At 40.0% G+C, this 122,958-nt stretch overlaps 4 protein-coding genes across 6 annotated transcripts; 1 reads left to right on the top strand and 3 right to left on the bottom strand.

Annotated features, from left to right (window-relative positions):
- Positions 1–6,563: 6,563 nt before the first annotated feature.
- On the bottom strand, positions 6,564–36,381 carry mphosph8 (M-phase phosphoprotein 8). 2 transcript variants are annotated; one of them, XM_004573022.3, is made up of 14 exons: positions 36,099–36,368; positions 31,551–31,712; positions 29,897–30,910; positions 29,609–29,705; positions 27,567–27,815; positions 27,313–27,435; positions 26,903–26,991; positions 14,891–15,031; positions 14,634–14,720; positions 14,290–14,444; positions 13,926–14,077; positions 12,335–12,459; positions 11,851–11,934; positions 6,564–10,190 (listed from the first exon to the last, which is right to left on the bottom strand). In XM_004573022.3, the coding sequence occupies exons 1-14, from the start codon at positions 36,198–36,200 to the stop codon at positions 10,149–10,151; spliced, it is 2,622 nt and encodes an 873-aa protein (XP_004573079.1). In that variant the 5' UTR covers positions 36,201–36,368; the 3' UTR covers positions 6,564–10,148. The 2 variants fall into 2 exon arrangements, with proteins under 2 accessions (XP_004573079.1, XP_004573077.2); XM_004573020.4 differs by lacking the exons at positions 6,564–10,190; positions 11,851–11,934; positions 12,335–12,459; ... (2 more) ...; positions 14,634–14,720; positions 14,891–15,031 and adding exons at positions 15,080–19,876; positions 22,449–24,675 and having other exon boundaries at positions 36,099–36,381.
- A 271-nt stretch (positions 36,382–36,652) lies between these two features.
- ttf2 (transcription termination factor, RNA polymerase II) lies at positions 36,653–48,808 on the bottom strand. The gene is made up of 23 exons (XM_004573023.3): positions 48,718–48,808; positions 48,403–48,508; positions 48,026–48,112; positions 47,788–47,857; positions 46,400–47,266; positions 45,848–45,968; positions 45,386–45,568; positions 45,123–45,280; positions 44,315–44,396; positions 44,007–44,132; positions 43,742–43,892; positions 43,072–43,177; positions 42,704–42,888; positions 42,010–42,163; positions 41,731–41,822; positions 41,394–41,479; positions 41,022–41,164; positions 40,721–40,900; positions 40,283–40,341; positions 40,009–40,162; positions 38,399–38,481; positions 37,982–38,056; positions 36,653–37,825 (listed from the first exon to the last, which is right to left on the bottom strand). The coding sequence occupies exons 1-23, from the start codon at positions 48,743–48,745 to the stop codon at positions 37,681–37,683; spliced, it is 3,441 nt and encodes a 1,146-aa protein (XP_004573080.3). The 5' UTR covers positions 48,746–48,808; the 3' UTR covers positions 36,653–37,680.
- Positions 48,809–49,262: 454 nt separating this feature from the next.
- On the top strand, positions 49,263–62,522 carry cpap (centrosome assembly and centriole elongation protein). Of its 2 annotated transcripts, none has more exons than XM_076874659.1 (19): positions 49,263–49,390; positions 49,862–50,286; positions 51,227–51,353; positions 51,472–51,684; positions 52,202–52,346; positions 52,439–52,544; positions 52,755–53,495; positions 53,813–54,641; positions 54,882–55,014; positions 55,232–55,397; positions 55,626–55,757; positions 55,892–56,014; positions 56,263–56,362; positions 56,970–57,112; positions 57,369–57,458; positions 57,764–57,904; positions 58,436–58,520; positions 59,184–59,304; positions 59,764–62,522. In XM_076874659.1, the coding sequence occupies exons 2-19, from the start codon at positions 49,903–49,905 to the stop codon at positions 59,933–59,935; spliced, it is 3,951 nt and encodes a 1,316-aa protein (XP_076730774.1). In that variant the 5' UTR covers positions 49,263–49,390; positions 49,862–49,902; the 3' UTR covers positions 59,936–62,522. The 2 variants fall into 2 exon arrangements, with proteins under 2 accessions (XP_076730774.1, XP_004573081.2); XM_004573024.2 differs by having other exon boundaries at positions 59,732–62,522.
- On the bottom strand, positions 61,949–100,597 carry rnf17 (ring finger protein 17). Its single transcript, XM_004573029.6, has 38 exons — positions 100,458–100,597; positions 99,123–99,235; positions 98,625–98,722; positions 97,738–97,816; positions 97,398–97,487; positions 96,803–96,906; positions 96,386–96,554; positions 96,139–96,215; positions 94,908–94,982; positions 91,791–92,074; positions 91,578–91,667; positions 91,249–91,410; positions 89,193–89,364; positions 88,858–88,999; positions 88,349–88,539; positions 88,083–88,212; positions 85,616–85,778; positions 84,420–84,535; positions 83,823–83,940; positions 83,607–83,724; positions 82,110–82,361; positions 78,450–78,597; positions 77,923–78,035; positions 77,451–77,541; positions 76,316–76,437; positions 75,858–76,044; positions 75,631–75,742; positions 75,182–75,345; positions 74,220–74,339; positions 68,164–68,244; positions 67,950–68,072; positions 67,812–67,868; positions 67,427–67,537; positions 67,179–67,302; positions 64,289–64,424; positions 63,513–63,699; positions 62,524–62,650; positions 61,949–62,143 (listed from the first exon to the last, which is right to left on the bottom strand). Exons 1-37 carry the CDS (start codon positions 100,522–100,524, stop codon positions 62,555–62,557), a joined length of 4,782 nt encoding a protein of 1,593 aa, XP_004573086.2. The 5' UTR covers positions 100,525–100,597; the 3' UTR covers positions 61,949–62,143; positions 62,524–62,554.
- Between the last annotated feature and the right edge of the window lie 22,361 nt (positions 100,598–122,958).

Below are 122,958 nucleotides of genomic sequence, written 5' to 3'. Positions count from 1 at the left end.
ATCCTGGGAAATCTGGATCAGAGACGTTCTGCATTTTAGCAAACTCGAAAAGATTAAATTCACCCTGCGCGGGTCTACGGCCAAATTTTTTTTTTTTAAGACCTGGCAACCCTTTTTTGATCATGTTCAGACTTTGCGGTCTCGCAATGCTCCCAATTAGCCAGCTCAGACTCTATCATATTTTATTTTTTCTTATCTTATGTTCAAGTAAGAGGCCTAAGTTTAAGTATATGGATTCTATTGTGCCTGCGTTCTATGATGGTATTTATTTAACTACTTTATACATATTTCTTTTCTCTAACAGAATTGATTTATCCCTATAACTAAGCTGACCATTTATCATGTGTGGGTTTTTTTTTTTTTTTTTTGTTTTTTTTTTTTTTGTTTGTGTGTTTTGGTTTTTATGTGTCTGTGTGGAGGTGGGGGTTTTGGATACTCTCCACATCTCCCTTGTACACTCAGGAACTGTTGTCTTGTACCCTAGGGTTTGTTACTAGTATTATTAGATTGGATTTTTTCCTTTTTCTGTTTGTACACCCACTGGTACTGCTATAATTATGAGGTGGGAGTGTATGTCTTATATTGCTTTATGTTCTTTAAAAAGAAAACGGCATATTGTTCAATTTGTCTTTTGTAAAAGTCGATGCAAAAACTTTAATAAAAATATCGGGGGGGGAAAAAAAAAAAGAATTTAATGAGAAGTCTGACTGTGACTCTAGCATCATTGTAAGAGGTGTTGGGATGAATTTTGTGCCTGCTCCCCTCCATCGTATCTGGGTACAGAGTGAGCTGGTGAGTGGTTTCTTCTCAGTGGGTGTGCGGCCTTCTCTCCCGATTAATGGGGTGGATTTTATAATGGGAAATGATATCGCGGGTGGGAAAGTTTACCCTACCCCTGAGGTGACCAACAATCCTGTTATAGAGCCTGTGTTAGATGCCCTCAGCCTGCAGCACCCGGATGTGTTCCCGGTGAGCGTTCTGACTCGTTCACGTGCCCAGCAACAAGGTGGGGGGGTTGATTTGTCAGAATCAGTGATCGGCTCTATTCTAGAGAAGGATGTGATGCCCTGCACCGATGAGGGAGATAATGGAGCCTTAGAGTTAGCTCACAGTGTGGTTGAGCCAGCTCCTGTGTCTGGAGCTCCTTTTCTGCTCACCCGGGAAGCACTTGTGAAGGCTCAGAAAGAAGACCCTTCATTAGTTCAGTGTTTTACCGCAGCAGCTCAGGATAAGGGAGGTGAGGGGAGCAAGAGGCAGACATTTTTCGTTTGGGAAGGTTTATTGATGCGCAAGTGGACCCCCAAGGCCTGGAGAAGACTGGAGCGTAGTGCGGCAGTTGGTGGTTCCGACCAGTCTGCGGTGGCATGTGCTGCAGTTAGCACATGATCACGCATGGTCAGGTCATTTGGGTGTCACTAAAACATATGACCGTATACTGCAGCATTTCTTTTGGCCGGCAATGAAAGCAGATGTAGTGCAGTTTTGTAACACCTGTCACACTTGCCAGCTTGTGGGTAAACCGAACCAGGCGGTGCCCCCCGCCCCCCTACGTCCTATCCCTGCTGTCGGTGAACCTTTTGAGCATATCCTGGTAGACTGTGTTGGCCCCTTACCAAAGACGCGGGCAGGGAATCAGTTCTTGTTAACCATAATGTGTGTGTCCACTCGATACCCAGAGGCGATTCCTCTGCGGAAAATCACGACAGCAAGCATTACCAAAGCACTAGTCAAATTCTTTACCACCTTTGGCCTCCCGAAAACCATGCAGACAGATCAGGGTACCAATTTCATGTCCAGGGATTTTAATCGGACTCTACGGTCCTTTGGAGTTTCTCATTCTGTGTCTAGTGCTTATCACCCAGAGTCACAAGGTGCACTGGAGCGGTGGCATCAAACTCTCAAGGCGATGTTGAGTAAGTATTGCCACGACACCGGAAAAAGCTGGGATGAAGGGGTCCCTTTTGTATTGTTCGCTATACGTGATGCGAAGCAGGAGTCTTTGGGGTTCAGCCCAGCTACCCTGGTGTTTGGACATGACGTGCGGGGTCCGCTAAAGGTGCTGAAGGAGAGTTTTCTCAGTGGTTGTGTGCCTAAAACTACTGTGGTGGAGTTTGTAAAAACATGCAAGGACAGGTGGCAACGGGCTACTTTGTTAGCAAAAGAGGCTCTCTGTGTATCCCAGGCAAACATGAAAAAACGATGTGATCAAAAAGCAGTGGAAAGACAGTTCCAGCCTGGGGACAAAGTTCTTGTGTTGTTGCCCGTGCCCAGTTCTGCCCTCATGGCTCGTTTCTCAGGCCCCTATGTGATAGTGAAAAAAGTGTCTGACACCAACTATATTCTCAACACCCCAGAACGCAGAAGGAAGACTCGCCTATGCCATGTCAACATGTTGAAACCATACCATACCAGAGCATGACAGAATCATCAGACACTGCTGGGACGGCTGTTGCCCTGCTAAGTGTTGAAGTTAAGGGTGATGATGATCTGGGTACCCTTTCTGAGGGACAGCAATGTGGGCGGTTGTCAAATTCTGTTTTTTTAGCTAAGGCCGAGGCCAACCTATCTCACCTTCCTCTGTCCCAGTGTAAAGAGGTACTTGACTTGCTGCACTCCTACCTGTCTCTTTTTAGTGACGTACCCTCGCGTACCCACGTTTGTGAGCATGACATTGACGTTGGAGACGCAGTCCCAATCAAGCAGCATGCATATCATTGCCCCTTCACCAAACGTGAGGTCATGAAAGAAGAAGTTGAGTACTTAGTAGAAAACGGCTTGGCACAACCTAGTTGTAGCCCCTGGAGCTCCCCATGTCTACTAACACCTAAGTCTGATGGCACACCCCGTTTCTGCACAGATTATCGGAAGGTAAACGCTGTAACGGTCTCTGACTCTTTTCCGCTTCCTCGTATGGAAGACTGCATTGACAGCATCGGCCCTGCCAAATTCATCACCAAACTCGATCTCCTTAAAGGCTACTGGCAGGTGCCTCTCACTCTCAGAGCTTCAGAGATTTCTGCATTTGTCACCCCTGACCACTTCATGCAATACACAGTAATGGCCTTTGGCATGAAAAATGCCCCAGCTACTTTTCAACGACTGATGCAGTTGGTGTTGGGAGATGTGCCCCAGTGCAATGTGTATCTAGATGACATGGTGCTATACACAGACACATGGGCAGATCATATGTCCCTTCTGAGGACAGTGTTTCAGCGGCTAGCCGAGGCCTCGTTGACCCTCAATCTCGCTAAGTGTGAGTTTGGTAAGGCAACCGTCACTTACCTAGGTAAGCAGGTGGGGTTTGGGCAGGTCCGCCCAGTGGAGGCGAAGGTTGCTGCAGTCCTGGACTACCCGAGTCCAGCCACCAGACGGGAACTAAGGCGGTTCCTAGGGATGACCGGATATTACCGGTGTTTCTGTAAGAACTTTTCTGTGGTCGTGACCCCGCTAACCAAACTGTGTAGCCCAAATGGTCAGTTGAATGCCAGCATGCCTTTGAGTCGGCAAAATCTCTTCTGTGCAGCACCCCTGTATTGGCAGCTCCAAACTTCTCTCGCCCCTTTAAGCTAGAGGTCGATGCCAGTGCCACCGGAGCCGGGGCAGTCCTGCTGCAGGATGATGAGGAAGGTGTGTGCCATCCGGTCTGTTATTTCTCTGCAAAGTTCAAACCCCATCAACTGAACTACTCTACCATAGAGAAGGAAGCCTTAGCTCTGCTTCTAGCTCTGCAGCACTTTGAAGTGTATGTGGGCTCCAGCGCTTCCCCGGTGACCGTGTTCACAGACCACAACCCCCTTGTTTTTCTGAACCGGATGTACAATCACAACCAGCGACTGATGCGCTGGGCACTCCTGGCCCAGGATTACAATCTGATGATCATACACAAGAAAGGTACTGACAATATAGTGGCTGATGCACTCTCACGCAGCTCGCAATAGGGTGTTGTTGTTGTTGTTGTTTTGGTAGGGCTTCAATGTAAGGGGGGGGGGGGGGGGGGGGAATGTTACGTTCTGTGAGGCTGTGGGAGTGTGTGGGTGGGGTGTTTGCCCACTCTCCCCGCCTCCACCCCTCTTGCCACTCCTACCCCTCTCTGTCTCTCTCACTCTCCTCTCTCCCCAGGACACAGCTGCTGCTGATTAGCCTCGTTTGCCACCTGACTCCAGTCAGCAATCATCCTCTGAGGCTATTTAAACTGGGGATGAGCTGTGAGCAGGGTGGCATTTTCCTCGGTGGCTCTACGCGTTTCTGTGCTAGATTTTGGACAGACAGCCTCTTTCTGACCAGTGAGCAGACGGGCTTGTGGGCCCTGAGAGTGTCTCCCCGTGGTGGGGAGTAGGGTAGGAAGTGTGGGAAGTGCCTCCTTTTTTATTGTGTTTGTTTGGTAGTCTTCCTGCCTTTCGTGGCTGCGAGCGTTTTCTTTGTTTCTTTGGCGTTGTTGGTAAGACGGCGTTGCCGGCCCTTTAAGTTAATGTTAATGTCGTTTGTAATCCACCTGTACCATTTCGTAATAAAGTTCTATTAATACAGAACAACTCTGTCTGTTTTCCTTTTCATTCTGATTCCGGACTCATTTGTTACTGGTCCCCTCACTCACATGCCTAGACCCCTTCGGGGGGAACGTAACATTGTTTAAATGTTATTTTTGTCCCCCAAATTGCACTGTGGGTTTGGGATGAACTGTGGTCGCTGAGGATCCTTTTCACAAGCGTTGCTGAGCCCCTGCTGTGATTTCTACAACTGAATTAAGTCTGTTTTTAAAGTGCTGCCCGAAAGCTTGCCTAGTTTTCCAAGAATTCTCTGACTGAGCAGTGAGGCCCTCGCCATCATGACCTCTGAAACACTCAGCTCGACTAGTATGCTGTTTATACATGCCATCATTTACTCTGTGAGATGTTTCATTAGCTGCCTGTTTTTGTTTAGCAACTTTCCAATCTTATCATCCCCACCAGAACATTAAAGCATTTAACCATATAAACTTAAATACATCTGAGCTACTGTGGTTAGCACTGTTGCTGCACAGCAAGAAAGTCCTGAGTTCAATTCCACCATCAGGCCTGGGTCTTTCTGCGTGGAGTTTGCATGGGTTCCTCCCACAGTCCAAAGACATGCAGTTAATGGGAATAGGTTAACTGGTTAATCTAAATTGCCCATAGGTGTGAGTGTGAGAGCGAATGGTTGTCTGCCTGTATGTGTTAGCCCTGCGACAGACTGGCGAGCTGGGATAGGCTCCTGCAACCCTGTAAAGGATAAGCGGAAGCAGGTGGATGAAAAATATAGTTTCTACTATGGAGATGCATATAGAAATGTCACAAGTAATAAATGATGAAGTTGTGATTTTACCCATTCTCAGTAACATTCAAAACAGTAGGAGAGAAACTTGTAATGCTTTCCAATGAAAGTTATTCTGGTGTAAGCATTACTTACACATTATTTAGGTAAAGGATGAGTTTCTCTTCTACTTCTGTCTGTGTGCCAAAGAGGGATTCCAGAAATGTATTGACAAACAGATTAGCAGTTCAATATACACTTTTCACCTGTCATTTTTCCTTGCGAAGCTTTAAAATGATTTACACGTAATGACCAATAAAATGATCTTACAATATTCAGTCTCTTTAAAAGTGGGAGCTGTTCTTTGCTACACTACAATACTCTTAGATTTTGTTTAGTTGGAATTATCTTACTCGATTTATTAAAATGTTGAGGACTCTACATTATTTAAATGAGCAACAGCTCAACCATAATGATGCATATCATATTAATACGTAGCAGGACAAAGTAGAAGGTCTAGCGAGACAGCAAAAACACCCTTCAGCCATATTATTTGTTTATTTATTTTTGTTTAAAACAAATATGTGTTGATGTTGCATAGTTTGGCCACCAGAGGGCACTCTGCAACTTTCCTATTGGCGAGGTGTTTGGAATGCCACAAGCAATAACTAGCTGATTCGAGCAAAGCCAGTCAGATCATAAATTAGTAAATAATTAACGAAACATAAAAAAAAAATGTTAGGGAAATCGGTTTAGGTTTAATTTGCCTGAAAAATCGGCATCATAGTAACATTGGCTAGTATGTTGGAATATTTGATTTTTAAGTCACCAAATATCGGTATTGGTATCGGCCTTAAAAATCATCTATGCTATCTTCAGCATGTAATTTTATTTATTTTTTACATCTGTAACTGTAAAGTAACCACTAACTAAATTATCAGATAATTGTGGAAAATACAAAGTACAGTATTTCTGTCTGAATGTAGCATAGTAGAATATGAAAATGTAACTTTTACTTGCTAAATAAATTTCCTTCACACAGATGTTTGTTTTTTTTGTTTTTAATATTTTTGTTTAAAGACTGCCTTTCCAAGACAGGTTTAGCTTCATGCATCTTCTTTTAAAACTCTCAGGGATTTTTTTCTATCCGTCCTCTGAGTGGTGCTGTTTCAATGTACTGCCATCTTGGATTTAAAAAAAAAAAAAGGAATTTGGTGGAGATTCCAGGTGTCTCTGACCAAAAATGACACACATTTGAGCTAAAACAAACAAACTGTCATCAAGTGTGAATTAGATCAATTTGTAGAAATGTTTAATCATGCTAGGTTTTAGTTTTACAGCACTGATATTAGCTGCATGCGTTTATACCTCCCAATGGCAAACCTCTATCATCCATATACCTTCAACTGCTCAATACTTATGAATAAAAATCATAATTGAGATGACTAATCAAAAAAAAAAAAAAAGTGCAAATAATGCAAGTCCATGGAAAAGTAAGAGAAGTATGAAAGGCAGGAGAACATTGCTTATCTTTTATAGAGGAGCTTTTATACTAAATATTGTACAAAAACTAGGCAAAAACATGTATTAAGCAGATGACTTATCATGTACAACAACCTTATTTTTCAGACTGAATAATAATAATAATAATAAAAAAAAACAACTTTCCATATAATGAATGAAACCCAGCAGTGTGTGCAAATATATGCACACATTTTATTTAGGGCAGAGAGACGGCCTCAGGTAAGCAGCACCTCTACAAACAACAGTGAACTCTTTCACACAAACAGTGCATCTATCTGCGCAAACATTCAGAGCCAAATAAAAAAGTCAAAGTCAAAGTGAAGCGACTGTACGGGTAAAGGAAGGTGCCGACAAGGCGGTGAGAAACTGTTATACAGAATCAGGAGACAGTTCTCATCATTAAAAACAAGCTTCCCATTGCTCTGAAACAACTAAAAAAAACCAACTCTGCGGTTTAATCATTACTGCTGTAGTTTAAAACATCTTTAATGGTCTGAATCCTTCCTTTCATTTGTTATGTGAAAGTAATTTAGCACTCCTGAAACTGACCACAAATGTGTAATACATTAAAGTGAACACTTCTGCTCTAACACTGACTGACTCACAAACAATCATAGTGGTCACAGTCACAGTAATAGCAATGCATGTATTTTGTCCTTATGTAACTTAAGTGATGGTGGACTTCACTGAGATGCTTTACACGTCAGAAGCGAGTTTATGGAGGCTGTTTGTTTTTTTACTCCAATTTGCAATAAGTGGAAACCAATCACAATGTGGGAAGCTAGAAAAAATATATCAAGTAACACAAAACATCAGAATGCATTTCAAACCGTTTAGCTGAAATTGTAAAACAGAAAACCTCAGCGGTGATATCTGAGCTAGATCTGTCTTTGGCTTTTCAGATATTCCAGTTTCACGTCTTCCTTCGTATCGTGCTCGTCTCTGGTATCCGACACCAAAACACCTACTCCATGTACCGATTCCTCACGCTGTACTGAGATAAGAACAGGCTACAGGTGTCTTAAGACAGGGTTTCAGATTTGCTCCCTTTTAATGCCATAAGGTGAAATGCACTGCATGCATGCGCTGAGCAAAGCGAAAGTAGTCAAATTTGAAATCTTATTACAGAGTGTCAGCTTGCTGTAAGGCTGCGCTTGATTTTTGAAGCATCTGGATGCCTATTAAAAAAATATAGGGAGTCTGAAAGCTGTGACACCACAGGAGCCAGAAGTATGCAGCGCGATTTAAAAAACACTACACCTGACAAGTATATGGTCATAAAGTGACAGAAACACAGAGCAGACCTAAGTTTCTTTAAAACCGCAGATCAAACTGTAGCCAGTGGGATGAGCAGCTGATTGTGAACATCTGTTTTCTGAACTGTTTACCCAGTTCAGGATTGCCGGGAGAACTGGAGCCTATCGCTGCTGTCATAAGGCGAGCGGTTGCCGGTATCTCACACGGCAAAGAGAGAACCAGGCATCTCACATTCACACCTACAGCAAATTTAGAATCACCATTTAACCTAACATGCATATCTCTGGGAAGAGGCCGGAGCAACTGGAGAAAATCCGAGAGACAGGAACGCCCCGGCGGCTGTCAAACCCACAACCTTCACTAACCGCACCACCAACACCGCGCCACCATGAATGTTAACATGCAACTTAAAGGTAAGTTTCACTACTAAGACGTTACCATGCCAACCCTCTTTTCTTACAAAGCCTGTTACAGTGCAAATACAGCAAATCTCTTTTGTTCTCTCGTAGCTACAACATCACCACTAATGCTTTTTGTACCATTGTTAACTTAGTCCACAAAACTGGTAGTTACCTATAGGAATGAGAGATAATAGCAGTAAGTGGAGTCACCATTACAGTATATGCAATGTGTTGAATTAAAACACAATAAAAAAAAAAAAAAAATGTAAATCTGGATATTTTCTTTACTTTCAGTCACTCAGCTTGAACCACAAAGATCTACAAACTAATGTAAAAAGTGAACATTAAGGCAGCATGGAGACATCCAATCAAACAGCACTGCTGCAATTTAAAGACATATTGCTAGCCTGAGCTGGGTTTGTAGGCAACATCACGCAGCTAGGTGTGTTTATGCAGAAGAATGTCAATAACAGATACTTGGATTTGGTATCCTCCAGTTTGGGCTCCTTTAATATCAGATGATTAAAAACAAAGAAGGTTGCTTGAGGAGACTGAAAGGGAGCAGTAAGTAGGCTCAGCACAGCAGTGATAGAGATGGTAAATATGGGGTTCTTCAATGTACTAGCCGGGCAGTTTGAGACATTTAAGCCCAGAGTGTTTTCCTGTACAAACGAAATAAATTAACTCAAAAAGGAACAAAAACATCAGCGGTCATCACATGACACCTTATAACTGCATATATGTATATAATTATATATAGTCTGTACAGAGCAGGAAATATAAACAGCAACTCTGTGCATGGAAGGCAAAACTCTTCTTCATTCACTAAAAACTCTCTAAGTCACACTTTGAAACAACCTCACACTAGTGTAATGACAAGTGGTAAACAAGACAATGGGCCAGTGGATGGAAAATTTATGGATGCATGTATTGTGTCTGTTCCCCAGAATCCGTGTTTAACCTCACACCGCTCTACTAAAGTGAAATACCAACAAACAACACAGACTTAGCACAAATAAAGAGATGTTAATTATTAAGGGAAGAGAACTGAACAGAAATGTTAATATTATTTAAGGGTAGAGTTAGAACATGAAGAAAAATCCATAAAGAAATGTGTTACCAAAAACAACATGCATGAAAAAGATTTCCATTGGTCCAAGTAAAATGCTAAAAACATGAAACCCCCCCCTAAATAAACAGTGATTGAAAATCCCCTCTTCATATTCTTCAAATTCACCAGAATAGACACAATCAACACACATGTCTAACAGATCCACCCCGACAGAAGGTGGAACTTGGAGAAAGGCACGACACAGGTTGACGTCCGTCTTCAAAGCTCCTCCGGTAACAGTTTCCGATCGCCGATAACTGCGTAGTGATGGCACCTCCCACAAAGGACGGACTGCTCAAAGGTTACGCAAGTCTCTGTAAGATCCTCACATTTATGCTGCATATGTTGGCCCTCACCGCGCTCGGGCCTGGTCTGGAGTCAGATCTCATCGCTGAACTTCAGTTGTCAAGAATGTGCACTTCCATCTCGGGAAGCCAGCTTTAAATTTCACCTCACAACAACAACTTTTTTTTTCCTTCTCAGAGGGTAACGTGCTTGGTAAAGTATCTCAGCTGCTGCTCAGAATCTGCATGTGGAATGATGTGTTGTCCAAGCTTGGTATGACATTAACATCATCAGAGAGCGCGTCACTGCAGCTGCACTCTGTACGCGCAGATGAGGAGCTTGACCTGAGGAGAGAAGATCAGACGGAAACGCTGCTGAGATGCTTCGACTTTTGGATCCTCTCTACTTATCAAAAGAAATTCAGCTTTATGATTGGATGACTAACAATTCAAACTGTTTCCTGTTTTCTGCTGCAAAATGTTTTACTTTTTTTGACTCGAACAAATACAAAAAGTAAAGCTGATGATTTGAGTTATTAACATGAAAACCAGCAGTGAGGATATCCTATTGAAAAATACTGTGTGCGTTTCCAAAGTCTGATATTACTTTTTCGCCCCAAAACTACTAAAACACATCAAAAGCAACTGCAAGGTTACAGTGACGCGTTTCTCCACTGACAGTGAGGGCACAGGAAGATAAAACAGTAAGGAAACAGTCCCTAACAATGGCATGCAGCCTTAGATTGTGCCTGTTTTCATTAATGAAGCTCTTACATCTTTTATAACTTTGTTGAGCGTGGAGAGAAACTCCTTCCTATGAAGGTAGTCGAGGCTATGTCAGCATTTCTACACTCTCTGCTATGGGGAGGAATATCATTGTCACTGGCAGTTGGGGTTAATAAGGGAGCCACATTATCAAGAGCTCATGAGCAGATACTATTGCACTAATTAACCAAGTCATCGATATTGAAAATGTAGGTGCTGATACAGGAAAAAAAACAGAGAAGAGATCTGAAAACCTGGCTGCACATTAAAGATAGCTGTCTGTGTAGTTTGCTTCGGAGAAGAAAGCCGTGCCTGTAAAACTGTGTCAAAAATGACGCATTGGCGGTTAGACACTAGGACAGAGGGCTGTGTGGGGGGTCTATACATAAACCAGGAGTAAAAATAGGTTGGGCCTGTGGTTAGGTGTGTTATATTAGACTAAAAGATTTTCCAACGTTAAGAAATTCTGTAGCAGATATGATAGATCATCAATATGGAAGTCAACAATAGCTGAGGACAGACTGAAGAAAACAATGAAATGAACTGAGAGTAACAACTACAAATGAAACCCAGAGCATCCAGTTCATTTATTAACTTACTTATAATGAAACTATATATCGATGACCCACTTTAAAAATGTATACATGTTCTGGGGACAAACTGGGTTTGGATTGAATGCCAGTGAGAGTAGCACACAGACAGGCCCAGGTATCATCTTTGAGGATGAAGTGTCTTCTGTCATGACTGAAAAAGACAAACCCACTCAGCTGCATGCAGTGTCTTTTTAAAAACGGTAAAATCGGAGCGTGAGAGCAAACGTTACAGGATTCTGGATGCTTGACAAGATCAACTCTGACACAAACATAGAAGCTTTGTTATTTGTGGTAGCTGGCTAAACTTAGATTGATGTTGCAGCCAAAAACCAAAGATTGCATTGAAAGGTTTCTGTAAAAAAACAAAAAAACAACTTTGTATATTTCTTTGGGTTGCCTTTAAGATAATGGACATGCCTAGTTCTACACGTAAATCATTAATAATGACCATTTGTGGTATTATTTATTCTTCTTTTAAATCATGAAAAATAAAATCGCATTCCTCAGTTTCAAAAACATTTAGTCAGATTTCCCAATGGGCTGGTTAGAAGCAGTGACCTTTGTATGCCTGATTAAGATGTTTCATATGTTTGTGTCTCACTGTGTGTGTGTGTGTGTGTGTGTGTGTGTGTGTGTGTGTGTGTCACCTTGGCTGCTGGCGCCTCTGCAAGGCGAATGAAGAGTTTGTTGACGCCTGGATTCGGGCTGAAAGAGTAGATGAAGTGACTATCCTGAAACGTTGAAGGCAAAAAGTAGAAAAAAATAAGCAAAAATTAGCACTGTGGCCTAAATTTAAACGATTTAATGAGGTGAAGTACATTGAATCCACACAGTGACATTAAACATGGCTGCATGGTCTCCTGTGAACTGCTTGTTCATTTGCTCAAAGCAGCAATAGTGAAAAACACTGTAAAGAGAGAGAGTGAGGGTAAACAATAGACAAACGACCACTCTGAATGATATCAAAGGAGGATTTAATATAATAAAAATCAGATGGATTAAAATCGTTTTTCAGTTTTATTTTTGTCGATTTGTTTTATAGTTTATCAAATTTCTCAATTTTATCTTTCATTAATCACTTGGCACATTTTGTTTTTAACCAACTGTTGTGTAATCATCATTTCAACCAACCAGGAAAATGGGCAGCTGGAACTTATCGTTGAGCACCACGGCGTGCACACTGCAAGGTCCGCATAGCCTGGCTGTGATCTCATTCAGGAAGTTGGCGTGGAAGATGAAGAGGAGGATACCTGAACCTGGAAGTAGGAGGGATGATAAAACTTCACAGAAAGGTTCGATTGGAATAGAAATTTATAGCCAACACATTAGTGGGATAACGTTCTAATGACGTTGACATTTGAAGCCATTTTTGCACATCAACTCTGGAAAACGTCGGGGTAATGTTCGGACCGTTCTCATACGAAGGCCCGGACACAAGTGATGTGCAGGAGGTACGATGTTTAGCCTTTGACCATGACCTCAAATGATTTCATTCTGCACTATAACCAGTGCTTGTCACACAGCAACACAATCCATCATTACACTTTGTACTAGCCGAATAGCAGGTTCAGTTTACAGTTTAAGGTGAGACAGTGCAGCTAAAAACTGCACACACTGGTCAATTTTGGGAGTTTGGGCTAATTTGCTTCCATAACAAGTCTTCTTACAGACTAATGGAAAGAAAATGTTCCAAATATGAATTTACATCTTTATTTCATAATACCTCATAATGTCTGCTGGACTGCATTGTATGGTCTATGCCAGGGGTGGGAAACTCCAGGCCTCAAGAGCCAGTGTCCTGCAGGGTTTAGATCTCACCCTGGGTCACCACACCTGAATCAAATGATTAGTTCGTTACCAGGCCTCTGGAGAACTTCAAAAAAATGTTGAGGAGGTAATTTAGCCATTTAAATCAGCTGTGTTGGATCAAGGACACATCTAAAACCTGCAGGAAACTGGCCCTTGAGGCCCGAAGTTCCCCAACTCCTGGTCAATTTACTTTTGCCTTCATGTAATATGAACTGTGGAAGTTTCACTTTAAAGATTGAAAGAGACATACAAATCTGAGTAATCTTTTTATCTTGACAACATCTATTTAGATATGTATGTTCATTGGTAGCATCTGCTCAAGTACCTATTAATCTAAGCTGTTGCAGGTGTAAAACTGTCCTGTCCGCAGTTCCCTCATCTTTGGATATTTTCTTGTGTTTTGTAGCTAAAATTGAGCGTTTGTAAATTACCTTTTCAAATAAATATGTATAAAACATCACAGTTCAAAGGCAGTTTTATTTTCTCTCGGGATGTCATTTACAAAACATTTTATTAATGTCAACAGCCTAAAGGTTTTTAGCTTTTAGATTTATGTTCTTGGAAAGACTTCAAATCAGCAAAATGTTTAAAACAAATCACCTCAATGGTATATTAAAACGTACATAATATGAATCAATTAAGAATTCTAATGTAAGTAGCGTTCATCCTTTTCAACAGTACTCAGTATCTGATGTCTGCAGTGTTATCCTCCTTTTATGCAGTCTGTAAAAAATGTATCAGTAGCACAAAGCTACTAAAAGAGTAGCATCCTTGCCAAGCATGGCCAGACATGATAAAAACAAAATTCATGAATCTGTCTGGCAACAGAAAAACAGCAAATACACCACCTCTCGAGTGAGGTGGTGTTTTTGCATATCAGGTAATGTAAAAATATGTAAAAATTTGGGGTTACCCTCTGGTTGAGGCTGTGACTTGAAGGTAAAATCCATAGAGAAGTCTGGACCCTCACAAAGCCTGTGGCAGGCCAGAGGGAAGACGGGCTCCAACAGCACCAGACGAGACTCAAAGTATGCTCGGATGGTGTCCTCCGCCACACTGGACAGCCTGCAACATAAATTAGTTCTGTGTAACCAAATATATTTGGTAGTAAAACTGGTTTTACCACTACAGTGCAGGACAAAATTTACTGACATTCCTTTTAAGGATAGAAACCAAAGTAAATGTTTGTCTCTTTAAATATTAATTCACACTATGCTGTCTCCAAAAACATCACCAAACTGATGAAACTATGATGTGATGATGTGGTTAGCACTCACATGCTGATGTGGTCCTTGATGAAGTCACACACCGTCAGGTTTTTGCTTTGCTGGGCGAAGTACATAGCTGTGTTCTGGTGTTTGGACAGGATGTTGCAGTCAGCTCCATACTCCAGCAGGAGGCGCACAACATCAGCGTTCCCTCTTTTGCATGCCTAAAAGGAAGGACGTAATGAACTTCTCTAAAGAAACCTCATACTGGTACACCACAGGTAAGGACTATAAAGTAAATATATAATTTCTGACTGATCTGCTATGAAACAGCACCATTTGTAATCTGCATGCAAACTGTAATTTTGCACTAATTAAAACCAAAGTGACCGTTAGTGTTTGTCTAGTGTTACCTTCATCAGCGCCGTCTCCCCACTCAGCGTCTGAGCATTTACATAAGCCCCGGCCTCCAGTAGGATTGCAACAGTTGTCAAACAATTCTGGGATGACACAAACGGGAATCAAGTGTTTACAAGATAAAACAAAAGAGGCAGATGCCTTTATTTCAGAGTCTTTGACTGGTTTGGCTTTGACTGAGAATTTGAATTAAAATTGTATGCACAGTATAGTTAAAGGCTGCAGGATTAACTTACATAAAAGATAGAGTTACCTTTTCAGCAGCATGCATCAGGGCTGTAGTGCCGTTCTTCTGTCGTTTATTCACTCTCACCCCCTTTTTAATCAGTAACCTGAGGATGTCATCCTGCCCCCCTATTGCTGCCAGCATGGTGAGGGTCATACAACTGCCATCCTGCACACAAACAGATAGACACAGAACTAAAACAAAGGCTGTAAAACAATAAGCTTTTTACAGACCTGCAGTGGAGTCCATTGCACTGTATAGAAATGCCTAAAAAGTGAATTACCATGTGCAGTTTTCTGGGCATGATTTGTACACAACACTGTGAAGAGAAGCTCCTTGTACAATGCCCCATTTGCAAACACAATGAAATCATTATTCGTATAATAATAAAGTTATGGTGATATCCCTGCTAAATACTTACCAATCCCAATTTAGATACTAACCAGTGCAGCCAGTCAATATAGTTTTAGTTAGATATTTACCATACACCACAAACTGTATATAACACCGGCTTGTTTTCTTAATCTGAAAACAAAACCTAACACAGTTGTATCTTAAACCTGCATTCTTTTTGATGACTAACGCGACCACCTTAAACAATGGATGACGTTACAGTGGTCATGTCTATCTTGCTGTCTTGAGAAGTACCATAGATATGATTGTTTACATTTTTACTTACAGAAGACTAACTGCTCAACAGGCAGCTTTTGAAGATGATTAATAACCTGCTTATCAGTTTGCAAGTTTAATATCAATACCTCCTTGTGCAAAACTGAAGCTAATATAGTATTACGTTGTGATATATTTACTTGAACATCTTCACAAAAATATGGGTTAGAAATAGATTTTTTTTTTTTAATGTACTTATATAGTCTCAATATTAAAAAACTAAACAATAAAAAAAAATACTACATTTACATATCTGCATGACAACAATAATAATCAATATTTACTATAAAAAATGTATTTAGAAAACACTTAATACAGCCTGTTTACCAAAGTAGCCTTGAGATTCTAGGAATACGTCGACTTGTCATCGCACTGCTTTGGGCGATGAAATGTTTTGCATTTTTATACCATTACTTTTGCACAGAGTATAGATTCTTTTGACCCATATCTGGGTTCGTCTGCTGCTACAACCACACACATCTACAACGACCTAAAGTCAGGCACTGAAATGTGTACAAGTGTAACTGGCTTGTGAGGCTTACTTGTTCTGACATTGTTTTTTTTTGGTAATTTTATCATCAAATCAGCATTTTATTACGTGGTTTATGACAAATGCATGCACCTTGAGATTTCCTGGAGTTTCAGCTATTTTAATGCTGTTTAGCAATAGTTACTTTGCTGACATATCGATTTCAGATATTGAACATGTGTAACATGTTTGCACGGCCACTTTAAACATCAAAATATGTGACCAAGTATAATTTTACTGTTAGCATGAGTATAAAATAGTCAGGTTTATCAAATCAATACAGCTGCAAACCTTCACCCAACAAACGGGAAATCAAGGGAAATCATTTAACACTTGTCACCAGTTTTAAAATTTTAAGCCAAGAAGCATTTTATTGTACAAGCAGATTTTTGATATGAAGTATTAACTGAAGGCAACATGAAGACTAATACATAAAGTGCTTATACAACATCAATAAAAACAATGTAACTTCTACGCAGGGAAAAACATTAGTTTTGCAACATTAAACAACAATGGTAGTGCCTGAACAATCATTTGTATCATTACCATCAATACCATTCACAGATTCATCTTCCAAATACAGCTGTATATGTAACTACTGGTATACACTGTAACACAGATGTACCCTTTTTAACAAGGCGGCAACAACACAGGAAAGACGTGATGAAAATCACATGGCAATGTGCTATCTAACCTGGCTGTGTAATCTATTGCAGTCAGTCTTATGTGTGTCCAACACTAATAGCTTTGGTATGAAAGGGCGAACGCTGGTTTCTTAAAAACAGGTTCACTACAGCTACTATTGATCTTAACAGAAAAGCTTTTAAATGTGAATGAAAGCAGCAATGCTGTCCAGTCTTTGAATATTTACTGGTAAAAATGACTCAAGATTACATTTTCTTTGCAAATGTCCTGACTATGGCATCTACAAAGTTGACTGACCTAAATAACAGATCATCAACACCACAACTCTTGTTGAATGTCCAGTCTGAAAGAAGCAACACACTGAACGTGAGGAAGTGCTTCACTCATTTTTTAACTAAAATGTGATCACTTTGATTAGTCAGTCTCCAAACCTGTATCCATCACTCTGGGCTGAACTAACCAAGCCACAAATTCCTCCTTAAAATGAAATGCGAAATATACTTAGAAACCGTAAACAGAAACGAACATCCTCATCCTCTGTCTAATGTCTGCTAGACAATTATGCATACAGTATATTGCCAAAAGTATTCAGTTACCCATCCAAATATTCCAATCACTTCCACGGCCACAGGTGTGCAAAAACGAGCACCTAGGCATGCTGCTTCTGCAGGTATTATGACAAAGTGGAAGCCAGTGGGAACGACAGCAACCCAGCCATAAGGCAATTTGTTCTTGGCAACTGGATATTAATGTTATAAACATCTAGAAAATAAAAACATACTATAAAGTAATGTAAATGAGTCAAATGTAGTGTATTTTAACTAAAATTAGAGTACACTAAATACAATTAAATGCTAAAATGCTATACACAGTCACTGTATGGGTATACAAAAATACAACACACCTTTTAGGCAGATTGTTAAAGATAAAAGTATAATAATAGATAAGTATTAAGTGGATCTTTAAAGAAAGAAAGTGCTTTTGATATTTCAGCTATAGATACACACAGCTCCTAATTCTCTATTATCAGCAAGGAAGGTATATTATTACTGCTGCAAGCTATCTACAATATATGCTACTGGCTAAAGCAAGAATATAGTACACCTGGGCTTGTTTGGGTAAACGGCAAAGTAAATCTATCACGCTGGACGGTTTCACTGCAAAGGTTGCTGGTAGGCTTTTGATTTCTAATCACCAAAACACATTAAAAAATGCTACTAAAATTGATACAGGCAGTAAGACGGATGCATAAAGTACATCTCAAAGACAAGTAAAAATCCCCCTGTAAATGCCCAGAGGCCATCTTTGCTCTAAAATGGGCTGCCCTGTCCACAGTGGAGGTGGGATTTCCAAACAACTCTTGGTGTTATCATTTTTACAACTACAGTGTGGGAAAGCATATTTGGGTGGCACTACTTGTCACCCAAAAATGATTTCACTAGTGAAACATTACAGGCAAAAATGAGGTTCAAGTCTGCTAAACGATCACAAAACTCAATTAGAATATTTCCTAGAGACAACCTGACAGTGTTAGATAGTATATGCATTCTAAGCTTATTTTCTTGTAAGCCAAAGCTACAGTACAAACATCCCTAATTCCACCCATTTAGTGTATATTTGTGCAATTGATTGCTTAATTTATACTTGAACGTGATCCGGGATACTCTGGGGTCTTTAATTTGAAGAATAAAAGGGCTGCCTATAAATGTCTTGTGGCTACGATGGTATGTTACACTAATTTCCATCAGTTTCATTTTTATACCTTATACAAATTGAGGTAAAGTGATGTCCCTCTCACATCTAAGACCTTGCTGATAACGTGTGGTTATACTGCATGTCAAATAACGTTTACAGGGACAGATAAACAGGACCATCCCACTCAGAGTTTGAATTATGAGTCTCTGGATCTTGTCCTCCACTTTGTTTGGATGCAACAGTATGACCTCTTCTTTTGAGTGACTGAATAGAATTATGTACAAAATATTTGACCTCCCTCCATGTTCTGCTGCTTAAGGCAGGTTCAGCAGCTAAACACGCATCGCAGTCCTTTTTGCCCGGCACTTTTACCAGCTTAGAGAAGTCTCCAAGCTGTCGCCTCACTGCTGCCTGTTCTTCCTCACTCCACAACCTTTTGTTTCTTTTTTGAGGCTTGACAGCTGGATTGATTTGTTTTCCTGCAGAAGACATAGGCGCATTTTCAGATACCACCGGACTTCTGTCAGAAAGACTGGGTCCGTGGATTGTTGGGACAACCTGTGCAGCTGCAGGGCCCCTCGATGGGCTTAAGGGGTAAGGTGGTGAACTTGAATGGTTTAGAGGTGTAAACGAAGACATAATAGGCCTACTTCCATCATTAAGTGTTGAGAATGGATTGACCATTGGAGAACTTACAGTATTTAACTGTGTGAATGTAGGAACCATTGAGGTACTTGGAGTATTAAGGGAGGTAAACGAAGGAATCATTTGTGACGTTGTAGTGTCCTGTGGTACATACACAGACGGAGGTGGCATGTTTGTAGCATTCTGTGTATATGAAGGAGACAATGGCATAATTCTGCTGTTTTCTGAAGTGTATGGAGGAGGCATTAGGGCATTTGTAGTGTTGTGTGGAGTAAATGTAGGAACAACTTGCGTATCAGTAGCATTCAATGGTGTGAAAGTAGAAATCAATGGTTGACTTGTATGGACCATATCTGTACTAGATGAGCACAAGGATGCGTAACTTGAAGTAATCTCTTGGCAGAATGGTGATGCATCTCCCAAGTTGGTTGCTGGTGGCGGCAGCGGCATTGTCATGCAACAATTTGAACTTTCTCTCAAGTTATCTGGGTCGACTGTTGTCATAGTACACACAGTGCTTGTGTCTTCCAAAGTTGTCTTTGTGGTTTGGACTCCAGCTTTTGATCTCTTTGGATTCAAAACATTAAGGTTCCCCTCAGACTTCTGTATGTTATTTCTCCTACGCATTGTCTGTAGTGTGTTGTGTACATAGTTTTTAACGTCTGTCCAAGATCTTCCTCCGAGATCTGGCTCAGCAGCTATGCAAGCATTGCACTCCTTTTTGCCCGGAACCTTCATCCTTGTGATAAATTCACTCAAGTAACGTTTCACTGCAGCCTGCTCATTCTCACTCCAAGGTCTTCTTTTTAAAGCAGGCTTCTGTGCAGTTCCTAAAATGACAAATATTGAGAATCACTGCTACGCAAGAGATAAAATCTTTATCCAATTTAGAATGCAGTTTTAATTTTTTTGCTTTTGCTTTATTGAACCTGGTAAATTTTCTGATCAAGACCTTGTAAGGGTGGGCCATTTATATGGATACACCGTAATAACATGGGAATGGTTGCTGATATTAAAGTCTTGTTTGTGGCACATTAGTATATGTGAGGGGGCAAACTCCTCAAGATGGGTGGTGACCATGGTGGCCATTTAGAAGTCGGCCATCTTGGATACAACTTTTGTTTTTTCAATAGGAAGAGGGCCATGTGACACATCAAACGTATTGGTAATGTCACAAGAAAAACAATGGTGTGCTTGGTTTCAACGTAACTTTATTCTTTCATGAGTTGTTTACAAGTTTCTCTTTGTTCACAGCCATTGACATGTCGAAGAGGTTAACACGTGAGGAGCGGATCGAAACTGTGTTGATATCTGGTGAACGCAGTAACCAGGTCATTGCAGCAGATTTCAATGCAAGACACCCTACGAGACCACCCATCTTCCATGCTACAGTTAGCAAACTGCTTGCTAAGTTTCGTGAATGGTGAAGTTAACAAACAAAACCACCGCTATTGGTCTGACACTAACCCACAGTGGATGGATCCCTCCAAGACTGTTGGAACAACAAAAGAGATGGTTTGGTGTGGTATATGGGGTACAACGATAGTGGGTCCATTCTTCATCAATGGAAACCTCAAGGCCACTGGATATTTGAAATTGCTACATGTGTTTCCCTCTTTATGCACTGAAGCTGGCACGTTCCCTGAGTTCTTCCAGCAAGATGGTGCACCACCACATTATGGGTGCCAGGTCCGAGCATTCCTAGATGAACAGTTTCCTGGAAAGGGGATTGGTCGTCATGGGCCAGTTGAATGGCCCCCAAGGTCTCCCAATCTGACCCCCTTAGACTTTTATCTTTGGGGTCATCTGAAGGCAGTTGTCTATGGTGTGAAGATACGAGATGTGCAGCACCTGAAACTACAGATACTGGATGCCTGTGCTGGCATTTCTCCTGCGGTGTTGCTATCAGTGTGTGAAGAGTGGGAGAAGAGGGTTGCAATGACAATCCAACACAATGGGCAGCACATTGAACACATTTTATAAGTGGTCAGAAACTTGTAAATAACTCATGAAAGAATAAAGTTACGTATAAACCAAGCACACCATTGTTTTTCTTGTGACATTACCAATAAGTTTGATGTGTCACATGTAGGGATGGGTACCGGTGTCCGGTGCCATGATGGCACCGGTTCTGACATAAACGGTAGTAACCAGACCGAAAAGCAGCGCACATTTCGGTGCTTTATTTCGGTGCTTTTTTTTCCTGAGCTGTGATACACTTCTAGCCAATCATTTTACGTTTCCCAGGATAGTAGGCAGGGCCAGGTACGTACGTTCAGTTAGAGCAGAGCTACAGATTAAAAATGTCCAAGGCGAAGCGGTCAAAAGTCTGGCTGTACTTCACAGCAAAATATGCAAACTCAGCAGCCTGCAACAAGTGCTTTAAGCTGATACTGTGATACTGTCAAAGGAGGTAGCACCTCAAATCCGATGAAACACCTGGCGACGCATAGCGTTTTTTTTAAAAGCCGAGAAATGCGCCATATTTGATAGCTTGCTGCGAGACCTCACACTGTGCACGTTGGGTGGGTTGCCAGTTATCGGACCCGGAGCAACAGCCCCCAAAAACCCGAAGAATAGAGTCCTGGCCCCTAGCCCTACCAGTGTAGCAGAAATGATGAGGATGATGATGCAGCAGCAGCCGTTCTTCTCTGCGTGAGTAGCTTAATGTTGTTCGAGTGTAATTTACGTTGAGTAGGCTAACCACGTTATTACATTAATGCATGTAAGGTGAACTAGCAAACATCATCATAGCTACATGCGGCTGCCCTCTTGTTTGATGGCAGATACTCCCTTCACCCTGGACAAAAAGGCTAAAATGACCAAAGAAAAAGTGGGAAACAGCTGAACATGAGAGGTTTTTGGACAAAGTTTGTGTTTTTTTTCCATTGTTTAAGCACTGCTTCCAGCCAAGAGTGATACCATATATGCCCCATAGCTGCAGAAAAGGCTAACATTGTTATCTTTTTACAAAAAAACAAACAAACAGCTGAACATGAGAGGTTTTTGGACCAATTTTGTGTTCTCCATTCTTTAAGCACCGGTTCGAGCACCGTTTAAGCACCGGCACCGTTTCAAAAGTACCGATTTGGCACCGGTATCGGATAAAACCTAAACGATACCCATCCCTAGTCACATGGCCCTCTTCCTATTGAAAAAACAAAAGTTGTATCCAAGATGGCCGACTTCTAAATGGCCACCATGGTCACCACCCATCTTGAGGAGTTTGCCCCCTCACATATACTAATGTGCCACAAACAGGACTTTAATATCACCAACCATTCCCATGTTATTACGGTGTATCCATATAAATGGCCCACCCTGTACAAAGGTCAAGAACAAAGTAAATTGACTCAGAGAGCAGCTATCAGCTATATTTTGATAGAACAAAAAGGTACTTACCATCTTTTGCACTGCTGTCTGGAAGTGATGGCAGCGTTCGATCCATCTTGAGCAGCTGTTTGCTCACTTCTTCTAGCTGGGATGCGTTTTTTAAGAGTCTGTAACACTCCTGGCTGCTCTTTCCCAACAAGTTGGCCACTTGATCCAGTTCATATTCATTAAGGCTCATTAACTGCCAGGAGCTGGCAATTTGCTCTCTTAATGACGAGGAAAGAAGTGCTTCTGGGTTTTTAACTCCACATTCCATTGCAACCCGTCGGAAACAATCCAACGCTCGGATGAAGGATGGACCTTCAGTCCGTGCAAAAAGGTATGGGTTTGTTTTTGACACACCCGCTCGTTCTCTATTTTCAACAAGCAAGTCAATAGACAAAACCATGCGTTCTGTTAAAAGAACCAGCATGTTCCTTCCATACTGACCTTCTAATTCCAACCTGGTCAAAGCGGAACCAAGTTCTAGCTCCAATTTTGTGCTTTTCCTTATTTGATCTGCAGAGGGCACAAATATTCCTTTGCTCTTTCTCTGAATGTAAGTTTGCAAAAGCAGTCTACCAATATTTCCTACCCTTCCTCTGTTGAACAGACAGACATCAGCTAAAGTTGCTTCACTGAGCTTTTTCCACGTTGACAAACTAGGACTTTCTTTCAGCTCCTTTCTTGTTTCGTCTCCTTCCTCTGTGATAAACCTGTGAAGTTTCATCAAGTCTTCTGTCACAGTTGATTTGTCCACTTCCACTTTTTTGACTTCTTGCTTTAGAGAGGAGGCAAGTGTTTTGCGAGAAAAACACTCATTCCATTTTGTATCAAGAAGTTGTATGAATTTTTTCACTTCGCTTTCTGATTCACTGTCCTCCGTCATGCGACTCTCACCAAATGCAATTTCTGCAGCTCGTTTCAAAGAGTATCCAATCTTCGTGACAAGGGAAATGCTTTTAAACTTACTGGAACTGGGGTCAAATCCACTAATCCTTTTGACCCCTTGAACAGCTAATTCAAATCGGGATGGCAGACATATTTCATGCAAGTACTTTACACTCCTGTCCAGCTCATTTACGGCAAGCACAAATCTACCCAGTTCCCTCATTTTTTGTGCAATGTAAGCAAACTGAGACTTGTCATGCTCATATTTAACAGACAATGCATTGCCATATTTACAAATAAGCGGGTCGTTTCTGATATGCCTCGAGATGTCATCTTGATGCATGATGTGGATGATTTCCTCACAGCCTCCAGTTAAGAACTCTGACATTGGAAGCAGCCGGGAGGCAGCACTGTGACCTCTCGTTCTTTTTGTTTTCTCAGTAGATTTATCGTCTCCTTTTCTAGCTTTACATGACCTTTCGTGTCTCCATAAATCAGTTTTGCGATAAAATGCAAAACAATGTTGACAAGGTAAGAAGTCACGAACTGATATGCTGGGTTTCTTGACCTGTTTCTTGGTCACAATTTCCCCCTCGCCACTTTTAAGAACTTGGCAATTATGTTCATAATCTCCTCTATTGCGAATTTGATCAAGCAATGTCTGTCTGACTTTGGAGCCTTTTGGAAAGTGTATTGCATGGGCAACATCCGTTTCCTCCGCATGTTTCCTTTCCAAATGCTTTGCAAGTTGAGTGAAAGCCATTTTGCAGTATAAACAGAAGTGTTTCTTGCATGGCTCTTTCTTCTCTTCATCCAATACGCAAGGTGTCATTTGATGCAATTTCTTACAAGTCCTTAGACTTGATCTTGTTGGTTCTCTCTTTTCCACAGTTTTTGTGCAGCGCCGTAATCTTTTAACCATTTCTTTCGTACTTGATGCAGATAGAACCATATCTGTAATACCTCCCCCTACATCTCCTGGCTCGTCGCCTGAGTCATTTGTTTGCTTTAGGGGGTTTTGTTTATTTGCCAGCACTTGATCCGAATGATCAAAATTCAAACTAATTTTACTTGACAAACCACCCATTGTGTCATCTGACGTCTCGTTGTCTTCTCCATCCTTTTGGTCTTCCTTTCCTCGACTTTTCTGCTTGGTAGGTGAACCGAATGCTGCGTTTTCTGATTCAGTAATATCCTTATCATTTTTTTGATCATCCAAATCTTGTGGGATATTTTCTTTTGCAGTGCCTGCTTCGTTTCTTGCACTTTCAGTGTTAGAAGTCAATCTAAGAGCATCACTCGAACTTCTCTCTTCAATCAAGTTCCTCTCTCCTTCAAATGACTTCTTCTCACCAATAGTACTCGCCTGTAAAAGAACAAGTATATGTAAGACTCAGAGCCAAATCAGATCCCATGAATAATTTTGGTAAATTTGAAACACAGACTCTTGGAAAAAATGTAGAAGGGGATGCTTAAATTTGTTTTTAATTTTGGTAGATAAATGGTTCTGACATTTTTTTAATCATTCATATATTTTTTTTACTCCTGTTTTAGCACATCAGCACCACGGCAATGCCCCCAACCAAGATCCAGGCCCATTCAAACGAGTCAATATGATGGCCCAAGGTTTAGTAACAAAACTCCCTCCTGACACCTCAAGTCTCACGTACAAAAACCACATGTGACCCATTCAAGTATAGTTAATGGCTTTATTGGATCAAGCAGCGTTTCGACATCATAAATATCTAACCAAGTATATGTAGTAATGGGGTGTTTGATGAAATGCTACATGAAGAAAACAGAATGTGCACTGACACTAGACCTACATCCCTGGTTTGGAATAAACAAATAATTAAAGATAAATTTTTGCTGGGCATACCAGTATTTTTACAGAGCTCACTCGTAATATAACACATCATGGCTTCATGTAAAATATGTTAATACCATGTCCAGCCATTCACATAATAACAGTCACTGTGAATTTTGTCATTTATGCTTTCAAATGTTTGATTTAAAAGAAAATGTAATAAACGGTGGCTACAGGTGCATGCTGTGCATATTGTGTTATGGTAATGACGATGATACATATTCTGAAAGCATACATTATGTACCTGATTCAAAGAGTTCATCTTGTCCAAGCGCTTCATGTCTTCAGTGTCTTCAATCACTGGCTTGTTCACTGCAATGTAAAATGATATCACAGTCTCTAAGGTGCACACATTACAATTTACATAGCAATTAATGACTGTTAGGTCTAAGTTAGCACAAATTTAAAGATCCATTTTAGAATTCAAAATAGTGCAGGGTGGTGGTAGATAGGATTGCATGCATCGAGATTTTAACCACATAAAATACAACTTCATTAACAATAACAATAATTTATATACACTTATAATGGCTCTCTGTCCTACTGAGCCTTGAATTAAGATGGTAAATTAAATAAAAATGCTCCTGAACTTGCTGAAAATACCCAGGAATAAGAGTTAATTTAATCACATCCACCTCTGCCATATTCTTTCTACTGTAATACTGTAGTTCAGTCTGAAAGTACGTAACATGGCTCTGTAACTCAAAGCTACACAAGTATAATTCAGCTTTAAAACCCTACTAATTACAACAGTGTAGGCTCTGCTATATAAGAAAACTTTTATATTATACTTTATAGTATTACACTAGCATTTCTAACAAGTCATATTTATGTTTAACAGCTTTTGAGACCACATCCTTACCTGGCTTTGTTGCAGAAGGTGCTTGGAGTTCAAGAAAACATCTCAAGGAGTTGGATCATTGGTGGACAGTAAAAAGTAAAGTCTTTGGATGCGCATCTTGAAGAAAAGATTACTTGGAGCACAACACGAAAAACAAAATTGTTCTTCCATCTAAAAGCGACGTATAGTTGTCTCATTAGGATGCTTCAGACGCGTTGGGATAAGCTATTTTTTTCACGTTTTCTCAACAATATTTTCTTTTACTGCTGATTTACTAAAACATTTGAAATATCGGATACAAACTCATTATTGTAACAGACAGGGAAAATTGTTAGTTTATAAGTAGCAGTTTTATGTCATAATAAACATCTTTTTGATATTTTTGTAAGAAGGGTAAAGACTGCTCAACAAAGCTAATATTAGTTTATATGTTAAACACTGTTTAAAGTGTCAAATATGCTTTTAACGATGGTTATGCCTAATGTTTTCCATTTTCCATTTATTTAAAACAATGGTTCTTCTTTCGTAAAACCAAATGTAATTCTGATGCAATGCTAATTATGCATTTGTAACTGGGGGAACTATAGGGGAAAATATTAATGTCTATAAGTGTCATATGTGACAGACATAGCGTGATAGACCATAGTCACCAACTGAATTCATATATATTTTTAATAACAATGCAATCCCTTCAAAACACACACGCACACACTCACTCTTGGGGCCAACCAAGGTGCAAGCTGTGGAATTCTTTAAAATGTGTTTGTGTCTTAGATTTGAGTGCTCAGAGTCTTGAGATACATAAAAATCAAAAATATATTGAAGTAGGGCAGAAACTAGCGAGGAAATAAAACAGACAGCTGGGTAATGTTTATTAGAACATACCTCTTGGTCCAGATTGTAGTCCTCTTTGGAATTAAGTGCCAGTTTTACAGCCATGTAATCTCCACTTTTTACAGCATCTCGCAACTCATCTGGCAAAAACAGGTGAGGAACAAATGAAGTTTAGAGAAAGTGGACATTTAAAGATCTCACGCTCATTTAATTTTTCTTTCTTTTAAATGCCTATTTATTCAAATCTCATAGATCCTCCTTAAAAATGATGTGACCTACTGTGGACACAGAATTCTTTTTATTACAGTCACGGACATAAAACCGTTTTTCTCCATGTTTTTGGTAAACTGCACTCAGAACGAATAATTTGGATGGTAAACAAGTTGTGGTTTTCTCATGGCTTGTTGCAACTAAAAGCAAAAGTCTTCTAAATACCAAGATAGTCATCAGGAAACACTCACTTGGTGACAATGGTGGACCTGACAAGATCTCATCCTCTCCGTTAAGATGTTTCTGGAAATCATCCAGAGTCATCCAGTCCAGATTAAGGTCCATTCCTAGACTCAAAGTGGCCTGGCCCTTGTCTGTAAAACACACAATGCAGAGATCATCAACTGGGATTTCACTCAGAAAATAAATCTAAAATCAATGCATTTGACAAGTGAAGTGTGAATGTCATATTTGGAGGCATTTGTTTAGCCAATCAGAAACATACCAGATTTGTCAGTGCCCTCTGGTGGGTCCTGGGTATCATCACATGCCATAAAGAGTCTAGGCTCACTGTCCTCCCTTTTCTTTCTCCTGTCATCAGAAGGGGTTCTCCGCTCCCAGCTTTGCCGCTGTGGTTCATCTGTCTTATCCCTACGCTCCCGGGTATCATCTCCAGGCTTCGATTTCGCCACAGATTCCTCTTCCCGCTCCTCGGTGTCCAGGCTGAAGCCATAACTCTGAACTGGTCGCGAAACTGACATTGAGGGTGGCAGACAAGATAAAAATACTTTTTGAACAACGTGTCATAAAAATCTAAGACATCAAAAAAAAAACAGCTTGTTCTTTTATTGTTCCTATTAGGAGTAGACCTAATACTCACTTATAAACCTGGCCATATGTTGGAATAGAAGAAAAAAAGGTTTGAAATCTCAGGGAAGCCCATACATGTCAATTTAAAGAATAAAAACGTGCAAACATGGAGAGTGTGCGCGTTTGTGTACACACACTCAAATGCTCTTGTTGCAGTTCCTGGTTTTATGCAAGTTTGCTAACAAAGAACTACAGTCTGTCACGTTTAATTAAAAATACTAATAATGAATGAGCTAAACATAGCTATTTTTAAGCTATTTGTGATTACTCTGATCGTCACCAAGTCCTGAGATTCCTGTCAATCACTGCGACACACATTCCTGACACATTTTGTCTTCTGAATTAGAGCTGGTCAGCAGACGAACTATATAAAATACACAATAATAAATAAAATAATAACTTTTGATTGTTTGACAGATCAAATATTTGACCAACACATCTGATTTTAAAGAAAAGACGTTTCTAATGCTGCACGTTATGCTCCTGACATGCAGCAATCTGTTACATTTACTTTAAATCTTTTTACAATACAAGGTGGTGCTGGATGATACTTTTTAATAACAAAATGCTGCTAATTTAAACCCTTTTTCTATGATAACCATTTATACAGCACAGTTCTTTGTGTTCATTAAAAGGCAAACTACACCCTGGCATAAAACACTCGGGCAGGAAGGGGTTAAAGATGCAAAGACATGTAGACTTTGTTTTCACACACCATAGTCTATTAGAGCTCTAGGTTTACATTTCTGTGATCTGCTCTCATCTGGGGCATGTACTATGAAGCAAGTTTAACATATTCAGGATCTATTTTCCTCATCTGGCTTCACTAACAGAAAGATCAGCAATCCCACTAAGAATTCACTCGAAGATGCTTATCAACTCGATGGGGATTCCCAATATGGCTATAAGCATGTTCACATAAAAGTGAAGCTGCTGGCACCACAGGACCAATGACAAGCATCGAATTAGCCTGCTGATAGCAGAGCGGCTGGTTTTACAAAGGAAGGATAAAAACATAATATTAGAAAATATCAAGAGGTGAGACACAGAATAGAGACTGAAAGCAACACAGCTGCTGTAGATAAATAAGAGGTGTGTTTGAAGGGAGCAGTTTAGTGTTAAAAGCGCTGTTTGAAGGTGCTTTGGTCACAAAGACCTGAAAAGACTGGAGCTACTATATTGATAAAGTTTAGCTTATTTGAAGGCAGGAGAAAAAAAAAGCTAGCAAAAATGCTGACTTTGTAACTTAACAGAGTATCACAGCTGTGGGAGAATCTGACAGATTACAGTTTTTATTCCAGAAAGACAAACGCTTTGGGTGCTCTTACAAAGTTTTAGACTATGATTACTATCCGTGCACTGGGGTCTCAGCGATCTCGCAGGAATGGTGACACCGTTTTCTGGAGAACTGACTGATTGGTATATGGTGGTATTTTATACCCTGGTATAAAAATTAACCATCTATTTGGGTTAAACCCTCACAGGCCTCTGGAAGACAGAGCTGTTATTAGAGTTTTATTGTAGGGCAGTAACCTCCTTGGCCCTTTAAGGTCAATTTTTGGAGACCGTATAGCAACTAGTATTTTTTCCTGTCATGGATAAGGTCCTTTATGCCCAGCGGGATTGGTCTGAAGCCACATTGTGTTAATCTGATTCAAGTTCAAGTTTCATGCATACCATCTGATTGCTTGGGCCTCTCCGTCTTCTCCGGCTCTTGTTTCTGAACAGGAGACTCTTTGGTTGTTTTGGGAATCTTCTCAATTTTTCCCAATACCTAAGTGTTGGGACAAAACACAACAACAACAAACCGTTAACACGCTGCATTTCTTTTTTTAGAGGAAAACCTCTGAGCTGCATATCCTGTTTAAAATAGCAAAGAACATCATCTGAAAGATCACGTTGTGTTTTTTGGTTCCATTTATGAAATACTGGATGACAAAGTTAAAATAGAAATAAAGTATACACCTTTGTGGGTTTGCTGCTGCTCTTCTCTGTGGTGGGTTGATTCCTGCGGGGGGCGCGATCCTTGGCCTCGCAGTTTAACAGGAACTTTTCGAAAAGGTTAGTTGAACCTGTGGTGTCCTTCTGTCCCAATATCTCGTCCTTGGTAACTTCCTCCTCCTTACTCTTGGTGACACCAACAGCTGTAACAGAGGACGAGGACGACGAGGACGATGTAGATGGGACTTTGGGTGGTGCAGACGCGCTCTCCTGCCCTTTGCTCTTTGCTTTCTTATGTAGGGTGGAGTTGTCACTGGAGTCTGATTGTAGCGCAGTATCCTCTTTTGCTTTAGAGCTATGACTCTTCAGTTTTTGGAGGCTGCTTTCTTTCTGAGCAGAATCTGTCTTTTTGTTCTTTTTGTCGTGGATAAGGTCCTTTATACCCTGCAGCTTTACTTCCCACTTCCCCTTTTTTTGTCTGGACTTGTCGTCCAAACTGGCTTTTTCCACCGATTTTGTTAAAGTCTCAGTTGATGCGGAATCGTCCATTTGGGACTCTGACGGGCCTTCGCTCACGTCATCTTCCAGCGGAGCAGCGGCCTCGTCTTCAGAGGTTTCGATCTTCCTCTCTTTCTTCCCCTTCTTTTTCCTCCCATCGTCGCCCTTTTCTTTTTTATGCTTCCCTCCCTCTTTTCCTCTTTCCTTCCTGTGTTTCTTGGAGGGAACAGGGTCATCCTCTTCCGATTCAACCACACGTTTTTTTGATTCAGTCTTTCTCTCCTTGGGTGGAGAGCTTGGGGTTGGGGCTCTGCCTTCTTCCTCATCGGTTTCTGGTGCCGGTAGGGGCCTAAACTCTTCTTTCCGCTTGTCCTTCTTCTTTTTCCTTTTTTCCTTAAGATGCGATTCTTCCTCCTCCTCCTCCTCTTCCCGGACTTTCTTCTTCTTTTTCTTCTTGACAGGTGCCTCCGTTGGTCGGTCTTTGTCGCTGTCACTTTCCGAGTCAGCATCAAACACGTCACTCTTTGGAGGCAGAGGTTTCTAAAGAGAGAACGGGAGGGGAAATATCACATTTTGGTAATAGATATTACTTTTTGACCTTCTGACTTAAGGCTCTATAATAGTTTGTCATAAGTAATTAGAGGTCAATAATACTGCCAACAACATTTTGCCCCTTCATTTTCAAAACGATGTCCAGACAGGTGGGAAAATAACATCGATAATAATCTTAATAACAGACAAAATTTGTTTTAAGTTCATCTGTTGTGCATTAGTTCTATAATCAAGAAAGGAAAGATCAGATTACTTATATTAAAAAGGCTTTAAAGCCAAAGTTACAGGCAGTTTGCTTCTGGCTTAGAAACAAAGATGTTTTCTTGCGACATTTAAAAGAATAACTATACCAACACGGGAAACCTCACCCGGCCCGGACACAGAAGACAGATCGATAACTTTAGGTATAGCGTTTATGGCGCTTCATAAACACTATACCTAAACCCAAGAGCGTAACTTTGGGTTCAACATGCGTAAAGCTACATCTGTGCACCAAGACCAACCAAGTCCCACATAGTAGGGGCGTGCAAAAACTTTTATTTGCTGCTTGATGTGTTGGCGGTGGTTACAATGCCTCATTCCCCTGTAAATAATGCCCATGCCTCATTGCTTGAAAGATCAGACTTACCACACATTTCTTGGTTTCTGCCTCTTTCTTGGCCTTAGCTTCAGCCTGTGACTTCTTAAAAGCCAAGAGGACTTCGCGACAGTCTTCCAAATGGGCCTCTGGTTCCCATGTGTCATCGTCAGAGCAGTAGTTCTTCCAGCGAACTCTGTACAGCACTTCACCCTGAGAACAAGAAAGCGAAGATGTAGCGCTTAGCATGACCTGCCCCACTGACCTGACCTGACAGTGAGATCACGAGCCAACAGGATCTATAGAAAACAGAAGACTTCCACATGACAGCTGAGACAAGCAAACACGGCTGACAGGCCCTGTTAGTTAGTTAGTGTTAATTATGGTATTTTGAATGATGCTGTCTGTCTTTAAAGTTCTAATATCAAAAGGTTTACTGAGGAGACACAGGCAAAACATTTAAAGTTGCAGTGAGAACTTGCTGAAAGAAAGTGTGCAAAACAAAAAGTGTAAGAGTTGTAAAAAACTGTTAGTTTCACAGCTGACTTTTGTGTATTAAGAGTGACTGAACGTGAGCAAGAGAGATGCAAAATCCTGTAAAAAGCAGAGGAGAGTGTGAATATTTTCAATCTTTCCAGGGAGATGTTGACAGCGCTGCATCAGACTGTACACATATGAAGTTAAAGCATCTAAAAGGTGCAGAAGCTCCCACTGGGCACTCCGCACTGCTCAGAAGGACCACAGCTTAACTTCCTGTGCATGTGTTTACTTCGCAGGTGGTACAGCCCAGAGAGACTCCAGAGTTCACAAAGACCAACGGCAAAAAGTGTAAAAAGCAAGGTGTTGAAAATATCTTAGTAGAGATAGTATTACCTCCCATTCTACCTCAACAATCAATGTGCACATCACAGAATTTGATTCACGAGCTCAACTGGTCAGTAGAGCTGGGCGATAGAACGATAACGATATGTATCGCGATATAACTTTTACTCGATAGAGAAATTAAGCTATCGCGATAGACCTCGCCGCTCTCGTCCTCTTAAAAAAAAAAAAAAAAAAAAAAAAAAAAAAAAAAAAAAAGGTCAGCCAATCTAAATTAAGTAGCGCAGAGCCGAACCAATCACAGCCGCAGCGTCACGTCGCGTGACTTGTTACGTACAGCACAAGTGCCAAGCCGCACGTGTGTTTGTTTGGGAAGCAGCCAGCGGGTAATGGAGCCAGCGCGTAATGGAGGAAATGAGTGTGCCGACTAGAAAAATCAACCGAGCGTGACCGAAGAGAAAACGGATGACGGTTCCAACGCCGGAGAGATTGTCGAACGGAAGAGCCATAGAAGTTCCGTAGTGTGAAGGTATTTCGGCTATTTCAAGTCTGACAAAAAACAGAGTAGCGTGCACTGTAAATTGTGCCGAAAGCAAGTCTGGAAATACAATAAACTGGTGCATGCGTCACACTGTGCGCCACGTTATTGTTTCGGTGAAATGAATTTCTACAATACTGTTACTGTTAATTCTACTCTCTGCAGTGTTTAAATGCTTACATATATACACACAGTTACTGTCCCTCCACACATACGACTCTGTTCTGCTTCTATGCCCCAGCTTTGTTTACTTTTTCCCACCGAGGCTTCTAGACTTCTGATTGGCCAACATTTCTGCACGGTTAGGAATCTAGCGCCACCTGCTGCTTTGGCATGTTCATAGCAGCGTTTTCCTTCATTTCTGCCTTTATGTGTGGACGGTAGGGCTGGGCCATATTATACCGTTCACGGTAATACCGGTATAATGTTAGGCAACGATAGGAAAATGAAATATCGCGATAGAATGGGAGTAAAACGCGCATGCGCAGTGCCTTTGTTTTCATACGCACATGGCCGATTGTTGAGTGAAACAGATGATCCAGAATTGGTTTGTAAAAATGGTGCAACTTCCGTGATGTGGAACTGGTTTGATGTTTGTCCGTCAGATACACAACAAAGCACATTTTTTTGCAGAACATGCAAGCGGCCGTTGTTATTGTCGTATTTGTCGGACTAAGATGCTCTTAAATCTGGGAGTAATCTGGGTCCTAAACTCCATATGCTTCAGGTCAAACAACACTGCAGCATCACTTAGAGTTAAAAACTGTCTAAATTCTTTCATCTTTAATAAAACGATCAGCATTGCTGCTTTACGAGGTGTAACTATAAAGTTTAACTTCCAGGCATCCATGAAAACAAAAGTTATTACATTTAACGGAGTTAGAAGTTAGCAGGAAGCTAGCGGAAGTTAGCTCGCTAGTTTTGCTAGTTACCTAAGCATGATATAGCATGTTCTGAAGGAGAGATTTCTGAAAAAAATCAAACGTACACCTCTGCTATCACTTGCAACATAAATGAAGACAGGAAACTAAACAGCAGTGACGTTTGTAGGGTTACTGAAGTTGGGCTAGCTGGTATATAATGATGTGCTACGTGATCGCTAGCGACACAGCTATGTTAGCATAACATAAGCAGTGAAGCTGGAGGACGAACACTAACACTTTTCCACTTATAAAAGTTAACGTGAAGGTTCTTCATGGTTAGAGACAAATGCAATCGCATGGCAGGATGCTGTAAACGGACCAAACTTCAGTCAGGAGAACAACTGAGATAATCCATCCACAATACGAGGTTAGTCATTAATATACTGCAACAACATGGGAATAGAGCAGCTGCCAGAGAATTCAACATTAAGGAATCAATGGTACAGAAGTGGAGGAAGCAAGAAGAATGAGTTTAATAAAGTTTGATTTATCTGACTGCTTTGTTTCGCTTAATGTGCCTTATAATCCCGTGCACCTTATGGTCCGAAAAATGCGTACTGCACACTGCAGTTTAATGTTGCAAAGCACCTCTTTTTAACTTCAGTGGATATTATACATGGTTATGCTCAGGATATGTCAGCCCATTTCTAGTGGAAATGCCTTTTGGTTAAACTTTCAGCAAGCAATTTGCATTTGCACTGTTACATTTTTATAAAGCTTTAATGTACATAAAAACCAGCTTCTTGTTTAAGTGAATATAAATGGAAGGTTGTCTTTTTGCGCTAGTAATGTTGTGGAGTTGTATTTTGTCTCGCATCAATTATATCGTCGGTTATATCGTTATTGCAAATTTTCAAATATATATCGTGATAAATATTTTTGGCCATATCGCCCTGCTCTAGTGGACGGGATTATTTTTTAAAACGAAAAATCTCCGTTTTCAAAAATACCCGTGTACGTGTGGACGTAGCCTCAGTCTCTGACTGGAAGCGCTAATTCGTCATTCGGCTTTTGTCAGACTAAAGTAACTGTTAAAACTGTTTGAAAAGCTAAGCTATACAACAAGGAGAGATTGAGAATTTCCTTTTAGTTCTCAGTTTATTTGATATTGACAAAAGTTAGTCAGTTTTGTCTGTTCTTCTGTAAAACAAACTAAGATTTATTTTTAGAATTAATATTTTGTTTCTAAGTGGAATTGACAATTTAGTCTGTTTCGTTTGTTCTGTTTTGAAACTTAAACGCTTTAGCGGCTGCCTTTTGTGTAGTTTGCAATATTTGCCTTTATTTATCTGAAAAAGTCTCATGTTCCTTAAGTACATCTACCCTGTTGAACTTATTATGGGAAATAAATATTTAAATAAAAACAAGCTGCTGATTATTTCACATTTTACTTGTGAGCAACGGCACATTTAAATCTTACAAATATAGTTATTTGGCTTATATCGTGATAGATATCGTTATCGCCTGAAATGAAAAAAACATATCGTGATATGAAAAAAATCTCATATCGCCCAGCTCTACTGGTCAGTAATCAAGCCTGTACTGTCTCGCTGCTCTACTATGAATATTGATTTCTCCCTTCTTTTGGTGCTATTCAACCAAATTCATTTATAGCTGTCTTTAAAAAGAGTGCAATTTAACCTTTGTAACGAGACCTGATACTCAAAGGAACCCCCACCCAAAGTTAATACCACGGACATTACATGTGCTTCACGGCAATCTTAAAAAGAAAAGGTAAAAAGCAAGAAAGATAGCAAATGTAGCTAATGTTAGCTGCTGGGGTCATCTGTGTTTGTGCACGGGTCTAAAGCATGTTTGTCCGCTACTTTATACAGTTAGAAATGCAGCGGTCACAGGGCTCACCCATTATTACCTGGTATAAGTAAATTCAGTGTTAACAAACAGCAAATCCCACCAATCTTCTCACACGCTGCGAGTCCTGCATTATTCGGGGATTTAGCCGATGTAGCCCTGCAGCTAGCAAAATACGATGAAAATATGTGAAAGCCTGCAACGGGTCCGTCCTTGGCCTCAGCAGGGGAGAGCCGAGCGGACATCATGGGACAAGTTGTGCTTGGAAAAGATGCTATGTATGGAGGAACAGCGACCCACGACTAAAACCAGAAAACCCATGTAACAAAGTAACACACAAGCAATTTTGTGCATGTAAATGCACCGCAGAAACGCGATTCTGCTAACACAAAGGGTCTTTCCACCGTTGTTGGTGGGCTATGCCTCGTGAAAGTGGACTGAAAGAAATGCCAGCCATGTTTGCAAAGCTAGCCAGGCGGCTGCGTAGCACTTAGCTATTTTTACCTCTTCCACCCGCATGTCAATGATCTTTTCCACTTCGTACACGTCTTCTTCCTCATCTTGTTCGCTGTCCGCGGGCTCTACCTTGTCGGTTTCAGCCGCCATGGCTGTGTGGTAGTGTTGGTTTCCTAAAATCTGCCTGTTTTGGGTTTTGCACTCGAAAAGGCCGCCGTGTTGACAGAGGTAGGACGCTGCCGTACCTAGTGGTACTACAGACTGCACTAGCTCTGCAGCTCTGAGAGGGCTGCGCTGAACGCAGGGCAGTTACCGCCCGCAGTCACGAGAGGCGTTCAAATGCTGCTCTTAATCGTCGAACGTATCACTCCAAAATAGTATTTACAAAAAATAAAACATTTTATTTTTGCTGATGTACTAAAAAAAGGCGATTTGGCGATAATTAATTTTAATCGAAACAATATATTACGCTATAATACGCTAAAGTGATTTAAAACCAACAAACAACTATTTCATTGCTTTCCATAACGTCTGACTTTTATGCCCTGCTACAAGTTTAAAGAATAACAATAATTTTAACAACATATATATTTTTAAATTTTCTCTTTATTGTTCTGTTATTTCGGGCGATGACGCCCAAAAGTTCGAAATGTACTAAAGGCATCAAAAGTCAGTGATTTGCGAGCGTTGAAAACACGTTGCCTGGTGAAAACAGACCGTCTGCTAACTAATTATACATATTTAAATATAGCACACATCTTCCTGCACAGAACAAAACAAAAAAACACGTCATCCACTCATGTTTTTAGTCTTCAATGTATAATATTTTAATAATCACAAGTGCAATATTGAAATGCCTTAAAAGCCACAATATTAGCAACATGTTTTTCAACTGAGTAAACTTTAAGCAGCTTTAGAAAATTAAATAATCGTTTCAGTTTACTGCCTAAAACAGAAGTCACTTCTAATAACTTTAATCACCTAAATTTATTGTAACATTACATCACAAACAACACAAATACAGCAATACTAGTATAAAATTATGATGATAATAGTATTATTATTAATAACAATAATAATAATAATAATGATATAATGTATTTCTTTATATAAGTATAAAGAAATAAATCAGGTGGAAGAAACAGAAGACCAAAAATACATGGAGGAAAATATTATGTAATTTTACAAAATATAGTAAGAAACTGTTTAAATGTATGTGTACACACATATGTTTCAAATACTGTCCAGCTGTGTGTCAGCTCTGGCATTTGACCATCTGTTTAAACAGTCCAAAAAAAAAGAAAAAAAAAAGAAAAGAAAGAATACAAATAAAAACTAACAACCCCACCCCCCAAACAAAAACAAACCCAAAAAAGAGTTTTAGAAAAAGCCCACATATTTTGTTTAGTGTAACTAATCTAAACATCTCAGTTATGGCTCAGTGTTTGGAGGAAAATTCTTAGCCTTGGTGTAACAAATAACATGGTACTTTTAAAGTAATGCATTACCCCATTGTTGTTGTTGTTGTTGTTATTATTATTGTTATTTCAACATTTTCTAAAGTTACAACCTAATACATTCACACAATGCATGTCTGAATAGCTGTTGGTCAGCTGGTACAGCTCTTTATTCAGACTCCAAAAATGATCTTGAGATCTGCCAGAGAGAGTTTGGAGAGGGTGTTTCCGGTTCCCGACAGCACATTCTGTGCCAGCTCCTTCTTCTTTGTCTGCAGTGTGGAAATTTTCTCCTCCACTGTGTTTTCACACACAAACCTATTGACAATGCCACATAGACACACACACACAAACTATTAGCACAAAGAAACGCAGTTTACACATCATTGTTACCATTACATGCTTAGTAAAACTTAAAAATAAAGATGCAAACTAGAAATTTTGTGGCGATTCAGTTAGAAGCTGATGCGTCACCTGTGGATGGTGACGTCTTTATATTGTCCCACTCTATAGATGCGGTCACAGGCCTGATCCTCCAAAGCTGGGTTCCTGTTGAAGGGTTAAAATTGAAACAACTTTCTTCTACCTTACAGAAATGTTTCTTAAGTTTGGAATAACATAATCTCTGCAAAACTGCAGAATGCATTGTGTGACGTCTGCACATGTTTGTTTATAACTGCCTTTAAATTGTCCTTTGCCATTCCTTATAATGCGAAATGTGAAGGCACAAGATACTTTAGAGGATACAAATTAAATTAGAGAGGATAAAATATTGAAAAAATTATTTGCACAACAGATATATTTCAAATGCAGCTTGCTACATTAAACGGCGAACGGCAAACAACAGAAGTGATACTTTTCCAGCTCTTTGAATGACAATGTGGCTCTCACCAGTGCATGTCAATGAGGAACAGGTGATTCCCACCGATCAGATTCAGTCCAACCCCCCCGGCACAAAGAGAAACCAGCATCACCTGAAGCAAAAACCAGAACAATTAGGCAGCACTATACATTTAGAGCTGTGCAACAAAACAGTTTGATTACACTCATTTTCATCATTATCACTTCAAGCTTAGTTCTCAGCTGCATAGCACACTTGGTATAATGATCACAGCTAATCTAGAAGTCCCATCATCATCATCATCATCATTATTATTATTACTACTATTATTATTTACATTTCAGTGTTGCAGCAATTTCTGTTTATAACATATAATTTATTGTTGTTTACTTTTTATTTAACTGCATTCTTCACAAATGGAGCAAACATTACAAAAACAGGAACAGTTGGCCTTACATTTATGCACAGATTATCAGTGCAAGTACAAAAAAAAAAAGAGTAAAAAAAAAGAAGAAGCCACTATTGCTGTTTTACATAGTGCATCAGTGTTTTCACAGTTTTTTGTAAACTGATAAGTTTTTTAGCTTAAAGAAAAGAAAATCTTCATGTCTTTGATATTGCTCACTGTGCCATCCAGTCATTCTTAATTAGGGGTTCATGTTTTAATCATTTACGGGTTATTGCTATCCCATTGGCTGTGCAAGCAATCTTCTTAATAAGCATTTGTCTTTTACGGATAAGTTGCTCGCAGTGCTACATAAATAAATCGTACAGAAAGAAAAGTCCATCTGTTCTTGTTTCTCCTATCTGTACACAGTTTAATTTAGGGGTTATAAAATATCTTAACAGGTAGATATTCTGCTAATCGTCGTCTGTAATGGAAGATCCCAGAGTCTTCCTCCAGCTTAGATTATTTTAATGTATTTTCGCTGGCCGGACGTCAGAATAAATAAAACAAGTTTCTTATTGTTGTTGTTGTCTTATTGTTGTAAATTTGAGTCTTTTGTATTTCAAAATCTTATTTAGATTGAGCGGTAGAAAGTGGTACCAATTTCATTCCAATATTTAAAGCTCCCATTGATATCTTACTGGTGTGATAATTTTATCATTTTAAATATAGGTCCTCTGCTCTTGATGTAAAAAATGCCATGTGGATTTTCCTTGCAGCTCGTTGTATAAAAGTTGTTTTTATTTTTTATAAAAGTTGAATACGTTTATTAGTGAAACTCTGTTAAATGTGCAGAATGGATTAATCCTCATTAAGATTATGAACATCTTAAATTCTACATCGTTTTCATTCATGTCAACTCCTTTACTTGGTGCATTACTGCCACCTGTTGGTTAGAAGTATGGAAACCATTGTGCCGCCTCATTATGCTTAATTTATGCTCCTGCGGCTGTGTCTCTTTGTGAAGGTAATTATCTACAGGGAGGAGGTCTAAACATGCTCCTGTGCAGTTCTCCAAAATCTAAACTTCACATTGCTCGACGTGTATGATGATGTAAGTCGTTCGAAAGGTGATTAGCTGAGAAGTGGACCGGAACAGGGAAGGGAGAGAGTGGGGTTCACCAGGAATGTGATAAATGCAAAAAAAACCTTCAACCCCCCCAGTCGGCTTCATTCAGACATGCTCCATTTGACAAAAATAGAGACATTTACCTGTGGTCCCTTTGGGTTAGTGTTGAATTCTTCCACCAGGTCCATGCGGCGTTTAGGGTTGACGGTCCCGTCGATGACGCTGTACGTTAACCCCATCAGCTGCAGATGAACTGCTACAATTTGGAGCATGCTGGTCCACTGGGACACGATCACACTGGACAATAAGGGCGAGACACGCCATGAAGACCACATATGAGAAGGTAACATGAAAATTGTTATTAATTGTGAAAAAAAAGACATGAACTCTGAATTATTGTGATGTGTAATGTTTTACCTTTTGTGATCATTACTCTTCTCTCTGATCGCCTTCAGTTCAGAGATGATAGCAGAGATCTAGAAGGAAAATTGATCTTTTAATACTAACTAACTAACAGACTTTGAACTGGACCACCATGCGCTCTTATCACATACATTGTGCATTTTCCCTGCCTCTAACAAAGACAAATGGTCAGCTATGAATTTTAAAACATTTAGCATGAAAACAATCATGTCAAATCACGATTTAGAGCTGAATCTGTGTGGGAAAGATCCAAAGGCTCCAACTGAGGGCAAACAATCCACACCCAGTGACTTCATTGGTGACTTTATTGTGACTTTTGATCAACAAAAACAATCATACCCTGATCTTATTTCACCTTCTATATCAGACAGCAGCACACATTTTCACATTCTGCCAGTAACTGTGATGTTAGTGTGCTGATCTATTGCCCACCTTGGTGCTCCTGCTAGTGCCCTCAAACAGCCGCGAGGGGAAGCGTGTGCCATTGAGGGCCACAGAGTCTTTGGGATCAGGGCCAGATGGCGAGGGGCTGGAGGAGAGCGACAGAGCATTGAGCTGCTCCTCCAGAGATAAGACGATCCCATCACCCTGCAGCTCCGATGAGTCCAGAGTCTAAGCACAGGAGACAGGTGTGAAATAGGTGTGTGCAGTATTCAGTTTGTATCATTATGTGTGTCTTTTTAAATTATAGACATTGCTGGAAAGCCTTATGACAGCACGTGAAAGTGTGTACCTTCTTAAGAAGTGAGAGGTGACAGCAACATTGTCGGAGGCGCAGCAGCAAGGACAGGATGTGGACGGTGCTGGACACCTGCTTAGCCTGCTGGGAGCTCGACAGAGCAGGATCAGCCTGGGACAAACCAAACTCCTGGGCCACTGGAGAGACAGAGAGAGTGAACACTATTTTAAATCACCATTACTGCTACTAGCAAACACTGATTGCTAAAAGAGTTTGACTTAAGGCAAAAGTGCCGTCCCAGCTTCCAGTTTAATTTCTGTTGTTTTCTACACGCAAATTTAATTATGCACCTCGTATAATAATATGCAATCGTGACTGCAAAACAACCTTTGCTCAGATTAAGTTTATTTATTGGTGAGGCCTCACCTTTCTCAAAGGGATTAGAACTGGAAGTGCTTCCTTTCTTCACATCATTTCCTTCATGTTGCTTTAGGTAGCTCTGCAGAGTAGATCTGGAGGAGAGAAAAATATATAATTGACTTTTTATAATTGACTTAATTCCTAGTTTCACAACCCTCAAAAAGGTAAAAACATCAAGATGTCCAAATAAAAAACAAAGATGAAAATGCAGGAAATAAAATAGTGAAATGAACAATACAAACAGAACGTCTTGGGCTTTAAAAATGTTAATTAAACCCCTAACTGTAACTCTGCCTTTGCATTTCACAAAGGTTCATGTCTTTCTGAAAAGATAGACTTTTACCTGGACTGGGCAAATAACACATCATACACAGCCTGCTCATCCTCAGAAAGTTTGAGTCGATGCACCTCGGAAGTCCGATCAGGAAGAGACACCTGAAACAAAACTGCTTTAGTTTCTGGTTATATTTTGTAATTAAACATACACTCCCAGAAGCTAAAAGATACTTTGCTTGTTTATGTTTTTTAATTTAATGGTGGCAAACTCCTAATAGTGAGTGTATTTCCTGATGTGCTACCATAAAGACAGATGTTCATGGAGTCTGTGTGTGTGTCTCTCTACCAGTGGTTGGCCTGTGCTGTCCCGTTGGTCTTTGGTTCGTCGGAGCAGCAGAGTCCTGGTCAGGATGTTGAGTCGCTCTCTGCCTCTCTTGGAGCCGTTGTCCACCTGAGCTTTCCACAGTTTGTACTCGTCGAACGGAGAACAACGCAGAAACCTGAAAAGACAGAGGAACGCAGTGAAAGAACAGGATCTCATTCATGAAATACATTTATTATTCCTAATGTGTTCATTTCATTTGTGCTTCCTTGTCTCCTCCGTCCTACATCCTTCTGCTTGTGAAACAAATATTAAGCTCAGTCCTCCAGACTGAAAACTGTATCTGGAGGACAGAGGAGAAAGGAGCCTTTCCAGAGGAGCTGTAATCGAGGATGCACTGGTGTATCCTTTGCATGTTTTTATCTTCAAGTATAAAACATCCATGTCACACAGCTGAAATACACAAGCCAAGGTTAGAAGAGGATTTGTCAGACGTTGTTTTAGTTATTTAAGAAGCTCAACTGTGTGATCAAATATTCCAGACTTCATGATTTATATGTAACTTATTAAAAACAGGCGTATTATCTCGTCAGTCTGCACCATATTATGAAAATACTTAAAAACTGTCCCAAATATTAAAAACGGACCACACATGTGCAGCAGGCTAACAAAACACAGGATGGGTTAGAAACTTGTATTCACTGTGCTGTTGTCTTACTTGAGCAGCGAGTACATGTCCAGCAGGTTGTTCTGAATGGGTGTACCAGTGACAGCCCAACGGGCTCCGGCCCTCAGCTGACAGACAGCCATGGAGGTCTGCACTTTTGGGTTTTTGATGCTGTGGGCTTCATCCAGAATTATGCGGGCCCAGGACACTCGCAGGAGAGGAGCTGAGCCTGGACGCTGAAGAAAAATAATGGGAAGTGTGTTTGTAAGTTATTTCATTTTGCTGAAAGTGATGTTTCCAACACTGCTCTTATCTTAGTAAGAAATCACGAAAACAGTATTTTCCTTTTTAGTGCTGCTGCCAGCATCTTCAGTGTTAACACTGAAGGCTTTGGTTCCGGTCGTATATGTAGTATTTACCACATCGTCCTTATCCGTGTTGGGTTTATCGGCCTCTTCTTTTTGGACCGGGATCTCCTTGGACACTAGGCTGTAGGTAGTCACCACCACATCGTAATCTGCCAGTCTGGTGGACACATGCACAACACTGTATTTAGTTTTTGTGACTCAAATGTCCTTCAAATGGGAAAAGAACAGCTGTAATGAAGATCTTTGACATGTCAAAGAAACAATGACAGAGCTGCTCTCCACTACTTTGCACAAACACAAGATCAAACATTTACAGTACACAAATCAATTCCCCCGTGTGCATCATTTCATTTTGTCTGTGAAAGCATGTTTTCCCGAGAGGTGTGCTTTGCAAAAATAACGACAGTTATGACAGCGGAGCTCCTTTTTGTCTGCTTTACTCATGTTTACGACTGTACTGAGTTTTGGCTTTTCCAAGCTTTCTCTTTATGAAACATTTGCAGGACATTCTTGTTCCTACAGTGCTTTACTATGACCTCTAATACCAACATTTTAATATGTAATTGTTTGGCACAAAGGTAAAAAAGGTCAACTGTCACTGCAGGAACTTTGTGTGGCTCCTCAAAGAATAAGATGCGACTGCACCATTACAAACTGAGATAAAGGCAGAGCGGAGAAATAAACAGCAATGTGTGTGTGACAAAGTTTGCAGCTTTCTTACGCTCTGGCACTTCTCTCACGGTTCGGGCCGTGGTACAGGTACACCGTCAACTTGCCCGTCTTGACATGTCTGTCAATCTCCTTCTTCCAGTGGTGCACCAGGGAGGCAGGGCAGATGATAAGAGTGCCCTTAGACAACACAGGGATGCAGTCTGGACACAAAAAAACAAGGAAATAGCTAAAAAAAAAACCAGGAAGAACTGTATAATTTTATTTAACTAGATTTTATTTGATCCACTGAGTCAATGACAAAAGGTTCTTGTTACCAGTTTTGGATAACCAGCTATCCTTCTTCTTCTCTTCCATCTCCTCCTTGTCCTTTTTTGCTTTCATCTTCATGGCCAGTATGAGAGAAATCATGGTCAAGGTCTTCCCCAGACCCATGTCATCCGCTGATTGAAAAGAATACAAATGAGATGTACTAGAAAAAAGATGAAGAAATGGTAAGAAGCGAGGTGTTCCTCTCTTTGTCATGTGAGCAAACTGACTGGCCTGAGGAGACCATTTCTGTACATAGAATAGCAAATTAAATGTAACAAACAGACCCCACGGGCTTATTTCCAAAAACACTCACCCAGTATTCCTCCACAAGGACTCTGCGTTTCTCTCCAGAGCAACCAGGCCAAAGCTCTCCTCTGATGGGGCAGGAGAGGCACCTGAGCAACCAATCACAATGCAGCAATCTTAGCCTAACATCATCGTCCAATCAAAAGAGGAAATACAGGCTGTACCATTCTAAATTGTGACAGTTTTGTCAATAAAAGAAAATGTTGTGACGCAAAAATGAAAATTAATTAAAATATATGGACACATAAAGATTACATTCAGATGCAATTTCTTAGAGCATAATAATGTAAAACTATGAGCTACAATCGGAAGCTATATTTCTAAGGCTGACCTTAAAATGTGGCTGCAATACTAGAAGCAGAAAACCATCCTCAAAATGAGAGTAAATAAATGGTACTCAGTCAGACACCAGGTATTTTTTATGCAGTGCAGCCTCAGTCTGAGCAGTCAAATCAGAGTAAAGATGGCGCTCGCCTGCGCTGAGTGTCATGTAAAAATTGCCGATAGATGAATTTAAAAGTGGGCTTTCATATCTTGAAATTTTGGATGATGCTTTTCGGTGAAACTATTCGTGTAAGATTTCAACCTCTCCTGCTAAGAGTTGTCTGTCATCCACTATCTTCTATATCACAACAGCTTAAAAATTCTAAATGTAACTATTTACTGACAGAGCCGAGCACTAAGCCTTGTGTAATCAGTCAGAATATCTGAGTGCTGCTATGAGTTTCCTTTATTTTTGAAGTTTTTGTGAAAATGTAGTCGTTGTTGTCAGATTTTTTTTTTGCCACAGTAGTGAGTGAAGCAGTGTGTAACACCTTGATACCCTTGGGATCAGGGGCCTCAGCCTCGGCATCAGGACAGGACTCCAGGGACTTGTGGAGATGGTCGATGGCCTCACAGGTGGCATTTTTCACCGCCAGAAGACGGTCGTTGGTCATTCTACCCCCATAAAATGTCTGTGCCTGTGGGTATGCTGGAAACATTAAGGATGAATGATTAGCAATCTATATTTATTTCAAGTTAAAAAAAAATAAATTACACATTTTATAGAAGTGTTTCTCTTTCCCATATGGCATACCTCCATACATCTGAGAGTATCCCTGGCTCAGCTGGAGCTCCAGAGAGCCACCAGAGGCCTGATGATGGTGCAGGCCCGGGGCTGGAGGAGCAGGGAGCAGGATGGTCCCGCCCTGCCGGCTGAATGGATTCATCTGAGTGGTGCTGAAACCAGAATCAGTGCTGCTACACGCTTCCTCAGACTCTGAAAGGGAGACACAGACATCCAGCCAAATCTAAAAAACCTTGTTGGTTTTATTATTACACTTTCACCTGCACGTTTGTTTGACAGAAAGAAAATCAAAGAACATCAAATTACACAGCGCTTACTAAGACAAAAAAGTCCCTCAAGGTTTTGCCCGTGTAAGCATAAGGGCTTAACTGGGAGTATAGCTGAGGTACATAGTGGAATAACTAAAAAGCACTTGAATAAACCATCTGAAAACACTATTCTATTATTTCTCATGTGCAGTGTGACTCCTACCAGGCTGAGAAGCAGCAGTGAGGCTCAGTGACTCCAGGGCTTCCTCCAGCTCTTTAACCTGTGTCCTCAGCCTCTCTCCTTTATCTGGTAGCGCCTCCAAGTTTACTGAAGATAGAGTGGCCTGAGTGAAGACAAAGAGCTCTCATAAGCCTGAGTATTAAACTAACCAGCTGCTCTGTAGTATTTGTTGTTGTGATGTATACAGTATTGGAGTGTGTAATTTATGGGCTGTTATATATGCTGAAACTGAAGGATTAGCAGTTAGCTAATACCAGCCAATTAGATATCAGCCTAATCATAAATCACATTGCTGGACTTGTGAACTAAACTGTACTTAACAGCTACCTCAGCCTACTCTGTCAGCTAGTGTAGCTAACAGTGGCAACTTTAACATTTAAAGAGAAAAGCACATTCTGAGAGCTTGCAGATTATTTACTATGATATAATTACAAGTACTACAAATATTCTTCGGTGTTTTGGGAAACGCCGGCTAGGAGTGACTGATATGAGTATATCAGGGCGGTTAATTAACAGATTTCTTAATGCAGACACCTTTTTCTGCTGGAGCTGAACGGTGAGCAGGTTCTGCAGCCCTTTGGGGTTTTCCACCGGCTTTTTGATGTTAGAAGCTGGCTGGAATCCTGGGAAGTTGGTCAGTGTCTTTTGGACAGTAGAAACAGGAGGAGTCTTTTGCGGAGCAGGCTTCACCGACACCAGTACCACATCATCATCATCATCGTTTTCGGGACTGTTGGGCTGACTGGACTCTGGCTGAGTTGGATTGTCAGGTATGGGGCTCCTGCTGCTGTCAGAGTCTCTGGATGCATGGGTGCAGCTGCTGTTTTCTAGTATTTGTTTGGTTTCTTTCACCTGAGAGGTTTCAGCATCAGATGGTTGCTGAGTCAAGTTCCTGTGAGAAACTGGTGCAGTTTGATTGATTGTTTTGAGTTGATGTTTGTTTGATGACTCAGAATGAACAGTCTTGACGTTGGAGGAAGAAATGCCCTTTTCTGCTTCTCCTTGCTTGATGCGGTTCTGCTCGGGCGTGTCTTGAATCTTCTCGGTTCTTTTTTCAACACTGTTTTCTTTGGGACTGTTGTTCTCCTCATCTGAAACTCTCTTTTTTAACTTCATCCCCGGTGGAAGTTGTTTACCCCGGTAAGTATCCGACGACCTGTGCTTATCATCTGCCTTTTCTTCCACTCCTGCACCTTGTTGCCTTTCATTTTCTTTCTGGTAATTTGCTCTTCCTTCAGCCTTGTGACTTGCTTCTCTCTCTTCATGTCTATTGTTGTGCAACTTTCTCCACCCAGAGTCCTTGTCTGTCTGGCTTGGTGCCTTAAAGGGGTTTCGTACAGGTGGAAGACATGAGGGCTGTAGCTGTGTGTCAGACAGAGGGCTTCTCTTTTCTGTTTCTGGCTGCAATCATGGAAAACAACACACTTTAAAAAAAATGTATCATAGAGATTTACAGAAAGGTGTCTAATAACAACTAATCCCTAATGTGGTGTTTAAAAAGAGTAAATAGTTCAGAATAGGAAAAATACTTGTTCATACCATTTAGCTACATCCTATTTAAGGCTGCAACTTATGATTGTTTACATAATAAATGTATTAATCAATGCGTACGCCAGGAAAACCGTAAAAAATTTACAGTTACAGCATTAAAGAAAAAACAACAAAAGAAAAACAAATACAAAAGAGGTAAGGATTACTTTTGTTTTGAGTGACTGACCAATGAACTGACTAATTTGTACAAGTTTAATTATTAGTGGAGTAGTGAGAATAATAACTTAAAACTTTAATTAACCGCATTTTTAATAACTAATAACTATCTTTAATTAATATCTCAATGCGATGGCCAGAAACCGTTGGTGATACAGATATTGAATGTATATAAAAAAACAAGTGTGTGTTGGGAAGTCTGTGACAGCACTTACTGCAGTCCAGGGTACATTTCCACACCACCTCTGGCCTGCTTTTTTACCTACAGCACATCGGTAGAACAACCTGGAAAACGAGAAGGAATTTGCAGTTAAATACACAGTCTAACCGACCTGGTTTCTAGTCATATAAGCTGTGTATAAGCATGCGATTTCAGATTTCTTTCTCACACACACACACACACACACACACACACACACACACACACACACACACACACACACACACACACACCTATAGCCCTGCTGTTGCTGACTGTAGTTGAGAGCCTGGAGTTCCACCATTGAATCTTCATGATGGAGGCAGTGTGATGGTGAAATGCTAGAGACATGATAATTCATGTCAATAAAACAAATATTTGTGCAACACACACATTTGTTTATCAATAACTTTAACAATATGTCACTGAATAACCAACACTTTTAACCTCAGATGTTTGGAGAGAGCCAATGAGTATAGTAAAGTTGGCTACTGAGATGAATGGAACAAAAGCAATGTAAGGATATAGTCAAGGAATAGTCAAGAGATTATTATTTGGTTCAAACACAGTGACAATGACTGCTTCAGGTCTGAAAATACAGTAGAGTGGCCTATTGTCATCGTGGGAATACCTGGTTTGTTGACTAAAATCACATCCTTGCTTGTCAACGCAGACGTAGAAGCTCTTGCCTTTATTTGGTCCATCTTTTAATCCGGTTTTTAACATACACACACCACCTGTGACAAAAAGGTCTCTTTTTAGAAACACGTAAAAACTCGAAGTGCAGAATATTTAAACCGATGGTTAAACTAATTATTAAACTATGTAAGCAGCAAACCTTTATCTCAGGATAAAAACACAAATATAACCTCTTTAAACCAAACACAATATCCAGTTTAGCATTTTATAACACATAATTAATCACCACTGACCGATTACCACTTACCGTGGATACTACATACAACCTTTTCCATTTTATCAACACATTAGTTCAGTTTCAGTTACTAGAACGTGAAGGGAAGAGCTGTATTTTGTATAGACCAATCGCAGCTCTCGGATAACACATCCGCTCTTCAAACGTCAGTATAAAAGTCAAGGTCCGAGTTATTTAGCAAAATTGTATTATGATGGACAAAGAAATAATATATAATAATGTATTAACATCAAATACCAATAACTATTGAATATATAACAATATTAAAGAAAGCAAACTCAACAAACACCAAATTGAATTTGCTTGATGACTCTTATTGTGCAATATATTTAACTTTTAACCGGATATGATATAAGCTAGTTCCGAGAACTTCCGTAAACCTGTTCCGTAAAAAGATTTTTTTTACATGTATGCAGAAGCTGCTTTTCAGTTTAAAAAAACGTATGTTTTGTATATAAAAAGCATTATTTATCATTTCTATGAAATGAAAAGACATTAAAAAACAGTTAGTACTAGCGTGATGTAAGACTACGTTACCCACAATGCAACAACAACTTCATCGTTGGGTTTTTTTGGTCTCGCGGGCTTTGTTTTGATATGGCGGCAGGCTTCGAATTTTTTGTTTGTTGCCTTTGTATAAGGCCCGATTTCATCACAGTAAACCTGCTTTTCTCCTGAGTAACAGGTAATGTCGATGTGTTTTGTGATGCTTGGTAATGTTGTAGTGTCGTCACTACGGTGTAACATCCGGGAAAAGGTTTTATGAAATAAATAAAATGCATCCTGCTAATGACGGGAGAGTGTGGATGAGGAAGCCAAGCCTTTTAAATAAAGCGACATTTGACAAAAATGAAAAGAGCACTTCCACATTCCACGTGAGCCACATGTCATAAATGCCACCATTCTCTCCTATGTTTTTTAATAGACAGTGTTAAGATCATTGTTCGTAACCAAATATCTGGAACTGACTATACGGCTTCTATGTAGCAACCAGAACGGAAACCAATCTCGTATTAAAAAGGCAATGTCTTTTTTTTTTATATATAACGTCTCTATATATGGTTTTATTGGACCTGGGCGTCAGCTATAGGATGTTGGATGGTGTTTATTTGTGGCGTGATTAACTCTTAACCTGTCACCATAATCTTTCGCTTAGATCCCGGATTAGACTATCCTGCCTGCCACATCGCGGCCATCATGTCATCTCCAGCTGGCCTTCAGTACTCCCAGGCAGACTTCTTGGCCCGGTGGATGCCAAGTAGCACCAGAGCCGGAGTGATCCTCAGTCCCTCTCCGGATTTGGCTGGACCCTTGGGCCACACCTCTGCCGTGGGATCTTCGCCCATGTTGCCAGACGATTCCTTCGCTTCCGATTTTGCCCCGTTGCCCGCTTCTACAGACAGCAGCTGCCTGGGTGTGGATGCATTTAGACGGGCAGCAGGAGGAGAGATGACTGAGTCTGACAGGCCGGTGAACGGTCTAAACTCTGTTCCAACGAGAATTGCAGATGGACAGCTGGACACTTTGGACGAGATGGCAAGCAAATCACAGGATCTGCCCCTTATGATGAAGCTTGAACAGGTATGGACATCGGTGCTTTTCAGAAGCTGTTTTGTCCTGTAACTTGAGACAATCAAGTTGTTAAAAGTATAAAATTTGGCATATGTGACTCGCCCTGCTGCTGTGCATCTGAGGAGATGGACTTTCAATACCTAACATAAATGACACAGATACTGGGAGGATCTTTAGTTTTACTGGTTTACTGATACAGGGGTGAGACAAAGCAGAAAAAAATGAACCTGTAATTCATTTATTAATAATGTAAAAACATTTGGACACTTTAATCCCACTTTAATCTCCTAATATATGCAAATTTTGGGCCCTGCGTGGACTTCATTGTTGATTACATCACTGCTTCCTGTATACTTAATGCACCTCCATCACACACACTCCTTTACGTTTCTCTGCTATCAATAGAATTTTCCCTAAGGCAATTATGTTGGCTGGGACACAGATGCAATTAAACACTTAGACTATATGTCAACTGGCAGTATGTGCAGCGCATGTGAATTGACACTGAGCTGAAACTACTCAGAAACATCTATGTTAAGTGTAGCTTAAACCATCTGAAAAACACAGATACCATATATTGTGGCGATCGAGTTGGCAGTTCGTCTGGTAATCGGAAGGTTGGCGGTTCGAGCCCCGGCTCCAACAGTCTCGGTCGTTGTGTCCTTGGGCAAGACACTTCACCCGTTGCCTACTGGTGGTGGTCAGAGGGCCCGGTGGTGCCAGTGTTCGGCAGCCTCGCCTCTGTCAGTGCGCCCCAGGGCAGCTGTGGCTACAATGTAGCTGCCATCACCAGTGTGTGAACGGGTGGATGACTGAATGTAGTGTAAAGCGCTTTGGGGTCCATAGGGACCAAGTAAAGCGCTATACAAATACAGGCCATTTACCATATATACCATATATATTAGCTACACCATATCTAATTAGAATTGAATGTAATATATATGTGCAGTTAAAGAAATGGCAGCAGCACATGCAGGAGCAGCTAAAAGCTCATCAGCTGGAGGAGCTGCTTCATCTCCAGGAAGAGCAGCAGAAGTTACTGGGAACTCTGAATGGATCCGAGCACTGCACAGGAGGTCAGAGAGTGAAATTACATGAACAACTGCAAAGTGATCATTTTGCGTTCAGGGTGAATGTGGTGTGCATGTATTTATCCTGCTTTATAAACTGAAGTGATGATAACCCATCTTACAGAGAGTTCAGAAATGTCTGGACCAGAGTGGGTTGAGGACACGCTCCACAGGTCATGTTACACACAGCGCTCATACAGTCCTGATACAAATCACCGTAGAGTCCCACAGGGCTCTACGATCGGCCGTCAACCAGAACAGCAACTTTCACTAGTTGTCAGACACGAGCAGCTACCCAAAGGTCAAGCATCTGAGGAGGGTGACCATGAGGAAGAGGGTAAGATATATTTATTTTAAATGTAAGTTTCAAATGTAAGGCCCAGGGTCCAGAATCGACTGACCAAAGACTCCAAACCGGCCCACTGCACAGCTTCACATGTGTGAAATGTGAAGGAGTACATAGAAAGTTACCACCACCACAAAAGTTGGTAACTAATAGATAAACAATTAAATGACACTATCTACCATAGAAATGCGTTTTCTTTTTTTTTTTTTGCAGGTGGTCCACAGTAAAGAATAAATTAGACATGATATTTTATTACTACAGGATAGTCTGGGCTATAAATTTCCAAAATATTTTCTCTAATTTTAAATATCTGTCATATAGTTTCACTCTTTCAGTTTACTTAAGATCAAAGCGGGCTGTATGTCTCCTATGATGTAAAACAAGTTTGACATCCCTGGTTTAGAGTAAGACACTTGCACAGTTTCTTGGTATTTGTTTTCTATAGAACTGCCCTGTCTTTCATCACATGGTCCACATGTTTTCATGGTTAACCGCTTTGTTTTTTTAGGTTCACTGGACTCCAGAGAGGATGAGGAGGAGCACAGTGTCAATGCGAGCTGTTTTTCTGAGGAAGACGACATGTTGATGCAACATAATGCTGTGGCAAGGACTGAAGATGACAGCAGAACAGAAGACAAAATCTTTCATGACAGGTAAATATTACATAGTCTTGTATTTATGTAGTATTAACATCAGACTGTCTCGACAGATCAGTGTTTGAGTAGGGTTTTGTTTGCCTCCTCAGACCTATAAGGCCAGGTATTGGTGGTCAAAAGCAGACATTTGAAGAGCTGCTGGAGGAGCAGCTGAAGCTGGAGGAGCAGAGGCTAAAGTCTGCCCAGCAACAACAGGTCAGAGGATGTGTCACGAGTGCTGAAAAGTATCAATAATGAACCATTCATTTGAGTTTTGCATTCTGCAGGTGACAACCTGATATAGGAATGTAATGTCTGCACAAATGGAGCCTGTCTGTATTTTGCAATAAAATACTCTATTTAACTGGAAAAACTAAAAGATTCCAATTTACATTGAATTCAAATCTTGTCCTATTCCTTGAACAGAGTCAAGATGGAGCCAACGCTGCGCAAGCCCTTCCTAAGAGAGCCTTTTTGAAGCGAGGAGAGGGCCTTTCGAGATTTACAAATAATCGGAAAGCTATGTTCCAAAAAACGGATGTAAAGGACTCCAGACCACCACCGCCTCAAGCCAGAGTAATCTCTCGCAGCAACTCGGAGCCCGCATATATTCAGAAAGGAGCCGCAAACAGTGCCCCACGGCTTCCTGTCCAGCGTAAAACTGCTACACTCAACAAGGAGAACCGGTTGAAGGGACTCAGTTCACCTCCTCACGATACGCGAGCAGTGACTAAAGTAGCACGGACAAAGGTTTTAGGTAGTCATCAGAGACAGAACACAACAGGACCAGAGTCTGTCCAAACTGATCCAGGTGGCAGACCAGCCAAACATCAGTTGGGGAAAGTTCTGCCGGTTCAGGCCGTGAAAGTCCCGTGTCTCAACATTCAGCCATGTCCTACAACCAAACAGGGCGGGAAGTTAGGACAGGCAGGGACGGCTGAAAATGAAAAAAGCTGTGGTTCAAAAGTGGAATCAGCAGAAGCAGGAGGGGTTTCTAAAGGAGGAGACCCAGTTATACAGGATTCCTTTGAGTTGTCTTTTCAGAAGAAGCTCCAGCGATGGGAGTGTGACCGACAGCTGGAGAGCATGGAGCTGGGAGAGTTTGAGCTGCTGGAGCAAGCGGCTGAAGAGCTGTCCTTCTCATCTAACTCCTCCTTTGTCATGAAGGTGCTCTATTTCACTCTCAAACTCATCACGCTTTAATTCAGCACTTCAAATGCTCAAAAGTTTCGATGCCTAGTGTTACAATTTTTTGTCACACAGTTTTTTGTTTTGATAGCGTCTCTGTTTCCTTGTTTGTGTTGTTTCTGGTTGTTGGGATTCAGTATTTCTGCTGCCTTTAAGTGGTTAAAATCTACTATTGAATTTCTAAAGAAATTACCAGATTGGGTTGCCTTTCTCCAGGACTTTACTGTTAGCCGTGTGTTATGTAGACAATAACCCCTCTCTCCCCAAAAAACGAATACTCTGCTCATTGCTTGCAGGTTCTTCAGATGGATCAACAACGACAGCTGCAGACTGTAAAGGGGCTCCACCAGCGACGCCTCTCTTCAACTCCCATTAAATCACCTCCTAAAGGTGCATTTCAGAGGTGCAATAGTGTTGGGAACACAGGTGGCTTAGCATGTGAAAGCAACTCTTTGAACTCAGAAGCATTTGTAAAGACAAGAAATGATATACTAGAGAACAAAGAGAGCATTAAGGAGACACAGGGCATTGAGAGAGAGGACAAACATGACATCTCTGACACGACACCCTGCAGCCGCTCTGAATGTGGAGATGACAAAGTGGTCAAAAGTTCTCTCTGCTTCCCTGCACCTATTAACCCACCATATGACAAGCGGTCGTATGAAGATGAGGATAGTTTCAGGGACTCATCTTCAGATGTGGCTGAAGAGAATGATGTGGAGAGTAAGAGTGTCCACAGCAATAGCGAGGACTCCACTCTGATAGAGGGCAAAGACGGCGAGCAGGGGAGAGTCGTGTTTGATGACGACGACACATGGAACGACCTGGAGGACACTGCCATCGGCACAGCCGATGAAAGCAAAGAGCTCAGCCCGATTTCCAAGCCGACAGCCAGAGAAATTTCTCCCCCACAGAAAACTTTGTTGAGGAAAGTGGCTGTGAGCAAAGGTGTGGAGCTGGGGAAGGCCACAGGTATCGGTTCAGTCAGTCTGGAGCCTGATCATCCTCCGGCCTCCCAGCTCATGACAAAGTTATTCCCCTCCCTGAAGCCAAAAGCCCAGAGTGCACCACTCCCTCTTCCTCCAGCTGCTTCTGTTGAGTCCAAAAAGCCAGAGGAGGACACAGGTTAGACAAATACTTTCTTTGTTTATTATTGCATTAGTAGAATTAATGTTGATTGAATGTTAATAAACTTATTACAGTACAAAATATCAGCAACTCTGATTTTGTGTTATAACCCTGCAGCTACATGAGTTCATGTGTTTATTAAATGAAAAATTGATAGTAAAGCCAGTTAAAAACCACACATTCCTCAGTGTGTGGTTTTATTATTTATCAGTTGTGTATGCATGTTGTTGCCCTCAGGCCAGCAGGTCCAGTCGAGACAGCTCAGGGAGAGACTGGCTGAGCTGGAGATTGAGATTGAGAGATTTAGGAAGGAGAACGTTGCGCTCACCAAACTCAGACAGGAGAACGAGAAAAAACAGGAAACTCTCAGGTGATATGGTCTTCTTTGCATAAGCAATTCAGTAAGGAGTGAATGCAAGTGTAAAAACTTAATAAAAATATAAAGACACTGCATCTGGTATTTGGAAGTAACCTCTTCAGTGTTAAATCCAGCTCTGTTTTCTTTTGGGAGAAATAATTTCATAAAATGTGTTATTCCTCTCCTTCCTCATGTAATGCACGTTTGTACTTTGCTGTTTGTGCTGTAGGTCAGAGCGTTTGGAGTTTGAGCAGATGAGAGCAGAGGAGATGGCCAAGTTTGAGGAGTACAAGAAAGAGGAGACGAGGAAGCTGCAGAAGGAGCGCAAATTGTTTGAGAAGCACGTGTCAGCGGCCAGAGCTATTCCTGATAAGAAGGAACGAGAAGAGATCCAGGTGAGCGTGGACATGACGCGCAAAATAACCACATGAATATGTGCTCAATGTGTAAAAAAGCAATACAGGAGTAATCAAAACATGACTGTGGAGCAATTAAATTCAAACATAATTAAATAAAGGATATCAAATCTTATTGTTTGGTGATGGTATTAATGCTTAAAAAAAGGTTTTGAGAAGAAGATATTTATGTGTCTGCCTTTATTCTCCCTTTGCTTCTCACATCAGGAGTTGAAGCAGCAGCTGAGCTCCCTGCAGGAGGAGATGAAGAGAAGGGAGAGTCGCTGGTCCTCCACACAAAGCCGCCTGCGCCAACAGATCGACTCCCTCAGACAAGAGAACAGTTCACTGCGTGATGAGGTGCCTGACCCCCCCTAACGTTTTCTCTGGTTACACACGCGTAGCTTTAAAATGCACCGTTTATCTGGATTGTAAAGAGTGGGTGAAGGCTGAAAACTGAACCCTGCGTCTTCCTGTTTGTCTTTGAATTGAAGATCCACGTGCTAGAGAAGCTCCGTCTGAGTGCCTGGAAGAAAAACCCTGCGGCTGCTGAGAAGGAAAGTCCCAGAATGTTTGAGAACAATACGCCACCTGTGACCAAAGGAGTTAAATTTGCTGTAAGCTCATTTATAAAGTCTGTTATTGTTATCTAAAAATGATGACCCCGTGTTCTGAACTAAATACCTTATATCAACATGCAGAGGAAAACATGGGAGAAGTTATAGCCCCAAAACACTTCATTTTGTTTTTTTTACTATCATCAGTGCTTTGGCAGTCTTCAGAGCTTTAGCTGTGCAGGAACTCTAATTATTCTTCTCCAATTTCGACATTGCTGAGTAACTGCAAAATCACACTTTGTTTCCAGAGTCCTCTCGACTCCAGAGGGAGTGACAGCAGCCCTCCACATGTCAGCTCTGCTCCAGCCACTAGAGGGAACTCCAGAGACGGCAGTCAGGGTGCTGCAGGTACAGTCAAGAGTTTCCATGGAAGGGTTTTTTTAATCTTTCAAAATAACTGTACAAATAAGTGTCCAAAGCCATTTCAAGAAAAACTTTGGAAGCTGAGGTTGTCTGGCGATAAGTCATCTTTAGCAACTCTGAGCCAAAAAACAAACAAACCTCACCTTTTTTTTCCATCTTTCAGCTCAGCATAAGTAGCGTGGTTAACTCTATTAGCTTTTATAATGTCAGTTTGAGCTAGAGCAGGCCTACAGACCCAGTGCACGTAGTAGCTGGTGGACGTATTGGAGTATTTGACATGTGTATATTGAGAGATTTTATGTCTGTTTCAAGTTGAGACTAGAACAGGATTAATAGCGTGATTAGACCTAAATTTGCCAGGTGGACACAAACAGACTCCAAATCATTGATGTTTGTGTCTGCTGGGTTTGTAAATAGCTAATTTTCCCATATTAATAGATTTTAATCATCCAAAAAAGCCTGGGATTGGCTCAGAGTAAAAGTTTAGGAATTTTTAGAGTTTTTGTCAATGATCATCATTAATGATTCTCATAAACACCTTGAAAAGCACGAATGGTCGAGTCTTTATTGTCCATATTTTTATTCTCTGCAGGAATAAAGAGCAGCCTGAGGAAGCCAGCAGGGCCAGGCTCCTCTTCCACCTCCGTAGCCAGCAGGAAGTCAGAGGAGAGGTCAGCACCTGCCGGGAGCCAGGAGAACTCACCAAACCAAGAACACTTATACAACTGCTCTCCAGTAAGAGCATCATCAGTGTCATACAAACACTGCAGTGTTTCCTGTAAATGATGCAAAACACCTACTGACATCCAGATAGAGGAAGAGGCAACGTTTATGGCACAAATTTAAGATACATTTGAAAGGTCAGATGTTTATTAGTCTGATTCTGCATCAGGGACAGAACAATTAAAGTCTTGTTTAAAAAAAAAACAAAAACAAGCTTGTCTGTATGTGCTGCTCTGTCACAGACATGTTTAAAATCTTCGTATTGCAGAACACTGATTCTCCGACAAATGAACTTGAGCTAAGTAAGGCTGAAGAGACCGAATCAACCAGGGAGGTTATCACACATCCTGATGGCAAGGTGAGAAAATAAGATGTACATTCATCCTGATATTAAATACTAATGTGAGCCACCAGACAAGAGATGTGCTGAAGAATTGATTTTGCTTTCTAAAGAAGTGCGTCTGCTTTATAATCGTGGTAGCAGCAGTTACATACAGCTGAGTTTGGCCCTGTTTTCAACAGTGAGTTATTTAAACAGGAAGGTTGCACTACTAAGTGTGAGTAATTGAGTCATTGTGGAATAACCTCAAACTTACATTAGCATTAGCTTTTATTGTTGATATTCAGTAGAGGCTGTTGATGGAGCTGTCCTGATGTTTCCAGTTAGAGAAGGTTTTGGTCAGCGGTGATCGTCTCATAGTTTACCCCAACGGGACCAGGAAGGAGGTTTCAGCAGACGGACTGACGGTCAAGGTCATCTTCTTCAACGGAGATACTAAACAAGTCACGGCCGACCAAAGAGTGGTGAGATGCTTGCGTTGCTTTATACTCATATTTTCAGTAAATACATGTACGCTGGTCTCCTGGACATGTGCTGTGTGTGAGGAGAAATGTTGGACTGTTTCCTCCTACTTAAAGGCAGGATGTGAGGAAGGAGGGGATGGGTGGCTCTGTCAGGCGTACACCACTGTGTCAGGCTACGTTCACACTGCAGGTCTTAATGCTCAAATCCGATTTTTTTGATCAAATCTGATTTTTCAGTGTGAACATAGCCTTAGGGAGGGGGTGTCTAGCAGACTCATTCTGACGTATTGAGTAGAACAGCTGTTCAGAGGGAATCAACGTGAAGATATGAAAACATCTGACAGATTCAAAATTGAGAAATAAACGAGATCAGGACAAACAAAGTGATCCAGGCAGACAGACCGGGGAGGCCTTTTGAATCCGTTAGCCTTCCCGAATCACAGAACCAGAGAAAGAGCTACACAGACCTTTGCATGGTTCTTCTCTTTATCTTACCTGTTGATAACTAATGGTGCTGCCCCTTGTGCTCAGGTCTACTACTATGCTGAAACCCAGACAACACACATCACCTACCCAGATGGCATGGAGGTGCTGCACTTCGCCAACAACCAAACAGGTGAGAGCAGATGATGAAGCAGTGAAATTGCCAGGAGACAAAAGCTGCTGGGCTTTTTGCATTAGTGAGGTAATATTCCCATCTCATCTGAGTGCAGAGTAATTCTAAAATGATATAACAGGAGTGATAAACAAGATCTGCGTCAGAAATTGGTTGGGTGGGGAACTCCAGGCCTCAAGGGTCGGTGTCCTGCAGGTTTTAGATCTCACCCTGGGTCACCACACCTGAATCAAATGATTAGTTAATCACCAGGCCTCTGGAGAACTTCGAGACATGTTGAGGAGGTAATTTAGCCATTTGAATCACCTGTGTTGGATCAAGGACACATCTAAAACCTGCAGGACACCGGCCCTCGAGGCCTGGAGTTCCCCACACCTGGTTTACTGCATCATGAGTTCTCCAAAGTAGCAATCTTGAAATGCACTGTTGGAAGCAAATTGGCTTTTCTGTCCCATCAAAGAAAATTGTTAGTACTACAAAAGTCAGATATTCACTTTACTGTAAGAAGAAGGATAAAATAAAGTAATTTTAACACAACAGTACTTAGGAGTAAAAGTCCACGAGGTAAGTGTAGGAAAGGAACTTCCTTTCTCATGCTTGTCTTGTGGACTTTGGACATGTGTACCAACTCATATTCTACATTAATTTTTATTCCTGCTTCAGAAAAGCATTTTCCCGACGGCCGTAAGGAAATCACCTTCCCAGACCAGACAGTAAAGAACCTTTTCCCTAATGGCAGGGAGGAGAGCGTACTGACAGACGGGACCATCATCCAGGTTAACTCGTAAGTCGACCTTATATTTACCTTTAATCAATTTCCCTTACTACCTTTATAACAAAATGTTTTTTTTGCACAATATCCCTTACCAGACATGTACTCATAACTTAATTTTTGTAGGACTTCCGTACCCCTTTCCACTTCTGCACTGGGCCCCATGAGTGGTATATTTAAAATGACAAGGGAAAAAAAAAAAAAAAAGACAGCTAGTAGAAAATAAGACTAATTTTTCCATCATATGGGAAAGTCAGATATTGTGAATGTTGGAGAAGGAAATAGCAAATACTTCATTAAAGAGTGATGATAACAGGTGGTGCTACAATTTTCAGTCTATTATGTGTTAATACATCAAACAACTGACTAGTGGTTAAAGAAATTGAGTATTACCACCACTCAAGACTAACTGGGCATCTATACATGCCGTTTCTCTCAGGGATGGCACCAAAGAGATCCTTTTTAACACAGGCCAGAAGGAGATCCACACAGCAGAGTACAAGAGGCGAGAGTATCCAGATGGCACAGTGAAGACCGTCTACGCAGATGGGAGGCAAGAAACCCGCTACCCCACCGGGCGGCTCAGGATCAAAGACAAAGATGGAAACGTCATCCTGGACACCAAGGTGTAGAAAGGTGGTGAATCTCAGTGACTGAAACTTGAAGCATTTTTATTATTGCAGCTATTGTTCAAACTGTGAAAAAAATCCAGGACATCAGAGAAGGATGTCTGGAGAATTTGGTGCTTTGTCTTTATTTATTTTCTTCACATGTGATAACAGATACAGGTGAGCTTTGGACATTTTGTTTTAACGATGTGACATAATCAACAGTTCAACCTGCTTTGATATTCTTGAGTTGACACTCCTTGCTTCTGAGATTCACAAATCAGCTTGTTGTTGTTTTTAAATACTTCTGTCTATATGTAGCAAATAGAGTTATGTGACACACTTTTGTGCCAGTGGTTTTAAGCCCACCCACTAAAGCACAACTGGCAGTGGCACAGGCTCAACAAGCACTACCCATGGGTGTAAAAATGAAAAACAGACCAATAAATAAATGCCGGTTTAACACACTGAGTAGACTTGGCGTTATAGAGGAGACAAAAGGAATGCAACACAATACACCTCAGTCTTAGATTCACAATGATTCCTAACAGGACCTTCTTTTGCACAAAAATCTGGGATACTTTTTAATAATTCAGCAAGTCCAACAATGTTTTGACTTGACCCTCTGGGTTTGTTCAAAGTAACCACCCAGTCAGCTTGTTCATGGCCAAAAGTGTTCACCAACAGATTATGTCTGTAATTTTTATTATTTTTATGGTTTTTTTTTTTTGCAATTTTTTTCTGCATAAAGTTTTGAACTAACATTAGTTCTTTCCATAAATATTAGATAGTCATTACTTTTTACATTTTTAACCCGTTAAACACCAGTTTGTTTGTACAATGCACTTGTTGGAAGACAACCTCAGAACTCAATTTCATATATTTGCAGTGCTACTGGAACTTCTTGTATTATTAATAGTAGAGTCTGGGAAATCTAATTGATTTACATTAACATTGATTATTATGGATTGTGCTCAAAAGACACACATTCCTCCGATTCTATGTGGGATATTGCTGTGGTAGGTTTGGTGACGCCACAGACGAACAATAAAAATCTTCCTCTGTTGCAACTGGAGGAGCCGGGGAGGTAGCTCTAGGTTGTTTCCCCTGTGCCAGTTTTCATCTGAGGAGTTCCTCTGCCAAGGTGACCATAGTAAAGACGTTGTCCTTTGAGCTCCTCTGTCAGTTGGAGTCTGCACTCCTTTCCCTTTTTTACTTCCTGAGAACTTCCAGTGTTGTAAGGGTGCACAGCAGGTAAAAGGATCTCCAGAAGTAAAAGTGCTTTCAGCATGTGCTTCAAAGCTCAATAGCCTGCATCAACAGAAATTCACTGCAGCCTATTTAATATGTGATGTGTCATCATTTATTCCAGTCTATCTTGCAAATACATGTTTGTGTTTGTGCATGACATTGCAGCACAAACTGTTAGATCCTTGAGATCAAACCTACGTCAAAATTGTGTCATTATTTTGGTCCATTGGGAGTGCGGTAAGCCATCAAACACCCCTATTGGAAACTAGGAATATTACATGAAATTGCTTGTTTGGCCAAAAATTGGTAAATTATGTAATTTGGTAAAAAACATTAAAAAACTACAATTCATTTGTTGAGTTTAGAATGAAAGCAATTTTACCTAAATTGCATGATTTAGTACTGTCAATAACAAGGAATCAAATGTTATTATAACAGGTTTCAACAGGCCAAGAATGGCCACGATAGAGCCCAGAGGGTTAAACTTTCTCCTACTATCCTAGTTTTGTCTTGCAAGACAGCCTGTCTGTTTGTCCCAGGATATTCCTGCTTAATATCCAAACCACGACCTGCTTTCGTCTGCTGTGGATGAACATTTGTAGTTTTCTCGTGTTTGCAACTATTTTTATTTGTAAAAATGTTAAATGCATATTTATTTCCCTAGCTGGCTGTACATATTTTTTTGTAAAATACATTTTCTTTTTAAAAAAAATTTTTTTTTTAAATCTTTGAGTGTTTGTAGAGACCGTATCACATCGTCCTTTTCATTGCACCTTAGTAAAAACACACTGCAGAGGTCAGTGAAAATGGGAATATTTTACTTAGCACCTTCATACAGTAAAAGAAAAGAGAAAACAAAGTGCTACATGAACATCTCTGCTGTACAGGAACAATGAAAATAAATAGAACATTTCTGTACTATATAAAAACTAGGAACACAAAGAAAACCAGAAGAACAAAACCTGAACTGAAAACAAACTGAGCCAGGAAGCCTGAAAAAGATGATACATTTATTATTAGCTTGCTGTTCTGTTTATTAATAGCAAGCTACTATTAAGTCACTTAAATATACAGTTCAAAAGATTCTGCTGGTTACTTTTATTTCTTTGCAACATTTAGTATCTGATCCTGTTTGACTTTAGAGCCACAACAAAACGTTGAATCACAAATCTCCACAACACATTTAAACAGCATTGGTTCATCAGCCACAGTCTAATGGGGTCTGTATTTAACTGTGTCCTGGATGCTACTCACTCTCTTTGGTAAAGTTAAGAATGACTGTGGACAACTCGAATCATACAGATGCAGACATTTCAGAAAGCATTCTTTCTAAAGAAATTTTGGTGCTTGAAATAAAATGCTAAAAACTTACCTGAACAGTGTTTGGAGGGTGTCTTTCCACTTTACTCAAGTTCTGCCAGTCCTTTGGTCACCAGAGGCAGATGGACCAACTCTCCATCCTCGCTGTACAGCAGCACTGTGAGCTCTGGTTCTTGAGCCTAAACCGAGGAGGACAGTGAGATACTGACTGGAAGCAAACAAAAAAATTCTCAGGCTGTGAGACCAAAGATTTGACAGTATAAAGAGTGCAACACAGGACTTATTCTGCCTGATTTGAAGTTATTAGGTAGTCTTGTTTACATACACATTTATTATTTATTAGTTACACAATGGCAGTGTCCGTTGGTGGATCCTTTAAGTCAAAAGTTATGGTAAAGATTCATTAAGATGCTGGAAATCTTCAACACATTTGGCACCACATCAACATGATGGGAGCTAGCCCTATTCTACAGTGGTAAACAAAATACTGTGAGGATTTGTGCATTCAGAACAAAACTGCAGCTTGATGTCCTTGAAGACGAGGCAGTATTTTCACGGCCTCTTTGTCTTTGACTGAATCATTAACCTGTTTTGTTACATATAACTCCAGGGCTTGGCAGAGAATAACTATGATCCCCATATGTTTGTTTTCTTCTGTATGAAAAGTGAATTACTGATATTACATTTGCTCTTGACCTTTATATATAAACGTATGAAAAATTTGTTTGTATTTACAAAAAAATCAGAAGTGCCACACAGAATAAAAGGGCCATGAAGGCCGTAAATAGGACTGCTAGTAAAAACTGACTTAAGGAAAGCAGGTTTCCATCTGCTGAGAAAACATTTTCAGCAACAACATTTATGTTTGTTGTGTTATCTTAGAGCTCACAGTGAAAGATAACACAGCTAGTTTAGTTTAGTACTGTTTCCAAAAACCTATCATGGCACATTTTTAATGACATTTCTTTAATAAATGAAACTTATGTCTTTTGAATGTAATTTCTTAGTTTTAAAAACAGTTATGTTGTGTGTGTTTCATACCACAACAGAGGCTGTGATGTTTTTGTGTAACAGGTCGATCATTTCCATTGCAGCCTTCATGCTCCATTTGGGGCTGTAGGGCAGCACATTTTCCTCCCTTGTGACACTCGGAGCTTTGAAGCCAGCGACTTTGACTTTTAGTGCCCTACATGGAAACTCCAGCAGCTCAGCTGGCATTTGGCGCAGCCTGCCAGGAAGCAACACATTATGAGAACGCCACTCAACACATCCGCATGTCCACATCATCTGTTTATCAGTAGATAAACCCCATTCAGGGTGGGTCTCAAAGAAATTCAAAGTTAAACAAACAGCAGCTTAAGACTGGAGCCTACATTAAAAGCCAGGATATCTTTTTCTTATCTGGCTTCACTTACACCAACATCAGCAGTCAGGCTAAGCGGTCACATGATGGTGTTTATCAACTGGATTAAGTCACCCTAGGGTTTCTCAAACTAGCTGCGAGTGTGTTCACATAAAACAGAAAGGAATGGCAGCATATGCTCAAATCTCTACTTGCTGATTAATTAATTACCATGATGATTTACCCAGTAAGTGAACCACCTATGTAATACTGAAAACCCAGTTTAACCCAGTGATTTTGTGTCAGCATTGTCACCAGAAGATATATCCCTCTCACTTCTTCTCCACGTCATTTTTCTACGACAAGCCACAAATTTAATGCCTATAAAGTTTTCCAACACTTGGTCTGTAGCATGTTTCTACATTTTCTCATATTTTTCAGAGGAAGTGTGCTAGTAGGATGATAAGATTCATACTTGCTGGTAGGTAGAGTGTCATCAGAGCCAAAATCGACGTGTTGTACCAGGAGCGTGACAGGTTCTGCACTGATGAACTTCATCAACCTGGCTCGATAGTACTTTCCATCACTGTACTCAGCGAGACATGGACCACCTGGAAACCACAGAGTGTTGGGAGGCCCCAACTTAGTGAGTCTTGCACAGAATCGGCTGCGACTTGGTGACTGCTTGTCATCCGGTAAAAAGCAACAGTATTCCTTGCTTTAAGCTAGAGCTGGGCGATAGAACGATAACGATATGTATTGCGAAATAACTTTCTCGATAGAAAAATTAAACTATTGCGATAGGCCTCATCCCTCTTGTCCTCTTTAAAAAAAAAAAAACAAAAAAAAAAACCAGCCAATCCAAATTAAGTAGCGCAGAGCCGAACCAATCACAGCCGCAGCGTCGCGTCACGTGACTTGTTACGTTCAGCACAAGTCCCAAGCCGGTGTTCTGACAAACCATCCTACTTTGGCAAAACGTGCTACCGTAAGTAGTTTATGCACATTTCTGCTGTCACAGAGTCATTCCAGCATCAATTTAAGTAGGTATGACGGTTTGCCACTTAACTTTGCCCATCAGAGTATGCTTGTAGCTCATATGCATACAGCCAGAATGGTTTGCCACTTCATTTTACCCGTTAAAGTATGCTTGTAGGTAACATTCACAAAGGTAGCATGGTTTGGCACTTAATTTTACCAGTCAGAGTATGTGTGTAGCTGTTATTAACAAAGGTAGGATGATTTGCCACTGAATTTTAGCTGTTAAAGTACGCTTCTAGCTCATATTCAGAAAGGTAGGATGGTTCGCCACTGAAATGTAGCTATTAAAGTATGCTTCTAGCTCAGATTAACAAAAGTAGCACGATTTGCCACAAAATTTTAGCAGTTTAAGTATGCTTGTAGGTGACATTCACAAAGGTAGGTGGGTTTGGCAGTTAATTTTACCGGTCAGAGTATTTTTCTAGCTAATATTCACAAAAGGTAGGACAATTTGCCACTGAATTTCGTGTTGTGCGCAGAAACAACGCGTAGGATGGTTTGCCAGGTAGGATGGATTCCCAGAACACCGGCGCCGCACGTATTTGTTTGGCAAGCAGCCAGCCGCCGTGCCACCCGGGTAATGGAGGAAATGAGTGTGCCGACTAGAGAAAAATCAACTGAGAGCGTGACCGAAGGTTACCGAAGAGAAAACAGATGATGGTTCCAATGCAGGAGAGATTGTCGAGCGGAAGAGCCATAGAAGTTCTGTAGTGTGACGGTATTTCGGCTATTTCAAGTCTGACAAAAAACAGAGTAGCGTGCACTGTAAATTGTGCCGAAAGCAAGTCTGGTAATACAATACAGCTCAATCTCTGACTGAAAGCGCTAATTCGTCATTCGGCTTTTGTCAGACTAAAGTAACTGTTAAAACTGTTTGAAAAGCTAAGCTATACAACAAGGAGAGATTGAGAATTTCCTTTTAGTTCTCAGTTTATTTGATATTGACAAAAGTTAGTCAGTTTTGTCTGTTCTTCTGTAAAACAAACTAAGATTTATTTTTAGAATTAATATTTTGTTTCTAAGTGGAATTGACAATTTAGTCTGTTTCGTTTGTTCTATTTTGAAACTTAAACGCTTTAGCGGCTGCCTTTTGTGTAGTTTGCAATATTTGCCTTTATTTATCTGAAAAAGTCTCATGTTCCTTAACTACATCTACCCTGTTGAACTTATTATGGGAAATAAATATTTAAATAAAAACAAGCTGCTGATTATTTCACATTTTACTTGTGAGCAACGGCACATTTAAATCTTACAAATATAGTTATTTGGCTTATATCGTGATAGATATCGTTATTGCCTGAAATGAAAAAAACATCGTGATATGAAAAAATCTTATATCGCCCAGCTCTACTTTAAGCCATCTTCAGTGTGTGAACAGATACATGAATAGAGGAGGGAGAGGAGGGGGAAATCAAGCATGTCACTGAAACACGAAAAGCCACATTAACATTTGATGAAATGCTACATGCATGGTAAACATTGCCTATATTTCAAAAGATGGGGACCACCAAGTACAAATACTTTGTTATTGTAGTTAAGATGTAGAATTTTCAAGTATCTGTACTTAACTGGAGTATTTATTTTTCTGACAACCTTTTACTTTTTTAAACAAATCTCTCTTCTTAAAACTCTACATTTTCAAAATGGGTACATTACTAACTCATTAAGGTTTGTTATTTTCTGTGACTGCACATCTTGACAATTCTAATAGATTTAAATCTAAATGAAGGAAACATTAACACATCCTACTGGTGTATCCATCACTGTTGCCTTCTGTCAGCGAAGAAAGAGGCAAAAATCATACGATTTATACATCATTGACAGCACTAAACTCAGAGGTTAAAATGAGCCCTAATGAGCTACAACAGTGTTTTTGGTGTTGAAGTCCACAAGTTGTGGTCATGGTCATCATCTAGCTAATGCACATAAAGAGTGTAGGACTTATTTTAGGTGACAAGTAATTTCAATATTTTGACATTTCTAAAGGGGTCAGAATACCCTCTGCATTGGTCACGTTGCGCACCTCTGTAACATCATCACACAGTCACTACTATTTATGCCCACCATTAAGGCACAGGAAGCTGCTGCAGTATTCTCCTGAACGATAGGTGTCGCTGCTTAGACAGCACTGCCACATAATCGCTATTACAGGAAGGTAAGAAGTCAAAACTGGAGGCAAAGACTTTGCAGTGTGAATGAATCTCCACATCTGCTTAAGTAAAGAATATCTGTGCTTCTAATATCTCTGTTCATTTCAGATATATCTCAAAGATGTTACTTGCTTAAATCTTTTAAATCTGTGTCTGGATAAAGTGAAACATTACCCTCGGGGAAGTTGCTAAGTCGTGGCAGCGTGTCAATGTTTCTATTGATTCTGGTCAAAGCTTCATCTAGAGACTCTCCGTTAACCTTTACATCAGCCGTTCCTTCCAAAGGCCACAGGAAGAGCTGCAGGGGAAACAGAACAATCTCTTATTAACAACATTATTCTTATCCGCTTTGTTTATTATAAACATTTTTTAATATGACAACGGGAATTATGTATATAATTTATAATGTAGAGAGTCGCTACCTCATTGGGGGTACACATATGCTTGACCACAACTTTAAAGTGCTCCCCCTCCTGTTGCAAGTTCGGGTAGGTAAAGGACCCCAGCATTAGTTCCTCCGGGTCTCTCAAACCCTGAAAACACATCATCATTATTGGTCCTATACCCCATCTGCACACTAGGTGGAGTAGAGACTCTGATGCATCTACATAGGATCTATTTATGCACACTATAACACAGGAAACAGATTTAAAGCATAACTTGCTTTAATTACTGTAAAAAGCTTACAGCTTGAGTAATATTATAGGTCTTATAATATCAATGAAAACTGCCCCCAGGTACATGAGAAGATGACCTTGATGGTGAGATCAGCCAAATTTACACATTTCTTCAGTCTTATTATAATACCTCAGTGTTAATATCCCAGACGTCAAAGACGGGAGCAGTAGGCATCACTGTGAGGTGCTGCAGAGAAGCACACATACTCCTGAGTAAATTACTGGCATTGCTTAATTTCGGAAAAAACAGTCTATCACACACAGAGACCTTATCTGGCGACACAGTCCGATCCATGGAGGCATGTTCATGTTGGCAGAGGATCCTGCTGAGGCTCAAACCATCTATGAAGAGCTCAACAGTGACAGGTCCTCTTGGATCAGCTGGCAGCTCCTACCACACGAAAACAAATGCACACAAGGGATCATATACATATAATTGTCCACATATGTTTATAAACAATGACTCATTTGTGCATTTTTACCACAACGTTCATATCCACACTGCGGTTTAGTAACACCTCTCTCATCAAGGCCACTGCATCCTGCTGCCATTTACCACCAACCTGAAGAAACAGAGGCACAAAAGTAGAATTATTTCCACTTTGATTCTATTGTATTCAAGAAAAACATTGTAATTAGGCTCTCATTTTAGAAACTATAACTGGCTTTATGGAGGAGGTAATCTTCTGCTGCTCTTCAGGGATAAACATTTATTCCATCAGCAGTCTTTTTTTTTTATTATTTTTTTTTATTTAACTTTTTCCCCCAACAAATATAAGACTGGTTCACATCCAAAATAATAACACTACACAGCACTAGAATATTACAACATTATGTCCATAACTGTTGTCCTCTAGGATCCAGTTTATAGGTTACTCCCAGTGCTTCCAGTGGTCTCTTCCATTTGTCCACAAAAATTCGGGAGCTCCCATCAATATAATGTCCCAGCCTGATCAGAGTCATAACTTCAATGATGAGCGACTTCCATAGAGAAATGGAGGGAGGCTCAGCCCCCACCCATCTCAACATAATGCTTTTCCTGGCCAACATCAACAGTGACTGAATTACATGCTCATGTTGTACCAGTGAGACAGGAATATATCCCAATATACACATTAATGGGTTTTCTGTCACCTGATGACCAATGGCTGTACTAATATTGGCGCAGACCTCCAAAATGACTGAATAATAGCACATTCCCACAAGCAGTGGAATCTAGTGCCCACTCTGACCTTACACTTGAGACAGTTTGGAGATATTCCCATATTATACTTACTATGAATATACGGAGAAATATACACATTGTGCAAAATTTTGTACTGCAGTTCTTTAAATCGGTTACAAACAGAGATTTTGGATGGAAGGAGCAAAATTTTGTCCCATGCCTGTATATCTATTTCACATTTAAGCAGCGTCCCCCAAGATTTTCTCAACCATGCCAGTTTATCCACAATTAGGGCATAAATCTCGGAATAAAACTTTGATACAAAATGTTTATGCTCCCTATTATCCAGAAAAAATTTCTCCAACCGAAAAGAGGCAGTTGAGATTTGTAATGATTTAGCATTTTTTAACACATAATTTCTCAATTGCAAATACTTATAAAACTCAGTCTTTGACATAGAATACTGGGACTTCAAGGATTCAAATGATTTAAACTCACCATGTTTAAAGAGGTCATAAAACCTCTTTACACCTACTTTATGCCATCCCACAAAGCTTGACCCTATGTTTTGTGGCAGAAGGTCTGGATTATTTATAAACGTTGACAAGATATTAAACAGAAGACTACTGTTAAAAATTTTTCTCAGTTTTCCCCACGTCCACATAGCATTATATATCAGTGGGTTATGCTTTATTACGTGAGGTAAGTCATTTAGACGTTTCCCTAAGAAGTTAACAGGTGAGGATGGTTTACATAATACTTCCTCAATATTTAGCCATGGCAGATCAGAATGTTCACGTATCCAGGAAGAAAGAACCCTCGCTTGTGTTGAGAGGACATAATTTTCTATGTTTGGCACTCCCCACCCGCCCAGATCTTTCGGTAACTGTAGTGTCTCCAATTTAATTTTGGGTTTTCTTCCTGCCCAAATGAAATCCACTATAGCCTTGTTAATTACTTTAATATCTTCTGATTTCAAGATTGCAAACAACATGCCTGTGGGATATAATATTTTCGGTAGGATTACCATTTTAATGAGATTTATTCTTCCCAAAAATGATATCGGAAGTGATCTCCATCTTGTCAGCATCTCCCGAAGATCTTGAACCATTCCATTAATATTTTCTCTATACAAGTGTCCAACATTTGGTGTAACTTTAACTCCCAAATATACAAAACCTGATGGTGCCCAATGAAAAGGTTTAACATATAAAGGTTCATTATCCCCTCCACTACACAAAGTCATTATAACAGATTTATCAAAATTTACTTTGTATCCAGATATAAGACCAAAGTCCTTGATACACCTAATAAGAACGGGTAAAGAGTTAACCGGGTCAGTCAGTGTCAGAAGAATATCGTCTGCATAAAGCAGAATTTTATGTTGTCTATCCCCAATTTTAACTCCAAGAACACTTGGATTTTGTCTAATGGCCATGGCCAAGGGCTCGATGGCCAAAGCAAATAATAGTGGTGACAATGGGCTACCTTGTGCTGTACCTCTGCTCAGTGAAAATGGGGAAGATAACAAGCCGTTAGTTAACACAGATGCTATTGGTGATTTGTATATAATTTTGATCCACCCCAGAAAGTTTTTTCCAAACCCAAATCTTCTCATTATTTCAAACATATATTCCCATTCAATTCTATCAAATGCCTTTTCGGCATCCATAGAGACAACAACCCCAGGGATCTGATGAAAATTTAAAAAATGAATAATATTAAATAGGCGTAGAGCAGGGGTGCTCACACTTTTTCCGCATGTGAGCTACTTATAAAATGACCAAGTCAAAATGATCTACCCACTACAAAAATCCAAAACATATACTTATTTATAAATATATTGAGGATTCTTTATATCTACAATGTATATACATGCATAACCGCAATATCCAATATTTCACAACACAATTAACTATGTAAATTTTTTGTCATTACCTGAGTTTACTCTGATGACTTGCACTGAATTGAATCAGCCAGGGATGCATAGTCCGGACAGTAGCTGCTGACGGCCAGGTTTAAGAGAAAAAACCGAGAGCTAAAAATTGGAGTTAACTCGCTGACTAGCTTGTCAGTTTTACTACACTTCGCGCCGCTGTTTGCGCATGCGCAGCGACCTAAGCGTCAGAAAAAATCTGCTGTCATCTGACTGGCTTCCCTGTATCAATCAAGTGACGGGATGGATGATAGGCTGGCATCTATTTTTTTAATGCCATGCGATCTACCAATACTACCTTTGCGATCGACTAGTCGATCGCGATCGACGTATTGAGCACCCCTGGCGTAGAGTATTATTATAAGAATTCCTCCCCTTAATAAAGCCTGTCTGATCAGCATGCACGATAGAGCACATTACTTTTTCTTGAGCATGACTCTGGATTTTTATCTTTTTTAGCTATCAATGTTATATTAGCCTGGTACATAGATTCTGGGAGTTTTGATTCTTCAAATGCTTTATTAAAAACCCTTAATAATAAACTATTTAACTTCATTGTCATTACCTTAAAAAATTCTACTGGGAAACCATCTGCCCCAGGACATTTCCCTGACTTGAGTGCTTTATCCACCTCTATCATTGTTATGGGTGACTCCAGCAGGCTTACCTGATCTTCAGAAAGCTGAGGGAATACTAAGTCGTTTAGGAAGAAGCCTGAGTTAAGCCTTGTTATGTCCATCTCAGATTGATATAAGTTTGTATAGAATTCTCTGAAGCACTCATTAATCTGACGGTTTCCTACTTGTCTTTCACCATTCACATCCACAATAGCTGTGATAAAGGAACTTGATGGAGTATTCCTTGCAAGACGAGCCAGAAAGCGGTTAGGCTTACTAGCTGATTCAAAAAGCTGTTGTCTGGCAAGAAGGACATCTCTTTCAGCCTTTCGCATTATCAAATTACGCAAAGATGTCCTGGCAATATTAAGCTCACTTAATGTTTCAGCTGATTTTGTTACATAGTATTGTTTCTCCAGCTTTTTTTATATTATTCTCGATCTCTAACTGCCTTATTAATCATTGCTTCCTTTTATGACTTGTGTATGAAATAATCATCCCTCTCATGTAAGCCTTATAGCTATCCCATAAAGTTCTCGTGTCTATCTCCTCTTTATCATTTATTTCTAAGAATACTGTTGTTTGCTCTGTTATGAAATGTATAAATTTCTCATCCAAAAGAGACAGTGTGCTCATCTTCCAAGACCTAGAGCGCTCAATATGTCTCATGGGTTGAATGGTTAAGACAACAGGAGCATGGTCAGAGAGACCTATATGACCAATATTTACCTGCTGAACTAACTGACTGATACACTTGGACATAAAAATATAATCTATACGAGATGCTGACAAGTGAGGGTTAGAATGGAAAGTGTACTCCTTAGATAGTGGATTATAGTGTCGCCAGACATCTATAAGGTCAAGCTCATTTATAATTTGCCAAAGGGCTTTGGAGTTTTTGGTCAACATAGATTGTGGGGGAAATTTATCCATTTTAGGGCATAAAACACAGTTAAAGTCACCCGCTAATATTATATTAGCACAGTCCATGTCCACTAATTGACTAAATAATACCGTATAAAATTCGCCATCCTGTGCATTCGGCGCATATATATTACCTAGGAGAACAGTTTCCCCATGCAACATCCCTTTAACCAATATATATCTTCCTTCATTGTCCTTGTGAGTGGCTGTAACATTGAAGGGAAGATTTTTGTGTATAAGGGTAATAACCCCCCTTTTATTTGTGGAGTAGGATGAGAAAAAAATTTGACCAACCCATTCTCTACAGTATTTTCTGTGTTCATCATCTGTCAAATGGGTTTCTTGCAAAAAGCAATGTGAGTCAAATCTTTCTTCAGAGAATTTAAAATGGACTTTTTTTTCACCACATTGTTGGACCCTTTAACATTCCAAGTACTTATCTTAACTGACATATAGGAAAAGTAATGTATATATTGTGCTGTTTACATATTTAACCAAATCTACATTTGACCAGTCTGAGCCTATTAACCAAAATAATTGAGCATAAAACAAGAACACTGGTTCCCAGCAAAACCTGAACACAAAGCCTGGAAACCTCAACCCTCCCCAACACAAATAACACAAAATAACAAAAAATAAATTACACATCTAGATGTACCCTACTCTAAAGTACAGCTGTGGGGGGCCACAAACGCGTAACATCCCTGCACTGGAGTGTATGTCAAAAATCAAAGTATACTCTATACCGTAGCTCGTTATCAATACTATAATGCTGTAAGCCTTGAGTTTGTAACTTACGTTACAATGACGCTGTCGTGCACCAACAGTTTATTTAGGTCTTGGCAATTTGCTCATATAGTCCTTGACGTCCTGGGTGGTCGCGAGGGAGATGCTGGTGCCATCGGGGTTAAATATTTTAATGATGGCTGGATAAAGGAAGGAATATTTGATCCCCGCCTCTCGGAGAGCTTTACGCGCATTCGCCGACTCCTTTCTCTTTCGAGCCACCTCCGCGGAGAAATCCTGATAGAAGGATACTTTTCCTGCCTCTGTGTTTACGGTACCTTTAGCCCTGGCAGCCTGGAGAATCCTCTGTGTATCGGTGTAGTAATGAAGCCGGACCAGTACTGCACGCGGTCCCTCCGTGCCGGTAAGCCTCATAGGTGGTCCAGTGTGATGGGCTCTGTCGACTGTAATGGCACCCTGTTGAAGGCCCAGGACTTCTGGTATCCATTTTTTTAAAAAGTCCACTGGTGCTCTGCCCTCCGCGCCTTCCTTTATCCCGACAATCCTCACGTTCTGCCGCCGGCTCTGATTCTCAAAGCTTTCCAGACGCTCCATGGCCTTCTTAAGCTGGGTCTCGAGAGCGGCAATACGTGGCTCATTTGTAGCCGTGACATCTTCCAAGTCCGAGACCCGCTGCTCCACGGTTTCCATTCTTTCTATCAGATTGTCGAATTTCTCGGTGAGCTCGTTTATTGGATTTATGACTTCGGATATCTTGATATCCATATACTTGGATATGTTAGAAGTCACCTTGTCCACAATCACGTCATCCCGCAGTGTACTTAGTGCATCCTCAGCGTCGCACATGGTCTCCTTTTCGGGGCAATTGCTAGCTACCAGGTCACTGCTAGCTTTTGCTTTGACTCCACGTTTGCCCATTTCTCTCTTTTTGCTTGATCCAGGGTGTGCGAAAAACTCGTCTAGAGACATTATATAGATATTCGAGGCAACTTGTTGGCAAAAATGAGCTAAAATACCAATATTTTACAGCTGTCCAGTGCAGAGCTCATAAACTCACGTCTGCTCAGCTCGACGCATCACATGACATCAGCAGTCTTTTTAAAAAAAAATAAAAGATGGATGGAGTGACAGACACAATCTATTCCTTACAGGGTTGATGCCAAGCAGCTGGCAGATCATGCAGAGCTGAGGTACATCGTCACACAGGAGGATGGGGTACACATGAACCACCGGGATGTTCTCCACCAGACCATAATCGACATACTGCACCTGGTAATATAAACATGAACAAAAGTTGTATTAACGTACCATCAAATGAATGTTTTTAAATGTTATATGCAGTTTAGCATATAATATTGGTAAATGGACTGGTTCTTATATAGTGCTTTATACAACTTGTTCATTCACCCAATCAGACCCATTCACACAAGCACTTTTCTAAGTTGTCAGTGCTACCTAACTAACATTCATACACATTCACACTCTGATGCATGCATAGGAGAGCAACCTGGGGTTGGTATCTTCCCAAGGATATTTGGCATGGAGACTGGAGCAGACTGGGATCGAACCAACAACCTTTCATTTAGTGACCCGCTCTACTACCTGAGCTACAGCTGCCATTGATGACATATTGTAGTTGGAATATCAGAGATTATTCCATCAAGTGTAACTATTGATGGTAATACTAAATAAGCAACATATATTACTTTTTATATCACTAAAGCTAAAAATACAGTCAATTTATACTCAGTATCTTACAGAAATCTATCCATTGTCTGGCCTTGGTTTTAGCTTTTCTCTTGTTTAAATGGAATTCCCGACCTCCTGATTTAAGAAACATCTCTTCCTTCTCTCTCTTTTAAGTCCAAACTCAGAACCCACTTGTACAAAATAGCTTATCCCACATAACCTTTCCACTCTCCTATTTCATTTGTTTATGTCTTATGCTTTTGTGATTCTGTAAACTTCTTGCTTTTATGTCGCTTTTATTCTACTGTGTACAGCGACCTTGAGTGTTTTGAAAGGCGCTTTCAAATAAAATGTATTATTTATTATTATTAAATGCAAAATGCATTTACTTTAAAAGCACTAAAGGAAATAAAAAAATGGACCTTAACATGCCCTCCCAGCACTTCCAACAGCTGTCCTCGGTACCACAACATGTCAGGTCCAATGACAGCACAGCCCAAGACTGATTTCCAGGTGTAGGGCTTCTGTCTGGGCAATGCCTTCATGCTCTGCTGAATCCTCTCCTTAAGCTGCTCCAGCTGATAACCTGATAGATGACAAAATATACTTTAACTTTCACTTTAGACAGGTACACTTAATCAACCTAATACAGCAGCACTTTCCAGGCCTATTAATGACTGTTTTTAACAACAGGACTGTTCTTAAGGTCCAGCCCTGACAGCTAACTTTGACAGTTACTTCTCCTTAAAGCATATGCAGCGCAGTTAATATATTTTAAGCCCAATTTCCTTTCTATGATAAGATGTAAGCTATGCAAGTATGTAGAGGTAAAAAAATATAAATAAAAATAATGGCGTGATCTTTTGTGTACCTGCATTTTGGGTTCTCACATAAATGAGACCGTCCTCTCCAACAGCAGAAATGCTTATCTGAATGTGACCAAGACATGGCAGCTCTGGGGGTTGGTACAATGAAGTCTTTACCTGCATACACAGACACACACAAATATTGTCTTGGAGAATTATTATATACCACATTATCATTAATGACATTTTTGTCTATTTTTATAACACAAAATCTTGGTGTGTGCATAATCACCTTCTCAGCTGTCATAATGGAGCGAGGGGCTGGTTTTGGAGGCATGTGACCACTGACAGTGGATGACTGGAAGGGGAAGGAAATAACAGGAACAGATGGGGAACTGGTTTCTGTCTCACTCTTGTTTTGTACCTCTCTCACTGTAGATGGTGGATCCATGTCTTTGGGTTGCTGAACATTAATATTGCTGCAACAGGGCAAAGCCACAAACAAAAGACAGGATATACATTAGAAACATTTGCTTAAACTGGAATATCAACTAGTGGTTATAAAATAAATAAATAAACTCTGCTGTGTCTGGTTTTCTTATATTTACAATATTTCTGATGTTTTGCAATGTCTACCAGAAGTACAGGGATTCAGAAGAGGTTAAGAGAGATTATTTGGAGAAGGAGAATAAGCCTGTGCACACCAACACACCTGACCCCACAATGCATGTGGAACATGCACTCACACACCTTGGTTTTCTTTGCCTGAGCGCGAGGCCTTCACTAACCAGAAAATCTGCAATGCTGATAAACTCTCCCATTCTATTGGAGCAGAACAAAGTGACAGGTACTGGACGCTCATCTGTTAACTCCTTGAAAATGAGAAAGTAGTAGAGAGAAACATACTTTGAAAAGCAGAAAAACAAACAAACAAACACCCCCACCCAAAAAAACAGGCAAAAATCAAAGTAGAAAGAAACTGGGCGTGTCACTACCCGATCCGTACCGGAAACCCGATCGGTACCCCGCATGCGTGAAAGGTGTCTACTTCCGGTCGAAGCATTTTACGATAGTTACAGGTCAGAGTATCTGTTAAGATGTTAAGAATAACAAGTATCTCTTAACATGTTTCCGATAATGAAACATTTAATATAATGTAGACAAAAATAAAAAAATTAAAAGATAGTGACAGATCGGGACTCCCGATCCTTACTGCGCATGTGCAAAGTCAGACCGTACAAATCGGGTCTACCCGATCCGTACCGCGCATGTGCAGGGGTTTTCTTCTTCTTCTGTTCGTTTAATGGCAGTGTACTCCCCAGTGTACGAGGATACCGCCACCTGCTGACTGAGCGAATGAACCCTATTGTAAACTGAATTAGCGTCATTACAAACGTGTGTTAAATTTGATTTAGTGATAATCGAGTGTGTTTATGCTTGTCTGTGTGGAGAGGATTGTTGGAAAAGTGATGATAATGTCCGCTATCACTGTCAATTGCCAGTAAACACTTCATCTGGCTGCTGAATCTTCACGTGACATATTATAAAGTCTGTATTATTAACTCTGTCATTAGGCACCATTCTTCTTATTTTACGGCGCTGTTGTTCAATCGGGGAACACTTTCTGTTGAGGAGAAAAGCAAAAATTTGTTGCGGATACGGATTATTCATTGTTTAAATGTCCTGGTAGTCGAAAAGGAGGCAGAGCTGCCGAGAAATGCTAGGAGCTAACTGGGCGCTAACCGTATCATTCAAACGTATTGAATGTTGCAATGTTGGCAAAGAGAGGAAGTGACGTAAGATTTGCGCATGCGGGGTACCGATCGGGTTTCCGGTACGGATCGGGTAGTGACAGGGCGATAACGGGTGGAAAAGACAGGAAGACCTTGATCGTCATAACAGCCGAGGCTCCTGTCAAGTAGTAGGAGAATGAGTCACAGGCTGTATTTGTCCAGGTAGATCGGCCTCCCGTGGGCCTAAAAGGGACAAAGAGCAAATAAAAAGAAAAAGTGAGAAAGAAACACAAACTGGAGTAGTACACCTTTTATCCAAACCAGAGTACTGAAACTGTATGGCAGCAAAATCAAGCTGTCACATTATAGTAAAACTAATGGGGACACATCTATATACACCATCACAAAACTGTAACAGCACATTAACTGATTAAAAACTTTAAAAAATCAGAGGTTTACTGGTTAACATAACTACTATGATTATTATTATTATTACTACTGTCAAATTGTCATACTGTGACATTACATTTAAATTAAACAACCTGGCCCTACTTCTTATTGGCAAATATATTATACGTGTCCTTGTTTGTAATTAAACTCTGTGAGTGTCTGTGTGTGTGTAACCTGATGTCGTTAAGAGTGCACTCAAGTGCTAGGGAGCCAATCAAGGAAGATGGCAACGGTCGCAGGTTACTGACATCGATCTTCATCATCTTTCCGTGATCACACAGTCTCACCTGGTACCAGCCAGCAAAGACATAATCAGTGTTGATAATGCTATAATTATGCATTTAAAGAGAAATTCTAGTATGTCTGGACAGCTGTTATGAATCAATGGTTTGACCTCATTTTGCACCCTTAGAGGTAACAGAAAAAGTCATGCATAACAATGTAAATCAGAGGAGTCCTACAACCTTCCCATTAAAAAATAAATAAATTAAAAAAATCAACAAATCTTTATTATCTGAAAGTATCAAGCTACAGTTACTATTATATTCAACTGCAAATGATATACATCTCTGCCAACATGCAGTTTGTTGGATTTAAAAAAAAAGATTATTTACATATAATACTGACTTTCAGTGCCATTTAACTCTTGGATTAAAAGAAAATAGTTTGATGGTGTTTTTTGGGAGCAACACTTGTTTTACCTCTGCACTGTCGCTAGATGTGACGTCAGAGCATATCTGTGCTCTCTCCCAAACTCCATTGAAGAGTGCAGCACAGTACATGTCTGCCTTCCATTCCACATCCTGGGGCTCTATTCGTGCACACTCCTGCTTTACCAGTTCACATATCCTGAAAAAACAAGCAACATGACAGTATATATAACTCCAAAGGGGTGTCAGGACCTCCTTAACAACTGTAGAGTAACTTTATGAATTTACAACATAAAGTGCCTTGAGGCCCAACACCTGTTCTTTTTTCCTCCACACAGTTTCCTCAATTTTTAAATGAACATGCTGCACACAATGGCAAGATATGTCAATTTTTCTATTAATATTAATTCTATTAATTTTCTATTTATATCTGTCGACTATTTGAAAAAACATGATTGTGCAAAAATAGTATTACATCTTTAGTGTTTTTCATACATCCAACTAAAGAAATGGAACAAACGATGTGTTTTGGCTGCTACTATAAAAGTTCTGATACAATTTAAAATTAATTATTTGCTTTTCATGCCTTGAGTTGGCCATTTTTTTAATGCTTGAATGATTCAGAGATCAGTTTTAAGCAAAAAACATTACAATGAAAATGATAAGGTACAAAGAGCGGACTGGAGAACCCAAGACCACTTAAAAATGACAAGAATGTCTGGAAGTAAAATAGAAAGAAACAAGAAGAGGGTCAAAACATTTACACAGTATTATATTATGGGAGTAACAACCAACTGCTTTATATGTTGTGATTTGTGTGTTGGTGCTCAATAAGAAGAGGGAGGAAAAAACAAAACAAAACAAAAAAACCCAGTTCAGTTCTTGACTTGCATTTCAAGTCTCCTTTGTCCCACACGCCATCAGACTGTTTAACTCCTCTCTGGAGGGGAGAGGGAGGGGAAACAGGAGGACAAAGGAGGGGGGAACAACTAAGCTGTAGTGCCTCTTCACCTCACTGTGCAATACCTTTTGTGCAATACTTTTGTAAATAGTCAACAGTGCAATAGACCTCAATACTTGAAATGTGCAATTCACTTGTATTTTTATTTTTTATTCCTATTTATTCTATTTATCCCCTTCGTATATTTAATTTATATTGTCTCTGTATTTATATACGTGTGTGTGTGTGTGTGTGTGTGTGTGTGTGTGTGTGTGTGTGTATATATATATATATAATATTCTGTAACTCTGTAACTTCTGTCGGTGCTGTGCTTTTTTGGAAATCGAATTTCCCAGAGGAACCCACCCGAGGGATTAATAAAGTTCTATCTAATCTAATCTAATCTAAGTCAGCCAGCCAACCTATCATACAATAAAACAGCTAAATCTAATTAATCTACAACCTAAATTACTTGTCAAGATACTAATTGGCTCAGCCTAGATCCAGACTTAAATCTAGGGGTGACCGCGCTTTTGCCCTGGTTGCACCTAATCTGTGGAACAACCTTCCCATTGCTATCCATGCGTCAGACTCCATTTTATCTTTTAAATCCCATTTAAAAACTCACTTATTCAACATAGCTTTTCCATCTACAGTGGGGCAAAAAAGTATTTAGTCAGCCACCAATTGTGCAAGTTCCCCCACCTAAAATGATGACAGAGGTCAGTAATTTGCACCAGAGGTACACTTCAACTGTGAGAGACAGAATGTGAAAAAAAAAATCCATGAATCCACATGGTAGGACTTGTAAAGAATTTATTTGTAAATCACGGTGGAAAATAAGTATTTGGTCAATAACAAAAATACAACTCAATACTTTGTAACATAACCTTTGTTGGCAATAACAGAGGTCAAACGTTTACTATAGGTCTTTACCAGGTTTGCACACACAGTAGCTGGTATTTTGGCCCATTCCTCCATGCAGATCTTCTCGAGAGCAGTGATGTTTTGGGGCTGTCGCCGAGCAACACGGACTTTCAACTCCCGCCACAGATTTTCTATGGGGTTGAGGTCTGGAGACTGGCTAGGCCACTCCAGGACTTTCAAATGCTTCTTACGGAGCCACTCCTTTGTTGCCCGGGCGGTGTGTTTTGGATCATTGTCGTGTTGGAAGACCCAGCCTCGTTTCATCTTCAAAGTTCTCACTGATGGAAGGAGGTTTTGGCTCAAAATCTCACGATACATGGCCCCATTCATTCTGTCCTTAACACGGATCAGTCGTCCTGTCCCCTTGGCAGAAAAACAGCCCCATAGCATGATGTTTCCACCCCCATGCTTCACAGTAGGTATGGTGTTCTTGGGATGCAACTCAGTATTCTTCTTCCTCCAAACACGACGAGTTGAGTTTATACCACAAAGTTCTACTTTGGTTTCATCTGACCACATGACATTCTCCCAATCCTCTGCTGTATCATCCATGTGCTCTCTGGCAAACTTCAGACGGGCCTGGACATGCACTGGCTTCAGCAGCGGAACACGTCTGGCACTGCGGGATTTGATTCCCTGCCGTTGTAGTGTGTTACTGATGGTGACCTTTGTTACTTTGGTCCCAGCTCTCTGCAGGTCATTCACCAGGTCCCCCCGTGTGGTTCTGGGATCTTTGCTCACCGTTCTCATGATCATTTTGACCCCACGGGATGAGATCTTGCGTGGAGCCCCAGATCGAGGGAGATTATCAGTGGTCTTGTATGTCTTCCATTTTCTGATGATTGCTCCCACAGTTGATTTTTTCACACCAAGCTGCTTGCCTATTGTAGATTTACTCTTCCCAGTCTGGTGCAGGTCTACAATACTTTTCCTGATGTCCTTCGAAAGCTCTTTGGTCTTGGCCATGGCGGAGTTTGGAGTCTGACTGTTTGAGGCTGTGGACAGGTGTCTTTTATACAGATGATGAGTTCAAACAGGTGCCATTCATACAGGTAACGAGTGGGGGACAGAAAAGCTTCTTACAGAAGACGTTACAGGCCTGTGAGAGCCAGAGATTTTCCTTGTTTGAGGTGACCAAATACTTATTTTCCACCCTAATTTACGAATAAATTCTTTACAAATCCTACCATGTGAATTCATGGATTTTTTTTTCACATTCTGTCTCTCACAGTTGAAGTGTACCTCCGGTGCAAATTACTGACCTCTGTCATCATTTTAAGTGGGGGAACTTGCACAATCGGTGGCTGACTAAATACTTTTTTGCCCCACTGTAGTTAGTGTCCCCATTTTATATGTGGTTCAATATTTCATTTATGTACTTCATCTTTTAGCTATATCTGTTCTTAGTAACTTTGTTCTTATATTCCCTTTTATTGCTGTATAATTAGTGCCCTCAACCTGATGACAAATGTAGTACTTTGTTTTATTTGTATTGTACTAATAACTGCTAACAGGACTAAGTAGTAAAGAATGAGCATTTTGAGTATGAGTATAGAAATAAAAGGTGAATCAAATAGACCATTACGGCAAGTCTGGGATGGTCAATTTGGTAAAGTAAATCCGTTGGGTATCTTTCTTCGCCTTTAGACAATAATTCTGATGGCAAAAGAACCAAACGGGACAGGCAAAAAAAAAAAAAAATTATCTGTACTTTTCTATACTCATACTCTTGTATGAGTATAGAAAAGTACAGATAATTCTTGGATGAATGACCTATCTGTATAAATATTTCATTCAAGAAAATGATATAATCATAATGACCGTCTTGCTTTTTCAAAGCTGACCTTTTGAACTGAGAGTCGTACTGGGCGAAGCGGACATAGAAGCTGCTTGGAGAGTTGACATGGCAGACTCTCACTTTCAGGTCTTTGAGTTGGGCAGGGAGCTTCAGCTGAGGCTCAATTGGGTCCTCTTTTTGGTTTCCAGAGATTATTTGGTCTGGGACATCAACTAGCCCTGTTGCTAATCCAACCTCAAGTGGAGGGTCCCATATGGCTGAATCATCACCAGAGGGCCAGGCATTCTTAGGGTTCAGGCTACATCAGAAGGGACGTAAGTGGACAGTGACAGAAGAAAATTAAGTGAACTGGAAACAATGTACATTAAATTGGCAGAAAAGTGCAATGATTGATTGTAAGGAACAAAACAAAGAACAAACCCCCCCACCCCCCAAAAAAAATATAAATAAAGAGGCACAACAAGCACAAGATACATTAAATTCTTAAAGTTAGAGCATGAAAAATACTGCATCATTTGACTGCAGTTAATTGAGTTTGTTTTCTTACCCCTCCGAACTCAAGAACATAATCCTAGCTACGGTGGCTGCTGTTCATCTTTAGTGAATGTTGAATGTCAGTCCCCTGTTTACCTCGCATCTGCCAATATGTGTTCATGTCTATTTACTGTGGGGGAGGCTATAAAACTTTGTGAGAAGAGCCCGGGGTGAGTCAACGAGTCTGTGCAGCTCACCTCTGTCCAATAACAGCAATACTGAGGTGAGTTGCTGATGATATCCTGAACTCCAGCAAAGAACTGTAACGTTTACTGATAGTTTTAGCCGGAGTTACTGAAACTTTCTTTGAACTTGATCTAAAGTTGTTGGACTGAAAGCGAATAAACTCTAATGCGGTGTGAGAATGTAATGATGAGAAGTGTGACCTTTAGCTTGCATAATGTTAGCTTCTAACCAGCTATAGTTATACCTCATTGTCAGTTGCACAGAGATAGGAGAGACATGTTTATTCTGCTGACATGAAGTAATTGAGACAATATCAGGAATAAATTTGCATATTTATGGAACTTTTCTGACGTTAGGTCATGAGATGAGGCTAGAGGTGAGGAGGAAGAGGATAACCTTATATCCAGATACTGGTAACATTGCCTCTTTTCCTTTTCACTTCTTTGGTGAAGGGCGCCCCTTCTCAGATGGTAAAACATAGATCCCTCATATCTCTAATTAAAATCTGCTTCCACAGCAAGTGAATGTCTACAAGCTCTCTTTTTCTCTGCCTTTGGCGTGCTATGTGGCTGGTCTGTAGCCACATACATGAGCCATGATTAGGGGCAATGGTGATGTCCATCTAAGCCACTGTATTCAAGATTTGGGTTAACATGGCAGCTTCGACTACCCAGTACCCATTTTTAATTGATTAATTCTAAGTTTACAATCATTTCATTATGAGCAATTTGTTGGAAACATTTACCCGCTAATCAAATGAATGCCCTTATTTATCATGAACACTTTCTATTGCAAGTTCTATATCAAACTTGGGAGAACTAACCTCTCTTTGAAGCAGGCCAGCTCCTCTTTGACCAGCAGTTCAGCAATGCTGGTTAGTGGCTCATTCACTTCACCTTGAAACAGTTTGACTGGGAGAGGCTCAGACTTAGGGCCTTGTCCTGGAAGGAGCATACACACAACAAAAGATGACATAAATGGCTTTTTTGTGTGCTATGTTTACAGAGGAACTTATGTTTTACACTTCAATTAACAGTACCTGTAGCTATAATAGTAACCAGTTTTTGGTTGGCTAGGCTGATGAATCTGTTAGTACACGCATCGGTCCAAGACTCTCCATCCACAGGAATCACATCAGACAAACAGCAGTTGATTGCCTGCACACAGGAAGTCATTTCCTGTTGACTTAACCCAACGCTATTCAAAATTTTAACACAATATAAACAAATACACGTACATTTTCATTTTATGATAAAATATTAAACAAAATGCCAAAATAAGGTGGCAAATACACCAGACCAGCCCACCCAAAGCGCTTTGAGGGTCTCGAAAAGCGCTATATAAATGCAATCCATTATTATTATTATTATTATTATTATTATTATAACTAAACTCTATATGTGGGAAACACTGATAACTTTCAACCTTATCAAGGAGTGAGCACACACCCTCATGTTAGACCATTTTAATTGAACTGAACTGGAGTCAAGAAATGAACTCATTTTACTGGATGATTTTTAGGTATGTTACTTTTGCTCACAACTTACAGATACTGTAGATTCTGTTTACATGCAATAAATTCCGATAATGAATAATAATTAAAAAACAAAAAATACATAAAATTCTGTGGTCTCACCCTTGCAGGAAGGGCAAAGAACTCATCTTTGATCTTCCTCAAGTCGCTGACTGACAAGATTTTCCTGTTGCCTAAGTCAACAAACTGAACCTCCACTTTTCTTCCTCCTGGATGCCCTACACAGACACACACAGACAAACAGTTACAATAGTGTACAGCAAAAAAATAAATAAAAATGTTTTGCTGAACAAAGGTTTAAGAAAAGGTTGAAGATTAAGTGGAAAAAAAAATTATGTATGAAGAAATATCTTCATGAGAAAACAATGGTTCTGCTAGTCGATAACAAGTATTTGCAGCCTGAAAAATTGCATGGCAATCTGCTAACAACCAAAGAATCACAAGTCTTTGGTGCAGCATTTTCTATGCAACTAAGGAAGAGCCAGAAACCACTGCCAGCCATTTTCCTGTAGCAACCGATGCTTAGAACACATCCAATGTGAGATCAATCTTGAGTCATTTTTGCATGATGTTACATGGCAAACCCCAATACCAACAGCCTAAAATGAAAACCCACAACCTCGACAGCCTTAACTAGTAGCATGCACACTTATAATCATTTTCTGTAAATGTTTCCGTTGTTTTAACAAAGCCAAATGCTTACTGACTCAACCGAATAGTTCCAAAGTTTTAACCTAACCAAAATTAACTCCAGTCGAGGATGAGAACCACGGAATTGTTTTTGTTTTGCTAACAAAAATGCTGCTGCTGTTAAATAAACAAGTCTTTCTGATTAACATTCAGTTGTCATTTTTTTAAAACTTGTAACAGTGCATGTTTTAACTATGCAGCTGTTTAACAAATTATGAAAAATAGAAAATGTAGATTTAGCACCATTTTATCTGTTCACCTGCTTTTCAAACACTTATGTCCACTAATTACAGATTACAAAAGCCCAAATAATTTAATGCTGTGTGGGACAGGGTTTAGTACGATTTTCTGCCATTTTACTTGTACAGCTGAGAAGAGGGACATAAACTTATTGGTCTCTCTCTTCTCTTACCAAATGTGTGGTAATGCAACCTGCATTCTAGAAGGCGGACTGTGGAAGCAACACAGTAATATCAAATGAGATATTGGGAAAAGTACTACTTCCTACTACATTATTATATCAGACCACTAAGAAGTGCTAAATAATAGGTATGGTAAACAGGTAAAAACATTTATTCAATCTTTGACATGCTCACCCACACACTTACCTGTCACCTGAGCTCTGTACCACAGCTTATCATCTAAACGGGCAACACAGGATTGTCCAATCACAGGGCAGTAGATGCTGAGCTTGTCTTCTTCAAGCAATGCAAGATCATTGTAGAACTCTTGAAGCTTGGCTGAGAGCAACATGAACTCCATGTTGTCAACCTGGTGGCGATGTTGGAAGATAGATTCAGTTAACCAATAAGTGTGGGAAAAATTCAAAATGCTATCTCTGTCTCTATAAAATAAATCTATCTGATCGAAAAATCACTCATCTTTGGAAAAGAGAGTTTATTACAGAGAAATGGCTCTTTCCAAAATAAAAGCTATACTATCCGCTTCTTCTGGGCTATATTCTCAGCAGCATATTAAACATATCAGGTCCCCCATAAGGAGAATCCTGTGCTAACGGCTGTCTAAATGACTCGGGTAAAGTTTGTAGCATGCGTGTTTGTTGTTTTGGTCTGCTTCCACTTGTCTTTGCACTAGGATGATGTTGGCGTATATGCGCAGTCATATTCGTTGTGTTCCCACTAGTTCTGTCAGCGTTAATCTCATTAAAATTACATTAACGCCATAACGTGGCAAATCTCTGTTAATGAGTTACCGCGGATCGCCCCGTGCGTGGGTCTGGGCGGCATCAACACGTTAACAAGCTAACTGCGCTGACACACTAGTTCCCACCAATAGTTGGGTTGCGGTCACGTGGTTCTGATGACGTGCGGAGGCAGCGCGATTTTTGAGTGGAGGGCGGAAGTAAACATGGAGGACACTGTGGAGAGTCAGGAGAGCAGCTATTGTGCAACTTTAGACCCCGTTTCTCGGGAGAGATATAAACAGATAGTTAAAAAATATATCGGACGTGATCCGTATTCTTTGAAAATGTCCGAATACACCACAGAAGTAAAGGATTTGCCTACTATCGAGGCTGTGGATATCACCAACTACTTGGTCCTCCAGACTTCTTACTACACTAGGCAGCAAATGAAAGCTTTCAAGAGTCTGGAGGCGTACAATTTTTTTGTCAGCGGGTGGGTCCACAACCTTGGAACAAAACGTCTCCGTGATGGATACAGTTTGGTGTTTGCAAGGGTGAGTGTTTGTTCTTATATTGCTTTATCTTAAACACGCTAACAGTTAGCGGTAGCGGCTTTAACGTCAACAAACATGCCACATCCTTAGGACTTCGTTAGAGTGACAGTTGTTTGTTTCAAGGTAAACCATTCTCAGCGGTCTAACGAGACACCTCTGAAGACTTGGGTAATTGCAAAGGAGGATGGAGAAGTGATTGCAGCTCATTGCAATTGTATGGCAGGGTTAGTAGCCTGTTCTCCACTGTCACTAGGCTCAAATCCGGGCTCTCAGCCGTCTGTTGCATATCCAAAATCGCCTCTGCACATCGATGCTGTTCTGCCTTAAGCTTCATTCTTTTCTCTCGTTTGAGAACTGATTCCGATCTGGGTTTTCGTTCGTAGCCGAGATTGACCGTCGGAGCCCAGTCCTCCGACTCTTCGTCATCCAAAGCACTTGGGCAGCCTATAGTCCCAATCAAGTCAATATTAGACTACTAACTTAAAAGCACTAAGTAAACGAGAATTTAACGACAACCTAATGCTAATAAGTTCGTTTGCAAACATAACATTACCTCTGACGAAGTGGTCGCTGCAGACACGGGCATTGGCAGACTCTGCTCCTCCCGACTGTAAACGTAAATTTAAAATCCATTTTTTCCTACGTTTTTCGGTTAGAATTTTCCATTTTTCTCCTCTTCGTTGGGCTATTTTTGGTACCCTAAAATACCGTTTATCAGTTTCTCTGGTCGACCTACTGGAGCATCCGTAAACACAACAGGACATAGGCATTTTGCGTACTGTCTGTCTGTGATTTTGCGCTTATCTTTTTCACTTCCGACCGCCAGTCAAATTTCGCGCTTTACGTCGACGTCACGTCTACGTCAAATGAAACCTAGCTATTGAGCATTGCGTGGCACATCCAACATACTGTTTTACTTTTGTCCATGACGCGCTTACCATCAGGGTCATACTTCACATGAAAACCAAAATAGGTCCAAAGGCCAGATCTGAATGAGGGTGGGGGAGGTTCAATTTTGGGTAGCGTTGAGGCAGTTGGCATGTTGCAACGGGCTTAGCTTCTGTCTTGCTAGCTTGCGCTGCGCTCAGTGGATCTGCACCCAACAGTGCAGATCCACTGAGCGCTCAACACAGACAGCATCGTCAGAAGAAAGTTGATGAAATAAATAAAAAATTTTGTATTGTTCGATACATATGCGTACCGAACCGAAAGCACCATATCGAACGGTTCAATATCGATACGTGTATTGTTGCACCCCTAATAATTTTTCCCCCCCCACGCAATGCAATTTGTGTATTTTTTTTATTTAAATTATATTGCTGGCATCTGGAATTAATTGGAGGACATTACATATTTATTCATGTTCATGTGTAGTACCAGGTTGATGTAGAAGTTAGCAGGGTTGTTGATATGGCACACCATAGCACTGATCTCGCTGTTAATCTTGGGATATACAGGAGGGTAGTACAGCAGAGGCTTCCTGCTCAGCGTCACTGGAGAATAAAACCTATGAGCAGTTTTTGGGGGAAACATAGACAAGTTTAGGCCATTTTCGTGACAGAGCTTCAAAATAAATTTATATTCAGTCCTAATGAATAACATTTAATTCTTATGGGTTTGGGTTATATGACATTTATGGGTACCTGGCTACTTCAATGAAAACAAGATACTCTCTGATAGAGAGGAATACACTGGAGCTGAACTGTTCCACGGGAGCTTTCCGCAGGTCTACCAACAAAGACTCTCGGTCCTGACCCAAAGGCCGCATCTCCACTGCTGCAGAGCCAACCACATTGCGGAATTCAACCTGTGCCTCTTTACTCCAGCCCTTTGTCTGTGCCACACACACACACACACACAGACAATATTTATCCACAATAAAAAATACAACTAACATTTCAAGAAGCAATGAAAAACTAGTATCATCTTTCACTGGGAATAGAACTTTTAATAATAATAATGATAATAAACACTCACTGTTTTCCTTCATTAGAAATATCTCATAAAAAGCATATTTAGGTTCTTTCTTGTACTTTTTGAAATACTGGCACGTGAAACTTAAGAAAAAGGAGCTTTTACTATATCGACCTTCCAAGAAAGTATTCTTCAAAATACAAATTCTATATCCGTCTATAAATTTCCGCAGTCTTACCACATCATAAGGCACCAGGTCCTTGAGTGAACATCTGATGACCATTGGGGCAAAGTGAGCCAAGTCATTTTTTACGGCTCTACCCACTTTTCTCAGCTGGTTGTTCACAGCACTCAGTGAAGCCTCAGTAGCCTCGTCTTCGCTGGTAAATTCATCCAAACAATACAGAATTAACTAAAGCTAAGAACAGACAACTTCAAACATAGTATACTTATGTGCCACTTCTCTGATGAAAAAGAAATGAACAACACACAGAGTCAAAATAATCTTCTACAATGTCCCAGTTTCTTGGGGGAATTGGGGTTCTACGTTTACTGCAGTGCGTGTGTGTGTACCTATTTATGGTGATGCTTTTTGTGAGTCCATGATCAAGGAAGAAAACTCGGATACTAGCCAGCTGGGTGACTGCACAGGTTTTCACAGGCTCTAAAGAGCCTTTCTGCAAGACTTCGACCACTCTAGCCCGACACCAGTGGCCCTCGTTCCACTTTACACAGATCAAGGATTCTGCAGAGAAACCGTAAATCAAAGAAAACAAACAAACAAACATGACGATTTCTATAGCCATTCTGAATTAAAAGTATGGCTTGATGCATTCTCAGTAGAGCACGGCGATATGACCAAAAATATTTATCACGATATACATTTGAAAATTTGCGATAACGATATAACTGATGATATAATTGACACTAGACAAAATACTTTACAACTCCACAACTTTATTAGTCCAAAAAAAAGAAGAACATCAATGTATTTTCACTTAAACAAGCAGCTTTTTTTTAAGCTTTTTTAAGTGCATTAAAGTTATATAAAAATTAACAGTGCAAATGCAAATTCCTTGCCGACAGTTTAACCAAAAGGCATTTCCAGTGGAAACTGGCCAACATATCCTCAGCATAACCATGTATAATATCCACAAAACTTAAAAACGGGTTATACACACACACAATACGGTAATATTATGTTGAAGCGAAGTACGTATCACTCCGCGAGGCGCCTGATTACGGTAACCGTAATGCTCCGACAATCCATCAAGCGGTCCGGCTTCGTAGCTTAGCAAAGTTGTACTGAAACATTTGACAGATTTTCAAGTGCCGTGTAGCACATAAAATCGTTTCCAGGTCAGTAAACACAACCAGAATTCATACATAAGGCACACGAGATTATAAAGGACACTGTCAATTTTCAGAAAAATCAAAGGATTGATTTTAAGTGTGCCATATTTTCCAAAAAAACAAAAAAAAAACACGGTAATAACGACGGCCCGCTAGCATGCTCTACCAAAAATAGTGCTTTGTTGTGTATCTGACGGATGAAAGCCAAACCAGTTCCACACCACTGAAGTTGCAGCATTTTTACAAACCAATTCTGGTTCATCCGTTTCATTTAACGATCCACTTTTGCTCTTCTCATTCTGCATCGCCGCCATGTGCGTATGTAAACAAAGGCAATGCGTATGTGTGTTTTACCCATATTCTATCGCGATATTTCATTTTCCTATCGTTGCCCAACATTACACCGGTATTACCGTGAATGGTATGATATGGCCCAGCCCTAATTCTCAGTATATGGAAAACTCAAGCATAATCAAAAAGGGAACAAGGAAGCAAGATAAAAAAAAAATATTGAAAGCTGCCAGTGCAACCCCTCTGCCTACTAGTAGGTGCATTGATGGCATAAATTTGAAAATCCTAGGTGACTTCCGTGAGTTATCACATGCAGATGACCTCCGACCTTGAGGTCGAACTAACTGAGATTTGAACTCATCCAAGATTTTTAAGAGATGCACTAATGGTACCAATTTGAAAATCCAATGTTGCCTCGTTCTCAAATTTTCTCCCAGCTGTTCATTCTCCTGGCAGGGTGACGACATTAGTCTTTTACCACCGAAGTATAATAAAATGATTTGCAATGTATTTTTCTCCACCCAATATCAAACCAATAGTAATTAGTTCACAAATTACAAAATTCCTAAATTATTGCATTAACTGTCAAGTCATTTTTATTCTTACAGTACAAACATTTTCCAAGGGAGCACAATTAAATTCAATGCCACTTTGTTACCTTAACTCATTAACAGTTTACGGAACAATTTACATTATCTAGCTTTGATTAAAAAGTATTCTCATGAACCATTCACTTCATAAATCCTGACACGCTGCTCTCTCCTATATAAGCTCCACACTACTGTCTGAGCATATATTGTTGTTGTTTGCACTAAGGCACGTAAAATGGCATTGTGATAGAAAAACAATATGGCATTCTTATATCGTGTAAAAAATTTATACTGCTATTATTACAAACACTATAATATAGCACCGCTCAAATATGTTTAAACTGAAATGTAAAATTTTCACACAAACCGAAGTGCACACACACACATACACAAACCTGTTTCCACTGTGTCCTTTGCAGTGAAGCTGCAACCATCTCCACTGCAGAGTTGGTTGATTTTGTCTGAAAGGATCTCACTTTCTCTCCTCTCAGCCACAGACTGGACATAGAACTGACTTGGATTCACAATGTGGGTTACCACCACCCACTGTGTGACTGCTAAAAACAGACAACAAATGGTTTGTCTAATTTAGAGCATGTACCAGTTAATTTTAAATGATGTGTGGTAGGACAACTGTTTTTTTGCTGGTTGACATTATGCTTATTGATCTACTTATATTGACTTTATCTTTATAACGATATAACACTATATAACAATTCCTTACCACTTCTCTTAGTAGCAGAGAACTGATGTTTTCTTCTCCTGTTAATTCTTAGTTTGTCACTGGCCAGTTCAGGCCCAGTTGGAGGGAGGGCTACAGGAAACATTTCAAAATAGATTAAAGCTTCTCTTTTGCCTCCATTTTAAGATTCTATTTGGCTCAAACATCATTTAAGAAAATCAATGTAAAGAATGTACTAACAACAAAGCAACACACCTTGTCCCTCATCTAAAAAGTCCTCAATAATCACATCTGGGCTTCCAAGGTCTGAAGCTGAGCTGTGGCGAGAAAGGTTGAACCTGCAACGAGATCTTGGGCTTGGAGAGGAGCCTCGTGATGATGGACTGTTAGCTCTTGGACTCTGCTGGCGCTGCTTTGGTGGGGTGTGGATTTTGTCACTGCGTGGAATACACCTGCTGTTTCTGCCATCTGGACGTTTCAAGTGAGACTTTCTACCAAACCTGCCTGGCTGGTAGCTTTTGGGTGGGGACTGAGCCAGGCTACAACAAATGTCACAAGTTAACATGCCTTCAAAAATTAAAGGCAATACAGATGGCACCAGCAGTGCACTGAAAATTAATGAATCTCTATTGAATCTTCTTTTGCCCATATTTCAGGATATATGTGTACTTACATATGTGTAACCACAATGTGTATATGTTTTAATGCCATATAAATTCTATTTATATTGCACCCAAATCACAACAACAGTTACCTCAAAGGGCTTTGACAACAGAACAACCACGTATTTGAACACAATCCTATTGTAGCACATTACCACCCCTTTACTAATACATTGTGCTGCAAATAAAACTCACAGAGCATTACTACAGTAATGCTTTGCTTTCAAACAGCCAGATTTTCATGTAGGGTTTTAAGTATTCAGCAGTAGTTCTCCAGGCTTTGTGAAGGTTTTTCACAGGTTTTCTTTGAACGTTGTCCACTCTTTGCTTAGTTTCAGCCCAGTCCTTCTACTTGCCTATTTTCAGGGTAAATTTTTTGCTTGAGCAACTTAACATTAAACCTATGAACCAACCATTTAAAAGATAAAAAGAAAGGAAAAAAAGCACCTAACTAAAGAGAGATGAACCAGTGTTGTGTCCATACATAACAGATAGCAGTTAGCAAAGAACCGATTTGAAGTTGTATCTTTAGGGACTTTGTTACCTGTTGAACAATTGTATTTCTTTATTTCTTTAACTGAATCTATGAAAAGAAATGCCAAAGATAACAAGGCAAGTCCTAAAATGCTATTATTGTAAAAATACTATACTACAACCTGGTATAGGGCTGGGCGATATGACCCAAAATTCATATCTCGGTATTTTTTACCTGGATGGCGATATAAGATATACATCTCGATATTTTTTTTTTAAAGCCATAAGTTAAGAACAAAAAGAGAGTTCTTAGTCACACTGTGTCCCAGATGTCACACAGGCACTTTTATTTACATACAGCGTGGATGTACATGAAGAAATTACTCAAAAATAAATTATCAGCATTTATTAAATAATCATGGTCCATAAATAAAATAAAACAATGTTGTTTTTGTGCATAACAAAAAGCTCACAATTGTGCAGTCAAAATGCAAACTAATAGACGCTGAGCATAACAACAAAGAGACAGATTTCACAGCTGCACCACGTCTCTGAACAGGTGCCATTTGTGGTCCTTATACACACACAGTACGGTAATATTATGTTGAAGCACAGTACGTATCACTCCGCGAGGCTCCTCCTCGGTAGCCGTAATCCTCCGATAATCCATCAAGCGATGCAGCTCCGTAGCTTAGCAAAGTCATATTAAAACATTTTTTTGACAGATTGCTGAGCGCTGTGTTCCACATAAAATCGGTTCGCGGTCAGTAAGCACAACCAGAATTCATACATAAGGCGCACTGTCGATTTTTGAGAAAATGAAAGGATTTTAGGCCGTGCAGCCCCTGTGGGCTGCATGTCGTTAGCGCGGTTAGCTCGTTAGCGCGGTTAGCTCGCTAACACGTTGACGCCGTCCAGCCCCACGCACGGAGCGATCCGCGGTAACTCGCTAACGGAGATTTTCCGCTTTCATCTTGTCATTGCCTGCAGGTGAAGCTATGGGGGAGGAGGGGGAGTTGTGTTTAGTGAAGGAGAGGCGAGGCCGAGTAACGCAGCGTAGAGACAAAAGTGGACGAAAGAGGCAAACCTGCGGCTCAACAAGTATAATTATAACGTAACATAGACTATATCGATATAAACGATATTGTCACATCTTATATCTCGCATGAAAATATATCGATATTTTAAAAAAACTCTATATCTCGCCCAGCCCTAACCTGGTATATACCAGGTTGTAGTATAATATGTTCTATGCATCACTGGAGGGACCAAGACATGCGTGAGACCTTAGGAAAAAAAGTGTATAGCAGATGAACAGTATCTGAAAGTCACGTCCTTATAAAATAGGGGGGAAAAAATCCAGCAATTATTTGAAAAAGGACTGGAGAAAGGCATCTAGGCTTCCAGTTCACCCATCTACTGTTCACCAAGGACTCATCAAAAATGGTCTCAGTTGAAGTGTGGGTGTCAAGAACCATTTTTTAAGTGGAGGAAACTGAGAAAAAGCTGGGGTATGCCAAATTAACCAAAAACTGGACAGAAAATCAGCGGCAACAGGTCTATTATAAATGCCACCATCACGTAATACCATTGGGAAAGCTTCTGATTGGCATTTAAAAGCATAACAATAACCCTAAACACATTGCCAGTGTGGAAAAGAATACATTTCAGCCCACCACGAATGAGTCATGAATTTGGCCTGACCAGAGGCAGAATTGACAGAAAGTAGAAGTAAGGCAGCCAAAATCCAAAGAAGAGCTTTGGATGTCTTTCCAGAAGCCTGAAGAACTATTCCTGAAGACTACTTAAAGGTATAACCAGAAAGCTGCCTAGAATAGCTTAGGCAGTGTCAAAGAATAAAGGGGGTTGAACCAAATGTTGACTTTCAAACTCGTTAAAATTGTAGGAACTCAGTTTTGGGCTTACTGTATTTGCACATGTTTACACATCTTAATAAATCTCTGCAACCATTTCCCCATTTTTTCCCTAATAAAAATATTTTTAAAAGATGAAGGGTGACTTAAGACTTGCACAGTTATGTATGGTAAAGTACAAGTTAGTAAGTACAAGACCATTAGCTGTAATTAATGTATATTCTGCATATAGAAGTCTATGGCACAATTCTTTTCTCAACTGCTCAAACAAACAAACAAAAAAGGTAAGACAAATCTTAAATCACTTGAAAGGGAATAATGAATACAAGTGGAAATCTATAAGGGATAAATTAAACACTCACTCTTTTGGGTCGCTGACTTCCATCTTCAAGGACAATGCTAAATTCCCATTCAGACACTCTAACTGGAAAACACAGCTGCAACACATACATAGATATCCCAGTTTTAAAATATGTAGAGATAAAAGTATATCACTCATGCACTCAGACTCCCGCACTTTCCTGCACACATTATTGTTACTATTTTAATATGTCAATATACTATTGGGAAGACAGTAAAGAACTTGTTTCATGTATAAAGGTCATGTCCAAATTCATGGGCTGCATCCTGCTGAGGGGCCTTCGCGGTCTACGTGGGCCAGGTCCTCAGAAGATCTGGTAGGCCGGAAGTAAACGGCTGTGGAATTGGACGGTCTAGCCTTCTGATTATTAAACTCCGCTGTCTCGGTGGAGTTTAATAAACTCAGCCGTCTGCTCCTTGCTATCTAAAATATGACAGGACACTGGCGTAAATTCTCAACCATCTCACACTTCTGTTTGATCAGTTTTCTGTTTGACGTTTATTCAGCTGTGTGAAAACCAAGGAGGAACCCACCCGGGGGATTAATAAACGTTTATTTTATCTAATCTAATAACTTTAATCTCAGCCAAACCGATTTACTCACGAACAAACAAAACACTGAAAAAAGCCAAACAATAACATTTTTAGGTTGTCTAAGTGACTTTTATATTACGTTTAACCTGAGTTGCGAAAGTCCGCGGTGATCTGAAAATGATGTGCCGGGAGTTGTGCCGTTCTCGGCAGCTTCAGTGACCCCTGAGCTCCCGGCTAGCTATCGAGCTGGTGGGTAACATACGTCTCCGAAAACGTTGCCGCACTTTTGCAAATATGCGATGTCTTGATAAACAGAGCAGATATTTGAAGTTTACACACCCACATTCTCACCTGAAAATATGTTAAAAGCTTATTTTGTGACCCAGAAAGATTAATAAGAGTAATTTTAAAACTTAGTAGCGGCCGCCATTGTTGAAAACTGGAATTGGCTGAGCCACGCTATGAATTCTGGGATATGGTGGGCCACGAAGGACACACCCGACCCATCCTTCAAATTAGGGGAAAAGGAGGACGCATTTGTCGGCTACATTCGGAGGAGTCTACGAATTTGGACAGCCTTCGGCGTGTCGCTGTGACGTAATCGGTCAACAAATGCGTCCTCAGGAGGATGCAGCCCATGAATTTGGACACGACCGAAGTGTTCTATATATGTCCCCTACAAACCAAACAATAACAAACCTCATTCCAGTCCCCATGGTAATGCATTTCATATCAATCAACTGGTCATCCACTGGAGCCTGCAGTGTCTCTAATACCTATTATTCAAAGAGAATCAGCATATTTCAGAATTCACTATATTGTCTTCTTTTCTATAAATTATTAAAGCAGCAGGTGAAGTCACATCAATTTGTTACAAATTTTACAGAATTTGACATATACTGTGTGAGGAGGAATCTGTCAGGATGTATGTAAGAATAACAAACACCTTATTTAGTATGCAGTACTGCTCCAAAAAGGGGACACAGCGCACTTTTCTGGCCATCTGCATGGCAATCTCCAATGCCTTTATTCGCTCCTGGATGTGGCGCACTGCTGCTTGGCTGGATGAGAATTTTGTCTCCAGTTCTGTCAGCTGGCTCATCTGTGAGTCTTTCCTGTTTTGTTTTTTTTTAAAGCAAGTAAAAACAACAACAACAAAAAAAACCTAAAGATGTTTCTTGGATGAAAAACCTTAAAAAAAAAACCAAAAAAACAACAACAAAAAATTCTTTTTAAAGAAGTCCAGTCCCCTTCTCTTCAAGCTCTTAAGAAACTCTGATAAACCACTTTTCCAAAGGTGAACACAGGATATCATTACAAAGCCTTTCTATTGAACTACATTTTGAGACTTTAACATCCATACCAGTTTTGAACAGCATGTAAAGCCTTGTCTGCAGCTTGCTTGATCTCCATCTCCAGCCGAGCTACCTCTCTCTTCACTTGTTCTTCCAGACCAGTCGTCAGTGTCTGCACAAATGAAAAACATTTATTTGCAAATCCAACAACAGTCTCAAAGAACATTTTTTGTATTATAATTAATGTTATGTTAAATAACAAACAGTTAGTGATAATATTCTACAACATGTGTTCAGGTTGTTTTTATCTTGTTGTACGACACTGTTAAAATATAAAGGCGGCGTATAAAAGATAAAAAACACAATTTGCCTAAGTTATCATTCAAAGACTTGGGAGCAACACTTAACCCACAAAATCAATGTTAAGGACCTATTGCTAATAAACCTTATTAGTTATGATTTGCTCTATCAGTTGTGAGCTTTTAAGCATTACATTTGTTTTTTCCTTTTTTGGGGGGGGGGGGGGGGGGGGGGGGGGGGTCTTTTGCAACTGTCAACTATGAAATCAGTTTCAGGTGTGGTATATAAGAAAGGGATTTTTGGATGTTTTCATTTAAGACAGCTTCCACTTTTAAAAAGACAAGTATGGAATGCAGCTTTTACCTCATGGATGTGCACAAGCTGGGCAAGAGTTTCTGCAGCCTGAGCCAATGCCTCATCTACAGTCTTCTGAATCTTCTCAATATCAGCTGGCTAGAAAAGATCAGCATCAGAAATTTTAATTCAACAATTATTAAATATTTCCCAGTCATTCGTGGTTAGTACTAAAAGCATGTACTAATGAGAATAAATCAAATATTTATGCCAGTAACCTGAGAAAGAAACATGTAGTGCTATGCTTGAATGTCATCTCACATAACATGCTGCATTAACACAGTCAATGTGTCAATGTGCGATGAGAAAACAACTTTCTTTCTCCACTACTAACCTCACCCAAACTTACCTGCTCCATATCAGAGCTGACATGAGTGTCTGTGGATGGTGATGCCTTGTTCTTTTTGCGATTCTTTGATTTGTCACATCTGAGGTTTAAGAAGAGAAATACCAGAAAATTTATCATAACAAGAGTACGCAGAGAGCTCAACTTCATATTTTATGATGTTGTTTTTACAAAATGATGACATCAGCCTTTTATGGCATCATTGTGACATTGTATTGAAGAAAAAAAAACAAAAAAAAAGTGTTGTACAGCTCTCTCCATGCCCTGTCAACCTAGGTACTTATGTCACCTAAGTCCTATTATATTGATGTGAAATTTGAAGATGATCTATTAAAAACTGTGGGTAATATAAAGTTTTTACTGATTTTCACATTTGGTGTGCCCTTCACCTGATTTTCACCAAAATAAATCAGCTTGAACTGGTATTGGTATCTACTGTCACACAAAATTTGAAAATAATATGGTAAATGGCCTGTATTTGTATAGCGCTTTACTAGTCCCTAGGACCCCAAAGCGCTTTACACATCCAGTCATCCACCCATTCACACACTGGTGATGACAAGCTACACTGTAGCCACAGTCACCCTGGGGCACACTGACAGAGGCGCCCCAGGGTGGGGCAACTGAAAACTGTGGGAGCTAGGCTACTAACAACCAGACAAACAAACTGAACTGACAACATACTCCCTCCCTTCAGGGGGAGAATAAAGACTCTCTAATGATACTGTAAAATCTATGGCACATTCATTACATGCAGAGGAGGCAAAATTCTTAACAGCACTGAATTTCCCGGAGGAACCCACCCGAGGGATTAATAAAGTTTCATCTAATCTAGCATTCAACTTCTGATACAGCAGTGGGTTAGCTCAATAGTCAGAGATGCATCTTACCTTTTCATCTTATTCATTTTAGTAGTGTAGATAAGGCCTATGATTCTGCTGTCTTCCTGCAGACCATACACTTGCCCTTCGGGAAGAGTGGACACAACCTGCAGGGAGGATCAATTTGATAGCTTACAATCACCCTTTGACTTTTTCTGCAATGAAGAACTTTGATGCAAAACCACATCAATAGCAACTGTTGCTGATTTAGCTTGAAAAAAAAAATAAAGAAAAAGCTACTTTCGGTCTGTTCGAACACAATGTGTGTTATGTAAAACTACTAAAATATCCAGTGACATTACAACAGACAACAGCCATGTGTTTCTAGCATTTCTTGCACATCTACACCTACCCTTAAGGAAAGTAATCATTTCACATTTATACGTGAAGTGCTTTACAAATTAATAAGCCACTAATTTAGTAATCTATGATGAAAGTGATCCTTTTAAATTTGCTACTGTCAACAACTGAGTTGCGGCCTCCACTGAATGGAAAGACAATTTTTACCTCACACTCCGGACATCTGATGACACTGTCACATTCAAGAGACTGCAGGCAAAATGTGCAATAGATGTGGCCACATAAAAGCACACGGGGGAGATTGCCGGGGATATCATCCTCTGTAAGAAAAAAGAAAAAAGAAAAAAAAAGGGATAAACTTTGTTTTTGTTCCCTTGATCTTTGATCTTAAAAAGATATATTATCAAAATACAGAGATCTTATCATAACAAAATGTTATCACTGGTTGAATACATTAGTCTGTAATTTACCCAAATTTAGCTTAGTTGTTCTGGACACAGTACTTCAAAAATGAATGAAACAGGAAACATTGTAGTTAAGTTTTTTTAAGACAATGTTTAGCTAAATGACATGCAACTAATCCAGAGGTTAAATATGGACAACTGCAGCTGATTTATGACCTAAAACTTTGTATTGGTCTAAATGAATTTAGAGCTATTCTGTGCTAGGACACACCAACACTTGTAACGTGATCTGGGAGTAATACCAATTTTGACAAACTACGTGTGGTCGACTAAGACAGATACCGAAATATATTTAAAAATCTGATATATCAGCTGATTTTCTTTTTCTGTCAGCTCTGCTCAGCAGGTTGTTGTACTTGTGACATTACACTAGTACAACAACTAGTGTGGCCCTTTTCAACAAAGTTCGAACAAAATTACGTTGCGGATACATATTTTGGTGACGATGAAGTTATTTATGGGCAACGTAGGTCGATTATGACACGTGAAACAACAGCAAATGGAGAGTGAAACATCGCATTGAATATGAAATCAAACGAATTATTATGTATAATAATACTGTTTTTTAAAAAACATAGAAGCTGTATGTGTCATGACCATTACAGTAATGAAATACTGCCAACAGGATTGCAAAGTGCCATCTGGTGGACAAGCTATGCAACACCAACAGTCATAGCATATTTGAAGGGCGTTTCTGTACCGGTTTCTATACCGGTTTTTATAACGCCATATGGAAAACGTAACTACGAACTTTAACTTATTAAAATTTAAAATTTGAGACATGTTTTTCTCTTGTCCCAATTAAAAAAATTTTACGGGCTCGGTCAATATACTTGACAATTTTAGTTCTTTCTTAGGTCGCTACATGACAGAAGAATACACATTCTGAAAAATTCATAAGTTTGCAGTTAGCGGTTTTCGGCAAAGTTTGATATGAACAAATTTGCATAATTAGCTAACTTAGCTAACTGATACCGCTGCTAGCTAGCGAACAGAAGTAAGTTATACCGTCATGTAAGACGGTATAACGTGTGTTAACGAGTATTAAATTGTAAGAAAAACATTTTAAAACCCCTACCAGGAAGCGTGAAGGCCTCCCCACATAACTTGCAAATTGCAGCGCTGTGGTTTTCGCCTCTGTCCATCCTTGTTGAACTGCCTTCCCTAAACTGATTTATCGAGAAGGTTCTCCAGTTTTTCTTTGTCACGTGACGGTGCAGGTGCGTTTACTGCCCAGGCATGTTCATTGCGTCATTGAGTGATGAAACACTTTTATTTACAGAACCGTTATTAATTTACTACATTGCTTTAATGCTCTGTTGCATCAATATCCATTATATAAGACAGGCAGTCACTTTTTAGAGTCATATAGAGTAAATATAAAATAATAATAATAATAATTACAAAGAAGCAAAACGATAGCCAAAAGTAATTGCTAAATAGCGGAAACTTCAATTTTCTTCAAATCATTAGCAGTAAAACCAACCTAGTGCCAAACTTCCTGCCAAATTTTTGTAAAACTATCTACTTAACCCTTATTGTTCCAAGCCTGAGTCAAAATTACCTTACAAGTTCACATCCATTCTAGGAAAAGTAAATATTTATAAAAACTGTATAATTTTGTGAAATCAAATCTAAACCATAGATGAGAAAATAGAGATCGAATTCACTCATTGGCTATTTAATCAGCAACTACTGAAATATAAACCTTAGACATACAATTTGAGGCAATAAGGCTGAAAAATTGAGTCCTGATTTTGTACACGTTTTGTGAACACTTGGGGGCACCAAAGATTAAGGCAGAGTCGTAACGGACGAGTTGGAAAAATATATTCTTGTGTTTGCGCAGATACACTCTTTGACATTCTTTCTTCTTCTTATCTAAAGTAATTTAAAAAGACTGATTATGGAGTGACCATTTGCATTTCACCCTTGTGAATATCCCCATAGATCTGCTCTTATCCCTTTAGTCATCCCTCTAGGTTAAACATTACAGATAAGTGTGTGTCATAGGTGGCAACATTGGGGAGATTTCTCGCTTAATTATAAGGACAAATGCTTGTGTTAAAAAAATTGTACTGATTTAGCATCTTCACTCTGGTCAAGCAAATAATAATCTTATTATATTAAAATAATATGAATTAATTACATGTAGGCTTAAAATTTCTGGTTTATCAAATGCCACTGGGCAGACTCTATTCTTCCTCTCCTGCCTTGTCTTTCTTAGTGAAGTTACCTCATCATCTCCCATCTCTGGTGTGTGTGGATGTTTTGAAAAATGCTTAAATACCCACTGGAAGCTCAGATGTGTTTCACAGGTCTGAATGTACAAACTGCATAAGTTGGAATAATATGAATCTGTATAATTTTGTTTTTAATGTTTTGAATTTCTCACCCATCTCTTGTATTTTCTTTGTATTTTCTCTGTATTTTCTCTCACAATATGTATTCCTCTTATTTGCTGTATTATGTATTCTTTTGTTTTCTCTTGAACCGATTTTCAAGTCTTCACAGCAATTCTAATGGCAGCACTTTGCCCCTTCTTCCATCTGAGCACAGCTGCCAGCAGCACCGCTGCCCGAGGACAATGGCAAGCTACTCAGTGAAGCAGCAGTAACTGGGAGTGACAAGGCAGTGGAGAGCAGAGAGGCAGAGACATCAGATGGTAAAGGTAAATCATCTGGTATGCAACATTGCCAAAATGTAACCTTCAGAGAGTATCCTTCCAGGTCCATTAAGGGCGGAATAAAATGGCAGCGCATGAAGAGGGACTTTTCATCACGAGCTGGCAGGATTCACCTCCAAACAACAACATGAAATACATGTTTTTTATTAGCATAACTCCCACCTCTGTAAGTGTCTGAATTAATGCATCTCCTAACTTTGATCTCAAGTCAAAGCAGATCACCTTTGAGGTGTCACAAGCCTGCAGGGATATAAAAACACCTGGAGTCAGGAGAATATCCAAGATCCAAGATCAGTTAACACTGGCTCAAGGATGTGTAGCACTACAAGTGCATCTGACATAGTGTTTAAATATTGCTTAAATTAAGAAAACAAAAGAGACACTCTAGAAAAGAAAGAAATTGCATTTTTAATGGTCAGTGTTTGTAGTAACTCTGCATTTCTTTGCAAAGTTATTTGTACTTCATTATTTTTCTTTCATTTTACAAGAGTGACCAAAGAAAAATGAAATCTCTTTTTCTTTGAAAGAATCTTTTTTTTCTTTCTTTTTTTTTACATTGTTTCTTTGTCTGCAAGCAGGTTTTCAAAACTTTCTACCAAACAAATAAATATTTCTACCTTTCTGCACTTTGAATCGATGAAGAGAATATGATGATTTTTTTTTCTCTGCCCGTTCTGTTGGTTTTTGTCTTTTGCCCTTCTCCCCCGTCCCTCTTCTCAGCTGTTTCTCTTTCCCTCTTTCTTTCTCCCCTTCTTTCCCCCAGTCAAGTCTGTCCCGTATTCATTAAGTGAAAATAAAATAAACAATAAAAGGTGAATCAAATGGACCATTACGGCAAGGCTGGGATGGTCAGTTTGGTAAAGTAAATCCGTTGGGCATCTTTCTTTGCCTTTAGACAACAATTCTGATGGCAAAAGAGCCAAACGGGACAGGCCAAAAAAAAAGAAAAAAAAAAAAAAAAAAAAAGAGAGAATATGATGAGTCTGATTTGACGACTGAAGGAATCTGAACATCGGTCAGGATGATAATAGGCAGACTGGAAGGGGGCAGGGACGGCTATATGTGCATATATGTGTATGTACTGTGGCGGGGGGGTTGTAACTGTGTTTACCGCAAGTAATGAACCAATCAGCAGGCTGCCCAGGGGAGGATGTAGGGGTGCCAGATAGGGGAATGGGGGTTGTCCCCCCATCGCTCCTCTTCCTAAATGTGGGTCACTTCCCGTCCTCGGGTGATTTTCCTCGTGTTTCTTTAGGAACAATAACCCTTTTGCACCCCCAAAACCTTATCAAATCACTCACTCATTAATGATGCTCTTAATTAAGCTTTGCTGTCTTATTAGCTCTAGCGAGATGCCTCAAACAAGCCTTGAACAACCATCAGCTCACTTTATTGTTGTTATTCGGCTATTTCCCAAATCGGTTATTGTGGGTCACTTCATGCGACAGAAGATGATGTCTATAGAAAGCAGTCTATTTGTGTGTACTTCAAAGGTCTTATTAAAAGAAAACACAAACCACCCCATCCTGCTTGTGTCTTTCATTCTAAGGGTAAACCGGGTCAGAGTATTGATGTTACTGGACTCAGAACGTGTACTTTAAAAATCAGTCGGTCGAAACAAACAAAACCATTGATCTTGATGCAGTCATCTGGCATATAGATTTTTTTTAAGGAAGTATCATAGATTTTTTTTCTACCAAGGAACCTCTTATCTTTTTTTAATCTTTGAGGAAGCCCCACTGAACCATTAATTTCCACCCCCCCCCACCCCGACTACCCCCTCCACTTGGGTCCTGACCGACTGAGTAAAAAAAAGAAAACAAAACAAGGAAAGGTCAGTAGACATCCAAAGCAAGGATTTAAGTGGTTGACCCCCGCAGGCCACTTGGTCAAAGCATGAAAAGAGCAGAGGCGATGCCAAATGACAGTCGCTTCCTTGTACCTCCTGTAATTTCTTTGTCTGGCCACAGAAAGACCGGCTATCCCATTAGGTAGAATAATACTCCAAGAGATATGCTTTAATTATTGAAAGGTTATACTGCTTTATGTATTTTGATATGCACATTTTTTTTTACATGTGCATAATGTTTTTTGGCCTTGACAAAGTCCATTTCTGTTTTTGACTGGCAGATATATGCCTGAATATAGCTGTTACAATTAGATTCAGGTCAGCTGAAACAAACAGAAATAGGGCTGCTCTTTTTTATGTGTAGTGACCGCAGAAATTCACATAATGATGATGATACAGGGGGTGGGGAGTGTTTCACATTTGTTCACAATACTCTCAAAATGGACACATTATATCCATCGCTTACAGATTTCCAATTGACAGCTTCCAGAGACTTTCAGTAGCAACCTTTTAAGGTCATCGTCTAAGCTACTGCAGGAACACTTTGACTTCTCCCTTTTAATCTAGCATTACTAAGTTTTTCATAAGTAGTTAGATGTATGCTGAATAACCAGAAAAAAACAACAAAAAAGCAAACCATCAGGATATGTGCACACTGTGGTCATAAAGGGATAGACATGGTCATCACCAATACTCAGGTATAATGGTATAATTAATGATAGGTACTTACCTCACAGACAATTGTTCTGTCAGTGGGCTGGTTTCAGTCATTGTGCAAATGTACTGTTTATAAGGTTGGGGAAAGCTGCAGTCAGCTGAGACTGAACAAGTCATGAGTAACAAAACGTTTTCTCCCACTGAAAATGCGACATCCACATAAACAGGATCAACCTTTTGGGATTTACTTACCTGGATGATTGCGCATGCATCAAGGCAAGCTGTGGTGTTTAGATGATGCTCAACTGGTACTAATGGGACCAAAGTATGCTGAGGATATTGCCCACACTATTATACCAACAACAGCCTGAGCTTTTGATACAAGGCAGGATGGGTCAAACCAGATTCTGATACTGCCATTAACATGTTGCTGCAGAAGTCAAGACTCATCAGACCAGGTAATGTCTTGTTAATCTTCTATTGTCCAGTTCTGGTATGCCCATGCAAACTGTAGCCTGAGTTGCCTGTTCTTAGCTAACAGGAGTGGCACCAAGTGCTGTCTTCTGCTGCTGTAGCCCATCTGTTTCAAGGTTTAACGTTGTTGTGCATTTGGAGATGATCTTTTTCATACCCTGGTTATTAAGTTGCTCCCCTATCAGCCTGAAGCAGTCTTGCCATTCTCCCTCTTCTGACATCAACAAGGCAATTTTTGCCAAGAGATCTGTTGCCCACTGGATTTTTTTTTTTTGCCGACCGTTCTCTGCAAACTCTGGAGATTGGGAAAATCCCAGTAGCTCAGTAGTTTCTGAAATGCTAAGACCAGCCCATCAGACATTTTTCCAGGGTGGAATGATTGCACACAATACACCTTTTGTGACCAAAAAACCCCAAAACAAGTTTTGATTTATTTTGGATTTTCTCTGATCCACAAACTTTGACCAGAACTATAGACAACAAACATTAGTCTTTAGCCTTTTTCTTTGGGCTGATCTGTGTATTTGTAGAGTTCATACTCATTAGGAGACATGAAGACTGTTCTTTCCATTTATCAGCTATATTTACAAGGTGTATTTCATGACTCTGACCTTTAAAACTAAAACCCATAACTGTGGACATATCTTCCCTTTTATGTATTGTCCTTGCACCCCTCTGTACTACTTCTGCCACTGTTGTGTTTTTTAGATCGCTCTACTTAAGAGCTGTTCTGAAGAGTTGCTTCTGTGATTGTAATTTGTATTTGTATTTGTATCTTTATTTATTTCAGACATCATAAAACAAACAAAAAAACCAATATATACTCGTCTACATGTATTTTCATTTACGAATATGAATATATGTGTAGATATACACACACACACGTATTTGTACAGACAAACAAGAAAAATATAATAAAATAAAACACATTCGTCTAACATGAGATAACAGTTGTCTGGTCTGAAAAGGAGTAGGAAGAAGTATGCACATACTTATTAACTCCTACCCCTGCTCAACATCTTATTAATCCCACATATTTACCTAATTCTCCTCATCACATATTCCACACAATACACAAGAAAACTTATATCAACAAGGCTGGCACGATATTTATAATTTAAATACGAGTTGACATATTTATACATACAATGGGTGATTGTCTTTTTTCAATATCATATCCTTCCAAGAGTAATTTTCGAAGTGTCTTTATGAACTTGCCAATTCCTGAGCATTGCTGTAATTCTGCAGTAAAGCTATTCCACAGTTTTACTCCATAAATAGTTACGCAAAAGGTTTTAACATTTGACCGTGCTTTAAGAATCTTCAGATTCAATTTACCCCTTAGTTCATAGTCTCCTTCTCTGTCATAGAACATCCTCTGTATATTTCTTGGTAACATATTGTATCTAGCTTTATACATAATTTTTGCCGTTTTGTATTTTATAAGATCCATAAACTTCAATATTTTTAATTTCAAAAACATGGCGTTAGTATGGTCTCTATATCCAGCTTTACTAATTATCCTGATTGCTTTTTTTTTAATTTTACATATTGGTTGAAGTGAAGTTTTATATGTGTTTCCCCAAATTTCCGCACAGTATTCCAAATATGGCAATATAAGTGAACAGTAAAGTACCCGGAGTGATTTGGAAGGCAAAAAATATTTAACTTTACTCAGTATGGAGACACTTCTTGACAGTTTAGCTTGTACATACTTTATATGAGGTTTCCAGCAGATTTTGTTATCTATTATCACACCCAGAAATTTTGTATCCGAAACTTGCTCTAATTCGACATTATTTACTAATAACTTTGCTTCGGCATTGTATCAAAGCAACAACCCTCTAATTTGACTTTTCTTTAGTGGAAGGTGGACAAATTTGCAGGAACGTTTCTGTTAAAGTGTGCACTGTGCTTCAGGACATGACGGCATAATGATTTGCAGGTACATATGTAATACTGATACAGGCCACAGGCCACTTTTTGTCATAAATTTTGTCCGGATTTTACAGTAGAACTCTTTACCGACAGTCAGTTTCAGCCCACAAATTCACAATGCGCAACCCTTTAAATGTAGAAAAAAGATGCTTCTGATGTGAAGCACAGTCTAAAGGCTCAGTGACTGAAAACCAACTGGTATATTTGGTATAGCTTTTAAAATTTGATCATAATCAATCATGATTTAAATAAACTAGGTAGTTTTTATTACAGGATTGTTCTGCAGAATTCGTTTTTCTGTTCAAACTGCGCACAGTAGAATCTGCGGTGTTGTACTATAACACTAGTGTCAGCAGTGCACAGCTATTCTTAAGAGAGAACCAGATAATCCCAAAAAGCCCTTGTTAAAAACAACTCAAAGTCAGGCTTAGTGTCTATGTCTATGAACCCTTAGTCACCCTTCCTCAGTCTTGCTGCCTCTCCCTATTTCTTCCATCCTCCTTACTCATACACATGATCACCTGCACTCGTTCACATGTACACTTGGTCATGCTCTCTTCACACTCAAACCTTAATCCTTTATGCTCAAAGACGTAGTTAGGAGGTGTAGGCGGTGGATGAATGGGTACCAGTCATTGGGAGTGACTTGGAAAGCTGGCATAGTTTTTAGACCAGCTAAAAATCACATCAAGGAGAAGGATTTGGGAGAGGGAGGGAAAATGAAAGATCATCTTGTTAGCCATACTGACTTACTGGTCTGTCATTAAGCATTTCATGACCTGTCCATCCTAAGAAAAAAAGGAAAAAGAAAAACAAGAGCTCAGCACCTCTGCCACTTAGCTTTTTGCACCAGAGGCCACTGTCCTCTGCAAAACAGGATGTTTTAAGTTGCGGGATGGTGTGTGTGTGTGGTGGGTGGAGGGGGCTGTATCATTTTGGGTGCGGATGGGGCCGCGTGCTTTAATAGGAAGCTGTGAGCAGTCTGTGTTGTAATTATCTCACTTTGCTGCACTTACAGAATGCTTGACCTGCTTCTCAGCATTGATATGGCACATTTGTCAGGGTGAGGATAGGGTTGTGTGGGAATAAAGAAAATATTTAACTGCTAAACAGCTTTCATCAATAGCATTGCATTAAAATGTTTATTAAAGCCACTGGCATTAGACTAAAACTTTTATTAAAGGTGCGGCTATAATCATCTTATACACACATTGCAAATAGTGCTCATGAAGAGTTGATGCTCAGTCTATTTAAGGTCTTAAGCTTCTTTGGCGCGACGATCTATTGTGTAAGTGACTTGGAGCAGCAGAAGGTTAAAAGCATACACGCTTACAAACACAAATGATTTTAAAAGATAGGCCAGGCTGAAGGCCTGGAATTCATTTAGCTTCTAACTGCATTTGAGTTTGCCTAGTAACGAGTGACAGAAGAAGAGTCAAGAAAATTGTAAGTCCCCAGGGACCATCTGAAGGGCGAAACAAACTGCAATGTATGGAAGAATGTGATGAAAAGAGGAACTTCTCTGTCTGTTTTTAGCTTTCTAGTAATCATTAACTGTAACTGATGCATGTCATATTCTTATCTGACGCATGAAGGGGCGGAACCCTGATATATTAAAAGCATTCTGAAGTGTATTTTTGGGCGGAGACCTATGCTGAGTGTGTTGCAGTGTACCTCTCCCCACGCGTGTGTTCAATAAAATCATTGTTTGACCAAACTCTTTTGGACCATTGTTGCTTTGGACTCATCCTCAATATTTGGAATTCGGGACAGTTGGCACACAGGATTTGGATCTATGTGGGAGTTTGCGTGAAGGAGAAATGTTTTTTGTGTGAGTGAGAACATGTGTAAGTGTGATGGTGTGCTTCGGCTGCCCTGGGTGTGACAGAGGCTCTGAGAGTCTTGGTCTTCATGGGTGGGCGATAGAAGGGGTGAAGAAGTTGAACAACGTCTGGTTTGCAGCACATAAACTGTACAACGTTTAGCCCACCAAATATACCTGTTTGAGATATTTGTTGGAGCATACAACTATAAGCAATAAACCATTAATGAAGCACTCAAACAGTTACATCCATCAGCCATAATGCAAAGATTTCATCAACAATTGAAACAAATGTTTGCTAAATGATGCACAACGATTATTTCATATTTACTTTTTACTCTTGTGAGGCAAGAGGCAGAACTAGGCTCAAATCAGGCAACAGGTCCTTAAATTGGTCAAAAATAAATGTAAAATAGAATTATACACATTAAAGTTTAGTTAAGGTAATATTAAGGTTTTTAGTCAATTCTTACACTTACCATGTAACATTAATTCTTTTCAGGTTTCATGCCCCACTTTTGCCACTTTACCCCTCCCACCTTATGGTGGGGAGTAGTAAAGATCTGTTTTTTTATTTAAACACACTATGCTGATAAAATATTTTATGAATGTCTGATGTAATACAAATGCTTTTCCTTGCTTGCATGTCTTTAAATGTAGCCTAACGAGTGTTTTTATTTGGACTGTATATATTTACTCTACATGTTTGTATTGTTGAATCAGTGTGGTGAATGCATCAGTCTCTTTAGGCAGGTTCTCAGCTTTGCTTTGTGTTGTTGGCTCTGTGTTTAAATTGAAACACTGTAACAATGGTACATGCGTCCTCGGTCGTACAGGGATTTGTGCCAGTGTGTGTGACTGTAGCATGAGGTTTATACTGTTAACTGGTAATTATCTGACAGTGCATTTCAGGACATGTTACAGGTGAAAAGAAAGGTAACTTGCATTTCTTTTAGAATAGTAATCTATAACACATTACAAAATACATTTTGATGTCTGCTTAAAAGACTAAGATTGATTTAAAACAATAGCCCAGAAAACAATAGATGACATCACAGAAATCTTTATACATGATTTTTGACTTTTCCAGCTGTTTGCTTGAGTTAGTTAAATTTAAATTTAAGTAAAATGTGGTGAAAATAAACTAACCAGTTATTTAATTAATGATTTCACTCTTCTTTTATTTGGTTTTTACTTATATCTCATGTAATTTTATTTTACAGTTCCAATATACAACACTTTGTGTCAGCTGTGGTTGTTTTAAAGTGCTTTATAAATAAAGATGATGATGATGATGCAGCTGCCCTTGAAAAGTACTGCTGTACTAACAGTATTGCTAAAGTTAGGACACACTACTTCATCATAACATCGTACCATTAACTTTGAGCCCTACTAGACATATAGCTGTTGCAAATGATACTTGGGCAGAATGCATAAAAAGTGCTCTGGTGTGCTGCAACAAAATATGACCCAATGAAGTTGGACATTCCGCACTTTTAGCATACTACGTTTGACACACTAAATGTTGGGACACATTAAATCATTTCTGGCACAGTAAATAATATGGTAGTACAGTTAATGGAATGTGCTCTCGATTTGTCACAGCAGGAAGAGGTGATACTAATGACATTAAAATTACTGCATTCCTTTGAGCTGGGTTGCTTCCAGGTTTCTGTGTTGTAAACGCTGGCTCACTGGGACGCTTGATGGAATAATTAACAAAATTGGTTTCACCTACGCGTTTACTGCTCTGACAAATCAAGAAGCCTGCTATGAAAGGGGTATATTTAATTTGTCAAGCTTCGTCTCTCTGCATAATAAAAAATCTGCTCCGATCTTCCTGCCAGTGGTCCCTAGGTTTTAACACAGTATTATAATCCTGCTTTGAAAGGCAAGGCAAGGCAAGTTTATTTGTATAGCACAATTCAACAACAAGGTGATTCAAAGTGCTTTACAGAGACATTAGAAACAAGAACAAATAAAAAGCATGATTTAAAATTGATTAAAACAAGCAAATAAACTAACTAACTAATTAACAAACAAACAAACAAACAACAGTATATAAAATCAAAACAGATAAAATCAGAACAGTAGATAAAATCAGTAGTTAAATGTAAGTTTTGAAATTTAAGCTTAAAAGTGTGGATTTGGTGCTTTATTCAAATGCAGCTGAGAATAGGTGAGTCTTCAACCTGGATTTAAATAAACTGAGTGTTTCAGCTGATCTGAGGCTTTCTGGGAGTTTGTTCCAGATATACGGAGCATAAAAGCTGAATGCAGCTTCTCCGTGTCTGGTTCTGACTCTGGGAACTGATAAAAGACCGGATCCAGATGACCTGAGGGATCTGGATGGTTCATACTGGGTCAGGAGGTCATTGATGTATTTTGGTCCTAAACCATTCAGAGCTTTATAGGCCAGCATCAGAACTTTAAAGTCTATCCTCTGACGGACAGGCAGCCAGTGTAAAGACCTCAGAGCTGGACTGATGTGGTCCACTTTTTTGGTCTTAGTGAGGACTCGAGCAGCAGAGTTCTGAATGAGCTGTAGTTGTCTGACTGATTTTTTAGGTAGACCTGTAAAGATGCTGTTACAGTAATCAAGCCTACTAAAGATGAATGCATGGACTAGTTTTTCCAGGTCCTGTTGAGACATCAGATCTTTTATCCTTGATATATTCTTGAGGTGATAGTAAGCTGACTTTGTTATTGTCTTAATGTGTTTTTCTAAGTTTAGGTCTGCATCCATCACTACACCCAAATTTCTCGCCTGGTTTGTGGTTTTTAGATGTATAGATTGAAGTTCTCTGGTGACCTGTAATCGTTTTTCTTTGGCGCCAAAGACTATTACCTCAGTTTTGTTTTTGTTTAGCTGGAGAAAATTGTGGCACAACCAGTCATTGATTTCCTCAATGCATTTACCAAGAGCCTGTACAGGGCCTCGGTCTCCTGGTGACATTGTGATATATATTTGTGTGTCATCTGCATAGCTGTGATAGTTTATTTTGTTGTTGTTTATAATCTGTGCCAGTGGGAGCATGTAGATGTTAAACAGAAGGGGTCCCAAGATGGAACCTTGGGGAACTCCACATGTGATACTTGTCTGCTCAGATGTGAAGTTACCTATTGATACAAAGTATTTCCTGTTTTCTACGTATGTTTTGAACCAGTTTAGTACAGTTCCTGAAAGACCTGTCCAGTTCTCCAGTCGTTTGAGTAATATGTTGTGGTCAACTGTATCAAATGCTGCACTGAGATCCAGTAAAACTAGGACTGACATTTTTCCACTGTCTGTATTCAGACATATGTCATTAAACACTTTGGTCAGAGCGGTTTCAGTGCTGTGGTTCTGTCTAAAACCTGACTGGAAGGCATCGTAGCAATTATTCTGTTTTAAGAAGTAACTCGATGAGAACAGCTCCACTGTTACTTTGGTCCAACCAAGTTTCAGTTAAAAACATAAAATCAAGGCTGTGCTCAGTGATTAAATCATTAATTAAAAATGTTTTCCCAGCTAGAGATCTAATGTTTAATAAAGCCAACTTAAGTGTTTTAGAGGTATTACTTGTCCCCTCGTGTTTGGGAGCAGTCTGTGGCACACAAGGTATGTTTACTATGTTTAAAGATCTTTTAGAGTGCAGCTCTCTGTGTTTTGACCAGGCCACATGTCTCCTGTCACCTAAAAGTACAGAAATTTTAAAACCTTCTAGTAAACAGGGTCCCAGCTTCTCCTGGGAAAAGTCATCACTGCCATAATCCTCACAGCCCGGACCCTTCACACATCACGCATCAGACTGCGGAGACAGGGCATGAAGAGGAACTAAGGGGGGCGAGGCTGGGCAATGTGACTTCGATTGCTCTGTTGAGGGTGGGGCTCGATGGCGAACCTTTGGCCGCTCTGGTGGGGGGTTTATGGGGGACAAAAAGGGATTGGGACGGGGGGTAGATCTGAGCCCAGCATTGACCCGCTCCATCATCTCCTCAGTGAATTTCAGGTGTGGGGAGGAGGGAGAAAGGGAGGGGGAGGAGGGTGATGGCCTGTCAGGGATTTGGGGGACTGGGGAAGGTCGTGGTCCCTTGTCCTGGTCGTTGGTGTTGTTGAGAGAGTTGGAGGCAAATAGGGACCCCTCTTCTTGCCTTAGATGTCTCTCCTTTCTGAGGCTCTTCCTCAGATGCCATGGATGTCTCTCCTTTCTGAGGCTCTTCCCGGGTGGGGGCAAATGGAGCTCCTCCTCAAGGTTTCTGCTGGGCTTTGTCTGTTCTTGGAGTACTGTTTGTTCCTCTTTATGAGATAACTCCTCGTTTATCTCAGCCTTGGCACCAAGCACGGATGGATGACGTATGGAATAAAACAAGTTGGAGGTGAACAGTTTCACCCCTGACTTGTTAAAATTAAATCCATTTGCTTTGAACAGATGCCTGCGTTCCCAAAAAATATTAAAGTTGTCGATAAAGTGCACTGAGTGGTCAGCACATGCTGATATAAGCCATTTATTCAGTGTAAACAACCTGCTGAATCTCTCGTCTCCTCCTCTGACCGGCGGTACAGGTCCACTGATGAATACAGCTGCATTCAGAGAGTTTACAGTATTTAATAATCCAGTAAAGTCCCGTTTCAGAACCTCCGACTGTTGTTTGGACACATCGTTTGACCCTGTATGCAGAACAATGTTTGTCACAGTTGGATATTCATCTGCAATTTGAAGAATTCTCTCCTTCAGGTTGTTGACCATATCGTTAGGAAAGCAGAGGACTTTAGTGTTCTTACCGCACATCCTTTGTACATCCTTTACGGCAGAGTCACCCACAATCAGAGTTTCAGGCCTAGCCTTTAGCTTTCCCTGTGGCCTTTCACTTTTCAACAGATTTTCAGACCTTATTTCGCTGCTTTTAGATGGATGGTTGTCCGATATAGATCCAGGGTCCTTTGATAGTGGAGCAAATCTGTTCTGCAGTTTCACATTCAGTTGTTTTGGAGGTTTGTTGTTAACCTTCCTATTCATGGTTGTCCAGTCCTGTTTCCTCCCGTATACAGGGGTAGAAGAGCTTCTCTGTCTCGTAGGAAGTGAAGGCCAGTCGGTTTCAGAGATTTCAGCTCGCTGTGCCCTGCCTGTGATACGTCCTCCCCCTTCCAGGAGACATGATTTATGTCTTGGTTTTGCACCAAGACAGTCTAGGGGGGGATTATCACTTGAGGATTTATAATAATGCACAGAGTCTACTTTCTTGGTCATGTTATCTGTGCTCCTTAGCTGTGTACTAGCTTGCTCATCGCCATTGTTTTGAATCAAAGGCAAGGTTGTTTCATTTCCACACAGTCCATTTACCTCCACGTTTACTTCTAAGCGATGAATTTTTGTCTCCAGTACTGCAATCTTCTGCAGGAGGCTGTGGTAGTCATCTGTGGAGAGGGAAGGCATCTTGTTGCTAGTTAGCCTAGCGGTTAGCACCTTTCCAGGCTATTGAGGCTGCTCGGTGCCCAGACGCTGTAATCAGGCTTCAGCTGTGTCTAGGCCACAGACACACGGAGCGCTGAGGATAAGGTAACCATAAAATGTTGCTGTTTCTGTTAAGAACACTCTAGTCCTAATGATCTACAAGTGTCCAGAAGTTATCGCAGGTAAGCTCACACGGAAAAAAGGGAAAAAATCAGCATAAAAATAAATAAAAATCAATATAAGAAGCAAAGCATTCAAGGGCAAAGAGATGAATGACCTCAGGACCCAAAGGACTCTCAAGGATACAAAAGACAAAAGGAAAAGAAAAATCTGGTCCCAATGTAAAGCTTAACGTCATCGGTTTTGCCTTCTGGTTGATGTAGTGCTGACAGATTTTTGTTTTTCAAGAGGTGACATCTGTCAGGAGACATGATTCAGCCAGGATGCATTCCACATTCAGGTCTTTGGCATACACAGAAGTGCCGCTCTTCCACCTTCATTATTCCTGCATGAATCAGATGGAGGAACAGCTGCTCGGGTGACTCCAAGAGAATTTAAAACAGAAATACTTTGGCAGGAAACAGCGAGACATACTGCGCTGATGAACTGTGATTTTGTTTCATGCCTGCCTGATACAGTTAAAATGCTTTGACTCAGCAAATCAGGTCCTTCATGTGCGTGTATGTCTTTAAGTGTAACAAATAAAGGGGACTGTGCTTCATGTATTCACTTCTGATTTTCAAACATAGTTTTTAACAGTACATCGAGTCTTCCAAATGTTCTTTTTAAGGATGTAAAAATTAAATCATCTGAACCGACAAGAACACCAGGTCTCATATAAGGAAGCTCCTCAACCTCATCTAATTTTTGCAGAAGTTGGCTTAAGAGTGCTGAAAGAGCTGCACTTCAAACTAACTACTGCTGGCAATGAAAATTGAGTTACTAATGCTCTCGCACATCGCAGTCGTGACTCACACACATCTCCCTTACTTGGCAGAATTGGGGTAGATGACACACACCTGGGCTTGTTGGCAGGCATTTACCGTCACCATTTATTTTCCTATGAAGTGGTGAGCTGCTTCAAAGCACTGCTTGGAAAAGCCTAAAAGGATCAGGTTAGAATTGCCTGTTAAAACCACTATTTGTCACTATAGTGTATACTGAAAGCACATGAAACTCTGTTAATCATCAAACTGTTGCTTTAAATAGCCTGGGACTTACAGAAAACACACACACACTCACCTGGGCCAGAATTGGGAGTGTTGAAGACAAATGAGAGGAAAGTTGGCGTTGTGAGCGCATAAAGACAAAAAGCCTAAGAAGGTAATTAATGCATCTATTCTGGTTCCTATGTAGCAACATGAAATATGTTGTGTGCAGGGGGGGACTGTGAAATAGGCTTCACTGTATTCATGCTTTATGTTCACTGATTAATAACTACACTTTTTCACCACTGACCTCGCACATTTTTCTGTCATTACTCACTAATGACACATGTAAATACTGCTTAGTGGAAAGCACAGAGTCCAGTATGAAGAGCATAAATCTGATAGAGCTTGGTCTATATTAATAATATTAATATTATATAGATTATCCCAATAGGATAATTTGGGTAGTGTGAACGGTGTTGGATTTGTTGTGGGTTTAAGTGGAACTGAATAAAGATTAGGTGAGATCAGTGTTGGCATGTTAGTAATTCAAAAAAAGTATCAAAGCACAAATGAGGTCGAGGACACACACATTCGTGTCTCCATAACTTCAGAAGAAATTTTCTCGACCTCCATTTATTTCCCACTTATAACTCTTGCTATAACTGCTTGCCACATTTGCTTTGTGTTCCAGTAAGGAAGGCAGGTCCTCGTGACCATGTGCACAACAGCAGTTACACACAAACACACACACACAAACAACAACAACTCTGTATGTAACAAAGTACAGCTGGAATTCACTTGTTTTCTTGCTGTCACCACAAACATCCTTCTAAAATACCGTACAGTTGTCCTCTTCTCCCCTCTTCACTTTGGTAGACAGTGAGTCTTTGTTATTGCCCTTCATCCGTCTGTGTCACTGCAGACAGATGATGACAACAATGCCATCAGCCCCTAAACCCACAGCAATAATTACACCTCTAACACAGAGCCGACCCGCCTCTTGTCAGTCAGGGCCACGATAAACCGTGACAGTGACTGCAGCGAAACACCTGCATGAATGACTCGGAGGTGAAGAAAGACTAATGTGGCAGTGAAGTGTGGCGCCACGCCGCGGGCACACTCATGGCCTTGTAATCTGAAGGAAATGGGCGGCAGGATGACTTCCTGAAATGTCAGCTTTGTGGTTTTATATTCTTGTACTCAGTGTTTTCTCCTCTCCTGTCCTCTTGGGTCAAACAATGTAAAAAACAAACAAAACACTGAATGCTGTAACAAACATTATAGCATTCAAAGAAATACAAATATCATTTAAAAGTTGGAAAGGTAGAAAGTCGAACTTGTTTTTTTTCCATTGTAGTTTTGACTGACACCATTAGTCCATGTATTCATTTATCTATTGTATTAGGAACAGAATATGGGGTTTGTTTTCTTAGCTTTTGCCAATGGTTGTGTCATTATAATACCATATTTACCTCCTTAAGTATTCTTTTGTAAATTTGCTTAAGTCACCAAGGTGATCAGACATAAGGTATTGTTCTTGGTGAAAGCTAGGAATGTCAGACACCCTAAAACTCAATAAAAGAGCTCCATCTTACTTTGCAGCTCACAGTTATTTCTTTCTTCCATGCCTTTTATGATTCATATGTTCCCATAAATGGGTCCACATCACCCACTGACACGGGTGTAACAGCTAACATGCCTAATATGATGCCACTAGACGTCCCCTCATGTTAAATTCAGTGTACAATTTATTGCTTGCCTGCTCCAGGCTCCACACTCAACACTGACTAAAGCACAGAGGATGGGAGGCACAATGCTTTGCTGTGTGACACTAATGCATGCATTAATACGCATGGACATGCAGATACACACAGCCAAGCATATTGTAAATATGACTCAGAGGGATGGATGTCAGTATAATGAAAAGATCAACACCAAGATACTTAGTGGGGAAAACAGACACATTACTAAAATGCTTTTACTTCTCATTGCATCAAAAGAAGAGGATTCGGGAAAACCTGTGACTAACTTGAAATACTATACTTTTGAGCTTCAAAAACACGTGAATTCAGATCGCCACTAAAACCTGCCGAGTAAGTCCTGCTACATTATCAGATTCCCCGCTGCCTGCTGCATGCTCCAAAATCTGTTCCAAATATGCTAATATTTTTAATGTGCTCATATTTTCCATCCTGCGAATTTAGGTCAGCATTCAAATACAATGTTGTCAATCCAGCTCAGTGCAGCTGCTATAAAACTTATCACCTTACACCTTTTGCAGACTCAAGCCTACACTGGGTGAGTATTAGATACTTTTAGAAGCAGTGGTTACTTACTGAACCAAGTAGAGCTACATATTTACAGTGGCCCTGACAGGTCAAATGCACTGCAAAGTAAAAAACAAACAAACAAACAAAACCCACACACCCACAAATAGGAAAAATGCTGCAAAAGCTTCCAAAAACCCCCCAAAACTAAAACCCCAAAAGTGTTTTTGGGTGCTAACTGGACTGGACAGTTGTGCACGCAATAAGCTAACTGTAAATAGCTAAAAAATAGACATGTATCTACAGTATTATATGAATCATGTAATCAAAACACACATTACCTGCATCTTTTTCCTTCCTCACAATACAGACGATTCCTCCGCTTCTTTTTAGCGTGTCTCAGTGCGAGGCAAAGCATGTAAGAGACACACTTTGCCTCTCCACGTATGCTTAAGATACTGCATTTAATATATTAATATAAGGCAAGAAGTCAGCAGTGACCAAGAAAGGTATGAAGTGGCAGCATCCTTCAATGCTAGAAACCTTTTAAACTATCTCAAGCTAAGTGGCTAATATGTACTTAGATGTAAATGTGTTAGAAAAGTCTATTTAAACACTGTCCTGTAATTATTTTCACGTTGGCTTGAAATAAATTATCTACCTCTGCTGGTACTGCAGTTTGCTGCAACTTCACGCTTATATAGACAAAGCGTGACATCCACACGGTGGACTGGAATGTCTATTACACGCTTTGCTGTGATACTGGATTTGGTCGCCTTTCCAACTGTTCTGTAATTACCTTCAGTTGTGGCTTTTTGAGTTTTTTTCTTTCTTTTTTTTTTTTGCTTAGACTGTGTTTTATTCAGCTTTCATTATGTTTTATTCACCTTTTCTTTTGTTCGCTGGTGTATTCTTAAGTTTCAGTGCGTTTGACCTCCCAGGGCCACCGTACATATTTCTTTTTTGCAGACACAAGTGACTGTGATTTATTTGAACAGATTTTCTTATTTGATGTGAGCTCTTACTGGATTTTATAGATGGTTCTTCGTCTGTGCATTATTGAGCTCCAAAGTTTTGCCTTAAGTTCAATGACACACTGTCGTCCTAATAACCACGGGATCCTTTGATGTACTCAGATGTTGAATTTGCACAAAGTAGGGAACGTCAATACTAGCGCTCTGTCATTTCTGGATTAATGAAACCCAGCGTGGAGAATCAGCTGGAATTCTTGCATTAGTTAATTCCTTATGTATTTGCCTTCATTTTCTTCCAGAGCCTTCACTGTCTGTTAGTCTGAGGATAAACACGAGCCAGTCACATCAGGCCCACACCCTCCCTGTTTATACTGACAATGATGACTTGCCCCTAGCTCCGGCCCCGCCACGGCCGTCCACACATGGAACTCATTCTATCTGTGCACAACACCACGAAAGGCTGCCGGATCGCTCCAGCAGCATCATCCTGTAAAACAATCTGTTACTACGGCAACAGGTGCTGTTGGAGACATCCACAATTTAACAAAGAGCAGGAGTTTAAGTGACCAGTCACAGAAAGTTGAGTTTATGGGCAAAGCAGAGCTTTAGGGAAACACAGTAAGGATGACATCAGTGTCCGCACATGCACATGATCTAGAAATAGAGTCACTGTGTTTGTCTTGGCCCGCCTCTCTGCAGTTACTAAGGCTGTGTCAAAATGTGATATGTTGCAGATATCATCTTGCACATGCCAAGAAAACTGTTTAAAAAAAAGATTTAATGAGCTTAAGGTATTAATGCGTGTTAAAACTCAATCGGAGCATTCCTGTCAAACTAGTGCTGCAAGATCGCTGAAATGGATTAGTTTGTTTACAAAGGCAACAACTATCAGAGGCGAGAAAAAAAAGAATAGCCTTTGAAAAGCCCTGCGTGGGTGCAACCATATGATCTCACGATGTTTTGTTGAAGCGATTTGAACAAGACTGTAAATATTTGAGCAAAGTGTGTGTGTTTTAACCCTGCTTTACTGTGTGAATAATGTCACATTATAGTACCGTCCTGCTAAAATCTAGGTCGGGCTGGCTGCCAAACTAACAGAACTCGTGTCATATGAAAACTTTTGCCCCACTCTGTGCCTGTGCGAACACATTCTTCAACCAGAATATCCTGTAATCCCCTATTTCAAACTCAAGATGACAATGAAGCCCCAAACTATAATTAACCCTTGCACGTCCAGCATACTTCACATGCCTTTCAAAATAAAGACAAAATGATACGTGACTTCTTCTGTTAGAAGAATCTTTGCTATGTGTGCGAAGAAATGATGCAACTGTAACGAGTAGCTGCTGCACATTGAGGAATTTTACACACAAAAGGAGTTGACTTTGGTTTTAAGCTCTGTGAAAAGCAAACATTTAGAAGTGGGTCTGACTGTTGATAGATTAGGATTACAACATAGCTGATTAAGAGGAACACAATGAACATTCCTTAGCTGACCCTTTTTGTGTTTAATACTTAACTTTGCTGTTAGAAGAATGATGTTGATCAATTTAAAAGGGACAGTGCCGTGCCTGCTGAGTCACTGCACTGTGACAGGGCTACAGTACGGTCTTGTGATGTTAATGCCGTGTGGATGAAGACCTGGATGACTCAACCCTGAAGACTGGTTGGTACAACTGCCCATTTTTCAGGGTACAGAAGGTGGGGAGTAGTGGGTGGACAGATCACTGGACCAGGAAAGATTGCTTCCAGGCCTTTCCAAATGCCGTGTCCAGATGAATGATCACTAACTGGAGATGACTGGATCTGAGTTTAAATCAAGTGTTGCTCAAAACAGAACCTGGCCACTTTTTCCTTTCAGGTCTATTTTTTCTCTCCTTACTCTCAGCCTAGTTTCTGCACTATTCTTCCTTTTAATCCCCCTTTTTGCCACCCCTTTCATATTTATCACTCCCATTTCTTCCCTCCTTTTATATTCATAAACCCCCTTTTCTGTCTTTCTTAAAATAAAAAAACAACCCTTTCCATAAAAAACAACCACAAACCCACTGCTCCTGTGCGTGACTTCCATTTTTAAACTGTATGCTGCATTTATTCCCAGCATTTCCGTGATCTTTTACTGTCACACGGTTTGCTCTGACCTGTCCTGTTTAAATTAATCAGATTTTATGAGCCCAGCACAGCAGAAAGCAATGTATGGTGACTTAGTTTCAGTTGCGTGTTTTATACATAGTAATTAAAAAATGCTGAAACAATTGCAAGAAAAAAAAAGCCACACATGAGTTTTAATTGATAACAAAAAGAAAATGAGAAACAGAAAAAAGCTCACAAAAATTTAAATTTAATATTCAATTCAATTCAGTTCAATTGAATTCAATTCAATTTTATTTATATAGCGCCAAATCACAACAAAAGTCGCCTCAAGGCGCTTCATAGATACAGAGAAAAACCCAACAATCATATGACCCCCTATGAGCAAGCACTTTGACGACAGTGGAAAGGAAAAACTCCCTTTTAACAGGAAGAAACCTCCGGCAGAACCAGGCTCAGGGAGGGGCGGAGCCATCTGCTGCGACCGGTTGGGGTGAGAGAAGGAAGACAGGATAAAAGACATGCTGTGGAAGAGAGACAGAGGTTAATATCAGTAGTTTTGAGTGTAATCAAAGGACTCTTTTACATGCTGACAGAGATTCTCTGTGTTCAAGGTTCTGCTGACCCCGGGCCAGGGTTTTCCTTTTTTTTCAAATTGTTATTCATCACATACAAAGACTTAGATAATTTCCTGTTGCATTAATAAAGAATTTCTGATTCTGATATTATAACTGTCTTAAAATCTCTTTTTAAATCAAGCTTGAGATATTTGATATCCTTAAAATGCTTAAAAATCTCCAGAATTTAAAAATTAGGCTTGGATAATTTTGGTTTTGGGGACAACTATCAGCTTGCAATTCAGTCAACAACCTCTGGGGGAGCCATGGTAAGAGTTCGTTGGTTAGGCATGTTGGTACAGGATGAAATATCATGACAGGATTAGTTTTCATGATTTTAACTGAATGAAAGATGGCTTTTGTGTCACATGTAACAACTCCTTGAGATAAATGACATCACTTTGGGGCCCTCTGACTTTTATAGCGTCACTATCACTAAGGATTATGACTGGTTAACCAACACATGAAATCCTCATTAGCTTCACCTCTACTTTTAGTCTTCTTTTAATATAATAATATTAGTATGCTAATAAGCTACTATGACATCAAGATGTCAAATATTTAGCTTTTATGTGAGAACAATTCTCAGAACAGCCTCTGGCATCCTGTGAGGGACGGCGCAGACAGGGTTAAATTCTCTGTGGAAGGGATTTTTTTTGGAGGGGCAGTCATGAGGTTATCCCCCTGTGTCAGACTGTCACTTTTGCCCAAGGCACCTAAGGAAGAAGATTAAGTGGAAATGACCGGAACTGGTGTTTGCAAGTGTACGCACAAGATAGGAGTTCTGTGGCCACATCAAAACAATGTTTGCTCACTTCCTGCCCTGCTGACCGGATTTGGCTCCACGTGAGCCTAAAGTTTTTCCCTCCCTGACAAAATGACATTCAATATATTTTTTGCTGTTGCTTTTGTAACACAGTGGTGATATAGTAAAAATAACAAAGGGGCAGTATACTTTGAACGTGACTTCAAGGGCTCGATCCAACCATAATAGGAGCACTAGAACAACTCCCAACATGTAGACAGCTAAATTTAATTTGTGGTTTTTTCTTTATGTTGTGCAGAATAGTTTTTGATTTTGTTTCCCCCCCCCCTGTATTTTCTGCCTGACAAAAGATTACTATAGATTACTTCACAGATTACTATAATTGGAATAGAAAGACTGCACATGCCAGCAGCACCTTTACCTATCCCTGTCATGCTCCTGACAGGAAATCAAGGTATGGGCACAAACTAGGATATAGGTGCCTCGTGATTGAAAGTGTTCTCACTGATTTATTTAGAACACATAAAAAATAGCATAGACTTGATCCTATAAAACTGATGGATGATTTTCAGAAGTCATAGTGAGACACCAAACCCTCTCCCTCCCTGTCACAGAAACAGGCCACGCAAAATGGTTACAGAACAAATAACAACCAACGTGATTCATGTGTCAACTAACTGACACGTTTACAGAGAGTTCATGTTTTACTCTGATCTTATTATATTCAACAATCTGCTGTTTGTGAGCAGCAGAAGAAGAAGACATTATTGAGTTAATCTGGGGGTCATACGGAAGTGTTAAAACCACCTGCAGGTTAGGTAATACACAAATTCCCCAAATAACAGACTTCCC

The sequence above is a fragment of the Maylandia zebra genome, linkage group LG16 (genome assembly GCF_041146795.1).
Source record: "Maylandia zebra isolate NMK-2024a linkage group LG16, Mzebra_GT3a, whole genome shotgun sequence".
Taxonomy (NCBI): domain Eukaryota; kingdom Metazoa; phylum Chordata; class Actinopteri; order Cichliformes; family Cichlidae; genus Maylandia; species Maylandia zebra.
This window is presented reverse-complemented; position numbering and strand designations above follow the sequence as displayed.

Excerpts from the sequence above, each read along its gene's own strand:
- rnf17 (XM_004573029.6), bottom strand. The coding sequence starts at position 100,524 with ATGGACAGAGGCGAAAACCACAGCGCTGCAATTTGCAAGTTATGTGGG. Across the intron at positions 96,216-96,385 it reads AGTACTGCATACTAAATAAG|GTATTAGAGACACTGCAGGC; the intron begins GTGTTTGTTATT and ends TTTGAATAATAG. Across the intron at positions 88,540-88,857 it reads ACCTGGTGCCTTATGATGTG|ACAAAGGGCTGGAGTAAAGA; the intron begins GTAAGACTGCGG and ends TGTGTGGCACAG.
- mphosph8 (XM_004573020.4), bottom strand. The coding sequence starts at position 36,200 with ATGGCGGCTGAAACCGACAAGGTAGAGCCCGCGGACAGCGAACAAGAT. Across the intron at positions 30,911-31,550 it reads CAGAAACCAAGAAATGTGTG|AAACCTCTGCCTCCAAAGAG; the intron begins GTAAGTCTGATC and ends TTCTCTCTTTAG. Across the intron at positions 26,992-27,312 it reads AGGTCCACCATTGTCACCAA|ATGAGTTGCGAGATGCTGTA; the intron begins GTGAGTGTTTCC and ends TGTTTTTGCCAG.
- cpap (XM_004573024.2), top strand. The coding sequence starts at position 49,903 with ATGTCATCTCCAGCTGGCCTTCAGTACTCCCAGGCAGACTTCTTGGCC. Across the intron at positions 52,347-52,438 it reads GACAAAATCTTTCATGACAG|ACCTATAAGGCCAGGTATTG; the intron begins GTAAATATTACA and ends TTGCCTCCTCAG. Across the intron at positions 57,113-57,368 it reads ACTTATACAACTGCTCTCCA|AACACTGATTCTCCGACAAA; the intron begins GTAAGAGCATCA and ends TTCGTATTGCAG.
- ttf2 (XM_004573023.3), bottom strand. The coding sequence starts at position 48,745 with ATGGAAAAGGTTGTATGTAGTATCCACG. Across the intron at positions 42,164-42,703 it reads GACATGTACTCGCTGCTCAA|GTTTCTGCGTTGTTCTCCGT; the intron begins GTAAGACAACAG and ends CTGTCTTTTCAG. Across the intron at positions 38,057-38,398 it reads TTCCTCATTGACATGCACTG|GAACCCAGCTTTGGAGGATC; the intron begins GTGAGAGCCACA and ends ACCCTTCAACAG.